Below are 144,179 nucleotides of genomic sequence, written 5' to 3'. Positions count from 1 at the left end.
ATTGAAACCCATACTGCGGACCCAACGGCACGAGTGTCGCACATTCTTGGACCATGCCTGCGCGGGATCATCAAGTGGTCGACACGTCACCAATTTGACGGGGCAGTAAAGGACATAAAGACCAGCTTCATCGTCGGACTTATAAGTGCGGCACCAGTGCACGCATTGCACTGGGCTAATTTTTGGTTTTTGTTAAAGGAAAGCAGCGGTGGCGTAGAGGTAGAACACCCGCCTCGCATGCAAGAGGTCCGTGGTTCGAATCCCGGTGCCACGCAATTTTCCACCGGATTAAAAAAAATCCGCGTGTTGATAAAATTGCATAAACCGGCCTGGAGGGTGGCCTGATCCCGGTGACCAGAACCGGGAACGCACTCCTTCACCAGAGCAGCATTGGCCACCCTGGTGCAGTACTTGGCCACAACCTCCTATATGAACACAACAATCAAACCCCGGCCCTCAGTCCCCAGCAGCTGCGAAGCAATTGACCACGGCGGCGGTCAGGCCTGCGACGCAGCAGAGAGTGCTAAGAATCCCTGGCTCCGGACAGGCCGCCGCTGGAATATGAACCTGGCAACGTTTAATGCTAGAACGTTATCTAGTGAGGCGAGTCTAGCAGTGCTATTGGAGGAATTAGGATATAATAGGGCTCAGTGAAGCTAGGAGGCCAAAAGAAGCATATACAGTGCTAAAAAGCGGGCACGTCCTGTGCTACCGGGGCTTAGCGGAGAGAGGAGAACTAGGAGTCGGACTCCTGATTAATCAGAATATAGCTGGTAACATACAGGAACTCTATAGCATTAACGAGAGGGTGGCAGGTCTTGTTGTGAAACTTCATAAGAGGTACAAAATGAAGGTTGTACAGGTCTACGCCCCTACACCCGCTCATGAAGACCAGGAAGTCGAAAGCTTCTAGCGATGGGTAGAGTGAAAACAAAATACAGTATACTGATGGGCGTCCTCAATACCAAGGTAGGCAAGAAGCAGGCTGGAGGCAAGGAGCCCGAAAGGCGAGACTAGAAATGAAATAGACCTCATACTCAGCGCTAACCCTGGCATCATACAAGATGTGGACGTGCTAAGCAAGGTGCGCTTCAGTGACCATAGGATGGTAAGAACTCGAATTAGCCTAGACCTGGGGAGGCAACGGAAGAAACTGGTATATAAGAAGCCAATCAATGAATTAGCGGTAAGACAGAAAACAGAGGAATTCCAGATCAAGCTATATAACAGGTATTCGGCTTTTACTCAGGAAGAGGACCTTAGTGTTGAAGACTTAGGAAGAGGAAGAGGACCTTAGACTTCTGTCAAGCAAAGGACCAGGCAGGATTCCGTAAAGGCTACTCAACAATAGACCATATTCAGACTATCAATCAGGTGATAGAGAAATGTGAGGAATATAGCCAACCCTTATATATAGCTTTCACTGATTACGAGAAAGCATTCGATTCTGTCGAAACCTCAGCAGTCATGGAGGCATTACGGAATCAGGGTGTAGACGAGCCGTATGTAAAAATACTGAAAGATATCTATAGCGGCTCTACAGCCGCCGTAGTACTCCATAAAGAAAGCAACAAAATCCCAATAACGAAAGGCGTCAGGCAGGGAGATACGATCTCTCCAATGCTATTCACAGCGTGTTTACAGGAGGTATTCAGAGACCTGGATTGGGAAAAATTGGGGATAAAAGTTAATGGAGAATACCTTAGTAACTTGCGATTCGCTGATGATATTGCTTAGTAACTGCTTAGTACTTGCTTAGTAACTGAGGGGAGCAATTGCAATGCATGCTCACTGACCAGGAGAGGCAAAGCAAAAGAGTGCGTCTAAAAATTAATCTGCAGAAAACTAAAGTAATGTTTAACAGTCTCGGAAGAGAACAGCAATTTACAATAGGTAGCGAGGCACTGGAAATGGTAAGGAACTACACCTACTTAGGGCAGGTAGTGACGGCGGATCCGGATCATGAAACGGAAATAATCAGAATAAGAATGGGCTGGGGTGCGTTTGGCAGGCATTCTCAACAGCAGGTTGTCATTATCCCTCAAGAGAAAAGTGTATAATAGCTGTACGTGTCTTACCAGTACTCACGTACGGGGCAGAAACCTGGAGGCTTACGAAAAGGGTTCTACTTAAATTGAGGAGGACGCAACGAGCTATGGAAAGAAGAATGATGGATGTAACGTTAAGGGATAGGAAAAGAGCAGATTGGGTGAGGGAACAAACGCGAGTTAATGGCATCTTAGTTGAAATCAAGAAAAAGAAATGGGCATGGACAGGACATGTAATGAGGAGGGATGATAACCGATGGTCATTAAGGGTTACGGACTGGATTCCAAGGGAAGGGAAGCGTAGCAGGGGGCGGCAGGAAGTGAGGTGGGCAGATGAGATTAAGAAGTTTGCAGGGACGACATGGCCACAATTAGTACATGACTGGGGTTGTTGGAGAAGTATGGGAGAGGCCTTTGCCCTGCAGTGGGCGTAACCAGGCTGATGATGATGATGATGATGATGATGGTGGTGGTGGTGGTGGTGGTGGTGGTGGTGGTGGTGGTGATGATGATGATGATGAATTTTTTGTTTTCCGTTGTCGCAGATATAAGAATCTACGCAGACGGTTCACACACTATTGTAACTTCCGAGACCCATACTGCGGACGCGACGCCACGAGTGTCGCACATTCGTGGACCGTGCCTGCGCGGGATCATCACGTGTTTGAGACGTCACAAAAAAGAGAGAGAAAGGCAAAGGAAAGACAGGGAGGTTAAGCAGAGATTAGATCCGGTTGACTACCCTGTACTGGGGAAGGGGCAAGGGGAGGCGATAGGTGAGCGAGGGAAGGATAAAAAAATTTAAAGATAGAAACCTACACAAACACGTACGTACACACGAACTGTTTCTTTGGCCACTGTCACGCAGCCCATAAAGTCGTTCCTAGTGTTACGCAGTGTCACCGTGCAGTCCTACGTCACACAGTGTAAAGTCACAATTTGTCAGAAAGTTCAGTGTCTTTTAAGTGGCGCAGCAGCGTCTTCATAGCGGATCGCGCTGATGTTCGCGTAGGCCAGCTTCCGAAGATCTTGTTTTCCGTCATTGGGCGCTTGTCCAGTTTGTGTAGGATGGCTGAGTGAACTGGTCGTTGCTGGTTGAAACGAGAGCACTGACAAAGTAGGTGCGCGATTGTTTCATTGCAACCGCAGAAGTCACAAAGTGGGCTGTTAGCCATTCTGATAAGAGAAGAGAACGCATTTGAATATGCTACTCCAAGCCATAGACGGACTAGAAGGGTGCAGTCACGTCATGGAAGCTCGGGTGGAATACGTAGCTGTAAATCAGGGTTCAGGGTATGAAGGCGTGCACTTGTGAACTCGGAGGAATTCCATTGAGCTAATGTCAAGTCACGTGCAAGTGCGGAAAGTTTTTTCGCTGCGTCGGCTCTCGAAAGAGTAGTGGCAATGCAGTTGACGCCGTCATGGGCAGATCGGGCAGCTGCGTCTGCTCGATCATTGCCATGTATGCCGCAGTGACTAGGCAACCACTGATATATTATATCGTGTCCTTCGTCAACTATGCGATGGTGAACTTCTCTGTTCTCTGCGACGAGCTCCTCAAGTGACCCATGGCGCAGTGCTGAGCGTACACTCTGAAGGGCTGCCTTAGAATAACAGAAGACTGACCACGCATGGGGTGGTTCCTCCTGAATGAAGTGAAGAGCCGCACGCAGGGCTACGAGTTCAGAAGCTGCCATTGATGATACATGTGACGTTTTAGCTGTATTTTGACGGATCTTGTTGGTGTCACCACAGCAGCAGCTGAACTTGCAGATGTGACTGAGCCATCGATGTAAACTTTGTGGGGATGCGCGACTCTCACGCGTCCCCTGATATCTTGTTTTCCCGCATAGCTCCTGCAGTGCGGCTTCGCCGCGTGGCCTGGCGCCCGCGGTGGTCGGAGTGGTACAAGCGCAGTGCGAGAGATGGCGCGAGTGTTGCGCGGCTGCGGGTTTACTTGGATGCGGGCAGACAAGGCGCTCTCTTTTTGGTTCGGGACAGCAAGCAGTGCGGACGTGCCGTGCCGCGCGTGCGCCGATCCATGCTTCTGCGAGACCGTCTCGCGTGGCCGCCTTCGAACGCGCCACTGTTCCCGTGACCGTACACGCGAACGACCAGGCGTTGGGATCCAGCATGGGGCGAACATATTCGCTCGTTATCCGGTCGCGGTGAGTCGGACTTGTAATTTGGCGCGCACCCATCGGCATGTTTTGTGAATAGCAACTCGGCTAGCAGGCATTGATCTATGAAAGGTGCAATAAATGCCCTTGTGATTGTTTGCACTACTGTGTTGTCGTTCCTTTGTCCCAAGAGCACGGGTGAGAGAACCCCACAACTTGTACGCGGCCACTGTGCACCTCATGTAAAACTTCTAATGTGGCCTGCTTCAGGGCAAACGACGGCATGTTAGCTTTCTTCGTGATTTCTGGGATGGTGAGGCGTATTTCAGGTCAGTGCAGGCACCATAAAGGTGAGGATGATCTTGCTGCCGTCATGTAGTTCGATGACAATGAGGTACGGTTGGCAACAATTATACGACTGAAAGTTGCGTGTGGCCTTTCTGCGGGTAGAGCGGCAAGATGGTGAGAAGGTAGTCGGGCAACATGCCGAATATGCGCCATGAGAGCGTCGGTTGCCAAGTACGTTGATATTAGTGATCTAGAGCTATGGCAATCGTTGCCGCTGTAGATGCACACCTCGGAAGACCGGGACACGTCCTTAGGGCTTGAGCTTGTAGTCCGTGGAGTACACGCAGGTTTGTTTTGCAGGTGTTACCAAGCACAGGGAGGCTGTATCTTGCGAAACCGAGGAACAAGGCGTTATAAAGCTGCAGCATTGACCGCACCGATGTGCCCCATGACTTTCCACCGAGAAATTTGTGGAGTTGTATTATTGTCATTAACCTCTTCTTTAGGTATGAAATGTGCGGGCTCCATGATAGGTCGCGGTCGATAATTACCCCTAAAAAGCGGTGTTTCCTTGCACTTGCAACTGCTTGCCCATTGGCACTTAGAGTAACGCTTCATTGCCTTCCGAGTGAGTGTAACAAGGCAGCATTTCTCTGAAGACAGCTGTAAGTTCTCTTTTCGCAAGTACAGTTGTGTTAACATAGCTGCCTTTTGTAGCCGTGCTCGTACCTGCAGTCGTCTTACAACAGACGCCAAAATGCAGATGTCGTCGGCATAGATTGGTACTTTAACTGTGTTGGGCCAGCATATAACTAGGCCAACGAACACGAGGTTGAATAGCGTCGGGCTCCCCCCAACACTCCGCCTTGCGGTACTCCACGGAACGTTTGGTGCTGAGTCATGGTGCGCCTGCTACGAAGAGCGCCTGCTAGTCGCCAGTGCCGCTTCAAGCTCCTCCACCGAAAACATTACATCCATACGGGAATACCATGGCACAGGGGTGGCACATGGTTAAGTGCGCGTTGGAGCTGCAAGCTGGCAAATCTTGAGCAAAATTCTTCAGCAATGTCAATTTCGCTGCGACCTTGGTACAAAGCGAGGGATTTGAAAGGAACACGCTGTTGCGGTGATACGCGAAGTCCACGCACGGTTGTCCATATCTGAGATAATCGCTGACGTGGATCCAACGACTCACAGAAACGTTTCCATCTTTGAGATTATAGTGCATCAATGCGGCGTTGAATCTCCTTTTGCATCCACCTTGCCTCTCTGAGATCCTGGATGGATTTAGTTCCGTATCTTCTTTCATCCCGCCGGCGAATTGCTCGTAGTCGCTGCAGTTCGGCTTCACATTCTTCATGTTTCGGGAAAGGCTGAAAACCGCGCGTAGCCTCTTGCATGGCTTGTTGAATTTCGTGTTCCAGACTTGAATGGTTCCCTTGCTGACATACTTCCTCCGTGTGCGACCGAAACGCCGACCAGTCAATTCACCGGAGGGTCGTGGAGGAGCATTTAGATAGTCCCTTGATCTTCAGGTACGTTGGAATATGGTCGCTTCCATGTAATTTGATGTCTGGAAACCATTGCATGTTTCTCTCAAGACGCCGAGAAACCAGGGTCAAGTCTAGGCAGCTGCTGTATGTAAGCCCACGTAAATGTGTCGGACTACCATCGTTGAGGCAGTAGAGGTCGTGCTGTGTGGCAAAGGATGCTAGTCTCCTTCCCCTGAAGTCCACCTTCAAACACCCCGAAAGCGGATGGTGAGCATTAAAATCTCCGGTGATAATCGTAGGGCCGGGTGTCGCTGATAGCACGCCGTGCAGTTGTTTAGAGTCGAAGCCACTTCAAGGAGCAATGTAAACATAAACAGCGACGAGTGTGAACGTAAGCTTATTCGTTTTCACAATTAAACAAACGTACTGGTTTTTGTCGTGAGGCGGGACTGCGTGCAACACGTATGACAGATCACATCTAATATATACAATTGCCTTGCTCACATCACCACAGGTAGAGGACATGAATGCCTCATAGCCAGAAATGCGTATAACATTCTGCGCGTTCTCAAATTCTCGATTTGAGACCACGGGCATTCTACTGCAATAGAGATGCTTTCTTGACTTCCTTGTGGAAGGGCAGCAAGGGGCGGGCCATGGTGCTATGCGATGCTTTCAAGTACTGGAGTCAGCGCGTCCAGTACTTGCAGTGCGCTACAAGCAGCCGGAGTGTCCATGTTTGTCAGTAGTAGACGCATGACATTCGTGAGCGATTTGAGCATCGCAATCACTTGTGAATCCTTGTCTCGCATTTGGTCAACTGAAATGACATTTGACTTAAGTGTTGAATCATGTGCACTGGCTCTGGTGCGTGGCATGTCTTCGGCAGTGCTGGCCACACCTCACTTAATGAAGCATGAATATTGACACGTGCACTTGCCTATCGTTATCGGGCGATCACGTTTCGCCACCTAACAAATGTTATCGCACAGCGCGGGAGGCGCCTGCATGTATTCGAAGTTCCTGGAATGTTATCGAAGCTTCCATCCGCTGTCTGTTGTCGCCGAACCTTGTGTTATCTGATTTCATCGCGTGACGCGAATGGTGTAGAAATTTGTGGAAGACACGCGGGTTGTAGTATCCTGTGTTGGCGTATGGTTTCGGTTTTGGGTCGTTTACGTCAGGGCGCCACTCAGCACCAAACGCTGTGAGTTGCCTCCTGTTTCCCCTCGCAGAAATAAAAATTCATTATTTGTCTGGTCCCCGACTGAAGCAGTCCGGCTCTTTCTTGCGACGCTGCGCGCCCCGACCGTTTAGGCCTCATGCCGTAAATCCTCCGTCCGGCCGCCCCGTCGGAGCTACAACAAACTGGCGACGAGGTAAACCATTAATTACTCTGCTTCCTGTGTGCCCTTGGCGTACTACTTGTGCACCTCCTCCTGCTTCCGGCATGCAAGACGCCGCAACTACGTCTCCTCCGTCAACCGCAACTCCCTTTGTTTTCGGTGCCCAGCATGGCGTTCGTACCCCCCATGCCGCCTTTCCTGCCGCTACCCGGTACTCCTGCGGTACCGTGGCTCACGTGGAAACGGTACTTTTGCACTTTTCTAGAGGCAACCGGAGGCGAGGCACTACAAGACGAGAGGCCATTTTACTGAGTAACTTAGTCTTCGAGGGGCAGCGTCTCTACTACGACCTCGCGTCGCAAACGGACCAGACGGCTACTACGTTCGAAGACATTCTTCGCATCTTCGACCAGCACTAAGAAGAAAACACCAATCCCCTGGTGCACCGCATTATCTTCCGGGACAGGAAGCAATTACCTGGGGAAACCTTCCAGGACTTCGTCACCGCGCTACAAAGGCTAGCGCCTGCTTGTGCGTTCGGCGCTTGACACGACGAGTCTCTTCGCGACCAAATCCTCCATGGCGTCGCATCAACAAGAGTACGAGAAAGGCTACTCTACGAAGGATCGCCCCCTCACGCCCGAGAAAGCCGAGGTAATCGGACGAAGCGTGGAACAAGTTGACAAGGAACTTCGTCTTCAGCAGCTCGTCTGTTCAGCGTGTCTCGACGCGTCGCCAAGATGGCGTCGCCAGCTATCTCCTTCCTCACCCGGGCGCGCAAGATGGCGGTTCCCGTCCCACTTCTCCCTCGACCCGGCGCCTTCAAGATGGCGATCAACGGCGTGGCGGACAGTCGCATCCTCGAGCGGCTGGCCAACGTGACGCCCGGCCCGAACTCTGCGAAGCCAGTCGAGAGTTCACACCCCATTGTTACCGATGTGGTTCACCTCATCACATCGCATCCGATCCAGCCTGTCCGGCAAAGCACGTTACCTGCCGTGCGTGCGGAAAAGTGGGACATTACGCTTCGGTTTGCCGTGCGAGGAACCGAACGCAGCGACAGTCTCCTGCTCAAACGCAGCTTGTTTCCGTTACCGCTGATACAGAATCGGCCACTACAGTCCCGTTTGTGCTTTGTGGGGTTCTCCTCCCGTACTCTTGGGACAAAGGAACGACAACACAGTAGTGCAAACAATCACAAGGGCATTTATTGCACCTTTCATAGATCAATGCCTGCTAGCCGAGTTGCTATCCACAAAACATGCCGATGGGCGCGCGACAAATCTAGAAGTCCGACTTACCGCGACCGCATAGCGAGCGAATATGTTCGCCCCATGCTGGATCCCAACGCCTGGTCGTTCGCGTGTACGGTCACGCCAACGGTGGCGCATTCCAAGGCGGCCACGCGAGGCGGTCTCGCAGAAGCATGGGTCGGCGCACGCGCAGCACGGCACGTCCGTCCCGCTTGCTTCCCGAACCCAAAGAGGAAGCGCCTTGTCTCTCGGCGCCCGAGTAACCCCGCAGCGGGCGCGACACTCGCATCATCTCTCGCACCGCGTTTGTACCACTCCGACCGCCGCGGCCCACGCGGCGACGCCGCACTGAGACGGGGGCTATGCGGGAAACCAAGATATCAGGGGACGCGCGAGAGTCGCGCATCCCCACATCCCCCCAACCTTAAATCACTACACATTCCGGCGAAACATGTCACATGGTCTAACATCAAGGTAGTGCATGCAACAGTGGCTGCGCTGAGGAAATGTCCACACGCTGTTCATAGCACGCGAGCCGACTGTCCTTCGGTACAGCGCTGGCGTCCGCCGGTCACGGCAGCACCTTTGCAGGCTCGACGGCACGATGCCAGGCCATGACTCCGGAAACGAAGACGCAGTAGTCGGTACGAGCAAGCGTCGCTCGCGCCGACGCGCCCTGCTGGGAAGAGCCGCCGTAGCTGTCTGCGCCGAACTGGCCACAGCATCACCATCGCCCGGGGTGGCTCGATCGTAGTCCGGAGCAGCAGCGCAGACGATGTGCAGGTGACAGCAAGCCAGGGGTGACTCCAATCACGCTGCGTACACTCAACACGCTCGGCAAACACTAAAGTAGTGCAAGGGAGAGGAATTATGCATGCGCATCGCCCACGTGGTACGATGTTCAACTCGGCTAGCAAACGATCGGGCAGCTACTCAGATGCTAAGTTCATGTGAACGAAGCTCGCTTCCTTGAGTCGAACGAGTAATTTCAATTCGTGCGAGGCTAAACAGAATGAGGGAAGCAAATTGCAACACCTCAACGCCACGGTCCACCAGGTTGTGTCTCTCCACGTGCGACAGGCAGCTTCGTAAAGCCTTAGGCCTAAAGCGTCGCTACCCTGACAACAACCGGCATCCAAAAACAACACCCAAAATGAGCGCAAAACAGGCAGCCGCGAGGAGACGTCAGCTCTGTGAGGTGGTCCTACTCCGCTCGGTGCACACAACATCCGAGTTGACGGCGCCCACCATCCTAGACGGTGTCGGAGCGCCCGGTGCCAGGCCGCAACACCAGTCAGCCCGTAATGGCACCCGTGGCCCGCGGCCACCCGGCTCCCGGAGCCGCGACTTCATCCGAGTCAAAGAGACAGAAGAAGCTATTTACATAAGAAATTCGGACCACCCACGAGGCTTCCGTACTCACTCGCTTCAGGCTTGCCACTGCTCCGCGGTAGCTCAGCCTCGCTCTCCCAGGATGCAGACCACGTGGCTCTCGCACTGACGAATGTCATTAAAAAAAACACTTGCGAAAAGGCTTAGCATGGTGACATGTTCAAACACACTACAGCCACCATCACCTCGCTCAAGAAAGCACGCCGCCGACGCTAGCGATCAAAATTCACGCTAGGCCTACGCTTCGGTTGAAACAAAGGTCACGAACGAAGCAAACTGTTAAATCTATCGTCCGATGTCCCAAGAGCCCCACGTTGGGCGCCAGGTGTGGGGTTCTCCTCCCGTACTCTTGGGACAAAGGAATGAAAACACAGTAGTGCAAACAATCACAAGGGCATTTATTGCACCTTTCATAGATCAATGCCTGCTAGCCGAGTTGCTATCCACAAAACATGCCGATGGGCGCGCGACAAATCTAGAAGTCCGACTTACCGCGACCGCATAGCGAGCGAATATGTTCGCCCCATGCTGGATCCCAACGCCTGGTCGTTTGCGTGTACGGTCACGCCGACGGTGGCGCATTCCAAGGGGGCCACGCGAGACGGTCTCGCAGAAGCATGGGTCGGCGCACGCGCAGCACGGCACGTCCGTCCCGCTTGCTTCCCGAACCCAAAGAGGAAGCGCCTTCTCTCTCGGCGCCCGAGTAACCCCGCAGCGGGCGCGACACTCGCGCCATCTCTCGCACCGCGCTTGTACCACTCCGACCGCCGCGGCCTACGCGGCGACGCCGCACGGAGACGGGGGTTATGCGGGAAAACAAGATATCAGGGTACGCGCGAGAGTCGCGCATCCCCACAGCTTACAATTTAAGCACCGAATTTCCGTCCGGCAACAATTCGCGCCGAAGTCCTCATTGTGAATACTACACTCAAGTTGCTCGTGGACACAGGAGCTACGGTGTCGCTGATGAACAGCTCCTTATACGAAGAACATTTCAAGGTTTTTCCATTATCTCCTTCGAGTCTTCGACTCAAGAATTATTCGCAATAAGAAATTCTGCATTCAGGACATTTCTCCGTGCTCGTCAAGTACCGCAACAAGGCTGCAGTAGTGACATTTCACGTCACGAACCAAGGCACTTCTCTTCTGGGCTTAGATGTCATTCAAGCTTTGGGCATTGATATTCAAGGGTCTTCGCTCACATGTCAACAAGTATCAGGACTTCCAGCTGACCCAAGCTTCCAGCTTCCATCTCTTCCACCCAACGCTCCTGCAGAGTTCGCCCATCTGTTCTCAGGACAATTGGTACTTGTGAAGGGCTTCGTCAACGACGTTCGTCTTCAGCCTTCAGTACAACCAGTCTCAGCGAAACTGCGTCCTCTACCTCTGGTTCTCCGGGAGCAAGTCTCCGCCGAGCTGCAACGCCTGGAATCAGCTGATGTCATCGAATGAGTCACTGCGTCCGAGTGGATTTCTCCGCTCGTCGTCGTTCGAAAGGACAATTCCATTCGACTTTGCGTCGATCTTCGAGACCCCAACAAGGCTATCATCATCGACGCCTTTCCACAACCGAGGGCTGACGAACTGTTGCATCGACTCGCTGGTGCTACTGTCTTTATTCCTACTGGTACTCATTTTCCTGCTGCAACCCATTCTTTGCAACCACCTGTCTCACCACCACCACCAGGTTCACCCCGTGCAGAAAAGTCTCCTGAACGTCCGTGCGACACTCCTCCCCAAGACACTGGCCCTGAAGGCACTCAGGACTCTGACACATCTTCCAGTCCCTGTACGAGTAACACTTCTGCTGCTCCTCCTCTACAACCTGAACCAGTCTTCCGTAGGTCTACACGCCATAGACAACCTCCGGAACGGTTTAAGAATTATGTTTCCAAGTAGCTTTCTGACTTGGGTTACTGTCTACAGAGGTTTCAACCCTCCCGTGCGAATTCGGCTCTTAACGCCAAAAGTCTTTCCTTGCATGTTTGTTAGGTAAATAGGACATAAGTAGTATCCTTCAAATGGAGGGATTTCTGGCAGCAGAAAGGGTGCTATGTGCACGCTGTACTTACTCCTATACTGCAGATTTATCAGTGGATCCTAGTGGTAGGAACACTTCATTTCTTAGCATCCCCGCAGAATGCATACCATACTTTTCTTGTACATTACATTTCTTGCAGCATAAATGTGTAGTATGCACATTTTCACTACGGTAGTAGCCGCCATACGAATTTGTCTTTCATGCCAAAGAAGCTTTTTTTAACATTAAAAGTCGTTAACATTGTTACGGGGGGACTATGGAGTGTAAAGTGCTTTTACGCACAATGTCCAATCCACGACAGCCGCAGAGACTCTCTCGAGTCAGGCTTAGGGCGAATGAGTCACCCATCAGTGCTGTCCCAGGGGGCACACAGATGTTTGCACTGTCTACTTTTGTACTCTGTGAATTTTTTTCATGTGCGATCAGTGTGTGCAAGGCTGCATCTCATCGCCTTCCCAAGACGGGTACTGAAACTCTGCAGAACTGGAGTGCAATCATGTTCATTTTCAGTTTTCATGTTGTGCGTTTTTCTTAAAATGGGGAAGACAAAGATGTTATTTTCTATTGTGTAAAGATGTCATCACTAAACACGTGCGTGACAGTGCTAACATGTGCTCTTCTGTGACTAACGACTTTTGTTGCGAGGAGAGCGAGTAGCGCATTTTCCTTTCAAGGGAGAGGTGATGTGGTATACTGTGTTGGCTTCTGGTTTCGCTTTTGGGTCGTTTGCGTCAGGGCGCCACTCAGCGCCAAACGCTGTGAATTGCCTCCTGTTTCCCCTCGCAGAAATAAAAATTCATTCTTTGTCTGGTCCCCGACTGAAGCAGTCCGGCTCTTTCTTGCGGCGCTGCGCGCCCCGGCCGTTTAGGCCTCATGCCGTAAATCCTCCGTCCGGCCGCCCCGTCGGAGCTACAACACGGGTCCCAACGATTAGTCTGGAACATTCGACGACTGCTGTATAAAAGCCAACGCGCTTAACCCGCAGATCAGATTTTGACGATCGCCGACTGTGTTCGCCGTTGTCGCCGTTCTTTAAGTGTAGCCTGTTTTTGTGGGCACAGGTTCGCCCAATAAAAGTTAAGTTTCGTCTTTCACAGTATTGCTACTGTGTTCTCCATACGTCACTCCAGTGACAATAGCATGATCGCTGTTTTCATTGACATTCGTGTTCTTACTGGAGAAAGATGAAGCAGGAGGCGGCGTTGCCGGACAAGATATTTCCCTTGAACCGGAAGAGGATTTCGTAGACTTTCGTTTCCGGGAGCGATGTCGCCTTATCGCTGCAGAAGCATCTCTGTGTGATGATCCGTATCTGGCCATTTTTCTCAAGATTTTCTGCTTTTTCTTTAGGCATGGACAGTCTTTTGAGGATGCAGCGTGTGAGCCTTGACAATTTCGGCACTTGAGCTCTGTTGCACGGCAAGTGTCAGTGTCGTGTTGTTCAGAACATCGTGGGCACATCGTTGTATTTCGGCAGACAGCACTCACATGTCCAATTCTTTGACACCTTCTGCACTGAAGTGGTTTGGGTACGAAAGGTCGTACCACATGCGGAAAGTGGCCGACCTTTACATGTGATGGTAGGCAGTCACCTTTAAACACGAGCCTTACACAGGTCGACTTGCCAAGGCGCCGAGCTTGTAGTAAGGCAACACCATCTGTCGCAGGTTTTATTAAAATTGGCAGGTCCCTGTCGCTTATCGATCAGTCAATATCATAAACAACACCAGCCGTGGTTTCGTTGTCCTGGGGAATGAGGTATTGGACATTCGTGTTGCCCGGGAGCTTTACTGCCATCAAAGCATTGATTGCGCTTCGGTTGTGGACCTCAATAGCCAGGACGTTCTTCCAAGTATCAATTTGATATCTTTGATTACACCTGGGACAAGAGCCTCCATAGAAATGGAAATAGCTTGTCGATAATGCCGGTTGAGGTTATCTGGCAGGTGTGTCCGGCACACAAAGAATTGTGTGCGCCGATGGCCTTCGCTGTGGCATGACGGTAGACTTACTTGACGAAAACCTTCCAGTGATGTTTCTTATCTTGGCCTTCCGTTGTACCGCTCTTTCGAAGCCTTCGTCATGTGACGCGTCATCACTTGAGCAGCAGTACAACACAGTGTCCTCGCTCTCAGCTTGACTAGGAGGGCAATTTCTCTTCCTCGGGCCGGTTCCTGCCAAAGCAGTCACGTCGCGTCGGCATTCATCGCCATGGCAATGGGAGCGGCGTCTCGCATTAAAACACGGAAAAAATCCGAAAATACTGCAGCGCGAACGAACAGTTGTCTCTACAAGAATCACTTCGTCTTCGTCACAAAACTGGCGGGACAGTAAAGGACACTCCACGGAGCAGGAGTTGCTGAAGGATTTGGCTGAGAGATACCTTCCGTTGGAGACCTGGCACAATAGACCTGATGGGATTTTGGAATATAGTGGGGACGAAAATGCAGCTATGGATGATGAATTTACTGAAAGTGATATCAGGATGGCGCTGCAGAATCTTAATGGTCGATCGGCATCAGGGCCGGATGGCATTACGAATAAAATGTTACGGAATTTAGACGACGGGTCAGTTAAATTCCTTACGCGGGAGATCAATTACCGATGGAAGGAAGGCTCTTTCCCGGAAGAGTGGAAACTTGCAACTACTGTTCTGATACCCAAACCGGGGAAGGCCATAGGGCTTGAAAATCTCAGACCCATTTCCCTGACATCGTGTTTGGGGAAAGTCGCCGAGCACGTCATTTTAAATAGGCTAACGCGTTATGTTGAGGGCAATGGGGTCTTTCCGCACTCGATGATAGGATTTCGGCCCGGCCTCTCGACTCAGGATGCTATGATCAGGATTAAGCATCATCTTCTTGACTGGCGGACTAGGGATACTAAGGCACTAATTGGACTTGATGTGGAAAAAGCTTTCGATAAAATCCGACATTATTTCATTCTACAGGCGCTATCGGACTTGAACATGGGGCAGTGGCTTTTCCATTTTGTCAAGGCTTTCCTCATGGATAGAAGGACATGTCTCAATCCATATTTATACTTTTTGTGCGCAAACAAACAGGGACGAAGAATAGGGGCAACACAAGGAAGCGCTCGTCCTTGTGTTGCCCCTATTCTTCGTCCCTGTTTGTTTGCGCACAAAAAGTATAAATATGAATATGTTCCCACTAGGCCGACTCGCAGTTATGCTACATGTCTCAAGTTTGGGGAGATAAAGTCGGAAGTCTTTAAATTGGATTGCTGTGGTACTCCACAGGGATCCGTACTCTCGCCTATGTTATTCAATCTGGCGATGTCGAAGTTGGCTAATACACTGGACACTGTCCAGGATATTGGCTATCCTATCTACGCGGATGACATTACTATATGGAGTGTCGGTGGTAGTGATGGAGAGCTTGAGGCTAGGCTGCAGAAGGTGGTAACGCTTGCAGAGGAGTATCTGGGTCTCATGGGGCTCAAGGGTTCCACTAAAAAGTCGGAGTTGTTGATCTTAAAATCTAAGAAGCTAGGTCGTAGGCCGAAGGGTTGGGTACCGGAAGTTGAGCCTTGCATTAGAATTCATACTAGGGGAGGGTCGGTGATACCCAATGTTGAAGCAATCAGGGTCCTGGGTTTTATACTTGAAGCGAATGGATCGAACATTAGAACCATTCAGCGTATCACCAAGAAGACGGAGGAGGCCATAAGACTTATAAGAAGGATCTCTAATAGGCATAGGGGTTTAGGAGAAGAAGGTGCGATGCACTTAGTTCACGCATTTATTATGTGTCATTTTTCGTATGTGGCAGCAATGCTAAATTGGAATAGGGGGGAGAAAAAGAAATTGGAAGCATTAATAAGAAAAGCCGTCAAGGCTGCGCTTGGTCTGCCTATGACTACGTCAAACGATATGTTGTTACGACTCGGTTTGCATAATACTTTAGATGAAATTGCCGAGGCTCAGCGTACTGCACAGAGGGAGCGGTTGCTAGGTACACCAGCGGGTAGGTATATTTTACAGTCAATTGAAGAATCGGTGGCTGTGTCGCACGATAAGGCGCCCCTACACAAGTTGAACGTGAACCTTAGGGCAAATATCATGGTTCGTCCGTTCGTCCGACCCCGTGCACAATGTAGGGAGGCGGGTCGCGAGAGCTAGGGCTGTGTTGCGCGAGGCAAAGGATCAGGAGGAGGAGTCTGCTTTTGTTGACGCCGCATGGATTAATGGTAAAAATGCTTATTCGGTGGTGGTGGTAGATGGCAAAGGGAGCGTTAGAAATGCTGCTTCCATTTATACCAAAGATCCGGGGGTTGCCGAACAGGTGGCTGTTGCTCTAGCACTAATTCATTCAAGAAGAGTTTTGGTGTTTAGTGACTCGCGATCTGCGATTAAAGGCTTCTCGAGAGGACTTGTTGCGGAACCGGCTAACAGACTGCTGCAGGGTAGGGATATCACTTCGCATACAGTTACTTGGTTCCCGGTGCACATGGGGACAGTGGAGGGAGCCCCGCGTAACCTCAACGAGGTGGCGCACAGGGAGGCCCGAGGATTAGTGTGCCGTGTACTCCCTGAAGGGGCTGGATCTCCCGCTCCTGAGTACAGGGACCAGATGTTAACCTACAACGAAATCACCAAGCACTATTACCTAGGGCGCAGGGCATTTCCCCTGCCACATTCTAAATTAAATAGGCCACAGGCGGTTACACTAAGGCTTCCGCAGACACGTACGTACCCTAACCCGGTCATCATGAATAAAATTAATCCGGACTGCGGGGTTTCACTCTATTGTAGTAAGTGTGGGGGTTTGCTCGATTTCGAACACATGCTTTGGCGCTGCTTGGCGTTGGCCGGTGAGGGTTCTCGAGGTGAACAGTGGTGGCAGTGGATGCTGCACAGTGAAGTGCTGGCGGACCAACTCAGAGCTGTCCAGAGGGCCCGTGTGACGGCAGAGGGGCTCGGCCTCTCTGTACCGACGTGGGAGCGGCCCGCATCAGTCCCAGACTGATCCCTCAGGACCTAAATAAAGTTATTCATACCATACATACCAGCTTCATTGTCGGACCTACAAGTTCAGCAGAAGTGCATGCATTGCACAGGGCTAATTTTTGATTGTTTGCTGTCGCAGAAATACGAATCTGCGCACACGATTCACGCACAATGGAACATTGAGACCTATACTGCGGATGCGATGTCACGAGTGTCGCACATTATTTATTTATTTATTTATTTATTTCACAATAACCATAAACGCCCTCTAGGGAGGGTATTACATAAGGTAAAGGTTACGTCGGTGAGGCAAACAGTGCGTAAATGTAAATACAATAGAAAAACAAAACTGGGACAAAGTTACAGTGTATCAACGTATAAACACAAAGAAACCAAAAAAAAATAAATATAGTTATCAGTACAGCAACACTAAACGATTTGTACAAACTATGACAACGTCGTGAAGGCTTTGGTTATCGGCGCATTAAAAGAAACAGTTTACAAATTTTACAAATCAGAGACTGAAACGTGATATATTAGGGGTGCATTGTACTGCGTAGAGCATCTGTAAATTTCGAGGCATTTGTTTCCGTGACAATGTGCGATGGCAGATTATTCCACTCTTTCGTGGTGCGAGGTATAAATGACTGACCAAATGCGAGGGAATGACAAATGATGAATTTTACTTTGCAAGAATGATCCCGACGCGTAAAAATGGCTGAGGGTTCACACATGAACTCGTTGTGAAGAGATACGTGATAGTAAAGCTTATGCAACAGTGTTAAATGAGATATATTACGGCGAAGGGACAAGGCTTCAAGCTCGGTGCGATTTTTTAATGCTGTTACACTGGTTTCTTGTGCCTGCGCGGGATGGTCGAGACGTCACAAAACTGGCGGGGCAGTAAAGGACATAAAGACCAGCTTCATCGCCGGACCTACAAGTTCAGCAGCAGTGATCGTATTGCACAGACATTGCATTTTCGCACCAACGTCCACTTACTCTAGCAGAAGCAGTCGAGTGCCGTAGGCATGCTGGAACGAGTTCACTAAATTTCCCTGCGTTTAACTGAGTTTTGCCTTGAGCACTGGTCTTGCTGTCACATGACTTTCTAGCCTCAGGTGCAAATCTAGACCACTCCATATACAAAATTGTTATTTGTAGGTTTCACTAGGCGAACAAATGTCCTACTGCAAGTCTTGTCGCTTGTAAAATTTGTGTGCTTTTTTAAGTTTTAGGACATCTGACATTGTGATTATGACGCTGCTGGATAACACAGCTTATTGTAGCTGAATGAAGTATCAATTAATTTATTGCTTGTTTGGTCATCAGATGGAGAGGACGAGGTGGAACCAGACACCACTGGTTAGCAGTAGTTGCTTTACATAAAGGACTTTGCTGTGTGCATGGCAAACGCCACGCAGGCCTCATATAACTACTCTTTGCGTTCTATATGTATATTATTTGGGTGATTGTACTGCACAAGAGCTTGTTTTCGCAGATCAGCTATATGTCACCTAATATTATTTACTTTGTACTCGGTGAAGGTGTACGCTTTCTGCAATGAAGACATAGCATTCTTGCAGCAATATCCGAGTACTGTACTAAAAGCAAGCGAGTGCAACTCCCCTACCTTTAACTTGGTTTTTCCTCACAACTGAAATGACTATGCATGCTTGCCCTTCATAGTGGCATCTTTTGCATCCGTGATTCGCAAACTAATATGTTTTAGTGGAATTCAGTGTGCATCTTTCCAGCCTTGCAATTACGTTAACACTCTGTGCTTGTGTGTTACTGGTTGCACCCTGGTGCCACATTACACCTGAAGTGCATGATTGCAGTAAAGTATGCTTACAAATACCTTGAGTTACAACACAGCAACATTGAAATGCTTGGCCACTTGTTAACAACTGGATTATCCTTCTCAGTGGTATAACCAAGTTTCGTTTGACTAGTTAATTTGTCATTTCAATCCTGATAAGCATCGCAACTTTTCTATTAAGACACTTATACGCTCCAAATTTCGAGACATATGTTTTGATGCGACTACGAGCACTCCCCCCCCTATCTCAAATGAGGTACCGGCTCAATAAACGCTGGTTGGTAGAAAAAATGTTCCTCAGGTTTCAAGAAAATGAGTTTCAGAGCCTCTTTAAATTACTGGACTTAACACTATTGTGTGTTACTGACTTGTAGTGAGCTATGATGTCATGCTCAGTCATTTTATAGATACACGAAATCTGCATTTCTTGTACTATTATTGGTTTGATAATCTTTCTGTGCTTGTAGCATTTATACAGCGCGTTTGTTACCTCTTTGTATGTCTGGAATATCATGCATTGTTATAAGACATTTGTAACCATGAAGGAAAGTAAAAAAATGGCTGTGGCTTAGCTAAGGTTAAGCCCAGGATGCGAAGCATACTAGCCTTTATTTTAGTTGTTGAACCACTGTTTAGCCTGGTGAACTGCTGTTGCTTGGCTATATTTGGTTCGGCTAGACGAAGAAACAACTCATGCGTTACTCTGCTTCGCCTTCAAGAGTGGAACGCGACAGCGTTCCCGTCGACCCGCCAAGGGGTGTAAGACAATGGGCTACGGCGCAGCGACTACGCGCCCCGCATTGGACGCGGTGAGCGTCGAGCAACGCAGCGTTCGGCACGGCAACGAAATGTGCGCCTGAGCAAGCGACGCACGCCTGAGCCTTAGAAACAGCTCGTTTCTAAGGCAACACCGCATTCACTAGAGGCGCTTTTGTACCGCTTTGAAGCATCGTTACTCGTGGCTCAGTGGTAGCGTCTCCGTCTCACACTCCGGAGACCCTGGTTCGATTCCCACCCAGCCCATCTTGCAAGAGCTGAGCCAAAGCCACCTAGAAACAAGCGCAGCTGCTTATATACCGCCGCGACGCCGCGAGCGACGGCGCGAGTTGGAGCCCCGTTTCTCCTCTGTCGTGACGTCACGGTGTCACGTGGTCAGCCTTGAAGGCGACGCCGCGAGCGACGGCGCGAGTTGGAGCCCCGTTTCTCCTCTGTCGTGACGTCACGGTGCCACGTGGTATGGCTGGGGTCAAAGGTCATTGAAGGCGACACCGCCGCGCCTGAGGAGCTGGGTTGAGCTCTAGTAATATGCTTCGCATAAAAATCGAATCACTGTACAGTTTTATTTCAGGCAGAACATTCGCAGTGAAACACAATTAAGTGTCTCGTTGCTTTCGGCACATATAACACGGAGCATACACAATCTCAACACTGGTAAAAATGTTAGTTGCGCATGCAGCTGCATACGTTTCAGCGTAAATATTGTGCAATACTTTGGTAAAAATTTTTCAGCGTGCCTTTGCAAAGTGCGAGTGATTCCAAAACACGGCGTTATGCTTACTATTCAATCATTGCCATCTCAGCCGAAGTTCTGATTACAATTTTTTTCTATGCATGCGTAATAGCTGTAACGTCACTGCATGTACAGCACTTGTGCATGTTTTCAATTTTTCTGAATAATTAAGAACAGTCAACATTGCTGCTTCTCATAAATGCACAGGACCATATAAATAAGTTGGGTAACCTCCTCAGAAAAGCTTGATATCACTGCATAACGGACAACACACAAGATCACTGTTCTCACTGTGAACAAGATCACTGTTTTCGCATTCCTACTTCTCACTGTGTTCTTCATCACACACACACACACCTGCACAGGTTACATTGATGTCAAATGCCCCCATAACTAACAAAATTGTTCCAGAGGTCCACTTGAAAAAAATGTTGCTCACATCTGCATGGCACGCTCACGCATTAAGCACTGCACTAACCATGCTAACCAAGCAGCTTGCGCCACTTTATTTCTCAAAGCCGTTTCTCATCAACAACATAGAGCATATTGACAGTCTCCAGTGGCTATTGATTGCCAATGTCTTTTTTCAGACGGTGAGGCATCAAACGACTTGCCAGAGAGCATGCAATTGTTACAAGCGCAGTTTCCTACGCAATCTCACCACATGGGCGGATTTTCAAGAAACCTGCAGACTCGCATGCAAGAGAAGTACCTGGAGAAATGTCGAGCATATGATGCACTGCAGGAGCGCTATTTAATCATGCAAAATGACTTTCGAGACCTTCAAGTGAAAAGAAGTTCAGAAGCGAACGGTGCGGCTGCTGCATGGGGATCTGCTGCCATAGCCGGGCACTCTGAAAAGGTTGCATACTGCACAGGCCTGCCAAATAAGGAGACATTTGCATGGTTTGTGTGTGTATATAGAACTGCTTGCCCTTCTGTGGAAACGATGAGCTAGGAAGACCAGGTTTTGCTCGTGCTGATGAGGCTACGCCTTGAGATTCACCTGTGCTTTCTGGCGGACCTCTTTAAAATAAGTAAAAATTATGTGTCAACAATATTTGAAAGTGCCCTCACAACACTAGTGAGTGAGCTAGAAGGGCTCTTTGTGTGGCCAGACGATGTGGCCTTTCGCGCATGGCAACCGAAAATATTTCAATGTAAGAGGTTTCGTCACGTTCGAGCAATTATTGACAGCGCAGAGATTCGCCTTGAAAAGGCACGTGCATCAACGGCACAGAGCACAACCTGGTCCAAGTACAAGATCTTCAACACTGTAAAGGTGCTGGTTTGGATCACATCTGATGGGCTAATCTCGTATATTTCGGAGTGCTGAGGCGGCAAAATTAGTGATAAGCAGCTTGTCCTCCAGACAGATTTCACCAAGTACCTCGACTATGTTGATAAAGTAATGGCAGACCGCGGCTTTAATGGCACGGAAGAACTGGCATTGCTAGGTATTGTGGTTATGATCCCAGCCTGCACTAAAGGGAAGAACCAGCTTTCCCAAGCTGAAGTGACAGCATCGAGGGAAATTTCTTTCCGGCGCGTCAGAGTCGAACAAGTAATTGGGCGCATGAAGAGATTCCGCATACTAAAAAACATTGTGCCTTACTTTATGAAGGATTATTTAGATGATGTGCTATTGATTGCAGCGCTTACAAATCTGATGCCACGGTTTAGTTTGCCACGGTTTTTGCCACGGTTTAGACACTTGGGCAGCAGTGGCGGCAACTTGTTCGTCGGCCCTGTTCTCATCACTTGTCATACGCAGGATCATCGAAATTCTGGGCATCAACGGCGCAAGCCTCCACCATCAAGCTATCGGTTGTATTATCGCCTTCTGGAACACGTGTGGCCAGTTTTCCCGGAACCGCCCCTTCAATTTGCCCTTAAAAGCGAACACCGTGCTGGCCAGCTTCACACTTGGGCAGCAGTGGCGGCAACTTGTTCGTCGGCCCTGTTCTCATCACTTGTCATACGCAGGATCATCGAAATTCTGGGCATCAACGGCGCAAGCCTCCACCATCAAGCTATCGGTTGTATTATCGCCTTCTGGAACGCGTGTGGCCAGTTTTCCCGGAACTGCCCCTTCAATTTGCCTTTAAAAGCGAACACCATGCTGGCCAGCTTCACACTTGGGCAGCAGTGGCGGCAACTTGTTCGTCGGCCCTGTTCTCATCACTTGTCATACGCAGGTTGGTTATTATTTGAATCTAACCTGTATTTTTGGTCATTTCTGTTGCTGCCCCTGCTGCCCTTATTGCTGCCTTTGCTGCTTTGAATGCTATCATGACAACCGATACTTGTCTTTCGTGCTGTGAAGAACTTTCAAATGATGAGGAATTTATGAAATGTGTTGAGTGTTGTCAATACTACCACCTAGGAAAATGTTCTGGCATAAGTGAACGCGCGTTCAAGACGAAAAATGAGGAAGCAAAGAACACATTGAAGTGTCCAACATGCCGCATGTCCGCTTCGCGCAAAGTGCAACGTAGCAATGACTTACCTGCAACTATCCTTAAACAACTTGCTGCGATTAATGGTAGTCTGGTAAATCTAACTGCCAAAGTTGAAGACTTGTCAAACCTAAAGGAAACTGTCGGTAACATTGAAAAGTTTGTTCAACATGTGTCAGACAAGTATGATGCTGTCCTACAAACTTCTGACAGACATGAGGGGCAGATCGAGAGCCTTAGCAAGAGAGTAGAAGTGTTAGAGGCACACCAAGACAAAAGTGAAGTTGCAAGGCTAACTAAGGAACTAAACGAACTGCAGCAATACAGTAGGCGTCAAAACATGGAAATTCACGGTATACCTTTCACTGAAAAAGAAAACCTTCTCGCAAAACTGAATAATCTTGCTCAGAAACTCGAGCTTTCCCTGCTGAATGAGCGTGACGTGGACGGTTTGCATCGCCTGCCAGCACCTGTGAACAAAGTGCCGATCATTCTGATAAGGTTTTCCCACCAATCTGTGAAAGTAAATTGGCTTGCAAAGCGTGAAGTTGTGAAGAAGTGTGATAAAGACATTTCTTTTTTCGATAATCTAACGGCACTGAACAGAAAGCTTTTATGGCTTGCCTAATCAAGAGCACGCGAACAAGGCTACCAATTTTCGTGGTGTTCCAATGGAAAGGTCTTCGTAAGGAAAGAACCTGGCGCAAGGGCAATAAGGATTGCCTCTGAACAAGACCTTGAGCTAATTGCTTAGGTTGGTTTCTTTTTTATTGCTGCTGTTATTGTTAACCTTCACGATGTATTATACTTACGACTCCCTTAACACGTTCATAAATGAATATAGCTATTGCAAATATTTCTCCTTGTATCATTTAAATGCACAAAGCCTCACAAATAAGATTGATGAAATTGAGGCTGATCTCGAGCTCATAAAATGTCACTTTGACATAATTGGATTTACAGAAACATGGTATACATCAAATAGCGATGTTACACAGTTAACAGGTTATGACAACGTCCCTGTATTTAGGACAGAAAGACGTGGCGGCGGTGTATCTTTGTATATAACACAAGATCTTGATTATGGGGTTCTTCCGGAATTCACCGTAGTGTGTGATGATCTTGAGACAGTTGGTGTGACCAATCATAATACGATTATACTTCTCACGTACCGATCCCCTAACGGATTAGTTAGCACCTTCCTTACTTACGTTGAGTCCTTTCTTGAATATGCTACCTTCACTAAAGGACATGTTATTATATTTGGTGACATGAATATTGATTTATTAAGAAACAATGCTAGCCAGGTGCACCTCCTCGAGTTGATGTTGTCATATGGATGTGAAAATATTGTAGATAAGCCGACACGAATCGGTCAACACTCTGAAACGCTCATAGACTTGTGCTTTACTAATTTACCGTTAAATAAAATAACATCGGGTGTAATTTTGACGAGCTTAAGTGATCACCTTCCTTTTTTTGCCTTCTTTTCCTTGGTGAAAAAAAATGGATAGAACTAAAATCCTCCGACGAATAATCAATGAAAATAACATTGCGCAGTTCCATTCACTGATGGCTGACGTAGTCTGGGATGATATATATAGTGAAAGCAACCCGTGTAAGGCATATAACATTTTTTAAGAGAAAGTGCTTCACCACTATAACAGTGCTTTCCCACTCGTGCCTATAAAAAAGCACAGGAGGATAAGAAAAGAGTGGATTACTCCGGTATTATACAGACGTATAAACAGAAAAAACTGGCTGTTTGCTCGTTTCATAAAAACGAAAGATCCGGTTCATTTCACGGAGTTTAAAAAATTTCGTAACAACTTAACTTCAGATCTTAAGAAAGCAAAATCAGGTTACTACGGCAACAAATTTTCCACAGTTATGAACAGTCCTAAATTATTGTGGCAAACAGCTAACAACATCATAAAAGGTGGCAAAGCACGCATTCCGCTGGATTTTTACATCGATGGTAAAAGATTTTCAGGTGTACCACTTGCAAACAAGTTTAACGAATATTTTCTCAATGCAGGTTCGCCAAATTGCTTACGCATGAGCCAACCGTTAACGCCTATCACTACATATGTCCCTTCCACTAATAGCAATTCACTGTTTCTGACACCTACATCAGAGGAACAAGTTGTAAGTGTTGTAAAGGCAATGGAGGATGGATGCTCGCCAGGAAATGACGATATTAGTGCACGCCCCATCAAGGCCGTACTTCCATTACTTGTGGGTCCTCTAGTATATATTTGTAATCTCATAGTAGAGACCGGTATATTCCCTGATAACATGAAAGTTGCACGCGTAACCTTAATATTCAAAGGAGGAGGAAAAAATTATCTGAATAATTATAGACCTATCTCTGTTCTGCCGCTCTTTTCTAATATCCCCGAACGCATAATATACACGAGGTTAAACAAGTTTTTAAATGCTCATAATATAATATGTAAACAACAATATGGATTTCAGGCTGGAAAATCAACGGAGACAGCACTGCTATCCATAAAGGACCGTATTTTGGATAACTTTGAACAGAAACTATATACACTGGGCATTTTTCTTGACTTCCGAAAAGCCTTTGATTCGATTAAACATGAAATTCTGATGGAAAAACTGGGAAAGTATGGTATCAGAGGAGTAGCACATGAGCTGATAGACAGTTATCTCAAAGGAAGAAAACAATACACTAGCATGAATCAATTTCTGTCAGACATAGGAATAATTAAGTACGGTGTGCCGCAAGGATCTATTCTTGGGCCTTTGTTATTTATTTTATACATCAATGACCTCGTTAACATCCCCCTGACACCTGATATTATCCTTTACGCGGATGACACTAATGTCTTCTTTTCTGGTCCAAATCTAGCCTCACTTGAAGAACATGCTAATCAGTGACTGAGTCAGCTACAGATCTGGTTAAATAAGAACGAACTTGACTTAAATATAAAGAAAACACAATATATTATTTTCCGCCCCAGAAACAAGCCCTTGAATCATCACGTTCAACTACAGATATATAGTACCAATCTATTGCCAACAAATTCTTGCCGCTTCCTGGGCGTCTGTTTCAAATATGACTTAACATGGACAGATCACGTGGATCAGGTTCGTTTGAAAGCATCTAGGTCTATCGGTTTGTCGCAACGCGTAAAATATCTTTTACCTGTGTGTTTGAGAAAGCATATTTATTTTTCCATAGTTCACTCCTATTTTATGTACTGTCAGCTAGTTTGGGGAACATGTAACAAATCGGATTCAGACCGCCTTTTTTCGCTTCAGTTCGGGGCGTTGAAGGCGGTATTCCGTTCCGCACCTATTACCAAAGAATCCCTGTACGACGCAGTTAAGGTACTGCCATACTATCAACTTTACAGTTTCTCATTGGCTGTGCTTATTTTTCATAACATTAAGCATGATTTTACATCCTTCTGCATAAAGTATTTAAACAGGAACCTTACCCATAACTTGCGCACTGTATCTATGGTTTGGTCGAAGTCACGCACAAATTATGGTACTCAGATCATAGACAATCAAATAGTTACACTCTGTAACACTTATCCTCTAATGATCAACTGTATAAATGATTGCAACACCCTTTCTCAATTTAAGAAAAAAAATGAAAATGATGCTTTCTTCTCCTGCCTCCTTTGCTTAGAATTGTACCTTTCTTTTATCTTGAGCAAGTGCAATCTGAATGATTATCTACATCATTGCTTCCGTGAATTAGAATGATGTAATCAATGTATAATATCAAATAGGATAATTTGTCATATGTGAGGCAGCATTGTATTTCTGAATTTCCACTGATTTCATTGATCTCACAATGTAGTGCAGTATTTTGTCATGCCGACCTGCTGTCATAATGTGTGATCCCGAGGTGAAGGCCCTGTCAGGGGGCATTGTTGCCTCCTTTTGCCGCGCCTCGTGGACATCCTGTACCACCTATGTATGTCCAAATAAACTGAATTGAATTGAGTTAGTATCGTATGTCAGCCCCACCAGTAGATTAGGGTGAGAAAAGAGGACGACGACAACCACAGCTGTTGATTTACGTCGACTGGATAGCAGCTGCCTTACTCAAGGAAACCTTCAGTAACCCTACAAGCAGCGCCCAAGGACAAAATATCAGTGTGCTGGTCAAGAACAAGTAATTGGCCTTTTTCATTTTCCTTTGCTGCCCTCTGCCGCTGGAAACGTTTTGGAAAGGTACCGCGGCTTTTGTCTGTTTTGTGTAGCTGTGCCCATTTTGAGTGGGCTTTGATTGTGCGTTTCGTGAATAGAATTTATGATTTATGGCTTCTCCTAGGCAGCATGTTGTTCCTGGAAGCCATGCAGCACTCACCGACTACTGGGTGAGAACTTGAGGCCTGATTGCGCTGTTGTGTTAACAGTGCAGCCTATAAAAGTACACCGAGTTCCGTCTGTCGACACGGCTGTGTTATAATTTGTTGTCGCTGATTTCTGCAGTTGGGCAGCTCGCTTTTTGTATTCATCTTACACATTCTTTAGACATTTCACATATTCGAAGAAACTTCGAGTGCAGCCTTCTATATTACATTTATCTAAGCGGTGCGTTTGTTTACGTCGACATCTATAGCCACAGAGCTTCAAATATTGTAGAAAGAGCTCATCACTGATATGAAACCGTGTCAAAAGGTAGCAAAACATATATCTGTGCAAATGAGCCACATTGGCCCTCCCTGAGACGAGTCAATATGCGCGGTCGAGCCCCTTAAGCAACGGCGACTGTGAACCAGATACAAATATATTAGATTGTTATACTCGATTCTCACTTTTCTTTAACTTCATAGTAAAACTTTGGGCGTTTCATGTAGCATTATTAGAGAAAACTATGCTCACACAAGAGCTCATTAATAGGCCATGTAGTTCTCTTGCGAAAATGTCGGTGCTATCGCCGACAGTGTAGGCAACTGAGCGAGGCGTTCGCTTTTGTTGCTGTGATGTGTGCACCGTGTCTTGTTCACCGTTTCATGCAGAGGTAAACAGTGCATCTTTGGAACTAATATATGTGTCTGCATAACGCACACAGACCCACCTATCTACGCAGCGAATGCGATTGGCAGCCTTTGGGAAAGGTGACTCAGTACAGTGCTGTGCGAAGAGTATTTGATTTCAAATCGCTAAGGCCAGAACTAAAACTGTAAAAAGTTCCCTTTATCCTAACTGCTTACTTTTCAGACAAGTTCATGTCTGCCGGTAGCGGATGTACAAAATCGACTCCACTAGGCCTAGCCTTCACTGAGCAATATCAACATTGGCTCAAACTTCATGTGCATACGGCTTGAAAGAGCTGAGGGAGTTTGTGCTTTTCAACTTCGAAAGCATGTTCCGACTCATTTGGTTGTGCCTTTGTCGGTCTGGTATAATAAAATGGTCTCAGAGAGACACTGTGCTGTATAGTCGGCCAATTATCGGCACGCGGTACGAGTGCTTGCAGCAGTGCACGTTTGTGTTTTTGGGGGACTTGCTCCAAAATCGGATGCATCTGCGACCCTTCCAATTTGTGACATCGGCTCGGGCAGGGCGAACGCACTGTGAGAAGGCAAATTGGCCGCATGACGCGATTAGACATACTAAAGAACACTTTGCCTTACTTTGTGAAGGATTGGTTAATGATATTGTGTTGCTGATTGCGGTTCTCACTAATCATTTGTTTTAATAGTTAGTGCTTTAATAAGGACCCTTGGTCATGAAACAAACACGTGAAAAACAAAACTGGTTCACAGAAGGTTATTGTGATACATTATTTAGGGGTACTCTGATGCTTGCTATTATGGTTTTAGTGTTTTGAGATCTAGGATCAGTTGCAAATGTGATGCCAGTAATTTATGCATTTTAGACGCACTGCATGACAGCTCTGCGTTCTATAGCTAACACAATGTGCCTTTTGATATTGACTAGCCCCAGTTTGCTTCTATAGATCTTTGATGCGAATCAGAGTTCCCTGTTCCCAAATTACTAAGTTATGTTCTGCCTGTCGTTTCATGTACATGTTCTTGTAGTTCAATAAAGTTTCCTGTTTCATGCTTGCAGACTGGTTGTGCCGCGTGTGCTTAATCTGGATCACCACCTTTCGCATTGAGCCACTACAGAGTAGGGTAGGCTCTAGGTTGATTTTCCACCAGCACAACTGGTTTTTCCTTAGCGGTGCCAACTGCTGGGTCAACCCCATCGGCATGCCATTAGCCGATTTTCAATTTCTCAAGCTGAATCGCAAGCACTCCAGAGCATTAATGGTTAATAAGCAAATGAAATCATCCCTCAGACTCCAAGCATCACGTATTTTGTTGTCGTCGTGATTTACCCATGATGCTGTGTTCATAGGCTATCGGTATCTATGCTTCATGGATAGATAGTTTGCAACAGCGCTATGAAAATGCTAGGTTTATGTAGCCTTTAAATTGCCACTTTGTACTTTGGTATTGCCATTTTGTTTCTATTTTCACGTACAGTATTTTACAAAGACATCGCCCCACTTGGCGCTATTTTGTCTCTCAAGCTAGTTGCAGAGCACCTAAGCAACATGTTTTTGGGGGTGGTGGTGGTTGTAAAGATTTATTTCACTTATTTACAGAGAGAGTTGAGGACGACCTTAATAACCGGCCCCTTACGAAATCTAGGACGGGTCCCTAGTCCGGCACCCCTGTGGCCTCCGCGGCAGCTCGGGCCCTAGACACGAGAGCTCTTTGGCTCTCTAAGGTAGAGCAGCCGAGCAGAGCTGCCTCCCAGCTCTCTCGGGTGGATGGGGGGGAAGGGGAAGCCGGGTTAGAAGGGCAAGCCCACACCATGTGGAAAACATCCGAGAACACGTAACCACACAGTGGGCACTCCCCAGAGAAAGCAGCGTGAAAACGCTGTAGTACTGCCGGGCACAGTACCGTGTTAGTATAGAGACGGAGGAGCCAGCGCTCCACTGCCTTGGTCAAACCTTTAGCGGGGGGAGGGGGGGGGGGCTTAAAGCGACCGTGAGCGGATTGGTAGAGCTGAACGATTTCGCGGAAAGTAATGGCCGGATTTGGTTCTAGGTCCTCAGATGACGGGTGTGGAAGCCATGCCCGGTGGTTGAGCGCGGACTGAGGCATCAGCGGCCTCATTTCCTTCTAGGCACACGTTGCAGACATTAGTGGCACAATTCCAGCAGGCAAATTTTCACATTGGACATGGTAGTGATCCATAGTTTACATTGCACTTGATGCTGCTAGCATGAGCATTATGAACATGCACATTCTAATATTTACTCAACTGTGGACGGTCGCAAACATGCGTCTTAGAAGAGCACAAGCTGCATTGCACCGATGTTCGTCAGAGTGAAAATTGCCGTGTTAACATGCTGCGAAGTATTTACTTCTATCGCTAACGCCAAGGACCAGACATGGAGGGATAATGTAGAGAAAGTGCACCTGTGGAAGCAGACCACAGCGCAAGACACGGATTTGTTAATAGCATCATAATTTTTTTTGAAGTTGTTAATGTGTATACTATGATGGCATGCTGTAAGGAACACAAATTCTTAAAACTTGTGGAAATATAGTATAGTTTATTTCATGGAAAATATTTGGTTCTATTCCCCATCAAAATTTTGCAATATAGTAGACACTTTGTAAGCTTCTGAAAGCGAAAAAAAAGCATGCAATTTTTCCTGTTTGCATGTAAACTAAGTCTGGCTGTGCCTTGCAACCATAATTTTGATGCTCACTGTGCTCAAAACTCTGGTTGTTTTTCTTGTATTTATCTTAAATTCACGTTGTAATCATGCTGTTGAACACTGTTGATTTATTAGAGGGAAAGAGAAGGGTGCGTTAATCTTGTGCCCGCCAGCAATATTTCGGGTGGCCCTGACAAAGGCCTTTTCTCTTCATAACGGGTGAGCAGCCGAAACAGTTGCCACATTATTGCAAGTCAGCTTCCTATGTTTCTCAGCCTCCGGTTTGGAAATTGAGACGCTTGCAGAATCTCGACCCAGCTGAATGTCACTTTTCATAGCTTGTGCTCATTTCGCACATCGGAAATCCATCCGGCAATCCACATCTCTAGGAAGCTACATACTTTGAGTGCTCTTCCTCGACAGCAGCTGAGGAAGCACGGCCTGCCTCAAGAATGTTTCCAGCACTGACATGTGTTTTGCAAGGAAATCACGGTCCCTTAATATGTGCACAACGATGGACCCTTTCTTCGACCAACACACAAAATCACAATAATTGACATTTGCAGAAGTCAGTTCAGCTGGAATCTGAAACATGTATTCATGGTTACATTTCAGCTGACAATATTTATTTAGGTAAAAACTTTTCTCAGTAATTTCATTAATGGGCACATCTCTGTACTTGTATGGGCATTTAATTTCAGGAACTCCACGGCCACAGCAACTGCACTCAACAATGCCATCTGGACTGGCTGCAACAAACTGAAATTCCTCACAAATAAACAGGCCGGCGTCTCTACATTTAAAATCCACGTGGTGTTGCATCTGGTACTGAACATACTGCTGCTTTGCAGTCTTCTCATGCTGTATTCCATGTTTCATAACGACTGTCTTTCTGTGACGAGTTTCATAGAGCACTAGAGGAGACTGGGCAATGTTGCCTGCTAGGCGTGCTGCAGAACTCTTATATTTAACAACTTTGCTGAAGACTGATCCCGTTATCCGACCACTTCTTTGCTGAAACCATAGTAGGAACTTCCTTTGCATTCTTGTTTTTTCTTCTATTTGTGCGACATCGTTGTGGATCATCCGCATCTTCAATAATGAATAAATTTTTTCGTCTCTGGCAGATTGATTCTGGGTTTCCTATATCTTGTCATACATTTCGTACAAGCTTTCTGCCTGTCCAGTAACAATCTCGCCTTCATCAGCGCTGTCTATTTCTTCACCAAGTGTGGCATACTTTGAGAATGCTGTAAACACAACTGCATTCGGAAGAACACAATGAAGCGAGTCAAGAATTCCTGGAAACTTTGCCTTTGGGGCTTGTGTAGTACTGCGCTTCCTATTCATTCCCTTGGAAACCTTGCCGTGTCGGTGTATCACAATGTTCAAGTCTTTGACCTGTGTAGGCTCCACCTGGGCAATTGTACAAGAAATGTTGCATCACTGCTGCTATAAACTTAGCAAACGAAATGACTGCAGAAAAGTATAACAAAGGTAAAGATGGCTAAATAAGTAACAGCAGTGCTAATACCATAAGGGCTCTGAAACAAATGCTCAAACTTGCAAGAAGTGTTACTTCACAACGAGAGTGTATATATCTGTATTTTTACCACACAATGCATAACCCTAAATACACAAACATAGAGACCAAGTCTCTTGTTGATTACATGGCAGATCCCAAGTGCGGTGTGTGCCAAACATGACAATAGTGTCACTTCCAAAAAGGTTTTGCTATGCTACTTTTAGATATTACGGGAGCATCCTGGGACAGTTTCACGTGCAGTAGTCAAAAAAGATATGTGATGTAATGTGCTCAGCATGTTGGTGCTGTGGTTTGCTAGATCATGCCTAGGGCATTAGTCCCTCCAGCATGCACTGCCATGGCACTTTATTCACAGCTCGCCTGCCGTGAGCATTATTTGCGTATCCTAAGAATGTATTACAAAGAAACCGTAGTATCAACCAGTAGCGAAAATATGTGAGCGCTTGTCAAGTACATTTTAATGATAGGTGGATAGGATAGCCAAGCAAAAGATTTCGCATGCTACTACTCAAGTTTAATATATAACGAGATGAAATGACGAGAGAAGAAAATGCACATGAATCCAATCGCACAAAAGCTCGGGAAAGGGCAGCAGTGAGCACCACGGTATCAACAAAGGAGTTTTATGGCACCATCAATAAACAAATGTTATCGAACTCTCCTTTTGGCTGCACCACGGAGATGGATAGCGTTTGGGTTATTAATGGTGATATAAAGCTCCACTTGCCACGGCGTTGATTTCACGATGTATGTGCGTTATTTTCTTTTCACAAGTCCATTATTCTCTTGTTATCTAATAAACGTGTAGTAGCATGCTAAACCTTTTGCTCAGCCTCCCTATCCACCTATTACTAAAATGTACCTCACCAGCGCTCACATATTTTCACTACTGGTTGATGGTACGGTTTCCTTGTAATACATGTTTGGAATACGCAAATTATGAACACGCCATGTAGGCTAGGCTGTGCGAAGAAAGTACCATGGCAGTGTATCTTGCAAGGACTATTGCCCTAGGCTATCGATCTGGCATAATGCAGCACCAACACCGAGCACATTAGCTCACAGGACTTAAATGCCAAATATCATATTTTTTTGTTCACTACTCTGTTTACATATGGGAATGTGCTGTGAGAAAACAGTCCTGCATATAATTTCTTCAAGATACATTATTGAAACCGTAGGGAAATGGGAATTTCTGCTTTTTCTTGGTGATCTGACACCAATTGTTTCGTCTGGATTGACAATTCGCCTTTTGCGATGCATTGTGGCGCCATCGCGTGGCGGCCACAAGAAACAATTTGGCAGGTGCCGCTGCGCACTGCAACAGCCGCCCCACGCGAGACTCGGGACCAAACAAGCAGCGTGTGAGACAAGATCGACACAATGTGTACGCGCCGTCATATTTTGTCGTCGTCAGCTAGCCATCGAGCCCGCTGGTGAATACTTTGTACCCGGAGGTTTCTTCAGCGCGACGTACGGCTGGAAGAAGAGCTTCGGCAACGCTTTACATGCTCCTCCTTGGCCTGAAACCGCTGCACCTGTGGCGTAAAGTGAATAAGTAATAAAACAGTATGAGTACGCACAAAAACGCACGATTCTTATAGGGCATGAGGTGTAGTTCGTAGGGCGAATATCATGTTTCACCGCTGCATGTCTTGCTTGCTTCATGCACGTGCCTTAGTACCCGTGTACTTAAGTTTATAAATGCACAGTAAAGAAATCCAGGTGGTCCAAATATTCCCGAGTCCCCAACTACGGCGTGCACCATAATCATATCGTGGTTTTGGCACGTAAAACCCATAAATTTTTTTATATGACATAACAGCACAACTTACGCCTATTCTGTCGGAGTCGCGCTTTTGTCGCCAGGCAGGGCGGTGCAAATGATACGAGGAAAGCATGCACGCAGAAATCGAATCGTCAGCCGGCGTACTACGTCGATTCGTAATACGCGCGCTGGCACTGTCAACGTTGGCCGCATCAGCAGAACACTTGTGTTCTACTTGTGCGGCCTCCTCCGACTACATATGTAACTGCGAAATGAATTACATGGCCTCTGAGATTTGCGGCGCACAATTTTGGAGGCCGTGAGTGCACGTCATTAAATCTTGGAGGCCGTGTGTAACCGCACGGCTGCCAACCACCTGTTCCAACGTCGCCAAGAGAAAGAATGCTCGCTGCCAAACATAGATAAAAAAATAACACAAGCTTATTCAAAAGAACGAAGTTTGAATTGAAAAAAAAAGACCGGATTCGGCAATTGTTAAATTGCGGTATAGAACAAAAAATGCATAAAAACCCATTTTGCTGGCGAGTTAGTAGTGAGAGTGGCGAAAGCGAAACTGCATGCATGGCGGCGCTGGCAGCATTTCCGGGTGCCATTCCACCATGGCCCCGAGCAGTTTGGATGGCGATCTCGCGAAACTGGCCCTGCTCGGTGAGTGTCCGCGTTTCGGCAGCCTCTCGAAGGAAAGGAAGGCGCAGTGTAACACCCTTTCCGTGCTGCGCGGCCGTGCTTCGCCGTAGTCGGGCGCTGTCGCCGTCGCGCTGGGCCCGCGCTGGGCCCACGCCTATCGCGCTTTGCTTGTCTTGTTGCGGGCCCGCCCTGCGGCGGCGGCGGCCCGGCTGCCGTGGAACATGGGGTGCGGGCACCGTGCACTAGTGGCGCCGCCGCTTGCTGCCTCGTTTCTCTCCACGGCCCGCGTACACGCGGTTTCGGTTTTCGGTGCCGTAGGAGGGGCGAGGCGCATTGCAGCGCGACATGAATGGCGAGCCAGCGATTGGCTGATGTTGGCTGACCACTTCTAGACGAACGAGCCCGGCATCGCCTGAACCATGCGTAGCGATACCGACTACCTGCATTGTAGCAGAACCATGCGTGGGTGTGCTTCGTAATTGCCGCCGTGTGTGTATTCCCAGCCAATGCTTGCGGTGCGCTTTTTTTTTTTTTTACCAGAATGGCACTCATTACTTCATACCTAGCAAACGTAATTCATTAAATACTGCTATAAGCTACGTTTATGAGAGTATGTTCAAGTGGCAATACATGCCCGTTAGAATAACGCCAACAGACGACGGACTAGACAAGACGAAACGCTCGCTTCCAGCAAGATTTTAATAAAAGAAGGTTTTGTTCATACGAATGTATATATACATATATATATAGGAGGCATGGAAGCTTACTTATGTTGGCGCCCCGATAAAGCCGCCCATGCACTTGGCAAAGAAAACCATCTGGATCCATCGACAGTGATTGCCTATTAGAGGTGGGCGAATATCAGTCTTTACGAATATAAACCGAATACGAACAGTAAATATCGAACAGTCAAGCGCAGACGCATGCATGCGCAAGCAAGAATATTTATATTGGTCTAATTAGGCACTCCTCCTGTACTGTCCAGTGCAAAAACGACAGCTACCTACCAATACAGATGACCACTTTCATTCATTCATTCATTCATTCATTCATTCATTCATTCATTCATTCATTCATTCATTCATTGATGCTGTCAGCCTTTCTCAGGCTATTACAGGACTGGAAAATCTAATAAATTCATATTCTAAACAAGGTACATTTCCCAACTACGATATCGACACAAAAGACAAAAGAAAAATCAAACAGTAGATAAGAAAACGCATGCAAGTGCTGAGGCACAACTATTACATTGGTGTACTACGGTCCAGGTAAGATTCCAGGCATTCTAGAAAGGCATCAAGGGAGTTAATATTTACAATGGAATCAGGCAGCATGTTCCATTCTTTAATAACACGAGGAAAAAAACTGTACTTAAAACAATCGTTATAAGAACGCGGCACAGGAATGCACATGGAGTGGCGATGTCTTGATGTCTCATTAGGGTGTATTGTAAAATATGGTGATGTGTTGATATTCAAGTGGCCATGAATTAAAAGGCAAAGAAACTTCAGCCTATCTACCTTAGTGCAGTATTCTAAACTTTTAAGGTTTGCTAATTTACATAATTCGGTTGGCGAATCACTTGGGCGATATTTATTGAAATTAAAACGGGAAGCAAGTTTCTGAACTTTCTCAATTTTTAATTTGTTAGACGCCGTGTAAGGATCCCAAACAATTTTGCCATATTCAATTACAGGTTTTACAAGGGTATTATAAGTGAGTGTTTTTACATCGGGAGTTGCACTACGGATTTTGCGTCTTAGTGCCCAAATTGCTTTGCGTGCCTTGGAGCATACATTATCTAAGTGTGTATTCCAGTATAGGTCAGAAGTGAAGGTTAAGCCGAGATACTTATGCTGATGGACTCTTTTAACTGGTTTACCTGCAATGGAGTAAGGGTATATCATTATGTTTTTCTTTCTAGTAACAGACATAATTGCGGATTTGTCAGAGTTAAGCACCATCTGCCACTTAGCGCACCAATGTTCTATTGCATGCAGATTAGCGCTCATTTCTTCTTGATCAGTTGGGGTCCTAATTGTTTTGTATACGACACAGTCATCAGCGAAAAGTCTGATTGGGACCGTGATAGCTTTTGGGAGGTCATTTATGAAAACCAAAAATAAAAGGGGGCCCAAGACACTTCCCTGTGGAACACCTGAAACCACAGGGGAAGAAGACGATTGAAAACCTTCGAGGTGTACAAACTGTTCACGGGAGGTGAGGTAGGAAGAAAACCAGTGTGTTATTTTGGAGTTCCTGAATATAGCATTAATCTTTAGCAGCAACTTTGGATGAGATACCTTATCGAATGCTTTTGAAAAGTCCAAGCATAATATGTCAGTTTGGCCACGGCTGTTTATTCTTTCGGAAAGATCGTGAACGGTTTCTATGAGCTGGGTAATTGTAGAAAGGCCTTTTCGGAACCCATGTTGAGAAGGATGAAGTATGTTATTATTTTCAAGATATTCCATAAGGTGTTTAAATGCAATATGCTCAAGCAACTTAGAACATGTACAAAGGAGAGAAATTGGTCGGAAATTATTGACAGCCGATGAAGAACCACTCTTATGGACCGGAATAACTTTGGCATATTTCCAAGCGGACGGGAAAGAACTCGAGGTAATGGATATTTGAAAAATTTTTGGGAGGTATTTGGCAACCCACTCTGCATATCTAAGCAGGAATTCATTGCAGATTCCATCAGAGCCTGGGCTTTATTTACAGACAATTGAAGCAGCAAGTTAACCACTCCTTGCTCTGTGACTTCTAAGTCTTGAACTGGAGGGCAGCCAGGCGCGTCTGCTACTTTTGGTGACAAGCCGTCGTCAGAAGTGAAGACGGATGAAAAAAAACGAGTTAAGGTTTTCAGCTCTTTCTGCATTATTTTTTTCTCCATTTTTTCGAGGCTTTGAAGGAATAACATAGCGCCAAAACTTGGTAGGTGCCTCTATTAAAATTTTTTTTAGTGTTACATTGTAGAACTTGTCCTTAGCCACCTTGACAAGATGCTTGAGTTGCTTACTCATTTGACTAATGGCACTGCTATCGCCAGGAACAGACTTAATCCTGTTAGCCCTCCGTTTTCTTTTTAATTTCCGCTTCATGTGTATGATTGCTCTTGTTATCCAGGGATTCTTCTTCCTTGTACATTTTGAAAGCTTGGGAATAAAGTGCGTAATACAATGTTCCACCATGTTTGAAAAGTAGGCCCATAATTTGTCTACGGTAGCTCCATTATCGGCAAGATGCGTAAAATCATCAGATGAACCCTCGAGGCATTCCAACACACCAAGTTTACTATGCGAACGATCTGGCACCCCCATATCTAAAACGATTATTACAATTTTGTGATCAGATATACCTTCGCAGGGTTCGCAATCACAAAGATGTGGTAGCAGTACTGAGGATATAAAGACTAGGTCTAGAAGTGATGATGTTGTTTCGCATACTCTGGTGTAACCTTCTACAACTTGAGTTAGGTTATAACAAAATGCAAGCTCAATTAGTTCTTCACAGCTAGGCATATCCGTTGCACTAAAGGAGAGTGTATTCCAGTCAATTCCGGGCAAGTTAAAATCACCTAAAAGTAGGATTGAGTCGTCCTGTTTTAAATTCCTGTCCATGAAATCTCTTAAGCTAACAAGCATGTCTACAGGTGAGTTTGGGGCTCTGTACACACCACCTACTATCACCGAGCGGTTATTTAACCTAACTTTTATCCATACTGATTCAGTGTTACTTGGACCATCTAAAGCAGAAAATACTATACCGCTTTTGACCATTATTGCCACTCCACCCCCTCTTCCTATCCGATCTCTTCTTACTATTAAATAATTTGGCGGCGTGACTTCCTCGTCCGATACATCCTGATGAAGCCAAGTTTCAGTTATTACTAGTATATATGTGGTTCGTGTTCCAAGATAATGCTTTCAATGGCGGTTGCTTTGTTTACAATGCTTCTGGCGTTTATATTTATCGCCTTAAAGCCTGCGTTGGGAGAATTATTGAGTCACACTTGATCGTTTTCTGCAGGGGTATGACACTTCACTCTCTGAGCGGTTACTTCATCCCAAATGTAAAGGTCGTCGCCAATTTTAATCTTATCGAAAAGTAATTTAACTTTCAGGCCATTGCTCCTCTCCACATCTGACGAATTCCACAGCTTTTTGAGGATATCAACAACTCTTTTAGAATAGTCCTTTGATATGCTTGTTTGACTACCTTTGAGCTTGTGGCAGTTCTGCATAATTTTCATCTTACCTCTAAAATTATTTAGCTTCAAAATAACAGGACGGTCCTTGCCCGGCGTTTTCTTTCCTAGTCTATGAATTCTTTCGATAGAGTTAAGTTTGTGTCCGAGTTTTTCTCCGAATATATTGTCATTTGCCTTCTTCAGCAAGATCTCTTCAGATTCGCGCCCTTCCTCTTTTACACCTCGAATTATGAGGTTGTTGCGACGAAATCGATTTTCTAAGTCGTCAAGCTGCCTGTAGATACTATTCATTGTCAAGCCGTGACCTTCCGTAGCAGTTTCTAAGTCGTCAAGCCTTTTGTGTGTTCCGTCAAGGCTCTGCAGTTTGTTTTCAATAGCCTGAAGCCTGGTTTGTATTTCAAGGATGCGTGACTCAGACGATGTTTGGTTTTGCTGAATTTCCGATATTTTGGACAATATTTCTTTCTGTGTGATGATTAGTTCAGTAAACATTTTTTCAGTAACAGGGCCAGTAACAGTAATGTCTCCAGACAGCTTGAGTAAAAGAAGTGAAATCGAAAAACAGTCACACACATAATTGAAAAACCCGTGTGGACACGGCAGCTCTAGTATACAAGGGTTATCACTACGGAATCCATACTTTTCATCACCAACCTGCACAGGTAGAGGTACGTTTGGGGACATTGTCACGGCCGTGCCGCCGTGTCCACTGAAGCAGGAGCTTGCAGGAGCGCTTTTTATATGCACTGGTCTTGCTGTCCCGTGATCGTGTGGTGACGTCAGCGTGCCCGAAGATAGTGCGCCGTAGTCCTTATCCGCGTGTGGGAGGCGGAAAATGTCGAAGCCGGATGAAGATGCGCAGAACGAGCTGTATCCATGGGGCCATTGCGCAGCGTTGATTCAGAACATTGGGCTAGTTGGTGGCAACCCAACTTATGACATCAAGTACTAACGAACGCGAACACGTATGGACAGGCCCGTCCTGTCATGTTTCTTCCCTACGTTCCTTAGCGCTTGTTGTGATTTCCAAGATCAGTTTCATACACGAGCTCACTCAGTTTCATAAAATCAGAACGGCACCACTAACCTCTCAACGCACTGGCTGTCAACAAGCTTTGCAAGAATAAATGGCTGCTGTTTATGCATTATTTTCCGAACAGTGTAAATGAATTGTTACCGTGAAGGAGTTGTGTGTCGAACACGTGTGAGCTCACCGTTGCAATGAAAAGAGCCAGTGGCTGTAACGTAGCAAATAAAACTGCTTCGTGACTAGATTTCTAAAAACACTAAATGCCGGAATACAAGCAAAAAAAAAAGAAGGAAAAGAACACCGTTGTCATATTGGCTTCCACCGCGAAGCCGAAAACAAAGGTTGCAATACCTATGTTGTTTATGTGCATTGATTCCTTAACTTTGGCCGTTTCACTCCTGACAATTCGTGACGCTTTGTTTAGTAGACAGAGAACTGTAGCGAGACAGTAAGCTGTTCCGAAATAATTTGTTAGTTTCAAGTATTCGAAAATACTCGAGAGCTTGTTTTGGAATACGAGAGCGAGTTGCTAATGTGTAATATTCTATTCGAAACTTGAAATATTCTCCCACTCTATTCGGTCAAGGCACCATTGAAGTTCCAGTGGTCCGTTCGCGCCTTTGCATCATCCCTCCGCCCTGTTCGTTACCCCAGTAAAGGGTAGCAAACTCTTCCGGTTAACCCGCGCCATTTTCTCTAGCTCCCTCTCTAGCCGAACGCTTCAAGAAAGCTATTCGCTTTCTATTCGGCGTTTCTGTTCGAATTTGTCCACGTGACGCAGAGGAAGCCATTCGCTTGAGTAACTGAGGTTTTTAGCGCACGAAAAGGGACGAAAGACAGTGGCTCAGTTATGGAATACCAACACGCCCTAACCTACGCTCTTTCATTCGCTTGAGCTCGGCCGCAGCGCCGTTGCCGCCGATTGAAAACGCAGAAACGCTTTTAGAAACAACTCCTAGACCGATTTGTGTGAAATTTATTTTGTTGCATTTGAGATACAATGTTAAATTCTAGTCACTGTAGGAACCGTAATTTTTATTTAGGGCCTGGAATGTTTAGAAAATTTCCGAGAATTCGCATGTTTCAGGTGAATAGGAGTTCTAGCTTTACAAATTTTTAACTGTGCACCAAAAACCGGTGCCGCAGTTCTGTAAACTGCACCTGTTAGAGCATGTAAACCGAACAAAGTTGGCATATGAATTTACAGCTCAAGTGGATTTTTTACAAGGTTTACGAAGGTCTGCCGATAGTCCCACGCACTTAAGAATGGCATTTTTCAGAGCGATGTATAATATACCAATTTTGTTCGCTTTAGATGCATTATTAGGTGCAGATTATAGAATTGTGATATCGTTTTGTCATTGCCAAGTTGGAGTTGTAAACGTAGCTTTCCTTTTTTCTTCAAATTTCGCGCTTTTCAACTAACTTTATTGAACAGTACAGTATTGAAATTTCGCTAGATCGTTTCTTTGAAATGCAGCAAACCGAGCTCATTCAGTCTCGCGCACTGGAAAGAAGGATTTTTCCGTTCCCACGTGGGATCCTCCGAGGTGGTGGGATGTATCTACGAGCGAGTATACGTGGAGTGTTGCCCGCTCCGTCGAATTTCATGAGGTTTGTTACATTTAAAAGAAGTTATTAACATGTAGTGACTGAAAGTAGCAGATTTATTTATCTAGGCCGCCATTTTTTTAAAACATCTTGAAACGCGCCTATCAAGCTTACAACTCTATAATTCAACAATCAAAAAAGATATTGCAATTCTGTACACTGTGCCTAATATTCCATCTAAAGTGGAAAGAATTTATGTACTATACACCGCTCAGAAATGTACCAGTAATATGTGAATATGACGTTTGCAAGGCCTTTGTAAACATTGTGACATATTCACATCAGCTGTGAAATCATACATCGAATTTGCCCGCTTTAGATGTTCTAACAGATTTAGTTTACAGAACTGCTTTATCTGTTTTCGGTGCACAGTTACGGATTTGTAAACTTCGTGCTTCTATTTCTACATTAAAACTTCTTCCTGGGCGAGTTGGTGCACACTTGATTTGACAAACGTAACAGCGCTGAGACATGCAAGCGCAAAGGAACAAGGATGAGACACAAGCGCTGACTGTCAACTAAATTTTCTTGATGGAAGAAGGACACCTTATATGAGGCGAAGGGCAGCTGAGGTGAAGTGGCGATGCAGTCGGGCAGAATTACACCGCGCATCGATGAACGTATGTGCAGGCAATCAACAGATACAGAAACAAAAAAGAAACACCGAATTTGAGTAAATTTCGTAAGAACTTCCAGGCCTAAATAAATATTAATTACCCGTTCGACAGTCACTAGAACGTAACGTTCTCTCTCAAATGCGACAAACTTCATTAAAATCTGTGCAGGGGCTGTCTCGTAAAAGCCTTGTTGAGTTTCACAAGTATTTGAATGGGGTAAATTATCGGAGTTGGCTCGAAGCTTAAAAAGTGAGCTCCTTCTGCGATTGGAGGTGCGTTCGCACATTAGTCGCCAATACAATAGTTTACATTGAAGCGCCCCCACCTACGCAGACGACGCGGATATGACGCAAATCCCCGAACGAGTCCTTCCTCAGTGCCTACAATATGACCTCCGAGATATTCGGCATGTCGTGGCCATAGAGCGTCGTAAAATATAGCGCCGGTGTCAATGTGAGTTCTCTAACTGGAGCTATGGCGCCTTGGAAATGCCGCTATGTGGGTGTGCGAGGCTTTATTTAGAACGTAACTTGGCATTAAACTCGGTTATATCTACATGAAGTTTTCTGAAAGTAATATCTTTGCAAGAAGTTCACCCGTATTACAACTCTAATTAAAGTTTACTCACCTACAGTACACACTCAAGGGAGGAAAAATAATAACGTGTCACACGGCGATCGCACGCCTCGTCGTCTGTCCTGCAACTTTAGCCCCCCCCCCCCCCCCCCTCGGTACTCAACACAGATGTACATCCGAATAGAAGTCCACATGATTGAACAAAACGTATTTTTGTGTAATAAAGAAAATACAGCTGTTTACGCCATATATACATTGATAATAAACGATTGTGGCAGACGTAAAGGTGCCAGCCAGGCGCGCCTTCAGGGTGCCCAGTCTATGGGGACGATTCGAAGTCACCGCACAGCAGTGACGAAGCACCCCCCACCGCGGCGCAGGCACCTTGCGAGATACCGCGGATGCCGGCTGACCTCGGAGGAAGTCGTGACGAGGCGCTGTTTTGCTTGTTGCGGGTAATTTCTGGCGAGCAGTAATGGCGTCCGCTTTTCGTAAATCTCCTTATCAAAGGCGTCAGTATTTGCAGTATTCTAAAACTCTTCCTGCGTGCCCCAACGCTAACACCCGCAAAGCTCTTTGGGGCCCTAAAATATTGGGGCCCCTGTTCTAAAACTCTCTAATGGCAGGCAGTGGGAAATCATTGGCGAAGTTGTTTCTCGTTGAAATGTAGAAAACTCGAGTGGACGAAAAGACGTTTTGGTGGTGTGTTCAAAGCCACCTGTGGCCCATTACGCGTCTTATGTCCGGCCTTGTGCGATCGCGGCTGCCATCGTACCGTCTGTTTTGCCATGTATACACTGATAGTGTATCTACTATTATTATGTATACATTTATTTATTACTTACCATTTCTTCATTTCAGTTCGAAAGAAGTGTTGATTTGTCCGATGCCTTCCCTGGCTTTGTCTGTTGGCTCCATATGAATTAATGCATTTTATTCGTCCCAGTCTGTTAAGGAATGGACAGTGGACAAAAACATAAGCAGTTTGAGAACCTCTGAAGCCCAGAAAACAAGTACGAACATACACGCGACAGCCGCGGCCCCCGGACGCTGTTTGTGTCAGCATGCAATGACATTTCGACCATCAAAGACGCAATATGAAGCATTAGAGGGGGAAAGATATGTGACACACTCTTACACAAAAACAAATGTAAATAAATCAGATGCTTATAAGGAAGCAGTATTATTTAATAATTTGAATGGAATGTAACGTAGAGGAAGCGGGAGGCAAATATAAACACTACGGGAGGGATCATACTTACTTAAAGTCGTAAGCAATAATGTATTCTACATTTTGTTTGCTTTAGTTTTTCTTACACGGCGGAACGAACCATCTATTCGTTTCTCTCGTAAAAATACACTTATGTTTGCGTGTCATTTTGGAAGGAACCTTGAGATATATAAAGACACTAGCCAGATAAAATCTCAGGAAGTACAATAATCAGTGTTCAAAAAAAAAGTCAAGAAATATGTTACTTCTATGGTAGTAAAACCGGGGCGTGTTGGTACGTGCAGTGTAGTGCAGCGAACGCAGGACGACACGGCGGCGCTGACTTGCATCCACAGCAGTGGAATTGGAGTGAGCGCGCGTGCGGGTGGTGAAAACTTGTTCTAGGATATATTTAACCAATATAATGCCTTGTCATTCAACATGTCAAAGGCCTTTTTAAAGTTAATAGATATCGCCAATATTAGTCCATTTTCTTCCATTTCGCCTAAAGTAAGTTATTTTTGCGATAACAACGCTGATCCAGCGGATTGTCCCTTGGTAAACCGGAGCTGGAACTCCCTGAATGAACTGCGCTTTAAGAAAAATTGATTCTTTTTTACATCACATTTCCCAACCGCTTAGAATATACAGGAAGGAGAGAGATAAAGCCATAGTTGCCTGTCACTACTCTTAAAGAATACTGAAACCATAACCTACATTGCTATAACAAAATATGCCCGATTTGAAGAACAGGTAAAAGATATTGCTTAATGTTGGTGCTAACATTTTAGCCAAAAACTTATAATTATTTAATTTGAAGTCGGTCATAATCAACGCAGCGTGCAGATCTTATGTAAATTAGCACATTGAATACTTATTCAGTATCAGTCAAGTTAAAATTAAACGAGTCAATAGTCTGCCAGAAGTGCAGCTATATAGCTAGCTTTCTCATCGTTATCAGTAGGCGTAAAGCTAGCAGAAATATCACTAAACTTGTCTGCAATGGAAGGGTGAGGTGTTAGCGCGCCATTGATTACAAGATTATCTAAGCATTTTTTTTCCGGAAGTTCTAATTTAAAATCTTCCAAAAAAGCTTCGGGCCTTTGCTCCTGCTACTGTGAAACGGTGGCTTTTTATAAGCATCTTTCGCTTTCCTAAGCTCCGAGTTGATATCATTACGATAATCTTTATGTACACTTAAGTCGGCACGATTCTTCGTAGACAAAAAGCACTTGGTCATCCTCGACTTGTTCATTTTTTCTGAATAGGCGCTACCCATGGATCAGGCAGCTTGCATTTACTGACTATTGCTTTCCATGGAAAACATCTACTGAAAATTGTCTGCAAAAATTACTAATAACTGATAACACTGTCAGCCCCAATACAATATAATCTCTTTTTATTCAAATACCCTAAAGGCCCATACGGGCGTTACATAGGGATGTTGCAATAAATCAACGGTACACGCAGTCAAACAGACAATACATATTAGAATAAAAGCAAGAACACAACCGAAAAAAAAGTAAAAGCAACACAACGATACATCCAAAGCCTTGAACAACCATATGACCATTAAAATGGATGTTACAAAAGCATCAAGATTACTTAGAATGCGTAATTCATATGTAACATACTTGGTGAAATAAATACACATTGCAGGCGATACGGCATGTTACATTAAAAGAAGAAGATAACCATAAACAAATTTGAGTAGTACAAGGAACTCAGTGCTTACTTAAAATAAAGTCATGTGCGCAAGAAACATCAAAATATGGTGAAAGAAAGTAAAACAAGAAATGGAGCCCAAGAACACACTGACGCCTTGAACGAATGAGCAAAAGAATTCTACGTGTGTGCGTGAAAATAGTGTTTGTTTTGCCAGGAATTCATCGCCACTAAGAGCGGATGCGATTCCATTTGGTAACATATTCCAGTGACGTACTCCGAGAAGGAGGGCCGAGTGACTCGAGAAGTTTGTGCGCGCATGAACGGGCTGCGCGGGAAGGTACAATGGGAGGGCCTAATGTGGCCTGCGCTGAAAGACGACCTGCAGCGACAAAGCTTGGGAAAATGGGAGTCTGCGATTTTCTAGTGAAGGCCGATTTAGAGATATTTCAACGTGGTGCTAATTGATGTAAGTGATGCTAGACGTTCGGGAATAATTTTCCCTAATGAAGCTTTGTTTTGGACTGACTCGAGCTTATCAGGGAGGTACGACTGATGCGCGTTCCAAATAAAAGACGCGTTCTCCATTTTTGAACGAACCAGTGTCGTATAGGCTAAAAATTTGGCAGACTCGTTTGCCGAGCCTGATCTAGCCAAGGTTCTTGCAGGCGCTGCTAGTAATCGCATCGATTCCATGAAACGATTGAAAATAAATGAATTCCCAAGTATTGTGTGCGCATTCGCAATAATAATGCCGTTCATCGAGCAACAGGAAAACTTGGGGTTATTAGCTCTAATGAAAGCTATAGCATTAGTTTTTTAAAACATTTATTTCCACTTGCCACGGTTTGCACCAGTCGGTAATCTTCGCGAGGTCAGATTGCAAAGTGTCAGTGCCGAAAGAGTTAATTATTCGTAAGAGATCCGAGTGAACAGCAAAGAATTCGCTAGAATAGCAGCTTGGGCTTGTTGGTTTTCCATCCTGCTAGTAACAGCGCAAAATCTAGACGAGACGAGACAAGAAGACACCACAAGCGCTGACTTTCAACAACGTTTATTCCGAAAGAAACACGGCTTCTTATAAACATTGCCCACACGTGTCGCAGTCACGTGATCGCACATCATGTGAAACATGCACTTTTTCTTTTTTGCACTCAAGATAGTGGTTGCACATGCAAAAGCTCAAGTTCTTTTTTTGTCAGTAACAAGGACGGCGTGCTAACGCATTGGTCACGAAGTCTGGTAATCTCGGCTGCCTTAATTATCTCCCGGACCAACTGGTCATTGCGTTTCTTCAGCACTTTACAGCGTCTGAATTCTGCGGCGCAATCTTTTGAGGGGCAATCCCTGATATAATAATAATAATAATGCCCCCTCAAAACCATTCCAGCACTCACCTGAGAAAGTTCTCAGAGTACAACTCAGAAGTTGTACTCTGAGAACTTTCTCAGGTCAGCGCGCTGCAGTTGATAGTTATGTATAAATTATTTTTCACATGATAGAGACTGTTTTGACCTTGCTTAACCGGAGGCACGGGAGTAGGGCGACCAGAACGTACCCGGGCAAGTCGGAGCAGAGACGGGGCGCGTACACGCGGGGTCTGCGAGCGGCGAGCCAAGTGCGCTGCCGCATTCAGTATAGTTAAAACAGTATACAAAACGGAAGCGCCGAAGCCACAAGAGGGCTTGTGCGGCGACAACCGGCAGCCGCGGCAATCTACGCGCCACACCAGAACTCCATCAGAAGCTGGTTGTGCATTTGGCACAACCATATATACCTTTGCCCTATATACCTTTTTCCGGTATATAGGGCAAAAAGTTATATAGGGCAAACTTCGAGATGCACAAATGAAAGACTAAAGGAACACAAACTTAGCGTCGAGCAGGCTAACAGGAACCTAGGCATCCATATCAGGGATTGCCCCTCAAACGATTGCGCCGCAGAATTCAGACGCTGGAAAGTGCTGAAGAAACACAATGACCAGCTGGTCCGGGAGATAATTGAGGCAGCCGAGATTACCAGACTTCGTGACCAATGCGTTAGCACGCCGTCCTTGTTACTGACAAAAAAAGAACTTGAGCTTTTGCATGTGCAACAACTATCTTGAGTGCAAAAAAAGAAAAAGTGCATGTTTCACATGATGTGCGATCACGTGTGGGCAATGGTTATGAGAAGCCGTGTTTCTTTCGGAATAAACGTTGTTGAAAGTCAGCGCTTGTGGTGTCTTCTTGTCTCGTCTCTTGTCTACATTCTGCGCTGTTACTAGCAGGAAATAATTCGCAGAATGAAAAGCGACCTGTCAGTTATAGATTGGAAAGGAAACGCTTATTTATTCAAAGCCGTTTGGTGAGATGGGAAAGAGAACTGTGCAAAAATCGCACAGTGATCACATGCACTGAAGTCACACAGTGGTTCTTGCTGAAATTACAGATGAAGCAATATCAGTCGTGAATAAGTCAATAGTATTTGATGTAGTAGGTAATCCCTGTAGGCGTTAGTAGATCGTCAAAACCATTAGAAGAAGTCACATTCTGGAATTCATGCTTAATATTGCCAAGTTCTGTAATGTTCATGTTGAAGTCGCAAGTCATGTGATATTACCAGATTGGGTATCAGAATAAAAAAAGTGAAACGAACCAAACAATAAAAAAGCTGTCCTGTATTCCTATGGTTGTGAGTAGAGGTATGATGCAATTTTATCAGCAACCAAATGTACGAGCGTTTCACAGTCGCTTGTCATAACAGAAGATTCAGTAAAAATATTATTTTCGTGCTCTTGTTTCACATAGATGACTACATTGCCAGCCCTGGAAAGACTGTTACAAAATGTTGCTATCCTGAAAGTGCCACAAAATTAGTTTTAATGACATCACATATCTTAAGTTAATGAAGTCACATCAAAATTAGAGTGTAAGTTGTCAGTAAAACAGGAAAAGTTATCAAATTTGTTAATATAGATCGACTGTTAAGATGTATTGCAGAAAAGTTACTTTCTATAAAGATGTACTTAACCGGTTCAAGGAGAAGTAAGGTTAAGTGATATCGTGAAACTAGTGAGCACGCCCTGCAAGGTAAATCACACATGGGACATTCACCCTTCCTGACGAAGTCCTGCCGTTGGCACGCCAGGCGAAACCGTGCCCGAAGCGCTTGTGTTTGGTCAGGTCCTCAGAGAAGCCACATCTCATAAGCCGCACCGCGAAACGTTTCACAGCCAGCCACTGACCCGGCGCATTTTTTACTGGCGATACGATCTGAAATTCCGTCGTAGTCGGCCTTTAATTAGCCAAATATTTAAACAAAACTAATGCACAGGTGCGCCTGCAGACTTCCCTTGCTTTGGGCAAAGCGGGTACCACATCGGCAATAATTGATCACTCTGTCGTGTCCGAGATACCGAAGCTGTGCTGACATCGTTATTGAGGGCCACGCTACAATACAAAACGCTCGAGCAATTTCTAGTTCTGTTTCGTAAACGCGCAAGATCATCTGTTGCTGCAAAACTTACTCGACTATAAGCTTGCTTTTTCTTGATTCTTAGGACGAGAGGACAGCTGTATTTTATAGCTCGTGACTCCGCGATTACGGTATGTCGCCTGAAAGCGGAACAAGTGAATAATCTGTTAATGCGGCCAATACGTGATATTGTGGAATCGGTCAGCACAATATCTTGCTTACGCGAGAGAAAGGTGTTCTGCGACATTCCGTGTCGAAGACTGTGTCTGTCAATTACTTTTGTTTTCAGGTTGTGTCTTCGGGAATCATGACAAATCATGATATTTATTGTGCGAATGGCTTATGTTGATTGTACCTTGCTGCGTATAACTGTGTTAGCGCCATTGCCTTAACTACTGATGAATTTGGGCTGTAAACTTAAACACTAATACTTCTTTTTCGTTTAATTACAAAGACTGTTTGCAGTAAATGTATATTGTTTTATACGCATTATACTGTTGAGTGTGCGGAGTCAAGGGCCTCTGTGAGGCACTCATTGCATTTCACCCCTGCCTCTTCTCCAAGTTTCTTGCAATTTCAAGGAATAAATTCAAGTTCAACAAGTGGAGGGGAATGGCCGCGCGCCCAGCTTTCGGTTGCGTTTCACGTGACCACTTGAGATTTTGGTCATATATCAATCAAAGAACTTGATTTTCACCAAAACAAAACATTTCCAGGGAAAAAAGGTGACCGGGAAGAGAGCTGCCTGATCACAGCTTGATGGAGCCGCCACCCACATGCACAGAAAACGGGTGACAGCACTCGCAGTCTTTAGAATAACAAATTATAAAAAGAATAAGCAAACACAGAATAGTAATCAAACACAATTGTTCCACACGCAGATTTGTACCACAATGGACGTATGTGTACGTGTGGTGATTTCGACACGTGATATCTGTAAAATGTGCACAGTGCCGAAATGCACTTTAGGATATGCGTGCAACATAAAAATAATTGACAAAATACGAAGCACGACGAAACACTGATATTCTCACGCTGTAGTGACCGTGAAGAACACAGTAGCAATACTGTGCATGACAAAACTAACTTTTATTGGGCGAACCTGTGCCTGCAAAAAGCAGGCTACACTTAAAGCACAACGATAGCGGCGAACGCAGTCGGCGATTGTCGAAATCTGATCAGCGAGTCAAGCGCGTCAGCTTTTATGCATGAGCCATCGGACGTTCCAGAGTGATCCATGGTGCCCACGTGTCTTCCAGAAAAATTCTACACCATTCGCGTCACCCATGCATGCAATCAGATTACACAATGTTCGGTGGCGAAAGCGGATAGGACAGTTGATAACATTAGAGAAACTTCCGATACATGTGGGCGCGTCCCGCGTTCAGCGATAACATTTGTTAGACGGTGAAAAGCAGTCACTCTAAAAATATAATGTACACGTGTCAATGCCCCCCTCTCAAATATCACAGTGCCCTTCCACTCTGGGAAGAAATATAACTAGCGAAGCTGTGTATAGGGTCCCCTTAATGCCGAACTCCACCTCCGCCGCGGGTCGGCCCGGCATTGCACTATCTTTGAGATCGGCCCACGCCTGGGGAGCGCTTAACGCCTGCTTCATGTGTGCCGCGGGTCGGCCCGGCGTTGCACTATCTTCGGGATCGGCCCACGTATGGGGAGCGCTTAACGCCTGGTTCACCTGTGCCGCGGGTCGGCCTGGCATTGCACTATCTTCGGGATCGGCATACGTATGGAGAGTTTTCTTGCTTACCACAACAACACGAAAATTTCTTTGGACGGTAGAGGTAACAGCTTCGCTGTAGAAGCATCGTCCCGATGCCACAAGCCTAAATGGAGAGCGAAAAAACAAAGGAATACTTATTAAACAGTAACAAAATAACAAATAAGGATAGTCCAAAGTAGCACAGTCCGAAAAATAAAGTCCAACGGTCAGCTACGCAAAGTCCCAAAGTTCATTAGCGCTAGTAGAATGGCTTAAATCGCACAACGTGGACTATTTCAGGTCGTGAGTGGCGCCGCTCTGATAGCGAAATGCCGTCTGGTACGACCTCAATCGAGTAAGCAATACGTCGGATGACTTTGTAGGGTCCGAAATAGCGTCGCAATAGTTTCTCACTCAGTCCTCGTCGGCGTATCGGGGTCCAAACCCAAACACGGCCACCAGGCTCGTACTCGACGAAGCGTCGTCGGAGGTTATAGTGTCGGCTGTCGGTACGCTGCTGGTTCTTGATCCGAAGGCGGGCGAGCTGTCGGGCTTCTTCGGCGGGCTGGAGATCGGTGGCGACGTCAAGATTCTCTTCGTCTTTGACGTGCGGCAGAATGGCGTCGAAAGTCGTTGTCGGGTTCCTGCCGTAAACCAGCTTGAACGGCGGCATCTGTGTTGTAAGCGAACGTTATGTACGGCAGGACGTCATCCCAGGTCTTGTGTTCGACGTCGACGTACATTGCTAGCATGTCGGCATGGGTCTTATACAGCAGCTCGGTAATACCATTCGTGTGCTGGCGGTAGGCAGTTGTCCTGCTGTGGCTTGACTGGCTGTATTGCAGAATGACTTGGGTGAGCTCCGCTGTAAAAGCCGTTCGTTTTTCGGTGACTGAGGGCTTCTGGGGCGCCATGTCGCAGCAGGATGTTCTCACGAAGAATTTCGCCACTTCGGCTCCGCTACCTTTCGGCAGAGCTTTCGTTGCAGCACAGCGGGTGAGGTAGTCCGTCGCCACGACGGTCCACTTATTTCCGGGTGTTGACGTCGGAAAGGGTCCCAACAAGTCCATTCTGATCTGCTGAAAAGGTCGGCAAGGAAGATCGATCGGCTGTAGTAAACCCACTGGCCTTGTCGGTAGTCTTTCGCTGACAGTCTCGGCATCTCTTGACGTAGCGGGCGACGTCGGCGGTCAGGCGCGGCCAGTAATACTTTTCTTGTATCCTCGATAGCGTGCGGAAGCATCCGAGGTGCCCAGCATCGGATCGTCATGTAGGGCGTGCAGTACTTCTGAACGCAGCGCTGACGGAACAACTAGGAGGTAGTTGGAGCGGATGGTGAGAAGTTCTTCTTTACGAGTGGGTTGTTATGCAGCGATAACGATGACAATCCTCGCTGAAATGCCCTAATGAAAACGTCGGTGTTTCCTTCCAAATACTCGACGAGTCTTTTTAGCTCCGGGTCTTCTCGTTGCTGTTCAGCGTAAGTCTTCCACGCTTATTATTCTAAGGAAGGCGTCGTCATCCTGGCCATCTTGCGGCGGCGGGTCAGTAGAGGCGCATGATAGGCAGTCGGCATCAGAGTGTTTTCGTCCGGACTTGGAGGTTACAGTGATGTCATATTCTTGCAGTCTGTGGCTCCACCGCGCCAGCCGTCATGAAGGATCCTTTATATTCGCTAGCCAAGACAACGCGTGATGATCGCTAACGACCTTGAATGGCCTGTCATATAGGTAAAGGCGGAATTTCGCTGTAGCCCAAATGATGGCGAGGCATTCCTATTCAGTCGTAGAACAATTGCCTCCCGCTTTCGACAACAACCGGCTAGCCTAAGCTATCATCCGTTCAAGTCCTTTCGTCTGGACTAGGACGACATCGAGGCCTAGGCTACTGGCGTCAGTGTAGATTTCAGTGTTGGCGTCCTCGTCGAAATGCGCAGGTACCGGTGGCGATTGCATACGTCGTTTTTGTTCTTGAAATGCGTCGGCCTGCGGCGTTTCCCACTTGAACTCGACATAACATCTAGTTAGATGTGTAAGCGTCTAAGCGATGTGTGAAAAGTCCTTGACAAAGCGCCTGTAGTAGGCACACATGCCAAGAACCTACGCAGTGCCTTCTTGTCGGTGGACTGCGGGAACTTTGCGATGGCAGCTGTCTCCTGTGGGTCGAGGCGGACTCCAGATTTGCTGATGACATGACCAACGAACAGAAGCTCATCGTAAGCGAAAGGCACTTTTCCTGCTTCAGAGTGAGTCCTGGTGACTTGATGGCCTCTAGTACTGTCGCAAGCCGCCTAAGGTGGTCGTCGAAATTTCGGGCAAAGACGACGACGTCATCCAAGTAAATAAGACAGGTCTGCCACTACAATCCTTTTAACACCATGTCCATCACACGCTGGAATGTTGCAGGCGCCGAGCACAGTCCGAACGGCATGACCTTGAACTCATAGAGGCCGCCTGGAGTAATGAAGGCGGTCTTTTCGCGATCTTCCTTGTCGACTTCTATTTGGCAGTAGCTAGACTTGAGGTCCATCGGCGAGAAGTATTTAGCGTTGTAGTGCCGATTAAATGCGTCGTCTATCCGTGGCAAGCGTATACGTCCTTCTTTGTGACCCTGTTCAACCGACAATAATCGACGCAGAAACCTGTGGTTCCGTCCTTTTTCTTGACCAAGGCTACAGGAGATGCCCACGGGCTTTTAGACAACTTTTAGACAGCCGTCGCGCAGCATTTTGTCGACTTGTTCCCTAATAGCGTCACGTTCTCACGTCGAAACTCGGTAAGGGCTCTGGCGGAGTAGTCGACCGCACTCTTCGCTTATTATGCGATCTTTTGTGACTGGTGTTTGGCGAACGCTCGATGACGTCGAAAAACACTCTTTGTATCGTCGAAGCAGACTTCTGAGCTGTTGCTGCTTATTCACGGGCAGACTTGGATTTATGTCGGAGTCTTCTTCGGGAACTATGGCCGTCTGGGTAGATGCGGCAGAATCTGAGAGAACAAACGCATTGCTGGATCGTCGGACCCTTGGTGATGTGCTTGAACTTCTGGCTGAAGTTGGTTAGCATCACTTTCGTTTTCCCTACGTGCAGTCGAGCGATCTCTCTTGCGACGCAAATTTCACGTTCGAGCAGTAGACGTTGGTCACCCTCGATGACGCCCCCTACGTCTGCGGGTGTTTCGATGCCGATGGAAATAACGATGCTGGAGCGAGGTGGGATCCTCACTTGATCATCGAGCACACTCAAGGCGTGGTGACTACGAGAACTCTCCGGCGGTATCACTTGATCTTCCGACAGTGTTATCGACTGCGACTTCAGGTCGATGATTGCGCCTTGTTGGTTCAGGAAGTTCATGCTGAGAATAACGTCTCGTGATCACTAATGGAGGATAACAGAAGGTTGGTGGGTAAGTCCGGTCATGAACGGTAATTCTTGGCGTGAAGATTCCAGTCGGCGTTATGAGGTGACATGAGGTGACAACCCAACACCCTTAACGGTGTTGGGTTGTCTCACGGGCAACACCCCTACTTTAGGGCACACGACAGCGAGCTCTAGCTACACTTGCAATAAGCAAAGCCGCGGTTGAAAACTGTGTGACAGTGCTGATCTCTTTGGGTGCACAAAAATATCTGACAAGATAATTTGACAGCGGTAACTGTGAAAGGTTAGTACATTTTTCGTTCCGTCTGTCGCAGCTATTATTAATTCATACCACAGTCTACAAACATCAAAACTTCATTGGCCCCACCAATGATTTGATTTTACTCCTTAAACGCGAGCGTGTTAGCCACGGGGCAACCAAAGTCCATGTTTAGGCCCATAAAGATGCAAAAACGTTTATAGTGAAGTAGTTCTGCTAAGCTAGCTTCACTCAAAAGCATTGGCCAGTTTATTGTGGTGGCCTGTCCAGACATTCTTGGCACCCTCTGCTGCGTCACAGGTCTCACCGCTGCCTTGGTCAGGTGCTCCGCTGAGGACTGAGGGCCTGTGATTAATAGCAAGTCATGAGGGAGGCTGTGGCCAAATACTGCACCAGGAAGTCCTGTTCTGTGGAGGGAGTGTCTTAGGGGGCCTTCCCAATTTGGTTGCACCTATAACCCCGCTGGCTCTCGACACCTGTTTTTACCTATCTCAGGGGCCATTCCAAGCCTGAAAATGTAGTGGCCTGTACGAGGATTCCAACTTGGGACCTTGAAAATAGAAACCCAATCTTCTACCTCTACTCCACGTCGCTATACTTAAAGGACGAAACTGTGTTTCGAGGGCCTGTAACTATGACGGACTAGTGCCAACATATGGTCGGCACCTGAGGCAAACACGTGCGCGACCGACTTCCTCGGTGGTGAACAAAGCATTCTTCAGGACAGTGTGAGGTAACTAATTGAGCAAAGGAATCATTCCTATATACTTTCTCATTTAGAACAATCTTTGTCCATCTTTAGAAGAATTTGAGCCTTGCAAAGATACAGTGCGCCATGACATGTCGTTTTTTTTTTGTATATGTAACAAGGAGTGATGATGCCGATGTTTAACTCGTTCAATACCTTCACCGACTTCTCGCTGTCCCACACTTTGTGCCACGGCGATACTATACCAACACATGTTAGGCGCTCCTGGCGGGTAACGGAAATGCAAATTCCTTTCATTTTGCTGTGAGGCCTGTAGCTACCTCCAAATCTTGGGAGTCTTCCCTTGCGGTGCGTCCGACGGATTTGAATGACTGCTTTATACGTGCCGTTTATACCTGAGCATCAGGTACATCTGGTTTACAGCTAAATATTGCTGCGATAACTTGCATTAATTTACAAGTATACTTAATGACGCAGAAACGGTTGGGCATCGAACCGCGCTGGTCGTCTTCCATCTGGCTGACCGCTACAGCGTCTACCGCTGTAGCACAGGCGCAGCCGCCGGGTGAGTCGGTCGTGATGGCGAAGTCTGCTGGGTCTCGGTGGAACGGTGACCACTGGTCACGAGGCCATGCCATCACGCGCGGCGCCACGTCTACGCTGAAAAAGCGCTCGTTCTATGCAACAGCTGATCGCCGACTACACAGGGGGCAGCGATAATGGCGTTGCCGGCGGGACAACTTCCCCGGGCGCTGCCTGGCACTTGAAAAACTGTACGCTAGGCTCCTTTGGGCACACCGAAAATGTTTTGTCGCAACACCGCTTGCCGAGCCGGGAGTCGTGCGGCGTTGTGCGGCGGCCTGTCCCGGAAGTATGCTGCACTTAGTTGGCTAGATAATATTGCGCCCGTAACAAATTGTGGTTTCTCGCGTTTTATGGGGTTGTGTTGCATTTTCATGTCTGTTAAGGATGTTTGCCTTAATCTGAAGCTGTATGCGATACTCTTTTTTCTTACGTAAGCCGTTTTCTCAATCACCAGTGATTTGCGCCACTCATGTTGGCGCGGCGATGGCAAATTCTTCGTGTCCACCCAAAGAACTTCCTCGGCCTCCTTAGGTATATTACGGCACAAGAGGCGGGTATATAGTATAAAAAAACAAAAAAAAGATGCCGAGTTCCCGTGCAGGCCAAGTGTCGCTGCAAATTAGCGAAGCACCGACTTCCGGTGGGACAAAGCAACATGTCTTCAGTCGAGCACGCTTGATGCGCTACCCGGCCCCCGAATATAGATCAGTGCTCGGGCACGTTGACAGTGAGAATGCGCGTGACGGAGGCCACTCGCATTGAAGTCGTGTTCTGCAAACGCTCAGTCCATCGAGCTAAACGTGTCTCGAAGTACAGCCAACGTAGCGACTGCTGATCACTAATAAAAGTTGGCGGCCGTAAATATAATGGCGACAATAGGGAACAGTGACCGCCAGATACTCTTGTTCAGCCTTGGCGACGACATATTCGGCGTTGGCATGACGTGACCAGGACGGTACCGAGGCACATTCGTCGGCGGGCACTTCCATAGGCGCAGAAAATACAACTGCCCTGGAAGTGAGCTTAATTTCGGTAAATGACTATTCGCGTTCCGGTGATCAGTTAACAGGATGGCGCTTGTCCTGTATGGGTCTCCCGCTCGTGATTGTCGTTGTTGTCGCTGCTCTTACCTAGTTCAATACCTACAGATCCTTCTGCGGCAGGGAAGTGAGCGGGTAGCTAAAGTTCTGCTCGAAACGCCTCAAATTCGAACGCGGCCCTAAAGAACAGAGTGCTACAGTGGCCCTATGAACTCTAGGGTTTGGCCTGCAAAAACCGCGATTTGTTTATGAGGCACGCCGTAGTGGGTGACTCCGGATTAACTTTAAGCACCCGGGGATGTTAACGTGCCCTCAATGCATGGGTCACGGACGTTGTTGCATTTGATCGCCCCCCCCCCCCTTGAAATGTGGTCACCCCGACCGGGATTTGACCCCTCGTGCTTAGCAGCGCAACACAATAGCCACTAAGCCACCGCGGTGGGTGACAGTGGCCCTGGTAAGCCACAGGCCTAAAGCACTACAGTACTTTACGCTGTGAAGCCTGGTGGTACTATCGGTGAGGTTCATAACGTTGTCAATATTACGGCGGTTTAAGGATCACAGTAACCTCAGCGCAGGATAAAAAAGACTAAGTAACAAAACGTACCAACTAAAAAGACCGGCCCACACTCCTGAAGCCAGCGTTCGGTTTTCTATACGTGACGGCCTGCTGTGTCAAACCAACTACTCAGCGAGTGGAGCTCGCTTCGTCCTTGTGCCAGAAAGTCATCGAAGTGACGTGCCACGCACGATGACGCAACATCCGGCTATCTGGGATTCGCCCGCACGCTGCAGCGTGTCCAGAAGTGTTTCTACTGGCCGCAGATGCGTCACAAAACAAAGCAATACGTGGTCAGCTGCGATAAATGCTAACGTGACAAGCGATCTTCAACCACTCCATCAGGCCACCTCCACTCACTGATTCCTCCGCATACACACTTTGAACAAGTCGGTATCGATCTCCTTGGCCCTTTTTCACGGTCACCGAACAACAACCGATAAGTGATCGTCTTCGCTTGCCATCCTGCTCAGCACGCAGTAACAGCAGCAATACCCTCATCCACCGCTGCTTGCGTCGCAGCTTTCTTGCTGCGTTTCGTTATTCTACGCCATGGCCCACCTCGCGTGGCCGTAAGTGACCCCGGTAGGCAGTTCGTAGTCCACGCTGTAGAAGAGCTGCTTCGTCTGTGCTATGTACATTTCCGACACTCAACACCGCATCGTCCACAGACCAGCGGTCTTGTTTAATGGATGAACCGGACGCTGACTAACATGCTGGCCACAAGAACTGGTATGGCGCCATGCCATTCATCACGTATGCGTATATAACACCGAAGCATGAAACAACTGACTACAGCCCTTCCTACCTTCTTTATGCCCGATCGCCACGGACCTTCCTTGACACCCATCCTATACCGTTTTCTCTGTGTAAGTTCAATCGCCAGGACACTCTGCCTTGCCGAAGAATCCCAACGAACAGCGCGTCCTTGCACGGTGGCATAGCAAAACCGCTCAAAGCAGGGGTAGGACAGCATTGATCATTCAGTTTCTTTTGAACAAAGTGATTTAGTGTGCCTTCGGACCCCACAGCGCAGGCGCGGCCTGTGCCGCAAGTTTATTTATGTTTATATGGACAATCGACTAGCTTAATCGTGGTCTCCGGAATTCCATTGCGGTGTTCTCCCGCTAGGTGCGTGTAGGTAGACACTTCACAAGTCGGTACCCAAACCGACATCCCTGTAATATGTCTAACGGGTCTGTCGTGAAAGTTGTGCCAACTGTTGTCGCGCTACTCGTACAAAATCGCGGCGTCTGTTCGTAGCGGACTACAAACTTCCTTGGAATTTTTATTCCTGCTGAAAAAAAATGGCCAATAAACAATTAAGATGCTTCAAACTACGTTTATTGAAGAGGCACTGAACCTTTTACGTCTTTTTGAGTGGTTTGGGCGATTCGAAGAGGGCAAATGTGCGCGGAAGGCCATCCTTCCGTGTTGGCCGACCTTCCGCCAGTCAAGTTAAAGCAGTAGAAGCTCTTGTGAGCGGCATTGGGGTATGTAATGAGGCATAGAGACGTGTTGTCATGGTGCTTGTACCTCCATGCTCACTGAGGACAAAAAAATGCGTTTGACGTTGTGCCAGTATTTCAAAAATCGCAGAAAATGACTCGAAAAAGATTGGGCGGCGTTGCCCACGCACCTTGTTTATCGAACCGTGATCCGAGCGATTTAAAGAAGAAAATTAAATAAAGGACCCATTGTGCACGAGGTGAATACGACATTGCAGGCGCCACTTGACATCATGAATGTTGAGGAGCTCCGCAGTTGCTTCGAACAGTGGGAGAAAAGGTTGGACTAGTATTCCGTTCATCGAGCCAGCGTTGTGAGACGGTCCTTCTCCACAGCAGGAGCCGCGCTTGCATGTCGCACCCGCGTATTCGCAACTCCAGAATCCGTTACTTAGGCTGGCAACACTGCAACGAAGAATGAACGAAGATGGCCACAATACCCATGGTCATGGCGAACATTTCGCTTGGTGCTGTGCTCAAGTTTTTCAATTGCGGCGTCGAACCGAGATGTTTCCTCGAAAGCGAGAGAGAGAGAGAGAGACAGAATGGAAGGAAAGACAGGGAGGTTAGCCAGTGTGAATGCCGGCTGGCTACACTGTGCTGGGGAAAGAGGTAAAGGGAATAAAAGGAGAAGGAAGAGAGAAAAAAACAAGAAAAATCCACTGTTACGCGACGTTACGCGCAACAATAGTCAAAGGCGGTCGCACAATTCATCATCATCATCAGCAGCAGCCTGGTTACGCCCACTGCAGGGCAAAGGCCTCTCCCATACTTCTCCAACAACCCCGGTCATGTACTCATTGTGGCCATGTTGTCCCTGCAAACTTCTTAATCTCATCCGCCCACCTAACCTTCTGCCGTCCCCTGCTACGCTTCCCTTCCCTTGGAATCCAGTCCGTAACCCTTAATGACCATCGGTTATCTTCTCTCCTCATTACATGTCGTGCCTATATCCATTTCTTTTTCTTGATTTCAACTTGGATGTCATTAACTCGCGTTTGTTCCCTCACCCAATCTGCTCTTTTCTTATCCCTTAACGTTACACCTATCATTCTTCTTTCCATAGCTCGTTGCGTCGTCCTCAATTTGAGTAGAACCCTTTTCGTAAGCCTCCAGGTTTCTGCCCCTAGGTGAGTACTGGTAAGACACAGCTATTATATACTTTTCTCTTGAGGGATAATGGCAACCTGCTCTTCATGATTTGGGAATGCCTGGCAAACGCAACCCAGCCCATTCTTATTCTTCTGATTATTTCCGTCTCATGATCCGGATCCGCCGTCCCTACCTGCCCTAAGTAGATGTATTCCCTTACGACTTCCAGTGCCTCGCTGCCTATTGTAAATTGCTGTTCTCTCCCGAGACTGTTAAGCATTACTTTAGTTTTCTGCAGATTAATTTTTAGACCCACTCTTCTGCTTTGCCTCTCCAGGTCAGTGAGCATGCATTGCAATTGGTCCCCTGAGTTACTAAGCAAGGCAATATCATCAGCAAATCGCAAGTTACTAAGGTATTCTCCATTAACTTTTATCCCCAATTCTTCCCAATCCAGGTCTCTGAATACCTCCTGTAAACACGCTGTGAATAGCATTGGAGATATCGTATCTCCCTGCCTGACGCCTTTCTTTATTGGGATTTTGTTGCTTGCTTTATGGAGGACTACGGTGGCTGTGGAGCCGCTATAGATATCTTCCAGTATTTTTACATATGGCTCATCTACACCCTGATTCCGCAATGCCTCCATGACTGCTGAGGTTTCGACTGAATCAAACGCTTTCTCGTAATCAATGATCGTAATCTCGTAATCAATCAATCGCACAATTCACAGGTCCTTAAGAACTTGAGCAAAGCCCTTAAGGCCTTCAGTGCCGAAACCCGTCTGGACCAGTGTCCTAGAACTTTCTCCTGTGAAGGGGCGATTGCCCAGTTTTTCGAGCGCGGTCACGAGCCCTTGGCACATTGTAACGTGGACAGTCACAGAGGAGGTGCGCGATCGTCTCTTCGCAAGCAGGGCTATCGGCCATTCCAATGCGGAAGGAATAGGAGTTCGTGAATGCCGCGCCGAGCCATAGGCGGCACAGAAGTGTTGCTTCCGCTCGTGGCAACCCTGGTGGAAGACGGATTTGCAAACTTGGATCCATTCTGTGAAGACGTGCGTTCGTGTATTCACTGGTGTTCCACAGAGTTAGCGTAAGCTCGCGTGCGAGGGAGCGAAGACAAGGAACCGAAAGGTTCCTTGTCGCCCATCACCTTACATTCATCGGTATCGGGGATTTGAACGGTGTCCTCATCAATGCCTTTCATAATTTGTATTATCTTGTCCTGTTCTGCTATCGATGGATTCACGCGCTTACACAGGTCAATGACATCTTCGATGTAACTTATGAAAGTTTCGCCGTGATGTTGCGCACGCCCTCGTAAGCGTTGTTCTGCGCGAAGCTTGCTCACAGCGGGGCGCCCGATCACTTTTGCAAACTTGTCTTGAATGCGCTCCATGTTGTGAAATCGTGTTCGTGGTTTCGGAACCAGACGTTCGCGACGCCGGTTAATTAAAACAGCACGTTGTGCAACTTGGTGACGTCGTCCCATTTGTTATGCTGTTTCACCTGTTCGTAAAATGACAACCAATCATCCACGTCATGATCATCGGTGCCACTAAAGATGGCAGGATCACGCTGGCGCAACACAACAGAAATGATGACCGCCGGAGGCTGTGGTGCATCTTCCTGGGTGGTTTCGTCAGTCATGGTCGCAGCAGTCGGTAACGTCCGGCTTCTGAGTTCCAGAAGAACTTCACTGCATATCATATTGACCGCAAAAAAGACGGGGACAGAGGGAGAGAACACATAAACAGCACGGGCGGTAACTTTCAACTGTTTTATTCACGGCAGCCCGTGGGCATATATAGGCAAAAAGAACATGCGCAGATCGCAGCAAACAAGAATACACATCAGCTTAGCGTGGCAACGTTCCAGTTTCAGGGGTTACCCAGCAGCTCCACCTAATGAAATGGGGTTTATTGCAGCTCGTTCGAGGGATCACAAGTAGCTCTTGATCACGAGTCCTAGCCCTTCGCATCAGCAGCGCGAGCTTGGGTCTCGCGTTGCAGCGGTGGCAGTCCGCACAGCGTCACAGCGTCACGGCATATTACCCACTACAATATACATACATATATATATAAGCACTATTAACGTACTTCGTCGTTTCATTTGTACATAGCCATCATCATCTTCCCTGTTCTTCTGCTTCTTCGCGCGTGAGCAGGGGCGTTCCCTTCTTTGGAATAAAAAGCGCTGGACAGCTTGGTCGGTCTCGGTATTATAAAGTGGTGGAGGTACGTCAAGACACCGACGTCCTCTTGCGTTCCCGTCCTCCCTGGAGGTACGTTCCGGTCACCGCCTGCGCCCGGCTACCCCTACAACAGTGGACACTTCCAATCCCGGCTCTTCTGGCGCCTCTAACCCTACCACACAGACGACTCCGTCTGCGGCGCCCTCTTGGACTGCGACGAGCCCTCAACGCGATCCCCCTGTCTTTGCGGGACTCCGTGGTGATGACGTCGATGATTGAATCGACCACTACGACCGCGTGAGTTCTTGCAATAGGTGGAACGACACCCAGAAATTGAGGCACGTCGCATTCTACTTCACCGGTGTTGCAAAGACGTGGTATTTCAACCACGAATCCGACATCGCAAATTGGTCCACGTTTACCTCCAAGCTGCGGCAAATCTTCGCTTCCTCGTCTGACCGTGCAGAAGTCGCCAAACAGAAGCTAGGCACGCGCCTCCAACTTCCACAAGAGTCTTACACCTCATACATAGAGGATCTCTTGGCTCTGTGCCACCGTGCGAACCCTAGCATGACGGAAGCCGAACGCGTTCGACACATATTAAAAGGCATTGTGTCTGCCGCGTTCAAGGCCTTAATCGTGCAAAATCCGGCTTCTGTCCAAGACATCACTTCCACATGTCAGCGCCTAGACGAGCTTCAGTCTCTTCAACATGACAGCATCGATCCTCAGGTTCCCCATTCTCCAGATCTACGTGCTCTTATCCGCACCATTATCGGCGAAGAGCTTCAAATGAGGTCCACCTGCTGCCTGTGCCCCAACCCCCACCTTCGACTTGCGCGAGGTCATAAAGCGCAAGAGTTGACAGCGCTGACTACACCCTCGATGTATATTGCTCCGGTAGCGCGCCCCACACCTACCTACGCGGATGTTGCTTCGCTACCCGCCCCTACCGTGACCTCCGTGCCTGCTGACGTTACCTATCACTATTTGGCTTCGATGGGAACCAGAGCGCTTACTGCGCCATCCTACACTCAGTGGCGTCTACCTCGTCCAGTTTGTTTTTACTGTGGTATACGCGGCAATATATATCGCTTCTGCCGCCGTCGCCAGCAGGATGAACGACGAGGCTATGCTGAGCACGAGAGAGACCGCACTCGCCGACCAGACGCCTACTATCCCGGATCGTACTCGTTCCCTCAGCAGCGTTGTCCGTCTCCTCCAGCTGCTCCCAATCTGCCTCATAGTTCCCGTTCGGCCAGACATCGTTCTCCTTCGCCTTACCGGCGCTCTACATCACCGTTTCGCCCCACTTCCCATCTTGTCGGCCAGCATTCGGAAAACTAACTGTTGCAGTTTTTTGAGGGGAAACTGCTTCCTATCGGTCTTCAAAAATTCCTCCTGTTCGCCCGGCCAACATGCTTTCTGTACCTATTGAAGGTGTTCCCGCGTTAGCTCTCATCGATACCGGTGCCGTCGTTTCTGTTCTTCATAGTGATCTGTGTTCGCGGCTCCGGAAAGTAAGAACTTCTTATCTTAGACTTAGTTTGCGTGGTGCTAATAATGCATTCTTTCACCCCGACGGACAGTGTACTGCTCGTGTTCTCATCGACGGCATACGGCACCACATTGAGTTTATCATCCTTCCAACGTGTATCGATGAAATTATACTGGGTTGGGACTATCTACATTCTGCTTCAGCCGTCATTCCATGTAGAGAGGAAGTTGTCTATATCACGGATACAGCGCTTGCACCTGTTACGGACTCTTCACCTTCATGCGTGAACTTGGCCGTCGCTGCAGACTACGTCCTGCGTCCTGGTCACGAAGGCGTTGTAGCCGTAACATCCACTCAGATCGCCGACGGAGACGCCCTAGTCGCCCCTTCTTCCCACTGTACTTCTCGTGGAATTCTCTTTGTCGCCTGTCTCGTCCGGTTTTCACGTGGCCGCGCCCTTCTGTCTGCTTGCAACACCACCCCAGATCCTGTGATGCTGCCCAAAGGGATGACTGTGGTAACCCTCGCCGACACTCAACCTATCTCTATAGTCACGCTTTTCCCTTCTTCATCGCCAGTACCAACCTCAGGTTCGGATGATTCTTTCCCTCCTTCAGCACTTCTTGGTTCTGACCTAACAGCTGCTCAGTCCGAAGCCTTACTGGTGGTCTTCGCGAAGCACAAAGCCCGTTTCGATGGCTGTTCTTCTGTGTTGGGCCAAACTTCTGCGGCTACACACCGCATCGAAACCGATGGTTCCGCTATAATACGACGACGCCCCTATCGTGTATCGCCGTCCGAACGAAAGGTCATTGAACAACAGGTTGCTGACATGTTTGCGCGGAAGATAATACGACCTTCATCTAGCCCATGGGCTTCTCCCGTGGTTCTGGTAAAGAAAAGAGATGGCTCCGTTCGCTTCTGCGTCGATAATCGAGCGCTCAATAAGAACACATGCAAAGACGTATATCCAATACCTCGAATTGACGACGCTTTGGACACACTACAAGGGGCGGAGTATTTCTCCATCCTTGATCTTCGATCAGGATATTGGCAAATTCCGATGAACGAGACGAACAAAGAAAAGACCGAATTCGCTATACCAGACGGACTTTATGAAATTAACGTGATGCATTTTGGCCTTTGTAACGCTCCCGCCACATTTGAGCGTATGATAGACAACGTACTTCGTGGTCTAAAATGGCAGATCTGCCCCTGTTATCTGGACGATATTGTCATCTTTTCGTCTGACTTCAGCCAACATCTTGATCGATTAGACGAAGTTCTCAAGTTCCTTGAAAATGCTGGTCTCCAGATCATTACAAAAACATGCAAATTTGCAAGCAAGACAATAAAAGTATTGCACCACGTCGTCTCAAAAGATAGCATCCAGCCAGACCCCTAAAATATTAGTGCTGTTCTCCAGTTTCCTCGGCTTGGCGTCATATTTTCGTCGATTTATACGCAACTTCGCTGCAATAGCAGCTCCTCAACACAAGCTACTGGTTACCGGTGCCTCTTCCACATGGACTAACGACTGCGAGTCGGCTTTTCAAGCTCTTAAGCAACATCTTACTTCGGGACCAGTGCTTCGCCACTTCGATAATCGAGCCCCCACCATACTCCATACTGACGCAAGCGTACAAGGTATTAGCGCAGTACTTCTGCTACGTAATGCAGCCTCTAAAGAGAAAGTCAAAGCATGTGCCAGCCGAACACTTTCTCCAGCTGAGCGGAACTGCACCATTACAGAGCAAGAGTGCCTGGCTATCGTTAGGCCGATTCAGAAATTTCGCCCATACCTTTACGGCCGCCACTTCACCATCGTCGCCGACCATCATGCTATGTGTTGGCTGTCGTCAATGAAAAACATGTCAGGACGCTTAGGACGTTGGATACTCCGCTTACAGGAATATGACGTTACAGTAACGTACAAGTCTGGAAAAAGTCATCATGATGCAGACGCATTGTCTCGCAGCCCCTTCTCGCTCTCTACCGGTAACGCGCCGTCGCCTTCCCCACCACGTAGTTCCGATGCTACGCCTGCCTCACACCAGCTCTCGATAACGCCCCTGGACCAAGTTACGCTTTCATCACGCTATGATTTCGTCTTGCTTCAGTGGGCCGACTCCTACTGTCGGACTCATGGATCGCCTTAGTGGGTTCGCCGAACCACCCAACAGCCGCTTGCGACGCCAACTTCGACAATTCCGCCTTCAAGGTGGCGTGCTGCACCGCTACGTTTACCACTCAACAGGTCACCGGTGGGTACCAGTTCTACCTCGCTGCCTTCGCCTGCGAGTATTAGAGGCACTTCACGACGACATATCGGCTGGCCACTTAGGCTTCCACAAGACTTACGACCGCATCAAGACCCGCTGCTTCTGGCCTGGCCTATCCACAACGGTGGCCAAATACATTGCCTCTTGTGCGTCATGTCAGCACCGCAAATGCTCGACATCCCCTCCTGCCAGTTTACTACAACCTCTTCCTTGACCGGACGCACCTTTTGAATTTGTTGGTATTGATTTATATGATCCCTTGCCGTTGACACCCTCCGGTCACCGTTGGATTTTCACTTCGGTCGACCATTTAACAAGATATGCCGAGACTGCCCCTCTGTGATCCGGTACCGCTTCTGAGGTCGCCGACTTTTTCTTGCGCTCCATCGTCTTGCGCCACGGGGCTCCTCGCGTTCTTCTCAGTGACCGTGGCAAGGCGTTCATTTCCCAAGTTCTCGAGGAAGTTCTTCGGGCCGCTGATACCGTTCACAAATCTACTTCTACCTATCATCCGCAAACCAATGGCCTTACTGAGCGCTTCCACCGTACGCTGTCTCAAATTATTTCTATCTACGTCCGTCCTGACCAGACTGACTGGGATAAAATTCTTCCTTTTGTGACATTTGCATATAATACTGCTATTCAACGGACTATCGGGTACAGCCCTTTCTTCCTGGTGTATGGACGATCTCTTTCCACCATATTCGACAGAGAATTCCTTTTAGCGCCTTCTTCGCCTAACGCGTCCCTTCCAGAAGATTTTGCTGCCCGAGTTGCACATTGCCGTCAAATCGCCCGGCAAAGTGCAGAAGCTACCCAAGCTGAGCACAAATGTCGCTGGGACAACAAACGCCGTGACCTCCGTTTTCACCGTGGAGACCAAGTCCTGCTTTGGACTCCAGTCCGCACTGCAGGCCTCTGTGAGAAGTTCCTTCAACGCTACCCATACGCCGTTGTGCAGCAAACATCTGCAGTGAACTATCTCGTCCGCCCAGACACACCGTGACTGACCGGCGCCGCCGGAATGCCGAAATTGTTCGCGTCTCGTGGATGAAGCCCTTCACTCCCCGTTTAGGTAATCTCTAATCTGCGGCCAGGCTGGCTGCTTCCATGATGGGGGGCAGTTGGTGCAAGTACTATTAACGTACTTCGCCGTTTCATTTGTACATAACGATCATCATCTTCCCTGTTCTTCTACTTCGCGCGTGAGCTGGGGCGCTCCCTTCTTTGGTATAAGAAGCGCTGGACAGCTTGGTCAGACTCGGTATTATATATATATATATATATATTATGCATTGAAGATGTAGGGTTGTGCGCCTTTCTTGTTTTTAGTGTTATATATACCTGTATATATGAACGAGAAGAAAGGGCGTTAACCGAGGGGCGCGATTTTTATTAAATATATCGTAAGAAGCGAACAAAGACACCAAGGACAACACAAGGGAGATTACTTGTACTAATTGAAATAAAGAAATTATAAATGAATGGAAGTGAAAGTTGATGAAGAAACAACTTGCCGCAGGTGGGAACAATCCCACGTCTTCGCATTAGGCGTGCGATGTTCTACCAATTGAGCTACCGCCGGCGCCGTCTTCCCATTCACTTTCTGGTGTATTTATGTGTTACTACTAGAACTAACCCTGGGCGTGTTAACCAGCGCCACCACTCACGAACCTTGGCGGCGGATGTGGAACGTCTTTCTCCCGCAGGCGTCATGAGTACGGCACCTTTCTGGGTGAAGGGGTTAGTTCTGCGAAAGCTGTGGGATCGTACCCCACCAGCGGCAAGTTGTTTCTTCGTCCACTTTAATTTCCAGTAATTTATCGTTTCTTTATTCCATTTATTAAGCACCAGTAATTTCCCCTATGTTATCCTTGGTGGGAGTGTTGGCTTCTTATGATATGACTATATATCGTTACGCTAAAGCTACAGGAAGACCGTTGGAGGAGGAGAACGAAGTGCGCTTGTCTTTGCAGCGGCTCGGCGTCGGCGCGGTCGAGTGGCCGCACGCGACAGTGACGCTGCTGCAGAGGCAGGGTTCCTTCCGGGGCCTGGGCAGCCTGAGCCAGGCGTCGCCTTTCAAGAGGCAGCTGTCCGTGCGGCTCAACGGGCGTGCCGCTGACGCGATTTTCCGGAGGGGTAGGTTGGTATTCGGGGCGAAGCTTGCGGCTGCGGCGCTGGCTGGTGTGGTGGTGGTGCGTGTGTGCAGTTGTGCGGAGGACGAGATCTCCGTGCACAAGGCTACAGGGCCGTGGTAGCTCTGCCGCCGACACCGAGCCACAGCGCCCACTTCGTTCTCCTCTTCCAGCGTTCTTCGTGTAGCTTTAGCGTAACACTATATATATATATATATATATATACGTGTACTTCTTCATGGAGTGGCCGCGTTTCGCCGCTTAAATTAACAAATGTTATCGTTCAGTGCAGCACGACACACACACACGCATGCACGCACGCACGCACGCACGCACGCACGCACGCGTGCGTGCGTGCGTGCGTGCGTGCGTGCGTGTTACTTTGATTCGAGTGCTGCAAATGCCCATCGAGACGAGCGTCGCTCAAAGGCTTGTCCGCGCGAGAGTTGTATGCCGCTTGCCGACGCTTGCGTCCGTGGCGCAATGGTTACAAAGTCAGGCTTGTGTGCTAGTGTTTTTTCTGTTCGAATTCTGCGGTCGGATAATTTTAGTGATGTTTGTTTAATTTTTTGTAAAAGCAAAGTTTAGGCAAATCCATGTACTAATCCTCATTACCATGCTTGCTTAGATTACCCTGCTTGCAACTCCAATAGACAGTAGCGCCATAGTTTCCTCTAGTAATTATTGCACGGAACTTCATGCTTGAAACAGTAAATTACTTCTTCGCTGCACCGTTCCTAGATGGCGCCATCCAGTTAAACGCGTTAGGGGCCAGATACGTGTGAGAAAGCGCCTGGAACTTGGAAATGGAGCTTCGCTTTAAGGAGCGCCTCTTCCTAGAAGCTAAGAGCACACTGCGGTGGGACAAATATGACGCATGCCTTCAGCGGTACACCAAAGCATTAAAGGTTTCCGAAAAGGAGGTTTTACAGAAAAGGTCTGCTAACCATTCTTCACAAAAACCAACAGAAGTTGGGAAATTTGCTGGCGCCTGAAACAGTTCAACCCAATGAAGCACATGTTCTACCCGATGTGAATGCGTATTTCGCTTCTGTCTTCACGTGCGAGCCTTTTCTTGGCATAACCATTGCGTTAAATAGAAACGTTTCCCAGATGCCGCCCATTATAATCACAAGTGAAGGAACTGTCAAGCTGATAGAAAACCTCAAGACATGAGGCGCACCAGACCCAGATAATTTACCTTTTCAGACTCTAAAAAGCACAAGTATCCAGTCGATGCCTACAGTTCATTTTATTGCGATAGCAAATATATGGACACTCCAACGCATTTCTGCTGTGGGCGTCGCCGTGAGTTTCCGTATAAAGTCCAAGGGCAACAACACTGTGCACCGTGTGTGCGAGGGTAGAGCCGGCCACCGCGGCTCAACCTCGCCCGCGCGAAAGGGCCCAATGCGAAGAGGAAGCGCGCCGTCCTCTCTCGCGCGCGAGGCACTCAGCGTTGCGAGGCGCCGAGGTGTGTTGGGGGGTGCGTTCGACTGCGGCTGCAGCTGCGCATGTGGCGGCTGCGCGCGCTCACGCGGCCGTATCTTCAGAGCACGGTGTAAGAATAGCCTATTCTTACACCGTGCTTCAGAGCTATGCGCGCTGGGGCAGAGTCTAGGTACTGTAGAACCTCATTGATATGTTCCAGTTACGTACGTTTTCCCAGCGCCAACGTTCGCAATTGAGAACACAAAAAAATGACCCAATAGGCTTATGCTCAACTTTTGCCGGTTCATAGGTTCCCGGAAAACACGAAAACACGATTTTTCGGCACGAATGTTGAGCACGTCGCCAAACTGCGACCGTATGATACGCTTTCCGTATCCAGTGCAAACAAGAAAATGCGCGATTGAGAACAGTATATGACTGCCCGCCGCGGCAGCAGCTTCACCGCCATACTCGCCCACCCGTCTCACGTAAAAACGCCTGCGCGCACTCAGTTGCTCATTTCGGTACCGGTAAGTCTCCGTCCATCGCACGCGGCATTCATAGCTATCACCGTCAATCCTATTGCGATCTTCGCACCCGTTTCACAGTGCGTGCTGCCGTCGGAAGCGTAGCGCACGCTTTTAATATGCGATAACCGAAACGTGACGCCCTTCCCTGCTGCAGACTGCAATCGTGTGATAAGTTTTCCGGCTGCTAGATGCCGTGTGAACAAGGTCGAAAACAGTGTATGGCCGCCCGTCTCACGTGAAAACGATGGCACGCTCAGTTTCCGGTACCGGCAAATCTCCGCCCATCGCACGTGGCATTCACAGCTATCACCGTCAATCCTATTGCGATAATTATCTTCACCTATCTGCTCTACAGACATCATGCTTGTTAATTTAGCTAGCAAGTGAACGTTTGCAATTTGATACGGCTGATAAAAGTACTATCCTTACTTCGTATGGCTGTCTGCTAATTAGCTATCGCAATCGATGCTTCGCCTTTCGTGCGAAACTGCGTCTTTTCTTTTTTAATCAGTCCCTAGGAACTACTACTATTCCAAATATCTGGAAGATAAGCAAAGTCGTCCCGGTGAACCAACCAGGCTATCAATCAAACTACCGCCCCATATATTCTCAACGAGTATAAGGTGTAAACTACTAGAGCACATGCATGTAGCTCACAGGTAGCTTTACGTCTTGACTACCTTTTCTTTCTTACTCAACATGGCTTCAGGCGTTCCCTTTCGTGCGAGACACAACTGTATGAATTTACTTTTCCTTTTTTAAACCAATATCATCTATCTCGACGTGTCAAATGTATTCGTTCGCCACCAACGCCTAATGGTTGAAGTATCATGCATTTTCCTTGACCTCTTCGTATTTTCCTGGATTGATTGTTTCCTAACCAATCGCCTTCAGTTCACCGCCATCGGGAACCATAATTCAGCAGCCAGCGATATACTATCGGGAGATCCACGGTGCTTCGTTCTCGCCCCTCTGTTATTCTTAATTTTCACCAACGATATTTCCGAAACGATTTCATTATCCAAACGCCCATTTGACTATTCTTCCGCCGCATTTCCAGTAACGACCAGCACATTCTGCAGGCCGACCGACAAAGATAGAGCGATCCCGATAGCTGATTAAACTAACCCAGTCTAAATTTGTCGCACAAGCACTCTAACCATTAGTTTTCTTAATCTCTGAGCTCGACACTCCTTTCTTCTAGTCACACCGATAGCTTGGCATCATCATCTCAATAGATCTGTCGTGGGCTGCTGATATTCGACGACACACCGCTGATACCAACAAGTGACGTCGCTACATCAAGCGACCCTTTCTTTCTGTTCGGCATCTTTCACGCAACTAGCTTATGAAACTTTCTGCACTGACCTGTACAGTACCCAGGGGAGCCAGGATAACTTCATTCGAAGTAGTAATGAACCGGTTGCAGGGACTCCTTCTTTAACTAGCGATGAGGTTCGAAGGGCTTTGCGAGACATGAAACGGGGAAAAGCGACAGGAGAAGATGGAGTAACAGTCGATTTAATCAATGTTGGAGGACAGATATTGCTTGAAAAACTGGCGACTCTCTATACGAAGTGTCTATCGACTTCAAGGGTCGCAGAGAACTGGAAGAATACAAACATTATACTAATCCACAAAAAGAGAGACGTTAAAGAATTGAAAAATTATAGGCCCATTAGCTTACTCCCAGCATTATATAAAATATTCACCAATTTCTAATAGAATAAGGGCAGCAATCGATTTTAGTCAACCAAGAGAACAGGCTGGCTTCAGGAAGGGACACTCTGCAATGGATCACATCGATGTCATTAATCAGGTAATCGAGAAATCCGCGGAGTACAATAATCCTCTCTATATGGCTTTCATAGATTACGAAAAAGCGTTTGATTTAGTAGAGACACCAGCAGTCATAGAGGCATCACGTAATGAAGGAGCACAGGCCGCTTATGTAGATATATTGGAAAATATCTACAGGTATTCCACAGCTACCTTAATTCTCCACAAGAAAAGTAAGAAGAGCCTATAAAGAAAGGGGTCAGACAAGGCGATACAATCTCTCCAATGCTATTCACTACGTGCTTGGAAGAAGTATTCAAGCTATTAAACTGGGAAGGCTTAGGAGCAAGGATTGACGGCGACTATCTCAGCTTCCTTCGGTTGGCAGATGACATTGTCCTGTTCAGCAGCACTGGAGACGAGTTACAACAAACGATTGAGACCCTTAACAGAGAGAGTGTAAAGGTGGGTTTGAAGATTAATATGCAGAAAACATAGATAATGATGAATAGCCGGGTAAGGTAACGAGAGTTCAGTATCGCCAGTCAGCCTCTAGAGTCTGTGAAGGAGCTCGTTTACCTAGCTCAATTACTCACACGGAACCGTGATCATAAGAAGGAAATATTCAGAAGAATAAAAATGGGTTGGAGCGCATACGGCCGACATTGTCAGCTTGTGACTGGAAGCTTACCATTATCATTGAAATTGAAGGTGTACAATCAGTGCATTTTAACCGTGCTGACATATGGGGCAGAAACTTGGAAACTGACAAAGAAGCTTGCAAGAACAACTTAAAGACCGCACAAATAGCAATGGAACGACGGATGCTAGGCATAACGTTAAGAGACAGAAAGAGAGCGTTTTGGATCACAGAGCAAACTGGTATAGCAGATATTATAATTTAGATTAAGAGAAAAAAGTGGAGCTGCGCTAGTCATGTTATGCGTGGGTTGGATAACCGTTGGGCCATTAGGGTTACAGATTGGGTGCCAAGAGAAGCGAAGCGTAGTCGAGGACGGCAGAACACTCGATGGGGCGATGAAATTGGCAAATTCGCGGGCGCTAGTTGGAATCGGTTGGCGCAGGACAAGGGTAATTGGAGATGGCAGGGAGAGGCCTTTGTCCTGCAGTGTACATGAAATACGCTGATGATGATGGTGAATTTTTCTTAATTTAATCGCGTCTCAATCTCAAAGCATATTTAGCGCCAGCAAACAAGGACGGAAGGGAGACGACACCACAATGCGCTAACTTCAACAACTTGATTTTCAGGAAATACACCTATATAACCCATGCACAGTGGCGCCACCTTATACAAATCGTACGCATCCAAAAAAGCCGTTTCCTTATCTAAAAAGCCGACTATGCTTTCATATGCTTATCAGTTTACCAACACGCCCAACAAGTGGCAGTGCTGAAGTCTCAATCTCGCCCGCGCGAAATGGACGGCGGTGCGGAAGAAGCGCGCTGTCTTCCGCCGTGCGTCAAGCACCCAACGTCTTACGCATAGTGGCAAAGCATTTAGCGCATTTCAAAAACACAGGTACGTGACAGAGACACAGGACAGCGCTAAATTTCAACTGACGTTTATTGAAACACAGAGGCAGATATATAGCGAAGCAGGTATGGAAGATACAAAAGATATAAAAATACAAAATCACACTCTACGCATGCGCACGCCATTACCGTCCAGGAACGCTATTTCCTTTTCAGAACGATTAACTGATGATGTACTAACACAGTCTGCACCATTTTTGTTTTCGAATCAGCCCGGCTTCGATTATTTCACGCATGCAGCGGTTTTTGCTTCTGGCCTCCACTTTGCATGTGCCGAGCATTGGCTTGCACGTTTTGCTGGGACAATCATGGCAATGTTCAGAAACGTTCCCGTCCCTCGGTTTTGCCACATTTCGCTTATGCTCTGCAAGCTTTTCATTGAGGCATCTGCAAGTTCGCCCTATATATACCCGAGCACATGGTAGCAGTAAAACACGTTGTGGGGCTAGTTGGTGCATAGCTTTCGATAGAATAAGCGCCAAAATTGACGGCACACAAGAAGAAATACAGACAGGACAAGGCGCTACTTGCAACTGTTTATTAAAATGACAAGTGGCTGATTATATAGCCATGAGGAGAGGAGAACGAAAAAAGAGGGACACTGAATATGTGACTGCGCACGTGCGAGAACACTGAAGATAAAGGGAAGCACGCTTAATCTAAATATAAAACTTATCTAAAAACATGCTTTCATTCGTGTATATATTCAATGACGGGGTACTGACACAGTTGTCCCCTCTTTTTTTAATCTCGTTGGCCTCCAATAATTCACGGGCAACAGAAGGCAACAGAATCTTTACTTTTATACATGATTGTGGTATCATGAAGCCTCGCTTCACATACCCGTTCATTCCCATTTCCGCAGGCCTTGCAATGAAGCGGCAAGTTAGAACCATATCCATTTTTCAATGAAAGCTTATGCTCCCGCAGGCGTTCATTAATACATCGGCCAGTTTGGCCGATATACTCTTTTCCACACTTCAGTGGAATGTGGTATACTACCCCTTCTTCACACTTAACAAAAGGGTTCGTATGTTTAATAGAACACCCTACTTTTTTAGAGTCATCCGGACCAATCAGGCGGCACAAAGTAGCAAGCTTTCGCGGCGCGGAAAAAACCACAGGAATTTTGTATTTCACGGCGACGTGTTTCAGATTATGCGCCACTTCATGAGAATATGGAATCACCACCGATTTAGCTTTCTTTTCGACTGTTTGACCTTCTTCACTTCTTTTTCTTTCTTTTTTCAGTTTTTTCAATAACGCCTCCGAAACTGCGCTTAAAACCAAGCAAGGAAAGCCAGCCTTCCTCAACTTCAAAATCTGGTCGTCAAAGCTTGCTTGTGCCTTATGACAGCACGATTTTTTCAGCGCGGATTCGAGGCACATAGTGGCAATTGCTCGTTTAACAGTCTTGGAGTGTGCAGACTCATACGGCAACAATTCTTTGCGGGCATGGGGTCGGTACATCCAGCAGGAGCCTTCGTCAGTAAGGGTTAGGTCAAGATCTAAAAACTGCAAGCTGTTATCCTTAGCTAGTTCGAAAGTAAAATCTAAGCCTTTTCCTTGCTGTTTAAAATCGGCTAAAATGCCCTGCACAGTATGCGAGTAAGTCATGGGAGATCGTTCCCTCAGTAAAATTAAAGAATCGTCAACATACCTAAAAACCTTGAGCACTTTGCCTCCGTCAAACACCTTCGATAGCGCTCTGTCATTGCCCGCAAGGAAAATGTTGCAAAGTACGGGAGCCACACACGAGCCAATACAAATTCCATTCTTTTGCACATAAAAGTGGCCTTGAATACACACAGCTGTTGAGCACAAATAAAACTCCAAGAGTGCCATGAAGTTATCCACGGAAATTCCTGCGGTATTCTGAAAGGATACCTGCCCGTTCATCTCAATGCAGCTCAGGACGGCAGCTAACAATTCTTTTTGCGGAATAGAATAAAAAAGGTCAACAACATCTATTGAAAACAAGCATCCTATCGAATGGATGATAGGACCGGAATGGTCCGGATGACTCTAAAAAAGTAGGGTGTTCTATTAAACATACGAACCCTTTTGTTAAGTGTGAAGAAGGGGTAGTATACCACATTCCACTGAAGTGTGGAAAAGAGTATATCGGCCGAACTGGCCGATGTATTAATGAACGCCTGCGGGAGCATAAGCTTTCATTGAAAAATGGATATGGTTCTAACTTGCCGCTTCATTGCAAGGCCTGCGGAAATGAGGATGAACGGGTATGTGAAGCGAGGCTTCATGATACGACAATCATGTATAAAAGTAAAGATTCTGTTGCGCGTGAATTATTGGAGGCCAACGAGATTAAGAAAAGAGGGCACAACTGTGTCAGTACCCCGTCTTTGAATATATACACGAATGAAAGCATGTTTTTAGATAAGTTTTATATTTAGATTAAGCGTGCTTCCCTTTATCTTCAGTGTTCTCGCACGTGCGCAGTCACATATTCAGTGTCCCTCTTTTTTCGTTCTCCTCTCCTCATGACTATATAATCAGCCACTTGTCATTTCAATAAACAGTTGCAAGTAGCGCCTTGTCCTGTCTGTATTTCTTCTTGTGTGCCGTCAATTTTGGCGCTTATTCTATCGAAAACACATGTTAGCGAAATACGTTAAACCACCCCTTGCGAGCACTCCACAAACTTGTTTCTATGCTTCACTTTACATCCCCTTGATCGTTTGAGTAAAGGCTCCGTCAGCTTACACAACTCTGATAGCTTGCCTGGGGCAGAGAATGTCAACTTCACACTTGCCTTATTGGCAACCCCCTTCAGCCTATGGAAGATACCGTGCATGTACGGACCCACCGCCGTCTTTTCCCTTCCGGTGGATTGTTCGCCGCGGCTCTTCTTGCGCTTCACCAAGCCTTCCGCCACGGAAACAAGCGCATCTTTGGGATAACTAGCCACAGAAAGCCGACTGGCTTGCTCGCTCAGGCTGATGGGTACACTTTTAGACAAAAGTACACCCAAATCTGCCACACAACAATAATTGTCCTTTGCTTTGCTTGCGTTTCCTTTCTCGAAAACGCCGCGCCCGCTGCTTTCCTGTCCGGAATCCTACGTCATGCTGACAACGCGGTTGCCGTTCGTTACTGGGAAGTACCGGGCTCGCAGCTTTAAAGAAAGGAAATGCGGACAAGACAGATGACCTTTATCGTTGTTTGGCAAGATACAACCCAAAGGCTGTAATTTTGTTTTAGAGTGTAACATGACAGGAAATTATTTTTTTCATGGCATTGGTGAAGCACATGTTCACAATTGCCCGTTTAACAAGCTTCGAGTGGGAGGATGAATACGAAAGGAGTGGTTTGTTAGCCCTAGGGTGGCAATACCAGCTTATGTGGTTTTCTGCGAAAATTAACTTTAAATCTAAAAATTGCAAGTTTTTATCAGCCGGTAGTTCATGGGTCAAATCGTGTGGCTTAAAACAGTGCGTAAAATGTGATGTGATGTCCTGTCCAACGCTAGCTACGCTGTTGTCTGTTAAAATTTTAAAAAATCATCAACAAATCTGAACACCTTTAAAACCTTAAAATCTTGTAGATGGGTGGCTACCGTCCTGTCACGGTGAGCCAAAAAGAAGTCGTAAGAACCGGCGCTAGGCAAGACCCTATGCAAACACCGCGTTTCTGTAAATATACACCATAATTCCATCCCGCATAGGTCGAGTTTAGATAAAATGTAATAGTTCCATGAACCCTGCCACTGATACACCAGCAGCATTTTGAAACGCGACAGACCCAAAGCAATCGATGCTGTCTTCCACACAAACAAGCAACTGTTCATGAGGGAGCGAATAATACAGATCTTTTACGTCTACAGACGTGGCAGTGAGGCGCTTGGCGGAATTATCTAATAAACTTATGAAACGTATGAAAGATACAAAAATACGAAAGATAAATCACACTCTACGCATGCGCACGCCATTACTGTCCAGGAACGCAATTTCCTTGTCGGAAATATCAACTCCCTGCGTTCCCACCCGGATCATAAAACGGCGCCCTCGAACAGGCTCCGCTGCGTTATCCAGAACGAAATAAAGGAAATAAAGAAAGACATCGCGATCGAGCTAGTGCGTTATCTGCCGCACCCCGGCTGAAGTAACAGCATAGAGAAATGAATAAAACAAGAGCGGGCACTCCTATAAAGCCCAGTGGCCGAATTGACTGCAACGCACCAAGCCGTCGGCGTTAATACCTGAACCACACTTCCGGTTTCGGTTTTGTGCACGCGCGTTTTGAATAGTAGTTGGTACGCGTCACGCCGGCTGCGCTGGTTTACGTCTTTTTTTCTTCTACAGCTCAACCGCGCGCGGTCTTCGTGCGAAATCGTTTTATAGTTAAGTAACATCGATTGCGAACGATCTTTACAAGCCTCCATCGAATATGTGCCACGTACAATTCCATAAAGACGGAAGACGCGTTGTGAAAAGAGGAAATGTTTATTTTATTCGATACAAATGCTCGTTGCGGGCTTTTCGTGCATTCATCCAACGTTGTGGCACCAGGTAAGCAGCAGTAGTTCCCGTAGGAACCTCCACCAGACGACGTCAGCTTAAAATATCAAATTACAAGCACGTGTCATTTTGGTATTAACATGTAAGAATAATGCGTGTAGAGGCGAAGCGTGCGAAAGTGGGGAATGAGCGGCATTACAAACAAAAGCAGTTCGCTTTTACACACACGGCGTAGAAAATACCCGACTCATCCCAAACAGTACCGTACATAACACGAAAACATTCTACTTCCAAGCATTCCCCTCTTCCCGGGCTTTATTTCCTGCATTTTAATAGCACGAATACACCGGCTACTGCGCGTTTCCAGAACTTGGCTACAACCGACGCGATAGTACGCTACGAATACACAGAGGCAACCACAACACATGCCCTCAACTAGACCATGCTGGACGCTCGCAGAATTCCTTCTACTCGCACTCAGGACTAATGCGTGTGGGCCGTTCATAAGACAGAATTTTGAGTTACTAGTTCCTGGCGTGCGAGCTCCTTGGCGTTATCTTTTGCGCGTTCTGCCGGCGCGAGCAACACACTCCCGTGTTATCACTCTTGGCAATCGCTCGTTGCCTTTTCGACAAGTCATCACCATCATCATCAGCCTGGTTACGCCCACTGCAGGGCAAAGTCCTCTCCCATATTTCTCCAACTACCCCGGTCATGTACTCATTGTGGCCATGTTGTCCCTGCAAACTTCTTAATCTCATCCGCCCACCTAACCTTCTGCCGTCCCCTGCTACGCTTCCCTTCCCTTGGAATCCAGTCCGTAACCCTTAATGACCATCGGTTATCTTCTCTCCTCATTACATGTCGTGCCTATATCCATTTCTTTTTCTTGATTTCAACTTGGATGTCATTAACTCGCGTTTGTTCCCTCACCCAATCTGCTCTTTTCTTATCCCTTAACGTTACACCTATCATTCTTCTTTCCATAGCTCGTTGCGTCGTCCTCAATTTGAGTAGAACCCTTTTCGTAAGCCTCCAGGTTTCTGCCCCTAGGTGAGTACTGGTAAGACACAGCTATTATACACTTTTCTCTTGAGGGATAATGACAACCTGCTGTTCACGATCTGAGAATGCCTGCCAAACGCACCCCAGCCCATTCTTATTCTTCTGATTATTTCAGTCTCATGATCCCGATCTGCGGTCACTACCTGTCCTAAGTAGATGTATTCCCTTACCACTTCCAGTGCCTCGCTACCTATCGTAAGCTGCTGTTCTCTTCCGAAACTGTTAAACATTACTTTAGTTTTCTGCAGATTAATTTTTAGACCCACCCTTGTGCTTTGCCTCTCCAGGTCAGTGAGCATGCATTGAAATTGGTCCGCTGAGTTACTAAGCAAGGCAATATCATTAGCGAATCGCAAGTTACTAAGGTATTCTCCTATAACTTTTATCCCCAATTTTTCCAAATCCAGGTCTCTGAATACCTCCTGTAAACACGCTGTGAATAGCATTGGAGAGATCGTATCTCCCTGCCTGACGCCTTTCGTTATTGGGATTTTGTTGCTTTCTTTATGGAGGACATCGGTGGCTGCAGAGCCGCTATAGATATCTTTCAGTATTTTTACATACGGCTCGTCTACACCCTGATTCCGCAATGCCTCCATGACTGCTGAGGTTTCGACAGAATCAAACACTTTCTCGTAATCAATGAAAGCTATATATAAGGGTTGGTTATATTCCGCACATTTCTCTATCACCTGATTAATAGTGTGAATGTGGTCTATTGTTGAGTAGCCTTTAGGGAATCCTGCCTGGTCCTTTGGTTGACAGAAGTCTAAGGTTTTCCTGATTCTATTTGCGATTACCTTAGTGAATACTTTGTAGGCGACGGACAGTAAGCTGACCGGTCTATAATTTTTCAAGTATTTGGCGTCCCCTGTCTTATGGATTAGGATTATTACGTTAGCGTTCTCCCAAGATTCCGGTACGCTCGAGGTCATGACGCATTGCGTATACAGGGTGGCCAGTTTTTCTAGAACAATCTGCCTAGCATCCTTCAACAAATCTGCTCTTACCTGATCCTCCCTAGCTGCCTTGCCCCTTTGTATAGCTCCCAAGGCCTTCTTTACTTCTTCCGGCGTCACTTGTGGGATTTCAAATTCCTCTAAACTATTCTCTCTTGTATTATCGTCGTGGGTGCCACTGGTACTGTACAAATCTCTATAGAACTCCTCAGCCACTTGAACTATCTCATCATTATTAGTAATGATATTGCTGGCTTTGTCTCTTAACGCATACATCTGATTCTTGCATATTCCTAGTTTCTTCTTCACTGCTTTTAGGCTTCATCCGTTCCTCAGAGCATGTTCAATTCTATCCATATAATACTTCCTTATGTCAGCTGTCTTACGCGTGTTGATTAACTTGGAAAGTTCTGCCAGTTCTATTCAAGCTGTAGGGTTAGAGGCTTTCATACATTGGCGTTTCTTGATCAGATCTTTGATTGATCAAAATTTCTCACCTTGCTGTAGTCCAATAGTGCAGTGGTGCCATGTCGAAGTTGAGAAGGAAGCCAAGAATTCGCCGGGAGCGCACCAAACCAGGCTAAATACAAAAATAGAAAAACAGGCATACGGGTGACCGAACAGGCCAAGGCTATGATGCGCGGCCGGTCTCCCTCGCTTCGGCGGTGTGTCTGACGAATGACGCATGTACATGGCCCGTCATTCGCCTGTCGCTAGGCAACGGAAATAAGCCACAAAATTTAATTTAATTTGTGCGCAGATATTTTCGCTTTTGCCGGGAAAGAATAAAAAGAATGAAACAAGAACGGTCAATCTCATTTCACATTCTTTTTTTCAATGCTCGCGGCAGCAAACGGTCGGCGTTAATACTATAGCGTGACGTATTTCTTGTTGCCACGTTGCGCCGAGTGTCCCCTCTTGTTATATTTCTTTGTCTACGGTAACACGTAACGTTTGGTGTTAGTTGGAAACAAGTTGCGATAGCTGTTGTCTTAGCGTAAATAAAGTGCACGGACCTTACCTTTTTTTTTTTGTCAAAAAGACAAAACCTATCACCACAAAAGCGAATTGACAACGTCTGTGCAAAGGTTTGAAGGTGCCTTTTGTCTCGTCCCAGTCGCCACGTCTTTCTCTAATTATCAGAAGAAATACATGGTCCTTGTCTTGGGATCTGCAAATGGCAACAAGAGGAAGGCCGCATATACATATATATATATATCAGTCATGGAAGTGTGGCGGTAGACCAAACGCACCGACTATCATCAGAAATTATGAAAACCTGAGACAAATTGGCAGCTTCAAGCAACAGCGGTGGAGAACTCCATCTTTGAGTCCTAGTCTACGCACTGATGTTCTAGCATTTATGGCCTCAAACCGTCATGCTGCGAGACGTGGCCGCCCAGGTACCAATTTCCACGTCGTCAATTTGGAGGATTATAAATCACTTGGCCTTTCACCCGTACTACCTTAACCGGCACCAATGCTTAGAAGATAGTGACCGGCAGAATTGTCTAGGTTTCTTAAACTGGGTCATCACAAAAGCCGATGAGTCACCGGACTTCTTGAGCAACATCATGTGCACAGATGAAGCCAGTATTTGCAGAAACCCCCAGGTAAATTTGCATAATGCACACTTTTGGTGTTGGATTCTACACAGTGGGTAAAGCGTACACGGCAACAGTACCAGTGGGCGTTCCATGTGTGGTGCGGAATTTACACCGGTCCGATAATCGGTCCCACCTTCGAGCACAATCTTACTGGACAGCGTTACGTGGACGAAGTTCTTCAACGAGTAGAGAATGAGTTTCTCAGTGAAGTCCCGCTGTTTTGCCTTCCACTGCTGTGATATCAGCATGATGGGGCGCGAGCACACAGCAGCGCCGAGCACGAAGCTGGCTGGATGCGACTTTTCATGCGCAATAGATTAGAATGCACGAGCGTGTAAATTGGCCGGCTAGGTCACCTGACCTCTACACTCGATTTCTTTTCTTGGGGCTATGTGAAAGATCGTGCTTATATCATCGAGATGGACGTCAGATTAGCTCGAGACAAAGATAACGCATGTCTGCCGTAGAATTCCAGGGTTGGTGATCAATAACGCTGCTGAAGATTGTCACGATCGGCCCGGGTTCGTGAACGAGGGAGGGCTCCATGCGCCCTCCGATAGACAGACGCTCCGCAGCGTGGTGGTGATCAACGATGACTGACCGCCGAGCAGCTGTGCTCGTCGGTTGTTATTGGTGCGGTGACCAATGTTGCTTACCGAGCCTGACAGGCCACCGAGTCCGGCGGGCCAACAGAGATTATGCCCGAGGGGGCGTCACATGCTTGTTACACCCCCTTACCCCCAGTTCGTTTGTTAGCTGAAAGAAACAAACGACCACGTTCAGAGCATGAGGCTCTGCCGCCGCCCCACCTTAGTCGACGGTGCCTGTTATCCAGGCGAGTAACGGTCCGGCGGCCTCCGTGGCCGAGTACACCGCCTGGGCGCTGGTGTTAACGTGCCGGGTGTGGCAGCGCCGGGTGCTGCCTGAGCCAGCCTCGCTCCGTCCGGAGGGTCCGCAGTGGTCGGCCTTGGGAGTGGTGCCGGACTTGACACCGGTCCAACGGGCGCCGCACCACTGGCGACGCTTGCCGCCTCCGAGGTGGACGGTGCTCCGCTGGAAGCGACTGGTGTTGCCGCTAGTCCTTCTGCGGGCTGGAACTCTTAATTGACAGTCGAGGGTGCTGGCCAGGTTCCGAGGCGAGGCCTAACATGGTCGGCGTGTCTGTGCCACGTGGCCCCATCTGGTATGCAGACGAGCAGCGATGAGGCGCTGGCAGGAGACACCGCCTGTCCGGCTGACCAGGGTGGGTCAGGACGGAAGTTCCTGGCGAAACTGGAGCTCCCGGCTCCGGCAAAGGCCCGGGACGTCACACTCGGTCAGCAGCCAGCTTCTGCTTCAGGAGCACTGTGGATCGGAGGTCCGGATGCAAGACGTTCAAGGGTGTCTTGGCCATCCGACCCAGTAGAAGCTCACAGAGAGCATGGCCCGTGACATCGTGGGGCGTGGTCTGGTACTGGAACAGTATCCGGGCAATCTACGTCCGGAAATCCCCAGTCTGGCTCTTCTGGAGCTTGTCCTTGATGGTTTGCACCACCCGCTTGGCTGCACCGTTTGAAACAGGGTGGTACGGCGGAACCATCATCCGGCAGATTCCGTCCTTCGTCAGCCAAGCCAGGTACTCTTGTGCTGACGAAAGCAGGACCATTGTCGGACACAATGACGTCTGGTAATCCCTGGGCGGCGAAGACCTGTCGTAGCGCTGCAATGGTCGCGCCTGCTGATGGAGTGGTGAGAGGTAGAACCTCCACCCACTTCGAAAAGGCATCCACCACCACAAGGAAGTAATGGCCCTTGAAGGGCCTCCCCAAAATCCACATGTAGGCGGGACCAAGGTCTCTGTGGGAACGGCCAGAAGTTAATTTCAACATGACGTGAGGCCCGCTGATTCTCCAGGCAGATTTGGCAGCTCTGCACCGTGTGAGCGATGTCCTGGTCCAGGCCACCATACATGGGACCGGGCCACCATCTTGGTCTTTTCCACGCCATGATGACCCGCGTGCAGCAACTGCAGGACCCTGGACCGGAGACTTTGTGGGATCACCAGCCTGGAACCCCACAGTAGGCAGCCCTGCTGCAAGCTCAGCTCGGCGGCCTTGTGTCTATAGGCCTGCTCAACCAATTCCTCCCCACGGGACACCGCCTTGACAACCTGAGACAGGACTGGGTGCCGGCTGGTCGCTTGCGATACCGCAGATCTGGTGAGTACCTCTAGGTACGCGTGCTCCAGCATGAACGCTTCAGTAGGTTCTGGAGCAGCATCAAGCACCTCTGGCAAGGGCAGGCTGATCAGGGCATCAGCAGGTCCCAGGTCCTTTCCCGGACTGTAAACCAGCTGGTAACTAAGCTGCCAGCCTCAAGGTCCAGCGTACCACTCGAGGTGATGCCTGCACAGGAACTGCACTGAACTGCAAGCCCCAACAGGGGCTTGTGGTTCGTAACGGCCTCAAACTTCCGGTCCCGCAGATACTGGTGGAAACGTTCGACACCGTACTTGAGGGCCAGGCCTTCCTTGTCCAACTGGCTGTAGCGTTTCTCTGCAGCATGAAGCCGACGACAAGCAAACGACATAGGGCGTTCCTGGCCATCCTTGTCCCGGTGCGCCAGGACGGCTCCCACTTCGTATGGCGACGCATCAACGATCAGGACGACGGGCTCCCTCAGGTACATAGATGCCAGCCGCCGTGCCGCAAATGTTCCCATCCCTGGCTGAAACAGGGACTTGAACTCGCTCAGGAGGCTGGGGACGTCTTTCACCACATGCAGGCTGGCTTCTTGGTACTCTGGCAGACAAACGCCCAGTGCATGAATCCAGTTTCGGCCCAGCAGCGTCGGCGACGACCCCTTGGTTAAGTAAAGGGGAAGGGTGTCCTCCCTGTCGCAAAAGCGATCGCTGACCTGTGCCTGACCCGACCTGGTGGAGCTGCCCGGAGTAGCTGCGCATCATCACGCCCGAAGCCTCGACGGACACGCCGGGGAAGGTACGCCTGAACAGTTTCCCGGCCATGACCGACACGCTGGCCCCTGTGTCCAGCTCCATGGAAATGGGTTGCCCGCAGCTTTCGACGGTCAGCATGTACGGCGGCACAGACGACGGTGCAAAGCCTGTGTTCCACATGTCGAAAATCAGCGAATCCTCGGCCACAACGTGGAGCCTGGCCGCGGAATAACTCGAGCCTGCTGCCGCACGCCCCCGCCGCGTACCGTTACGACGGCGACCCCGGCCGCGAGCTTGCGTGGTACCTGGGCTTGAACTAGGCTGCTGCTGCTGCTGCTGTTTGCTGTTCTTACTCCCCCTTCGGCATACCCGTGCCAAGTGCCCAGTTTTCCCGCACGTGAACCATTGTGCTTGAGAGAACTGGCACTGTGAGTGCGCACCACCACAGCGACCGCAGGTACTGCCCTTTGTCAACAACTTGTTGGGGTGCTTTTGGCAGGCATTCTCAGATCATGAACAGCAAGTTGTCATTATCCCTCAAGAGAAAAGTGTATAACAGCTGTGTCTTACCAGTGCTCACCTACCGGGCAGAAACCTGGAGGCTTACAAAAAGGGCTACAATTAGCACATGACCGGGGTAGTTGGAGAAGTATGGGAGAGGCCTTTGCCCTGCAGTGGGTGTAGCCACGCTGATGGTGATCATATATATATATATATATATATATATATATATATATATATATATATATATGTGTGTGTGTGTGTGTGTGTGTGTGTGTGTGTGTGTGTGTGTGTGTGTGTGTGTGTGTGTGTGTGTGTGTGTGTGTGTGTGTGTGTGTGCGTGTGTGTGTGTGTGTGTGTGTGTGTGCGTGCGTGCGTGCGTGCGTGCGTGCGTGTGGTTTCGGAAAGCTGGTCGAGGCCTCCCCCTCCCCAGAAGAATGCAAACTTTCCGCCTATGTCCTTTGTCATTGTTTAACGAGCCGTACTCACTCTTGCCGACGTTCCGGGGCTGAAGCATTTTCTTTGAAGTTTAGCGACAAAACGCTGGCGCATGAGCAAATTTCTGTATCCTCGGCAAAAGCCGTACGTCTCGAAGTGCCGGTAATACGTACGGGCAGTTGCAGCAACGGTCCACGAGACCGGACCGCACAGATTCGTTCTATTCCTTAATGGGGCTCTTGCATTGCCCAGGGGGCGCTGCGAAAATGGAGCTAAAAAGCGCCCTCTGTCCTGAACTGGGTAGTACCAAGCTCGGTCGTCTGCTTCGGAAAGCACGTTTACATTATGGACCCGCCACTTTCGCTTTTGTTGTACCACTGCATGCAGCGAATATCGGGCGCCGAAGATTTTTTCAGGGGTGGCACGCTGCGTAAAGGCAACAAATTATGCAACGCCGAATACGTGTACGCCGTTCAAGAAATAAGCGGCAAAGTTTTAGCGCGTTGTCAATCGCAAGTGAAGCGAGTCGCGTGCGAAGTTGAACTTCAGGTAAGGTTTGCACGCTGCTAGATTCAGGCGCACAAAAGCGAGGAAATGATTGCTGTAAATGAATTCACAGCAGCGATAAGCAGACATCATGTGTACGGAACAGCTCGAGTGCACGACGGATCGTCGATGGTACGCGCCGCGACGGCAGCGGCCTTTCAGCACGCCGCGATGTACGAACTGCTCGAGCGCACGATCGCACGCACCGCGACGGCAGCGGTCTTTCGACATGCCGCGTAACGGTGGGCCTGCTGCAATCTTTGTTGACTGCACGCCGCTAGACGAGTAGTTATGCCTGCACTGTAGTAGCGGCAATCTGTCCTTTCAGCAACTGATAAATAACTGATGCAATGCATATGAGCTCGCAGTAACGTACGTGCGAATCGCACTGCAGCGCGAGCTCGTGCGCTGCTCGCTTGATGTAGCTTTTAATAACAGCGCTCTAACATAGATGTGCTGCAATCAATACTACCTTGCTGTGCTGCTCGTAGTGGGGTAGTGAATTGTCACCGAATCAGCCCGACCATTTGTGCTAATTTGCACAGGCCTGGTTACTTCACCACTTCGCACCGGTCGAATTGTTAATTGTCGCTGTGGCCGAGTCTCTAATCGTGAATCACCAGTCATGCCTGCTGCTATGTCGGTCTGCCGTCGGGACTGTAGGTGCAAAAGACCGAATTTTATAACGCAGATAATGAAGCAAGCTTCAAGACATGCGAAACAGTCAGCATGGCGCGAAGTTTCGCTTACCCAGAGCGACGAACTGCAGTTATCCAGCGCTCCCGGCGCTCGATCTGCTTCGTGAGGCCTTGAAATAAAACGGTAGAATCTGATGTTGGGATTCAGGCCTTCATGGCAGCCCACGACGCAGAAGTAACTACGGTGACGCTTTTTCGAGGCTGAGCTAGGTCTCTCCGGAACGGCGTCGCCGTTTCCTTTTGCTTCCAGCATTACGTCTCACGGAGAGTCCGTTTTCGTTAAACTATAGGCTGCGGCGAGCTCGCAGCGTGGTCGGCGTGGTCTGTGAGAAGTGACTCGCTTTTTGGCACTCGCAACAGGGTAGAAAAAAGTGCGAATCGACGCAATACTCGGGCTAGAAACTTGCTTCGCCACGGCCAGGGCTCAATACTACCCAAGCTGGTACTACCCAGATAACGTTTCGCGCGCCGCCACTAGGCGCCGCTGCTATACCTCAAGCTCCAGCGCAAGACACCCATATGCCAGTCACTATTTTTGCAGCGAACTACTGCACACCTATTCAATCCACATGATTCAGTCTGTCATGATTGCTGCACAGTTCCAGTGACGACAGCTGATCACACAAAAGTGAGGTGGAAGCGGTAATGTTTTCGTATTCGTGCGCTGTCGCCGAAAGCGCCATCTCGTTTCTTTAGAACGAACTGCTCCGCGAAAAAGGTCGATAGTCACCGACGCGAGGCGCGGACGGCGTATGCGGCGTCCGTCGGCGATCCGCGGCAGCAGCCAGCGCGAGATGCGACATGCTGCAATATGCGCCGGCACCCAGAATGCACCGCGTCTCTCCGATGGTGGCGGCGCGACGAGAGGATCATTTGAGGGATCGCCAGCCGTTTGTGCGCAGGCGCGAGTAAGAGCGGGCGCGAGAGAAAAAATCTGTGGGCTTTTGTTTTTTGCTTCTTGAATATTGGAATCGGACTCCACCACTGGAAAAGCTGGCGCCACCGTCGGCGTTACGTGGCATGAGGGATCACGTGGACACAGTGGCCGCGTCGGCTGCTTCGGAAGCGCCGAAGCGAACGGAAAACGAAAGTTTAAAGCCCCAGCTGCACTGCCGTTCTGATTATGTGGTGAGGTTTTCCCGCATTTGGTATCTGCTTGACAGCATTTGAAATCACTATAATAGGCAGTGGCTGCTTTTGGAGGCGTGCAGCATGGTAGGCTACTGCTCGGTGCCGCAGTGCCGGATGTACGCGACGGAGCCTGGTGTCAGCCTTATTCGCACGTAGCCGGAGGACATGAAGGTGCGTGAAGCTTGGCTAGCGAAACTTAGAACCGGCAAACAGCTGTCGGCTACAACTCGGGTATGCAGCCAGCACAGACGCGAGGAAGATCTCTGCTACGGCATCGGGACAGCTATGCTCGGTGAGTAGCAGAAAACGTGCACCGAGACGCCCGCCCGCCCCCGCTAATGTCATGACGCTTTCTATGGTCTATGAGCTTTTTGATGATAGATTCTCGCAAGTTCACTGGAATGGACAGGGAGCGGTAAGAAGCACCTTTAAAGAAGGCATGGCACATGGTCATGTTCGTGTTATGAATTAATGTACTGGATTACGAAAGAAAAGCAGCGGAAAATCGCACGCCGAGAAGACCGATGTTTAACATGACGTACGGTTTACTGACTAGAAGTGAAGTTCAAAGCATAAGGCATTCTTTTTTTATTCTTTTCCATTCAGGTAGCCCCTGGCTGCACGTGCTCGTGAGCACGCGCTCCCTCCAGGAAGGAGGTGCTCGTTCTTCTTCGATCGGGGACTGTGCTGAGATTCAACACACTCCCGGCCGCCAAATCACTCGTTCACCTCGAGCGAATAAAGTTTTTGTATTGGTCTGGTGGTAATAACTCCTTGCTGTTGTTGAATCTTGCAAGAGCGGACATGGCCATCAACACCCTTGTAGACTTCAAGAGCCCTTCCAAATTTGTCGAGGTAATTTCTCGGCGTGGGCTATGACGATATCTCCTGTCTTTATTTCGTTGGTGGGTCTCCCACGGGAAAAGTGCGCTGATCGAAGTTGCAGCAGATATTCTTTCGTCCACATCTTCCATAGTTCTTAGTTAAGCGTTTCCTGTAGGCGTGTCGTCGGACAGCTTCCGTGGGCGTAAAATCCACTGACACGTCGTTGCTGCCCTGTGGTAGCGTCATTAGTCTCCGTCCTATGGGGAGATCTGCTGGTGTTAATGCACCAGGTTCTTCGCTGTCCGACCCAACGTAGTTGAGAGGCCTCCAGTTCACGACTGCTTCTACTTCCGTAAGCACAGACGTCAGTTCTTCAATGTTAAGTCGAGCTTTGCCGAGAACCTTTCTCAGCGGAAGCTTGATCGTCCTGACCAGACCCTCCCACCAGCCGCCCCACCATGGTGCGCTGGGAAGAATAATCTTCCAAGTGATACTCTTCTGGTTCAAGTATGCCGTTACGTTCTCTTGGTAAAGCAACTTGTAAAGCTTCTCTAACTCTTTTAACGTCTTCTTAAATGTTCTTGCGTTGCCTGAATTGATAACGCGACTTAGACCCCTTCGCGCTACAAAGCGTCGTAAAGGCATGAGGAATGCTTATGAGGTCATGCTGAAAGCCAGTTCCTGGTGCACTGCTCATGATGTGGCACATACGAAGAGCGCCATGTAATGTTTTGTTTCTCCGGCTTGAGTCACAACAAATAGTGGTCCTGCGAAGTCAACTCCAGTGACTTCGAATGGGTTCGTCGGCCTTAAACAATGACGTGCTATAGGAGCAGTTGGAGCTTCGCCAGGACCAATTCTGAAATGTCTGCACTTATAGCAGCCGTGTATGATTTTCTTCACTAATGTTCTTGCCCGGCAGACACAATAGTGCTCTCGCAACTGTGACAGGGTGTCTCTTACGCTTCCGTGTAGTATTTCGCAGTGTGCTCGCATTGTCAGTAACGTAGAAAAATGATGATCGTGCGGGAGGATGACTGGGTGTTCTACCTCCTCAGATGCGTCAAGGTGCAACAGGCGCCCGCCCACACGGAGGATGCTGTCGGCATCCAAGAACGGGTTGAGGTCTTTGATGCGAGAGGTTGTCTTTGCTGATATACCTGTTGAAGTCGAACTTATATCTTCGCTGAAGGCTTGCTGCTGTACATGTCTGATCCAATATTTTTCTGCTTCAGTGATCTCTTCGGCTACTAGAAAACCAGTGTGTGCTCTGTTTTTGAATCGGCAGTGTTTGATAAATTTTGCCGTGACCCTGAGCAGCTTTTCGATTCTGCTGTAGCTGTCAATGTACAGAATCGATGTCGACTTTGTCGCACTGGAGATCGCAACGTGAACGACAGTCATTTCACAGATTATTCTGTCGTCGCTGCTGATACGTTCTGGGGGTTGTAGTGGCCATCTATCTTCTGACTCGCCTAGCGAGTCTGGTCTATGCAGCCACGTACGGTTATACAATAACTTGTCCATTGAAACTCCACGTGTCAGTTGGTCAGCAGGATTTGGCTGTTCTGGACAATACTTCCACATAGAAGGATCGTTTTTCTTCCTGATCTGTTTCACTCTGTTCGACACAAATTGCTTCCACTTCATTGCGTCACCTTTTATCCATGACAAGGTAATTATGGAATGCGACCACATTGTCCAGTGGATCTCAAAGTCAGTGAAGGCACTTGAGACGTAATTAAGTAGCCTTGCTCTGATCAAGGCTCCTAGAAACTCCAGCCGTGGCAGTGTCATTGTCTTGATAGGTGCCACACGTGCTTTTGCGATCAACTCAGGCCTCGCTGAGCAGCTCGGTAAGATGTAGAGCGCTGCACCATATGCCGAAGGGCTTGCGTCGCAAAATACCTGAGCCTGCATCACTCGGGGCGATTTGGTTCCGCTGCCAAGATAACCTGGTATGGAAATATTCTGCAAGACTGGTATTTGGCTCACCCATTCATGCCATTCTTGCAAATCCTGAGGTAGCTGCTCATCTCAGCCTATTCCACGTGTACACAATTTCTGGAAGATCTTAATGGCAATGGTGAACGGCGCAACAAATCCGATTGGGTCGAATATCCGTGAAGCAGCTTGAAGAACGAACCGCTTGGTGTCATCTTTTTCTTTCATAAATTCGAGAAGGCCCCTCAAAGAAAAAGTGAAAGTATCCCTGTACGGATTCCATGTGATTCCAAGTACCTTCACACTTTTCTCTTGGAGGACAGCCAGTTCTTTGCCTCCCGACTGTTCCTCATGCTCCAGTGCGGTAATCAGACCATCTGAGTTGGTCGCCCATTTCCTTAGCGTCATTCCTGCCTCCTGCATAATCTCTTTGGCTTCGCGGCAGATGTGAAATGCTTCTTCATCTGACTCTGCTCCAACCACTAAATCATTACGTAGAATGACTCGCTGAGAAGTTTCGCGGTACTGGCTTTGCTTGAAGGCATATTCTTTAGGTGATGGAGTATAGTTGCCGTCAGTTGGAATGGCCTACATTGTGCTCCGAATGGCACTCGCGTCATCCTCCACTCTTGAATCTCCTCTTCGGAGAAACGCAGTGCTTTTTTTTACAAACCAGAGGAATCGAAAGGCATCTCTATCCTTCTCTGCTATTGAGATTTCAAGGAATGCTTTTTCAATGTCGGCTAGCAGAGCTATACGGTGCGTTCTGAAGCATAATAGTGCATGTCATAGTAGTGCATGTCATTACTGCATGTCTGGAACAAAAATTTTGACTGCATCAGAAATTGAACAAGCACAATTTTGCAAGATAAAATGCGAAAAGGTGCGACATATATATTGTAATGGTTTGTGACTACAGAACACATGCAAATGTACAAGCATGGTAAATAAATATTGTTACTCTCCGTAAAATTGATGTCTGCGTAACTACAATGCATGTCAACAGCTTAAGTATCATTGAGATCACAAATGAGAACATTTGTGCGCTTGTTTATACACTAGAAGGAATCACACTGCTGGTTTCACAAGCAAATAGATGAAAAAAATGAAGCTATTAGAAATGATGCATTCTTTTCGTGCATGAACGTGATGCACCGCTTCACTACTGCAAAAATGTCCTGAGGTAACCCAAACTGGAAAGCAAGAACATTTGGAACTAACAGGTACGAAATATGGGTGAATTATCATGCCCGCAACTGTTTAATACATTTAATTCAGTACATTAGCTTTAGTTTATCAAAGGGTTATTCAGTTCTGTGAACGAAAGAAGTTGCCGGCGGACTTGAAAAAAACATACATTGATAAGGCTACTCAGTCACCCATGGCTACGGCTACAACGAGATGAAAAATGTGACGCGCGTTCTGATACCTCTTTCGTGAATGTGTGTATAATGATGGCCTCATAACTGAAAGTTTATTTCGGAAACAGCTACGGAGGGTCCTGACTGCCCATACGTAATGCAGCATCTAGTTCGCCAACTTGCCTCCGCCTGTAAGTTAACGAGACGAATATATCACATAGCGATTGAAGTTAAGCGATTGATGTTAAATGACTCACCGGTATTGCTGTCCCCAGTCGCAGCAGGACCTGGCCAAAGCCACCTAGAAAAAAATGTAAGGCCACCGCATCACCTCCTCTCCCCTGTCAATACGTCACGAGAGTCGGATGGTAGCGGTGGATGGGGGAGCGCTGAGTTTCTAGAACGCGGCGCGCGTTCTGAAAACAAATTTTCTCCGTGGCTGCAACGCTAGAGCGGCAACGCGTGGAGCATTTGCTTGGTGGCTTTGGTGGGGCATGCTGCACCGTGAACGCGATTGCTTTTCTTCGATTGTGCGTGCTTCGTCGTACACGGAAGCGCAACGATGCCTGGCTGTTGTTGCGCACCAAACTGCAAGTCCAATTATGACGGAGGACAAAGTGTCCGAGTGCACAAGTTCCCATCTGACCGAGCCACTCGGGAAGCATGGACGAGAGCAGTTCCTCGGAAGGACTCCTCGCCAACGAAGTACACAGTGGTAAGTATTTCTTCTCTCTATTGTTATTCTGGGTTTCCAGACGAATAGGTTTCGTCAGCATAGTGCGCAATGCATTCGTGCACGCGTGCACAATAGATGGGTCTCTGCACCTGTCGACGCGCTTGTAAATTCAACATTTTCGTCGAGATTCATACCTGTAACGGCTTGTTTTTTTTTTTATTTCAGCTCTGTGAAAAGCATTTCTTGCCATCGGATTACTTGAAGATGACATCTTACACGGACGTCAAGACAGGAAAAGTGGTCGAAGTTGCCATGAAAAACATCCGTCTGAAGAAAACTGCAGTTCCGAGCTTGTTTCCCAATTGCCCTGCCTATTTATCGCGTCCGCAAGTGTGCGTTCGAGAAGCGCCGGCTGCCAAAAGAGCGCGCTTGGAAGCCACATATTTGCAAAAAGCAATAATGCTCTCTCAGCAAACCCAAGCAGAAGAGGACGCCAAAAATCTGGTTGGTAGCTTTGCGGACTTGCTGAAGGCCTTGCCAAGCTTTCAGTGTTCGGACTTCTGGACAGTTTTGAACAAGGGCTCCAAGGTTTTCTTTTTGGACTTGTCACTTCAATTCTCCTGCAGTCCGTACTTCGGTGATCGTGTCCACAGACCTGCGCGTCGAAGTATTTTTTGGTGAAACGGGTGTGAGGAAGTGTGGTGATGTTTTAGTTCCTGAAAAGCTGTGCGACTTGAGAGATTTGAAAAGTGTGTTGCACATGATCGAACAGACACGTAAGGATATCAGCACTGAGCGTTCTGAAAAGGCCCGTCATCTACTGACATTGGTTTCGACATTGCTAGAGGAAGTAAGTGGAAAACATTTCGCATGCGAGTTGCAAGAATGGCATTTGGAAGTGCTTAAATTCTTGAAGAGTCAAGTTGATCTTGTTTTGAAAGATGCTGGCCGATATCCCCCCGATTTATTGGTTTTTGCTAGCCTTTTGTTCACAATTTCACCTCATGCATATAGATTCCTGAGAAGTTCGATGAAGCTTAAGATGCCGCATCCTGATACGATCAGAAGACTGTGTTCATCGTGCGATGTACGCCCTGAAACGGAGCAGCAAGAATGTAGCTGTCTTTCCTATGCAAAGCGTATTGTAAGCACGTATAAAGAGCATGAAAAGACTTACGTTAATGATTGATGAGATTCACCTTCAATCATTCTTTTATTACAAGGCTGGGTTGGTTACTGGTGCTACGGTAAATTCATCGACTGCAGCAAAAACTGCCCACGTATTTATGATACAGAGCCTGCTTTCTTCAAACAAGGATGTCGTACACATCCTTCCTGTGGCACAAATCGATGCTAAGGCGCTGCACGACTTCCTTCGTAAGATTGTTCTTTATCTAGAGGCATCTGGTTTTAGAATAATCGCAGTGATCTCGGACAATAACTCCACAAACAGAAAAGCCGTGTCCTACTTCGCTAAGCCGGCAAGTGTCAGCATTGTTTACCAGCATCCTGCGGACCCATCACGACCCCTGTTTTTTGTGGTGGACCCAGTTCACATACTAAAGTGTATAAGAAATAACTGGCTGAATCAAAGAAACATTGGCAAATGCATGTACTTTCCTGAACCGAAGAGTGATGAGGCTGAACCAAAGATACTTACAGCATCTTTCAAGGTATTATGCCAGCTGCACGAAGCTGAAAAGTATGAGCTCTTGAAGCTAGCACCAACGCTCACTTCGAAGGCACTGAACCCCTCAAACATGGAACGGCAGAACGTTAAACTGGCCTTAAAGATTTTTAACTCATCTACTGTTGCTGCTCTCAGTGTTGCAACGTTCCAGCATGCAAAGGAAACCTCTCAATATGTCGACACCATTGTGACTTGGTGGAACATTGTTAACGTCAAGACGCCAAGAAAAGGACAGCGGTTGCGAGATCAATTGCAAGGTCCAATAGTTTCATCGTCATGTCCTCAACTAGAATTCTTAGAGAGAATAGTTCAATGGCTTGATCACTGGAGAAGCCTCGAACATGACAATGGCCGCTTGACACGTGAAACGCACATAGCTTTCAGCCACACTATCCATGCCTTGCACGAACTTGCCATATACTGTCTCAAAGAGCTTCATTTCGAGTATGTTCTTTTGGACAAATTTCAAACTGATAGCTTAGAGGATCGCTTTGGAAAGTACCGGCAATTGTCTGGTGCCAATTACCACGTGTCTATAAGGCAGATATATGAATCTGAAAACAAATTGCGTTTGCAGAAGGTTCTGGACCTGCCAGATTTGGACATTCTACTACCACCGAGCGCGAACACGTTGGAGACAAGTGTACATTCAGGAAACGGCCAGTTTCAAGTCACTGTGACCGACTCCGACATTGAGAAAAAAACGTCAAGGCTACCGGCACTAACCTATGTTGCCGGCTATTGTGCCCATGCAGCTCTAAAAAAGCTGACATGCGCATCTTGCAGTGAAAGCCTTGTGATGCAAGACGTCGATCTAGATGACCCTGAGAATGGATTAATCACGAAGATGACAAGGGGTGGCCTGAAGTTTCCACGAGCAGTTGTAGTTAATGCTGTACTCTTTACTGAAATTATATTGGACAAGCTCAGGACACCAGAATATGCCGTACGATTTTTCAGCCTTCCTAGGCAGAAAGATACTCTTGTCGGCCTTGTGTTCGCTACCCTTCATGACTTTGAGGATGTCGATGTGTGTGAATTCGGTCATCCTGCACAGGAGGTAATGGGGCATGTTGTAAGTGCTGCAGCGAATACACTGCTGAACAACTTGTGCCGCACAGAAAACGACAAATTACGCAACGCCAAGAACGACCGAAAATTGCAGACCTTGAAGGCCTGAGATGTTTCTCATTATTTATTTTTTATTCATGAAGCTCTGTTTTGTAGAATATCTACGTATGTTTGTGTTGACAGAACCCTTGTAAAAAGAAACCTGTGGCGTAGCTAGGACTTATTTGCCTACATTATCAAAATTTAAACCCTGCATTTTGGCCAATTCAAATGTTATTTGAGTGCATTGTGCTAACTGTTTATGATTCGAACTCTCCATGCTACCGCAATCCATTGATTGTATGTTTTCCTTTAGGACTGAGAGTAGGCCTCTCGTTTTTTACTTACATTTCACCATTATCTCAGTATTTTATGAAGACCAATAAGGCCTGCAAACAAGGCGGGTGGAAATAAAATAACCACAAGAAATGGTACAACAAAGACGGAAGCTTATTCTATTTGAGAATTAGTTGTGCGTGACCCTATAATGATAAAATTTTCACAATAAAATTAACCTCGATATTCGTGTGTCTAGCGAGGACTGTTTTACGCAATGCAAGAGTGAGAATGATAATTGTATATGGAAGATTTAAAATGTTTGTTTCTGAATGCAGTTCTTATCATTTGTGAATAAAGTATATTCTGTGTCTTCAATATGCAGTTTTCCTCTTTCTTTCGTTCCGTCTAAAGTTGAGTGACTAAGCAGCATGCAGTTTGCTTGTCTTAGTCCCGACCAAACATCACAAGCACAATAAGGCAGGTCGTGTTGCGATACACGCAAAAAACAAAAATGTTGCCAATCAAGTAATCTAAGGAAGGTATGAAAGAATGCTGCTTTCTATGGTGGTGTTGACTGCGGTGAACCAGCGGCTCCCCCTTATTTTTTGCGTCAGCTATACGTGTCTTGCTTTGGAAACGAAGCATCTGAATTTATAGGTTGCTGTCACTTTAAGGACAGCACTAATTTTCTCATGCCATAGTATCCGCGACGCGCAAAGAGACACACTGCAAGCGCAACGAACCTAGGCGCGGAAACGCCGACGGCGTCGACTGTCCGGCCCATCCGACTAGTGTGACGTCACACCGGCGTGCGGAGGCCTTACATTTTTTTCTAGGTGGCTTTGACCTGGCTCCCATTTCGATGCAGACGTGTTCCACATAGCTAACGACGGAAACCTAGCTTTCGGGCTTACACCCCAAGTTAAATAACGCAAGCTATCAAAGCGCAATAAACTGGTTTTAGCACAAAATAACCAACCGATGTACGAACCAAAGAATCCGTATCTGCCGTGCACGCAAACATACCGGTAAAAATTCTAAATCCAGGCCAGAGGTCACGGGGGAGTTTGATGACGCTGAACGCTATTTTGCGTTTAAAATGGCAAAAAACAACAAAGTTGGTAATAAAGAGTACAATTTAAAATTATGAATGATAATTTTGTTCGGCGCCTCTAGCGTAAATTATGCGCTCAGTGGGGAACCCTTTTAATTGGTCTACTATGCCTGTTTCTTTAGCAGCGCCGCGCGGTCGATTTTTTCGCCCTCTGTGGCCATTTGTTGAACTTGAGAGTTTTAGGGGCCTGGGCCTGTGAGCATCTGCCGCGGCGATGAAGCGCTCAGTGAAAGAGAGATCGGGCGGAGAGGGCGCCCGGGGGGGCCGCCACTCGGGAGGCCCACCAGGGCGCGCCTCGGTAACACGAGCGGCGAATCAAGCCGGGGAGAAAAGAAGCACGGTTTGCGCGGGAAACCACAGAACACCTATACAAACTTAGAGAAGGGAAGCTGTGCCTTCCACAGTGCAACGGAAATAAGCGTAGCGGTGGCGTCGTGAACTAAAGTATGCGACCACAGATGGCGCTGTACAACAGGAAATCCTATACGAAAAACGTCTGAGGAAATTGGATGATAACAGGTGGGCAGCTAAGGTGTTTAAATACCTATACAGAAAGAGCGTTGACTCACAATGGCGGAAAAGAACTAGGAAGCTAACCAGTAAGTATGCCAGACACGAGGACGAAAAAGGACAGAGCATTAAACGACAGGTTAAAAATGCGGAAGGTAAAAATTGGATAAATTCAATGGAAAAGAAGCATAGTGTAGAACTATATCGATACTGGAAACAGCAGATCAGGAAGGAAGCGTTTTATGATAACTCAAGAGGCAGTGCCCTACTCTTTGAAGCTAGATCAGGATGTCTTAGAACGCGGAGCTATAAAAAGAAATTTAACGAAGAAGAAGACACATGTACTGTGTGTGGTAAATATGTAGAAACGATGGAACACCTCATACTAGAATGTGATGGTATCAATCCCGATGTCGATGCGGCCACAGTCACCCTTCCTGAGGCCCTAGGGTTCAGAGATGATAGTCATGTAAATAAATATGCGGTGGAAATTAGCAAAAGGCGATTGGAGGATTGGTGGCTCAAAAGCAGAGAGGTGACATAAGGTTAAAAGGGTAGGAAGACGTATTTAAAGAAAATCGAGAAATTCAATAACACACAACACAGATAAAAATAAAAGGCAAAATAAAAATCTGAGCATGGTGGCAACTGCCATCGCCCCGTTTCAAAGGGGACGCTCCTACCTTCCATCCATCCATCCATCGGAAACGGGGTTTTGCACAGTATGGCCGCTTTACCAGGTGTTCTGTGGCTTTACTGGGTTTCTGGCTGCTACGCCTCGATCGTGCTACCGCCAGTTTGTTTGCTGTGTGACAAACGTAGTACCTACATATATAAATGTGTAGCGGTGAGTCATATCGAGTTAAGGCACACTCTGAACTGACTTTTAAGGGCATCCCGAGCGGTTTTTCGTTTATTACGCCGCCGTTACCCCGAGTTGTGCCGCCGCGCTCCAGCTGTTGCATTTCGTGTAGGGCTACTGACAGAATGCGGTTTCCAGGTGGCACGATGGCCTCGACTGGAATAAACGCACACGACACCAAAGATTCAGTAAGCCTGCAAATATTTTATTTGCATTTTACAAGTACAACAAAAAGCACACGTCTACGCATCCACACAAACGCGGTTACATAGTCAAAAACATAGTCAAGAAATGGCTCATTAACAAGGGTAGCACAAACGCACAAGAAAGAAGACCTAAGCTACAAAACGTACGGTCGCCTGCTAAGTATAATAATTTCTCTGTCACCGCGTGTCACTTTTATACAGCATCTTTACAGCACTACCAGGCCGGGTAGTTTGGCGGAAAGAACGCAGCAGCTTACGGCCGTCAGCTGCCTCTTCTTTACGGGTGTCATAATTATCCTAATCTCTGCATCAACGTCGTGCAAGTCCGCATACAGGTATCTATATCTGAACCATATGCGCCAGCTTAATACATGTGTAGCGAAATTATGGTAACCACTGCGTCTTATCGAACGTGTATTGTTTTTTCAAATGCGCATTACAGCTGACGGAACGACATATTGTAAGTGAAGCACAAGAGAACAAGGACAAAAGGAGGATACAATACTTGAAGAAGAACTGAAGAATTATTTATTAGGCGTACAGCAAACAAGCGATGACGGAGAACACAATGATGCATCGGCTGTTCTGTGACATCGGTTTGCGCACTTACGGTGTTATGAAGATCAAAGGCATAAAAACGTACCTTCAAGCGTACGCCCTCAACCTCCGCCGCATTCATTATAATCAACGCCTAAACAAAATGAGGCACTATTTTTTGCCAAGAGTAGACCTTTTTATAGCAAGTCCATGTAATGACTCACAGACGAAACAGCACCTTTACGAAAACGTTTTACCGCCGTAGTATTCGAACGCCAACGGCCAGGAAACACATCGATACCGATAGGCTGTCGGCTGTCGGTGGTTAATCAAGTACAATAACCTTGACGCTATGACTAAAAAGCAGCTTGAACAATCAAATTTTAAAAGAATCAACTGTCTATTTGCCTGAGGTAAAAAAACATCCTTAGACACCTCGATTGTTTATGTCAATGGTTTGTGTAAAGTAGAAAATTCAGCATGTTCAGCGCCCCTAGCAGAGAAAGCACAAATTAAGGTATGCGACCAAATTACAGTAGCTCCACTTGCGTGCTTACGCTGAAACGCGCCTCAGTTGATTGTTCGCCCTCTGTGGCCATTTGTTGAAGTTGAGAGTGTGCGGAGCCTGAGGAAACTAGCTCCGGCGCGCTAGCCGTGTCCACCATGTTGCCGTTACCGCGGCGGTTCCTGGAGATCGAGCAAAGCACAACGCCCGATCTGGGGGACGAGGCGTGGGAAGGTACCTCGATCCCCACACGGACAGCCAATTATTTATGCGAACACCCCCTGATATGCTTCGGTGAGCCCGAGCCCACGAGCCGCCTTGCTTCCAGCTCTGGTGTCCCCATTGCCGCTTCGGTGTCCTGGAGGCGCCGCCAATAAGTCCCCGTTGGCGTTATGGTTTCCTGGAGGCGCTGTCAATAATGCGAAATAATGACACGCTGTTACAATTAGTAAAAAACACGATTGAATAAATATAAATACATCCAGCTGCCAACTTGTGCCGCTAAGTCCAGCACTACCGCGCCCCGCGACTTCTGAAACAACAGTCAGAACTTCGCCCCTGAAGGTGCAATTATAGTGACCTAGATAGGGGTAGTTGCACGAGGGCGATCCGTGCGCCGAGGCCGTTTTCACGGAAAGCCGCCAGATGTCGCTGCTGATCCTTTCCCCGCAATAGGCATTAGTAAGAGGCGATTGGAGGATTGGTGGAAGAAAAGTAGGGAAACGACAAAAGACGGAGACGTACAAAAGCACAGTTCGCAATAGGGTATCAGAAAATTCGGGCGTGGTAGTTCACGGTGTTTTTTTAATTTTTACATTGTTTAACCTAGGTAGGACATTAGGCACTATAATAGAAAAAGCTTGGTGGCGCAACCCACCGCCCCGTTCCGAAGGGGACGCTCATAACATCCATCCATCCATCCGTCCTGAACCGCTGTCGGCGCTGGTTCGGCGCGCTCATCGGAAGAGTGCGATAGGTCCGAAGCGCATGCTTGGCTCCTGAATGCTTACATTGCTCACAACGTTAACAAAAAAAAAGAATAAATAGTTTTGTCTATAGTGAATACATTTGTCTCGGAAGCTCTGAGCAGTGAGATTTTAGGTACAAAGCTGGCTACACGAAACTTCAAGGAACTACGTAGGTGTGCTCGGTATGAACGGGTATACATCAAGATGCGTCCGCCGAGGCCGCGATTGCAAAGAAATATTTCTGAAAGAATGTATGAAAACATTTTATTAGGGACAAAAGCATTGCTACCAAACAAGCGTTAGTGCAAATCTAGGCACCTAGGTCATCCTGCTCAGCTTGATGTGTTTAGCTCTCTATCGCTTTGCGTTTCTCGAGTAGTTTATACCCTTCACTAAAAAGTAGAGACGCGTGAGGACACAGAAGGAAACAATTCTCATGCTTACTTCTTCCTTGTGAAGGTCGCATCCAGCACCACTGGAGCAAAGAAGATAACTTTTTACAAGAGCCACAACAACGCAGATGCTGTTCGTGTGCAGTTCTGAAACGCTGAAACATTCTGTGAATATATTCTCGAGAGCTTCAATGAAGGAGTACAAATGTTGTGACGGATACAAAAGTCCGCCCCAATCACAGTGCTCAGTGTATTTTGAGGATAGCAGGTGTGCTCTGGCTTCTGTTCGTCTGACGAGAAGGAGCTGCTAACATGAGCAGCAGTAAAGTTTCAGGACGTATTTTCTTGCTACGTAGCCTGCTACATAGTATATTAGCCTCTGGTCACTCTTCTCTACTACTAATGATGAGTGGCTGGCGCGAGGAGCTTCTACTGTGGCTAGAGAGTTTTCAGCTTCTTCTAACCTCCCTTGAGAGAGCAGCTCATCAACGCTGTTTGGAGTAATGGGAATTTTGTCATTCACGCTGAGAAGTGCATTTATGATATTATGGTTGCCATTTGCACCGTCCACACTCCTTGCGATGTTGTAAAATGACAAACAGTTTACTGTGATAAGAAACTGGTCTGGCGAGGGGTGGGCATTACAGCCGCTGGATTGGCGAAATGCCGAACATATGCTCTACAGGGTCGGTGCTGAGGCGAGCGGTCATCAAGTACTTGAACCCTACATTCTCTGTCAAGTACTTCATGAGAGACAATGTGCTAGCAATAGTGACTCTCAGTCCTGTCGCCGTGGAATCACTCAGAAACCCACCCTTGTTAATGGTACCAGCTTCCCACTTGTTGAGATAAACGAGAAATTCCTCTAAAGCTGCTGAAGTAGTCGAAGCAGACTTCAAAGCTAAAATAAAATAAAACAGAAACAAAATACTCAAGTTAACTGAAATAGGTTCACTGGTGTACAATCACATCATAAATGCAACTTACTCGTAGAACTTTACCGTGGCCACTATTCTGCCGCATTTTCTTTCAACCTCTTTCTTGTAGAAAGACAGAGCCCTCAGGACACTCGTTCCGAAAAGTTGAAGGGCATAAGATACTCTCATCTTTTCAAATGTGTTGCGGCTCAGGTGTGCTTCGGTAAATCCTCGCATGACATTAAGTGTGTGGTCAGGGGAGTCCAGAAGAAATGCTTCTCGAACGGGTTCCACTGTCACCTAAGAGAGCAATAGAACTGCATGTGTGATTATCTAAGATTCAACACCTGATAAGTGGCCTAACCGTAGCCTACAGTAATGCAAGTTAGTAATGCAAGTACAGCAAGTTATGCTAAGGCTTTTTTTAAATCACAGTGTCATCTACATGCCTTTCCTTCCCAAGTGATGAATCCAGTCTTCAGAAGGCCATTCCTCAGACACTTTATGAGATGAGGAAAATCAGATACGAAGTGCAATTTTCTCTCAGCATCAACTGGGTGGTCAAATTTGCAGGTAATATTCTTTGATGATGCAGACACCTCAGCCAGCCTCCACATCCGCCTATTCCACGTGGCTCCATCACATGTGATATGGTCTACGAAGATGCCAGCTTTCTCCACAATAATGACGGCCTCAATCATTATCTTTAATAAAATGTCTCCTTTGACATTCCCTTTGGTTGCAAAGGCGCCGACAATCAGGCTCCACTTCCCCACAAAAGGCACAAACATAATTATCATTCCGTGGTCGCTTTGCTGATACCTCTCTTGTGGCTTTGTGAAGTCACCAAGGTCGACAAAGCCTTGAATTTGACCCGATGATGAAACGCTGAAATGCTCGGACAGCTCGATCTCGTCTACAAGAAGTCATCCGTGCCTTCGATATTCAGACATAGCTGACGTCTTCATTTTCAGAATATTCATTACTGTCATTACGGTCCCGATACAGTCTTTGACTATGGGACCTCCTCCTGCATACTAAATACATGTAATTTGACCCGAATTCTAACAATAAATTCTGATTCTGATTAAAGCCGAATACCGACCTATATAGGACGTCATATATTTCCTGGGTGTCGTCTTGCTTGGCAAGACAAGGATCTCGTGTTTGCGGATGTGATCATACAGGCGTGGGCTCTTGAGTTTCATCAAAATGCATTCGAGAAGCCAGTTCTGCGCATACTGCATACCCTTCCTGCTCGCTCTCTTCGATGCCTTGAAGCACTGCCGCACACTAGCCTGCTGCTTGATGGAAGGCGCATTATGCTGTTCTCTAGCATCTCGTCTTCACAATTCTAGCGTTTTTTGCTCCCATTTCCTCGAGCTTTTCCGTCAGACCAAGTAACTTTGTCTTCATGCGGCGATTTTACTCTCCGAGAACCCGGAGCTTTGCAACAGGCGTCCTCTTCTGCTTCCTACGATTCACATCGCTTCTACGAGTGAGTAAGGCCTTCCGCAAGTACTTGCATGAATGCAGGATGATCCTGCAGTGGGTTGAAAAAAGAGAAAGCAATCCATCACTGCACATATCAGCTTTGAATGCCATTCACTGGGCTCTTCTACTATTTGGAACACTGATGAGTAAATCAATCAACGAAGAAATTCAAAATACGCGAGAGGAATCTGGAAAGCATAGCACTCATAATTGAGAGAACAAAATAAACGAAAGCAAACGACAAAACACACGTCCATGATATTACGCATTAAATTTCATTTTTATCGGGGCGGAGCACAACCTTTTCAGAGAAATTTAGGAATAAAAAATTTGTAGATGCACACAGTCTTTGCGCACCAACATATAATGACTGCGTATAGTTTCACATACTCACCTGCTTCCTTTACACTTCCGTTGCACTTGCAGCTCTGGACAAGTCCATCTGCAACAATAATTTGCTGCTTCAGTCCCTCAGTTATGGACACAGCAGCAAAATGTTTTAAACTGCCTTTTCCCTTGCAAACTTCCAAAGAGTGCTGCCTTGAGCAACTGCGTTGCCTCGTCTATCGTCCCTGCCACACTTTAAGACACGAGTGTCTTCCGTATGTGCGGCAAATGACTGCACTAGGGCTGTCACCGTAGTTCATAAGCACAGTCTTCTCAACACTGACAGTGTTTTTCTCACAATCCAAGCAAGCCGAAACATACCCAACGCCGTCGTCGTTTGGGAACGTGTGCAGTGCCCAGTGCTCACTAGGTTTGGGAATTTCGCCTAGCTCAAAGGCGCGATTGTCAGCATCGTCACCTACGTCCACAGTTCCACTTGTCAGCAGCTGCAGGTCATCGTCTTGTTGGCACCGTCCTTTCTTTTTTTGAAGGGGGGTGGGGGTCGCAAGGGAGAACTGAGGCAGTTCTCTTCTTCCCAGGGCATTCGCGCGACAGGTTCTTCGAAAGGTATTTTGGGAGATTGGGCAAAATCGTGGTAACTGCGTCTGACGAGAGAGAGGGCTTCCAGCGCGGTGTACGTATCTTCTTCCCTTCGATCACGTGCACGTAATCTCTCAGGATGTATTTCGCCTCGAAATGTAGTTCGCACGCGGCGTCAGTAACTTCCAGGGGCTTGTCCTTGCGGTGTAGGTTCCGCTCCCAAGACCGGCGCATTTCATCATCCTCAGGTACACTGAAAAGAAATAACTTTGGGGCATCTTTCACCCTGCAGTACCCAGTCTTACAGCCAGGCTCATAGCGGTAGTTCTTTCGCCGCGGTCTCACCATCTCATAAGTCAGTACCAGCACTTCTTTCAGCACGTGCCACCAACAAAGAAAACACGTCCTCGCGTGGTCTAACGCGCGGATGGAATGCGGATGATGATAGTGATCTAAAGCAAGGAAGGACCCTTGATTCTGCAACGCGGCCCGATCCTGCGGCTCCAGGTGAAAGGCGCAGTGGCGCCACGACGCGGCGCGTGGAGATGTCCGCGCGTTTCGCCTCGCCGGCGCTGCTTCTCTCCGCTCTCCCTCGACCCACTACCGCTATCTAGTTCACTGTAGTACAATAGCAATCAAAAATACTCGTCGCACACGAGCCCACGGCTCCGGGCGCAGGAGTGGCTGCGAGGCCACACCGCGGCGCTGCTATCTCCATCGGGCGCCTACTTTGAGGGTGCACCGAGTGACGCCAATCTTCGCCCTCACTCTCGGGCGGCCAAGTCACGAGCTTGATAAATTTCAAGTGCAGCGTCCAGCTGTTTCGCAGCTGATGGTCAGTGCACACGAGGGCGCTTCCATTTGCTTCGTTTGCCGTGCGGCCGTACTTCTTAGCAGGGCGGCGGCGGACGGCTTCCGGGCACGGCTGGCAGGTTCGGACGTTTTCTGCACTGTGAGCCTAGTAACGCTCTCGCCTTAAACGAGAACGGAACATTAGTCAGGACGGGCCTTGACTCCAACAAAGTGGTGGCTATAGTGTACTAGAATATTTATTTATTTATTTATTTATTTATTTATTTATAAATACCGCGATCTTAAGCAAGATCTCAGCAGCGTGGTACACGAGTAAGTTACAAAACAAAATAAATACAAAAATGGAGAACTGCACTAAAAAATTCTTCACACAAGCGCAAAAAAAAATACAGGTGCTAAAACAAGCGCCGCAACGTTACTTCAGCGATTTTTCCAATCATACAGTCAAACAGTGCTATCACTAACAATCTCAGCAAGGGCAAAAAAGGATTTTTAATAAAGATATGTGTCGAAATGTGATAATGAGTTCTGTGTTACAGTTTCATCGGCCAGCTTATTCCAATTTACTATAGTTCTAGGAGAAAAGGAATACTTGAAGCAGTTGACACGTGTTGTAAGTGGAGTTACAGCTAGTGAGTGTCGCTGTCTGGTAGCGTAACTTGTTGTACAGGTGATAATGTGAGACGTGTCGATGTTGTAGTGACCATTTATTAGTTGTAAAAAGAATTTTAAACGGCATACACGATGTCTATCACTTATAGAAGGCAAACTGCTCCGAGATAGAAGGTTAGCAATAGAACTACTCCCATATGTATTGCAGATGAATCGAACTGCTTTTTTTTTTCTGTAAGCTTTCTAGTTTTCCAATATCGCTTTTAGTGAACGGGTCCCATATAACTACAGCATATTCTAAAACGGGGCGGACGAGTGTTTTGTATGCCAATAGATCGACATGCTGTTGATGTGGAGGATTTTAATACGCGTGTTAGAAAAAACAACCTGCGGCGACAGTTTGCTATTACTGTGTCAAGGTGCTTTGACCAGGAAAGATCCTTTGTTATTTGGCGCATTATAGTCTGCACGGCTGCTGCGCCATAAAAATCTCAAATCATCACCATCCTTTGTTATGTACAAGCCAAAGTACTTATATTGCGTTACCTCTGACAAAAAAAGCATTTTCTGTGCCATAGCGATATAGCAGTGGCTTCTTTTTTAATGTTATCCGCATATATACTATCTTTTCGAAAGTAATGCACATTTGTCATTGTTTACACCACTCAACTACCTTATTAAAGTCCCTGTTTAACCTGAGTTGGTCTTCTTCCGTTGTTATTTCATCGTACAGAACGCAGTCGTCATATAAAGCCTTATTTTAACAGAGGTTAGTGACAATATCATTTATATATAACGAAATAAAGGGGGCCAAGAACGGATCCCGGTGGGACGCCAGAATTGACAACAGCTATATCAGAAGTTGTTTTATTTACAGTAACAAACTGATGGCGGTGTGTAAAGTAGGCTTTAATCCATGCTAATATTTCATCATTTTTTTAATCGCAGCTCCTAGCTTGTGAAGCAATTTAACATGAGACAGCCTATCAAACGCCTTGCTGAAACCACTGAATATCGCGTCTGTTTGTTTCCCTTTGTTTACAGTGCTAGCAAGGTCATGTATGATTTCAACTAGTTGAGTGGTCGTCGAAAGGCCACTTATTAAACCATGCTGCGTGTTTTTAAAAACATCATGTTCGTCTAGAAAACCAGTTATATGTTTATGAATTATATGTTCTAAGAGCTTACAAGATGTTGATGTTAATGAAATCGGTCTGTAATTTTTGAAAGCATATTTAGCGCCAGCAAACAAGGACGGAAGGGAGACGACAACACAATGCGCTAACTTCAACAACTTGATTTTCAGGAAATACACACCCGCCGTGGTTGCTCAGTGGCTATGGTGTTGGGCTGCTGAGCACGAGGTCGCGGGATCGAATCCCGGCCACGGCGGCCGCATTTCGATGGGGGCGAAATGCGAAAACACCCGTGTGCTTAGATTTAGGCGCACGTTAAAGAACCACAGGTGGTCTAAATTTCCGGAGTCCTCCACTACGGCGTGCCTCATAATCAGAAAGTGGTTTTGGCACGTAAAACCCCAAATATTAAAAAAAAAAGGAAATACACCTATATAACCCGTGCACAGTGGCGCCACCTTATCCAAATCTTACCCATCCAAAAAAGCCGTCTCCTTATCTAACAGGTCGATCGAAGGGGCACTAACACACGTGTCTCTATTCCGCCAGATAGCCCGAGCCTCAATAATCTCTCGCACGTCTTTATCTTTGTGCTTCGCAAGAACCCGGCAGGATTCATACACCGGCGCACAGCCGCATTCTTGACAGTGGGTTGACAGATGACCGTATTGCTTATTTTTCACAGTTTGGCAATGTTCCCGTAATCGGTCATTAAGACATCTCCCTGTCTGCCCGATGTATTTTTTCCCACAGGATGTGGGAAAAAAATTATTTTTTGGATGGGTAAGATTTGGATAAGGTGGCGCCACTGTGCATGGGTTATATAGGTGTATTTCCTGAAAATCAAGTTGTTAGAGTTAGCGCATTGTGTTGTCGTCTCCCTTCCGTCCTTGCTTGCTGGCGCTAAATATGCTTTCAATTTACCAACACGCCCAACAAATGGCAATGTTGTAATTTTTGATGCGAGATTTATCCCCCGATTTATGTAAAGGTTTTATTCTAGCGATTTTCCAGTCTTCCGGTAATGATCCTTCTTTGATTGACCTTGCAAATAGAATGTACAGGTATTTTTCCCACCATTCAGCATAACGCTTCAGAAAGCAGTTCGGAATGTCATCTGGCCTTGGAGATTTTTTAATGTCAATATCTTTAACAATAAATTAAGAATACCCTGTTTCGAAATAACAATGTCGGGAAGGGAAGACAGTTCAGCAGAAAAGCATGGTAAACAGCCATCATCACTTCTGAATGCACTCTTAAAATGGTTATTAAAAACAGAACACACAGTTTTCTGATCCCGCACACTTCCTCCGTTTATGAAAAAGGTGTCGGGAGATGAAGAGGCCGGAGTCACAACCCTCCAGAATTTCTCGGGAGATGATCTAATAAAGTCTGGTAGTAATGTGCTGTGATAATACTCTTTATCTTTGACAATCTTTTCGTGAAGTTTTTAAGACAAGTTATCAATATCGGCTTTCAGTTCTTCGGCGTCCTTTATTTTGGTGCGTTTCTTTTTTAATCGCTTAAGTTTACGCCTCATCTGTAACGCCTCCCGCGTAACCCATGGCTTACGGCGCTCGGACTTCTTCACTATTTTAGGAACGAAACGTTCCACACAATCGAAAGTGAGGCCTTTGAAAAAAAGCCAGAGGTCGTTTACACTACAATCAAGGCCTTGAAAGTGATCGTAGTTAAAAGCTAGCACATCTATTAAAGAAAGCCTTAGGAGCTATGCAAAGGGGGAAGGCAGCTGGGGAGGATCAGGTAACAGCAGATTTGTTGAAGGATGGTGGTCAGATTGTTCTAGAGAAACTGGCCACCCTGTATACGCAATGCCTCATAACCTCGAGCGTACCGGAATCTTGGAAGAACGCTAACATAATCCTAATCCATAAGAAAGGGGACGCCAACGACTTGAAAAATTATAGACCGATCAGCTTACTGTCCGTTGCCTACAAAGTATTTACTAAGGTAATCGCAAATAGAATCAGGAACACCTTAGACTTCTGTCAACCAAAGGACCAGGCAGGATTCCGTAAGGGCTACTCAACAATAGACCATATTCACACTGTCAATCAAGTGATAGAGAAATGTGCAGAATATAACCAACCCTTATATATAGCTTTCATTGATTACGAGAAAGCGTTTGATTCAGTCGAAACCTCAGCAGTCATGGAGGCATTACGGAATCAGGGTGTAGATGAGCCATATGTAAAAATACTGGAAGATATCTATAGCGGCTCCACAGCCACCGTAGTCCTCCACAAAGAAAGTAACAAAATCCCTATAAAGAAAGGCGTCAGACAGGGAGATACGATATCTCCAATGCTATTCACAGCATGTTTACAGGAGGTATTCAGAGGCCTGGAGTGGGAAGAATTGGGGATAAAAGTTGATGGAGAATACCTTAGCAACTTGCGATTCGCTGATGATATTGCCTTGCTTAGTAACTCAGGAGACCAATTGCAATGCATGCTCACTGACCTGGAGAGGCAAAGCAGAAGGGCGGGTCTGAAAATTAATTTGCAGAAAACTAAAGTATTGTTTAACAGTCTCGGAAGAGAACAGCAGTTTACGATAGGTAGCGAAGCACTGGAAGTGGTAAGGGAATACATCTACTTAGGGCAGGTAGTGACCACGGATCCGGATCATGAGACTGAAATAACCAGAAGAATAAGAATGGGCTGGGGTGCGTTTGGCAGGCATTCTCAAATCATGAACAGCAGGTTGCCACTATCCCTCAAAAGGAAAGTGTATAACAGCTGTGTGTTACCAGTACTCACATATGGGGCAGAAACCTGGAGGCTTACGAAAAGGGTTCTGCTGAAATTGAGGACGACGCAACGAGCTATGGAAAGAAGAATGATGGGTGTAACGTTAAGGGATAAGAAAAGAGCAGATTGGGTGAGGCAAGAAACGCGGGTAAACGACATCTTAGTTGAAATCAAGAAAAAGAAATGGGCATGGGCAGGACATGTAATGAGGAGGGAAGATAACCGATGGTCATTAAGGGTTACGGACTGGATTCCAAGGGAAGGGAAGCGTAGCAGGGGGCGGCAGAAAGTTAGGTGGGCGGATGAAATTAAGATGTTTGCAGGGACAACATGGCCACAATTAGTCCATGACCGGGGTAGTTGGAGAAGTATGGGAGAGGCCTTTGCCCTGCAGTGGGCGTAACTAGGCTGATGATGATGATGATGATGACATCTATTATACAGTCATCCTGTGCTCTTGAAAAATTTGGAAAATGTTGAACCAACCGTCAAGACAACTGCTTTGTGATCAGAAATACCGGATGAGATGCAGTCATTTACCGGTACATGAGTACATACCGGTACATGAGATGCAGTAATTTATGGCGCCACTTACAAAAACAAATCAAGAATGGACCTTGAATAATTTTGAATTCTTGTGAAATTCTTAACAATTTGTAGTAGATCAAAGGTGAAAGCTATGTCAGTCATAACACTTTCCGCACTCTGAATTGAATACGAAGAAAAAGCTTCCCAATTGATATTTGGCAGGTTCAAGTCTCCGGTTAGTAATAATTTATCTTCTCGCGTTACATATGAATGCATATAAGTTGACAAGCGCTCCAAGTTATCAACAGTGGAGTCAAAAGGTCTGTACAAAGCTGCAAGGATATATCTAAAATTATTCACGTATAATTTACAAAATATGCTTTCTACATCCGGAACATCAGGCATTGTCTGTAGCATAATGGAAGATTTATACAGTACAGCAATACCTCGTCCTTTTCTATCCCGGTCCCTACGTAACACTTTTAAGTTCTTTGGTACGAATTCACTGTCAAATATATCATCGCTTAACCAATTTTCGGTTATTACGGCCACGTCGGGGTATAGTGAAAAAAGCATGCTCTCAAGCTGGACAGTCTTATTCACGACACTGCGGCAATTCATGTTAAGAATTGGAAAGGGCCTACTGCTTATCTTGTGAATTCATTTATTTTTAGTAAGTTGAAAGCGCTTATCTTTAGCTTCGTCCCATCCAAACATTACACCGTCCACGCTTAACTTATGAAAGAACAACGTCACCTTAGCATTGTTTTCTTTTTCCTGTTTCGCACTTGGACACAATTTTTTTCTTATTTGACGCACTCCGAATGAAAAGTCTTCTCTTACGGAAAGGTTTGTTCCTTTTAACATTGAACAAGATCTGAAAACGGTTATTTTCTCACGATAATCCAAGAATTTAATTATCACTGGGCGGCCTTTTCCGCTCTTTTTGCCTAGCCTGTGACACCCCTCCATGCCACTGAGACTGAGTCCCAATTTATCCTTGAAAAGATCATTTTGTAACATTTTTGTTAGGCTATCCGATGTTTCATTGCCATGTTCCTGTATCCCATTAACGATCAGGTTCTTCCGTCTACCTCTATTTTCTTGGTCATCTAACTTATTCTGTAAATATGACACCTGTGTTTGCAAAGTAGCGCCAGACGACTTCACATTTTTAAATTCTTGTTCTAAAGATTTCAAGAACAGACGGTTAGCCTTTAAACCGCTTAATCTTTCCTTCATATCTGTTATATCTAATTCCATTCTATTTTGACTCGATAATAGGCTGTTCATGGTACTCATCATGTTATTCTGACCATCAAGCAGCTTCATCAAGAGTTCCTTCTCAGTTGGACCTGGGTTTGCCTCAATATTGCCTCATGATAAAAGATTCAACACAAAAGGAAGCATATCAGACATCAGTGAGCATGGTAGCAGCATCAGGAAACGGTTGTCACTACGATAGCGCTTCTTAGGTAAGTAAGAACTAACCTGCACCGAGAAGCAGAACGGATTTTGGAGCATCGTTCCCGAAGCGCTGCTACCAAGCCCATATGAGGTAACTTGCAGTGCGACTCATTTTGAAGCCACTGGAAGTCCCACGTGATTAGACGTCACAGAAGAAGGCGCAAGCGCGGACGTCAGGATGAAAGACGTGATGTTCTCGCTGATCTCGCACATGTCACCATCCACTGATACCCCGATGACGCTGTCACCAAGATTGGGACAATGAAATCCGTGACATGCACAAGCACGGTGCGGGGACCACACTGTGATCAGGGCAGCGAGAACCTGCACCAAGAAGACCGGATTTTGAAGCATCGTTCCCGAAGCGCTGTTGCCAATCCCACAGGAGGTAACTTGCAGTGCGACCCGTTTTAAAGCCGCTGAAGGTCCCACGTGATGAGAAATCCCACGTGAGGAGCAATAATGTCCTAGTGGCGCGAGCAAACGCCAGTAGCCGCCGTCGGTGGCGCTGCTGTGCTTTTTTCTAGTTGCTGGTGCGCGGTCGGGCCGGCTCAGATTCTTTATTCTATGCACGCTCTGCGGCTGTTTGCTCCGTGTGTTTTTCGAGCCGTGTTACGTTCAACCAGAGTCCTTCCATTTTTTTTGGAAAACATGGAAGGACTCTGGTTCAACGTAGCCATGCTTGTGAAAAACAGTAGATGATTTGAAAAAGAAGGTGTATCCCTGCATCTACTGCAGTACAGGAGGTACGATGCCATAAAGAAAGATGGACTCCCATTGCTACGCTCCGGGCTGCCACAGCGATTATCCGGGCGCTCCGAAAGCGTTATTGTTCGCCGCACCAACGGAAAATGAACTTCGGAAGAAATGGGAGCGCAATCTGCGAAGCAAGCCTCTCACTGAATTTTCAGCGATATGTGAGCGCCACTTTGAGCCTCGATACGTTTTGAGGGATTACGTCCACAACATCAGTAGCACCGAAGTGCGACTTCATCGTGGGAAGCCGTCGCTGGCGCCTGGCGCGGTGCCTACTCTCCTGCCCAACTGTACGACCTACCTTTTGGTCGCACCTGTCAAAGACAGGCCGTTAAGGAAGAGGCCAGCCACAGCAAGTGCACCGACGGTAAGCACGAAGCCACGTAAGAATGCACGGACCACACAAAATGAAAAAAGAGCGGCAGATGGTCAGCTCCGCCAACCACTTCACGAGATCGAAGTCGAGAGTGCGCAAGATGAAAACGGACAGTTCACGGAGAATGAACCGTTCGCAATTAGCTCGCTCCAAGCAGTAAACGTTCCCTCAAAGCTCTGGTGCCGCTTTAACTGTGGCAGTGAGTCAACCGTAGTTTTCGCGACAACGTAGGTACGAAAGCAAGAAAGGCTCGAGATATTGCATGAAAAAGTTCTGCATTTCAGTGTGCAGTAAGACGAAGTGTCTGCTCAACTGTACTTTAGAGGTGTGCCGTGCCAAGACATAGTTGTACGCACGCATGCCGCTGCGAACCATTTGCTGCACGAATCTGGCAGTCGCATGATCTGCCAAGGAATAATGCCGGAAAGTTACTTTTATGACCTTTCACATATTTTAACTCCGAGGTTGCAGCCTGCTGCTGTGGTATTTGGGGCTCCAGCATCCAGTGACAGCCGCTTAATTTTCTATATCGCTGCTTGTGACGAGAAAGGGCATTTTAAAGACAGGCTGTGAAGCCTGCCTGAACTTGCTACTGATCACAAAATGGTCAGCAAGAAATTTGAGGCTTGCAGAGTTTGCCATATGAAAGACAACGGTGCTTTGTTATATCCTGCCTCCCCTTTGTATCAGTTTATGGCCAACTTGGAGAAAGACCTCAATTTGTTATAGTCTTCTTGAGTTGCACGCACACAGTGTTTTAGATGTTTTAGATGCTGTTAAAGCCAGACGGCAGCATCAACTTGGCTGCCCTGATCACTGCGAATCCATGACAGCAGAACTTACTGCTTTCTACATCACCCCCAGGCTGCATTTTTTCACAAAGAGCGTGAATAAGTGTAATGAAAGAAGGCGCCAGGCATCAAAATATATTAAGCTCAGTTGATGTACCTAGAACTCCATGCTACAAAGTGGTTTTGGTTATGTGTTTTAACAGTAATAGTTACTTATGCTGGTGATTAGATGCTCAGTGTCTAGGGAAGGTACACTTTAGGGTTACTTTATAGCTGTGCTATTTTCATTGTGAATAAAGAAAAAAAACTAACCTGGATATTTTTTTAGCGTCACTCTGACAGTATGTGCTGAAGGCGCGGCAAATTTCTTAGGAGCTAGAATTTTTGGGGAAAATGTGAGTTTGTATGTTCGCAATTGTATAGTCAAAAAATAATTCTGGGGTTTAATGTGCAAAACACACTACGATCTAATTACTTGGAAGGCAGTAAAGGGGGAGGTGGGGCACATGAATAATTTTGACCACCTGGGGTTTTATAACCGGCAACAACACGGACATTTTAGCATTTTGCCACCATGAAAATGCAGCCAACGAGGCCATTATTTAATCCTACGCCCTCGTGGTTAGCAGCACAATTCACTGCGTACTTTCCGGTCATTCGTGATAAGCATGCGATTTAAATGGAGTGGTATTTATTTATTTATTTGTTTATTTATTTATTTATTTAAAGAATATTGCATTAACTCCAAGCAGGAGCAGGCACAAATGGGAATATATCAGAAATCCACAACAGCAATAAAAACCAAATGCAATAAATCAAGACATGAAACACCGCATATAACAGAATGCAAGTACCCTTTACCCATGCATTTTCAAGTTTGTAAGACATGCTTCGGCACTTGTGCTGTCTACAGTATGTTTCGGTAATTTATTCCAGGCACTTATGGTTCTCGGAAAAAATGACTATTTAAAAGTATCGTTTAGAGCATTGTATTGCTGTAGCATGTTCCCATTATCAAAACGCGAGCTTGTGCGCAGAGTGTGAGGAGTAATGAAATTGTGATTGTTGATTTGTATTGTGTTGTTATACATTAAGTACAAGTATTTTAATCTGCATTCGGTACGCCTAGCTTTAAGTGTATCGATACCAAGATAAGCAATTATTTCTGTCACACTGTCAGTGCGCTTATATCGGTTGCAAATGAATCTAGCCGCGGTTCTCTCTTTCTAATTTGGCAACGTTTTTCTCTGTATAAGGATCCCATATACACGAAGCACACTCAAGACATGGCCGGACCAACGCTTTGTATGCTGCTAATTTTACGTTCATAGGGGCTTTTGAAAGCTTTCGATCGTCGAATGAACCGGAGAGATTTAAAAGCTTTGGTGCAGACTGTATCAATATGAAGGTCCAAACTGAGATTTTCTGTAATAGTGATTCCGAGATACTTAACGGCCGGTGATTCCTTAAGCACAATGTCATCCACAGAATAAGAATGTTGTAAAACGGTTTTGTTCCTGCATACACGGAGGACATGTCCCAATTCTTGCACCAGCCTGAAACTTCTGTGAGGGTATCATTAAGCGTAATTTGGTCGTCTACAGATTAAACCGAGGTATAATAAACACAGTCGTCCCCGAAAAACTTTTATCTTAATACCACTGTGTATGACTTTCACAATGTCATTAACATAAAGGAGGAATAAGATCGGTCCCAGAACTTACCCTTGCGGTACCCCTGATATAACCTGTAATGTTTCCGAGCAGTACTTGTCAACTGTCCCCATAAGAAAGGGGACGCCAAAGACTTGAAAAATTATAGACCGATCAGCTTACTGTCCGTTGCCTACAAACTATTTACTAAGGTAATCGCAAATAGAATCAGGAACACCTTAGACTTCTCTCAAGCAAAGGACCAGGCAGGATTCCGTAAAGGCTACTCAACAATAGATCATATTCACACTATCAATCAGGTGATAGAGAAATGTGCGGAATATAACCAACCCTTATATATAGCTTTCATTGATTACGAGAAAGCGTTTGATTCTGTCGAAACCTCAGCAGTCATAGAGGCATTACGGAATCAGGGTGTAGACGAGCCGTATGTAAAAATACTGAAAGATATCTATAGCGGCTCCACAGCCACCGTAGTCCTCCATAAAGCAAGCAACAAAATCCCAATAAAGAAAGGCGTCAGGCAGGGAGATACGATATCTCCAATCCTATTCACAGCGTGTTTACAGGAGGTATTCAGGGACCTGGATTGGGAAGAATTGGGGATAAAAGTTAATGAAGAATACCTTAGTAACTTGCGATTCGCTGATGATATTGCCTTGCTTAGTAACTCAGGGGACCAATTGCAATGCATGCTCACTGACCTGGAGAGGCAAAGCAGAAGAGTGGGTCTAAAAATTCATCTGCAGAAAACTAAAGTAATGCTTAACAGTCTCGGAAGAGAACAGCAATTTACAATAGGCAGCGAGGCACTGGAAGTCGTAAGGGAATACATTTACTTAGGGCAGGTAGTGACGGCGGATCCGGATCATGAGACGGAAATAATCAGAAGAATAAGAATGGGCTGGGGTGCGTTTGGCAGGCATTCTCAGATCATGAACAGCAGGTTGCCATTATCCGTCAAGAGAAAAGTATATAATAGCTGTGTCTTACCAGTACTCAACTACGGGGCAGAAACCTGGAGGCTTACGAAAAGGGTTCTCCTCAAATTGAGGACGACGCAACGAGCTATGGAAAGAAGAATGATAGGTGTAACGTTAAGGGATAAGAAAAGAGCAGATTGGGTGAGGGAACAAACGCGAGTTAATGACATCTTAGTTGAAATCAAGAAAAAGAAATGGGCATGGGCAGGACATGTAATGAGGAGGGAAGATAACCGATGGTCATTAAGGGTTACGGACTGGATCCCAAGGGAAGGGAAGCGTAGCAGGGGGCGGCAGAAAGTTAGGTGGGCGGATGAGATTAAGAAGTTTGCAGGTATGGCATGGCCACAATTAGTACATGACCGGGGTTGTTGGAGAAGTATGGGAGAGGCCTTTGCCCTGCAGTGGGCGTAACCAGGCTGATGATGATGATGATGATGATGACTTGTCAACTTGGACATACTGAACCCGCCGTGGTTGCTCAGTGGCTATGGTGTTGGGCTGCTGAGCACGAGGTCGCGGGATCGAATCCCGGCCACGGCGGCCGCATTTCGATGGGGGCGCAATGCGAAAACACCCGTGTGCTTAGATTTAGGTGCACGTTAAAGAACCCCAGGTGGTCAAAATTTCCGGAGTCCTCCACTACGGCGTGCCTCATAATCAGAAAGTGGTTTTGGCACGTAAAACCCCAAATATTATTATTATTATTATTGGACATACTGATACCTATTTTCTAGATAAGCCCTAATGAATTGGATAAGCCTGTTATTTAATCCGATGGCGTAGATTTTCTGTAATAATTTATTAAGGGGCACTTTATCAAATGCTTTCGCATAGTCTAAAAATATAGCATCGATCTGTTCTTTATTATTAATCACGAGAGCAAAATCATGACACGTGCGAAGCAGCTGCATCACCGTCAACAAACGGCGCCTAAACCCGTGCTGGGCATTTGATAACAGCTTGTAATCTTCGAGAAATACGTTCAGATGTCGGCAGATTATATGCTCTAATATTTTGCAGCTTGCTTGAAGTCAGGGAAATCGGGCAGTAATTTGATGTGCACAAGGAATCAGTTGAATGTGGGAATGATACGAGCACCTCTCCAGTCTGACGGAAGAGAACACTGAGCTAGGGACACATTATAACTGACAAACAAGTAGTGCGAAATCCATTCTGCGTAACGGTGCAAGAAAACTGTAGGAATGTTATCAGGGCCGCCGGCCTTTTTAGAATCAAGAAGTAGCAATACCTTCTCGACTCGTAATGATGTCCGGCATAAAAGAGAAAAACCCTTCTTGCTCGGCAACAAGATCAGTATCTTTACGGGCGTATATGGATTGAAGGTATCTATTAAATTCATCGGCTATTGCTTTTGCATCCGAGACTGGTGAGCCTTTGATCATTAATAATATACTACTGGATTTGTTGCCACCTAGATACCTCCAATTTTCCCGGGGCTTCCTTGAGAAAATTGCCTAAGTTGATAGTGAAGAAATTGTCCCTTGCTTTTTTACCTCAGTTTTCAGTGCTGCACTTAGCGCGTTAATAGCGCAGTCTCGGGGCCTTCCTGAGCGTCTCAATCTCTTAAGCTTTCTTTTCATGTGAACTATATGTCTCATAAACCAGGGGTTCTGTTTTTTCTTGTTAACCTTGTCGGGAACAATCATGGCAATACAATGAAGACAAATCTGTTTGAATTTGCACCACTGAACATTCACGTTGTCTTCAACACTGAAACCGTACAGATTCATTTCAAAGTAGTCTAAAAATACTCTCATATTCCGCCCTGTTGAATTCTTTCACAACAATCTCGGTATTGCTTTTGCCAGAACACTTTTGAAAGGAAAAGGTGGCAAAAATCAACTCAGGGTCAGACAGCCCATGCATGACATCAAGAGAGTCACATGTAATAGTAGAACTTATAAGCAATAAATCAAGAATATGTCTTGCAGTAGCAGTGATTCTAGCAGGAGCAGTAACAATCTGAGCTAGACCACATGAAAATGCCATGTTCATAAGTATCTCAAAGTGCCTACCATTCAAGCGCATTGTCGTCATAGTTGACCAATCAATTCACTAAGTAAAATCACCGGATAAGACAAATCTTACGTTATCACCTCGGAAACGTTGTACGTAATGGTAGAGTTGCTCTAGAAATCCAGGATCTGCCTTCAGAGGACGGTATACAACACCGATAACAATAGAATTACGACAAAAATAAATTTTACAGAAGAGGTTTTCGTGTTCCAGAATAGCCGGCAAAGTTGTAACGTTTATGCTCTCCTTAACTACAATTGCAATTCCATCCATTCGTGCTTGTCACGCCTAAATATTTTGTACGACGGGGGAACGATTTCATTATCAAGCACTCCAGCATGTAACCAGGTCTCCGTCAGCAACGTAACACGGGGGTCGAGGTCATAAAGGAGCGCTTCAAATTCGGCTATTTTATTCACGATGCTTTGCACATTAAAATATAGCAACCGCAAATGACAAGTTTTATTTCCCTGTCACTTCGATGTCCCACTTGCGGCCCTTCGCCGGATGATCATTCGATCATTGCTGGGTGCAGCCTGACTTCCATGGTCCTGTGTTGTGCCGCCTCTCAAATCTGTGCCTGACCCCGCAAGCCTGCGCCTTTCTTTCTTGTCCTCATCCTACACGTACGTCACCTTGTTGAAAACTAGCTTATCGTATTTCGGATACACTTTATCTGCAGGCGTGCGACAGTCTTTAACAGTCGACCATAGCTGCTTCCTTATTTTCTGGATTCTGAGTGAATAGTCCTCCGATAGCGAGTACTCAGTGTTCTTTAGTTTCTTTGCATTTCTCAGAAGCTGCATTTTTTCGTTGAAATCAAAAAAGCACATTATCACTGGGCGCGTTCGATTCGTTCGTTTTCTGCCCAAGCGGTGTATGCGCTCAAGGCTACTTACTTTTATTCCCAATTTCGTTTCAAATACTTCTGCCAAAACAGCATCCCTGATCGAATCCTCTGTCTCTGTATCTAACTCCTCGACTCCATATATAATCAAGTAATTGCGTCGGAGTCTGTTTTCAAGGTCATCATTTTTTTAGGAGGAAATCAGTTTGGCCAGTTAAGTGTGAAGCAAAACGGTCACACCCTTCTACCCTTAGTACATTCTCTGGCAATGACAGCCATTTCTGCTGAATTCAAACCAGCCTTCTATTAGTTTCAACAACTTGACATTCTACTTAAGCTTTCCCGGATAGACTTAAGATCATTTGAAGATGCCTTTTGATTATCTAGAATCGCTGCCAATTGCTCAGGAACCGTATGGCCAGGGTTCATTTCCAATGTCCTCACTTAAAAGAAGAACAATAAAGCCCAAAGAGTCAAACCAGCTCGCGACACGTTCACACAACAACCCTGGGCAAGGGATCACAACCAGCCTCAAGGAATCGCTCTTAAAGTCGTGACAACTCGATTGTCTACTACCCTGCGCGAAAAAGACGAGCCTGGTTAGCCGCGTCTGCATCCTTTGCTTAGTCCCTTGCCCACTGAAGAAGAAAGCTTGAGGGGCGGCGCCGGTCGGATCGGGTGATGACGACGTTGCTCCGATGTTTCTTTGCAGAACATGAAAACGTACGAAATTCAAGGAAATTCTTTCAGTCCGCAAGATATCAACGTTGTCAAGCGGCACAACTTCCACTTGCGAGTGGAGCCCGCAGATGTTCGTGGTCTTGCCGATATTGCATTCTCGAAGGAGCACTGGTTCGTTGCATGCAGCAAAAAACTGCGCGAAAAAGACGAGCCAGGTTAGCCGCGTCTGCATCTTTTGCTTTGTCCCTTGCCCACTGAAGAAGAAAGCTTGATGAGCGATGGATCGGGTGATGACGATGTTGCTCCGATGTTTCTTTGCAGAACAGGAAAACGTACGAAATTCGAGGCAATTCTTTCAGTCCGCAAGATATCAACGTTGTCAAGCGGCACAACTTCCACTTGCGAGTGGAGCCCGCGCTAGTGGTCGCGGTCTTGCCGATGTTGCATTCTTGAAGGGGCACCGGTTCGTTGCATGCAGCAAAAATCTGCGCGAAAAAGACGAGCCAGGTTAGCCGCGTCTGCACCCTTGCTTGGCCCAGATGCACTGGCTTTCAAGCATTAGATGAGCAACAAGAAGCTCGGCGAATTGCCAGCTGGCACAGGCGATACCACAAGCGCAATCAAAGTGGCGGACTGTATAAGACTTCGTTTGAAGACGACGTTGTCGATACTATAATATCGATGTGCCCTTCAAAATCTTCCTTTACACAATACTTTGTTAAATACAATCCTTTTCTGTTGTAATGAAAGAACCATGTCCGTAAGAAACGCTTAGAAACACGGACCGCCTCAAATACGGCGATTATGAGAGCAGCCAATCTGTTAGAAAAGGTCGCAGTGGCGACGCCTGATGGCGTCAACAGAAAGAGGCACGCGCGCTCCTTCCTGGTCAGATCACTAGGACATTCATAGAGTTTCTTACTACAACACCTAGAGGGTAATCTGGCGCCACCGTCTATGGGAGTTTCTTAAGGGGGCACCGTGCCGTCATGGGAATGACGGCATATGTGTCTGCGAGGCTCGTGTTGGCTGGTGTTGTAAGAGGCTTCGTCTAAAACGTGAATATGGCTACGCAAATAACGCGTTCTCAAAGTAAAATCTTCATAAAATGTTTCAATTCACGCATATTACATCTTTACTCACCCACAATGCATGACCAAGCGAAGAAAAGCAAGAACAGACGACCATCTGTTTCAAAGCGAGCGCGAACCTTGTCGTCTGTCCTCCAACTTTAGCGGCCCGCTGATACTTTTTACGTAACATGTAGTCGTACACACAATAACAAGTTCTCATAGTTAAATAAAACGTTTTCGCGTAATAATAAAGCTAAAACAGCTTTTCACGTGCTGTTTTAGTAGAAAGTGAATCATTGTGACAGACGGAACGGTACTTGCCAAGCTCGTCTTCAAGGTGTCCTGTCTCTACGAGAACGATGCCAATCCGAAGTCACAATATACCAGCATTCCCATGCATACCACAGCGCAGCAGCGCCAGATTTCCCTCTAGGTAATGTAGTGAGAAACTCTATGAGGACATTATTCTAGTACACTATAGTTTTAGTATACCGTAATTAAGTGACACCAGGATACATGTTAAAATATAACGGGGTCATACTGCGCACGCGCAGAACGCTATATCATCTTTGCACATGGGGTGCCTCCACTATTTCCGGAATTTAGCGAGAGACGCTAACGCTCGCAAAGCCGTACGGACGCTAAGAAATAGCGTTGTCAAACATGGCGCCACCCATGGCTCTCGCTTCACCGTGAATTCTCGTGATGACTGCGCTCTCACTCTCGTTGATCGCCCGTAACTCTAGAAATGAGCTTTTACTTCCTCTAAACTGACCTGAAACGCTAGTTATGAGCGCGCATAGCGCATACAATTTCTGAGATCTTTCGGCGATTCTGGCGTCCGTAAGCCTGAAGAGACGCATCCGCGTAGCAACAACAGAATGGTTGCTGATGGATTGTCTTGGCTTGCATACGTTTCTCACGAGGTGCCAGACGGCGTCCTGTCTTTTAACGTAACGTCCCGCAAAGGTGCTTGAGTTTAACGTACGTAAGGCGACAAACGCTATTCTAAAATGGTCTGCTATCAAAAAATGCTCCTTTGACTACTCTTGACTAGATGGCGAGCCAATCAGCTTAAGAGCTTGGGCTACTCGCACCTAGATGGCGCGGTGAAGTTTTGCGCTTTGCGGCGCTTCGTGGCTTTACGCTGTACTAAAGGTCTATCGAATAGTTTCCCGGATCACGCTAACGCAAGCATTTAAGCTATACTAAAACTCTCTATAGACTGTTTTATTAAGGGCGCCGCCATTTTGCGATCACAGCGCCGTCTATCGTCCAGCGCCATGCTGATATGTGGGGTCGTGCTGAAGGGTGCAGGTGAACGTGCTGTTGACGACTCGTGGCAAGTTTTCGTGTTTTCCCGAGAGATGTCAACAAGTTGTTTTGATTGGGAAACAGCGTGTCGTCGCTAAGCATTTAGCTTCGATATAGCCGCAATATGGAACGGCGCCGAACCTAGAGGCGCTCCCGCAGCTCTGCCCACGATGGAAATAAACGAGTCAAGTCTGAACATCGTCGATACGTAACGTACACATGTAACGGGTTATTATTGTGTGTCTAGCCTTGAACTCTATTAAGGTATCACTCAGGCGACAGCACTCAGAGGTCTCTCCATGTGTCGCGCGGTGGGCCGCACCAGCTTACATCCGAATCCAGATCACTGCGAAGCTCGGAGGAAACGCGCTTTGCTAGCTTTCGTGCTCCTAAAGCTTCGCCGTACGATTTTCTAAACATTATTTATCTGGCATCCGAACGCGTCTTTGTCGTCAGTAGAAATTGCTGTACTTCAAAAGCATTGAGTTTTTGTCCAACGACTGGTGGTTTCAGCGAATTTCAGCTATACAAAGACTTGGATAATTCTGCGCGAACTTAGAGGTTACGGGAATTCTTTCGTAGACGATCATGTGAAAGTGGTACTCGTAATATACTTCCCTCTCATAAACATTGGACTCCCCCGCCACAGCGAGACAAATGTTTAGCTTTATATATCCGAACGGTTCAGAGGGATATTCTTAACGCCTATAAAGGGCATGCGCCCTTTCGTCACTACCCATCTCGATTTGATACCAGCGCCTTGGATCAGTTAAGCTCACGCCAAGACATTGTTATCAAACCAGCCGATAAAGAAGGAGCGATCGTAGTAATGAACCGCCAAGACTATGTCGATGAAGCGAATAGACAGTTATCTAACAGTGTGTTTTATCAAGCTCTTCTCAATGATCCCACCAGTGACGTCAAGGTTAAAGAAGCGCTCGTCGGAGACGAAAACACGTTCCAGTCTCTAATGCCACTCAGTCCAATAGCAGGTCGCTTCTATTACCTGAAATTCATAAGCCAGGGAACTCGGGACGTCCAATTGTTTCAGGCGTACACACTGTTACCGAGACTCTTTCTCGGTATGTAAACCAGCTAAATAAACTAATGCCCCCAACCTTCCCTTTTATATAAAAGACATTAACCATTTCTTAAGCGAAATACTAGACCTATACCTATTCCCTCTGGTTCACTGCTTGTGACACTGTATGTCATATCCCTTTATACGAATATTCCGCATTCAGACGGCATTCGCGCTTTGTCCCTTGCCTATGGACAAGCTACAATTGACAAGCCCATTAGCGTCCTCACGCTCAGCTCCATATTAAAACTCATACTGGAAATGAATAATTTTGAATTTAATGGTAGCCATTATGTAAAGGTCAGTGGTACTTCTATGGGAACAAGGATTGGGCCGAATTATGCCAAGATTTTTATGGGCATATTGGAAAGTGAATTTCTTGAGAACTGCACCCTAAAACTTTTTGCGTTTCATTGATGACGACGTGTTTCTGGTGTGGCCCCATGGCCCCGTGGCGAATCGACACTGGTTAGCTTTATTGCTGCCTTGAATAGCGTTCACCCGAGCATTCAATTTTCACAAAACCATTCAACTTCACAGATTGACTTCCTCGATGTTACAGCGTCAATAACCGGAAATAATCTGTCAACCAAACTTTACAAAAAGCCAACGGACAGGCGCCAATATCTACATTTCCAAAGCAGCCACGTTCGATATTGTAAAACAGCTGTCCCCTATAACCAGGCACAGCGTTTTAGGCGTATATGCTCCGAATAAAAAACTCAGTGCCCTTCCACTCTGTGAAGAACGATGACCAGCGAGGCTGTGTATGTGGGCCCCTTAATGGCGAACTGTACCTTCGCCGCGGGTCGGCCCGGCATTGCACTACTTTCGGTATCGGCCCACGTATGGGAAGTGCTTAACGCCTGCTTCACCTCCGCCGCCGGTCGGCCCGGCATTGCACTATCTTCGGGATCGGCCCACGTATGGCAAGTGCTTAACGCCTGCTTCACCTGCGCCGCGGTTCGGCCCGGCATTGCACTATTTTCGGGATCGGCCCACGTATGGGGAGTGCTTAACGCCTGCTTCACCTCCGCCGCGGGTCGGCCCGGCATTGCACTATCTTCAGGATCGGCTCACGTACGGGGAAGTGCTTAGCGTATGGGGAGATCTTTCCTTACCATGCCAACAACGGCGCGAAGATTTCCTTGGACGGTAGACGTATACAGCTTTGCTGTAAAAAATTCCGATGCTAACTGCGCAGAGCTAGAGCGTACACTCGTGGACCGCCAGTGCCATAAGGAAATTATTGATGACACAATAAAACGAGCCAGTAACTTGAAAAGGAAAGATATTCTCTTGAAGTCAGAGCCGGCGGCGACCACTCCTGCAACTAACCTTATGTTGACGCACGCAGCGTCAATTCCGAATGTTTCCGCCATTCTCAAACTGCATCAAGATATTCTAGACCATAGTGAAAGACAACAATTTTTTCCAGAGGCACCGCGAGTAGTGTACCGACGCTCAAGAAACGTTCGCGATTTGATAACCTCTTCCAAAATCGGCGCCCGCGTACCTGTAGCTTGTAGTCCACGCAGCAAGCGACGCTGTGAAGTATGCCCACATATGCTAACTACAATAACGGCGAAAAGCTCGGCTTCAAACTTCGCGCTCCGCTTCAAAGTCAGTTTCAACTGCGACACGTCGAACGCCATTTATTTGCTTGAGTGTTGTAGGTGCCACCTACAAGATATTGGTCGAACAGAAGTGCCGTTTAGAATTCGATTTAATAATCATCGTTCTCATGCAAAGCGTTTCCTACACCTGCCGCTGTCAAAACACCTATATACAACTGGACACCTTTTCGACGGTATTAGAGTGACCATACTGGAATCTGGTTTTCCTTCCCACCATGATTGTTTAGTCCGCGAATCATTTGATATGCAAGTTCAACGCTCTTTCTTGTGGTAATAACGAAAACATCGCAAAACAAACCTGCATCACTAATTTAGATTGACCAGCTTATATATATCTTACTTGTGCCCGTAGTCACGGTGGCCTTTTGTACGAGGTTTTTCTATGTTGGAAAAGTTTAGATTTGTGCCCGACGGCTGGCTGCTACAATTATGGTACGAGCTGCACGGGTCGCAGAATTACCGATGCTACGGGCGTGACTATCGCAATTTTAAGACGATAGAAAGCTTTGATTATACAATGCATATTATACTGGTTTTTGTCCACGTATGCATTTTTAAATCCTTCATTCAGCTGCAGTGCGTTATACGGCGCTAGCCATAATCTTTTTCTCGTGTGCAGCTTCTGCTTTTTTAGCACCGCATGATTATGTGATTACATGTAGTGACGTTTCCTATCTGCTGTGTTTTCTAGAACTGCCCAGCTACATTTACTTTTTTTCACGATGTGCTCGCTTTGCATTTGTTTGACTAAGGCTTGATTATGTGCATGTTCGTGTAGGAGAAAGTGATAAGTGTCTGGTGTCCAGATATATAACTGTGATGCGACTACACTGGCATTCACTTCGACGAAGGCCCGTCCTCCGGCCGAAACGTCAGAAAAACATTGCCATGACGTCCGTCTTTTTTTTCTTTTTTTTTCCTTTAAAGTTATACCTTCGGGTCGTGTCTCTCTCTCTCTCTCTCTCTCTCTCTCTCTCTCTCTCTATATATATATATATATATATATATATATATATATAATCACCAAGAAAGTGGCCCCCATTTCCTCAAAATACGAAATCTCAACTTTTTTGGCTACTGGAGGGAAAGTGTGCTAATGTAACTGTTATCTTGCAACAGCCTAAAAAAAGGACAGACAACTTCAGGAGTGACACATGCCGAAAGAAAAAAATTCAAGGCAGTGTTGTAATGTGATTGTAATTGCTCTGCACATTCGACAGTGTCGTTTTCTTGTTAGCGCATGAAGCCCAAAACAAAAACACGAAACAAACCAGCCGGAAGATGGGACAAGACAACCGCTGCCCAAATGATTGGTCAACAACTCGCCTAAACTGTCGACATACCTGAAGGTAATTTTCACCAACATACAAAGCCAACAGTACTTGGTCCTCAGACTTCTGGCGCGCTATAACCTAAAGCTATTCTGAACTTTTCTATTCCAATTCTCCAATCAGCCCTCCATGATTGGTCAAAAAATGTTCGAGCCTCCCCCGCTTCGCCTGTCTGTCACGCGACGTCACGAAAACCGCGATAGCTCCCCATGTTATATGACATGGGCACACTGATTATGCACGATTGCACCGAACAAAAGAAAAATTATTACTTCTGATTCGACGCCTTTTCGCCATTGGCACTCTGCTATTGGTCAAAAGATCTCGGGCTGCGCCGGCTTCGCCTATCTGTAAGGCCACGTCACAAAACCACGAAACTCACCGTGTCAAAGTTACGTGCACGCGTTAATTTTTTTTTCTGAATAGCCGGAAACTGCCCCGTTCCGAAAGGAATAGAAGATGACTGCCCACTGATCGATCAGGCACTGGCAACTCGCACCTACCGGAGACCATGCGAGCACCAAGACGTAGGCGGCTGTTTCATGACACACATGTCATGACCGATCATTTATGTTCTTCATGCGCTCTTTTCATACTGTGCCAATTTTGGTACATGTCCATTGAGTTACCTAAACGACCGTGAGAGCACCAAGACGTAGGCAGCCAGATCGATACTGTCAAAGTGGCAAATGTTTTAAAACATTTTGACAAATTAAATGTGCGTTCTTGAGGCACAACAACTTTAAGCAGATAAAATTACGAACTTGCTTGAACAAAGGAAGCAATTTTGACAGTGGCGAGCATATTACCATGCGCTGAGAGGAAAACGACGAAGCCTGCAGTTTTTTATCACCAAAACATGTGCTGATGCTCATTGTGGTTATTTCATTCCGGTAGCAATTGCTTGGACACTCCAACTCCCCGTGGTCGTAGTGGCTAAGGCGTTGCGCTACTAAGCTTGAGAGCGCGGGACCGGCCGCATTTTCATGGAAATCCAAAAACGTACCGTGCATAGGCTGCACGTTAAAGAACTCCAAGTGGTCAAAATTAATCCGGCATTCCTCACTACGGCGTCGCTCATAATAAAATCGCGGTTTTGCCCCATAATATCCCAGGTTTTGTATGGACACTGCAGGCGCATTTCCTCCGTGACCGTGATGTTGCGTGCAAAGAGCGCAAACATCGTGGCAGTGCGCCGTATGCTGTGTGTGAGCCGAGGACGGTGGCTCGATCTCGCAGAGGAGGAAGCGCGCCGTCTTCCATCGCGTGCAAGGGGGCGCGCCATAAAAAAGGCGAACACTTTGATTAGGTCAACAGTGGTGCCAGTGAAAAGAGTACACTGGCTGATTGGCACTCGGCATGCAGTCCGGCGCACGAAAGCGGCTGCATCACTCACTGTCCGTTGTTCTGCGCCGCAGGGTGCGGGCGCCACTGAGTCCAGCATGCGGCCATGAGCGAGGCGGCCGGCGGGGACCTGCCAGAGCCCTGGCTGCCGCCGCCCACCAACGGCGAGCCGCTGCGGCTGCCGCCGGTCTCGACGCTCATGCAGGCCAAGGACTGGGCCACGCCGCAGCAGCACGAGCTGCTGCTGCTGTCCTCCGAGGAGTCGTCCACGAGCGCCGCGCCCAGCCCGGCGCCCAGTGCGGCGCGGCCCTTCTTCCCGTGCGCGGTGTGCGGCAAGCAGCTGGCTTCGCGCAACGTGCACCAGCTGCACATGCGCTCGCACTCGGGCGAGAAGCCGTTCGGGTGCGGGCTGTGCGGCCACCGCTTCTCGCAGAAGACGTCGCTGACGCGCCACATGCGCTCGCACACAGGCGAGCGGCCCTTCCCGTGCGAGGTGTGCGGCAAGCGGTTCGCCGACAAGGAGCGCATCAAGATCCACATGCGCACGCACACGGGCGAGAAACCGTTCGGCTGTCACGTGTGCGGCAAGGCCTTCTCGCAAAAGTCCACCGTCAAGCGGCACATGAGCGTCCACACGGGCGAGAAGCCCTTCGGCTGCCCCGTCTGCGGCAAGGGCTTCGCCAACCGCGGCAACCTCAACGCCCACGCCAAGACGCACCACCAGAGCTGAGAACGGCTCTTACTTAACGAGGCCCATATCACAGCGCTGCATGTTTTAACCCTTTATTGTTGTTGTTGCTGCTGCCGCCGCCAGCTACGTGCATTGTTGAGAGCGCGCTTATTTATCACTGGTTAGAGAGAGCCTTTATTTATACCTCTGTTGGGCATTAGCTGGCTGGGCCAGCCGACTGTAGGAATCTCGCCGAGAAGAATCTCTTTAGGGCATTATTACTTCGACATTCCAGGGGTTTGGGGGGACACCACTAGTCAACCGCGGGGTCTGCTCAAAGTCCTGTGTGGCCACCCGTAGAAGCCTCTGCGTAGCCTCCGTAGCGTAGTCTATCCGTCCAGGCAGGGCGGTGGCGCGCCGGCCCATTCGGCGGCGCATTCTGTGCTGCATCATGTATCGCTGTGCCTTCCGTTTCCACGGCTGCGAGCAACGGTGGTGGTACCTGTTGAAAGAAGCGTTCTGTTTTTGTTACGCTTTTAGAAGAATAAATTTCATTTTTCAGACTCTCTGTACCGGTGGCTTCTGCGCGCATGCACAGTGTGCCGCCAAGCGCCAGATGACTGGGACCGGTTTCAATTCATATGCATTTAAGCCTAGGAACTTTCGGCGTGAAACTTAAGGCATCAAACTGAATACTCAGTAACATCGCAATAAAAACAGTTGTCGTGACTCTAAACTACACGCCCTCTATTGGCTTTATCCAAATAGTTACGAGAGAGTCGTTCACTTAATGCTCACTTCTTTTTTCAATACCTGAACGATATATCTCAGCAACCTCCTCGTGTGACCAGACTAAGCGATGACTCGTCTTACACTTAATTCTTGCTGTCGTGATGAAGGGCAAGTTTATTTTCACATAAGAAGCGATAATTCTTGCAGTAATAAAAATACGACTCACAAAGTCTAAGCCCTTCATCAAATTTGTAAAGAAACGATCGATCTGACTGCTGCCTCTAATTGATTCACTAATATCGTGAGTGAACTTCACCAACTGTGTCTCACACGTAAAGCCTATCCTGAAGCGATGCTGCAGGTGGGACATAAAAAGGGGTTCAATAAAAGTGTAAAATAATTTTAAATGTTTTGCAGGCTAAATTCATTAAGAATATCGACAGGTAGTTCAGTTACTGTTTTGTCACCATCCTTGTGCGTATTTACCTTTTACAAATAACACCGCAGATCACTTTTATTCAGATATATTTCATACAGAAGCACGAAAAAGGGGGAGGGTGTTGGGGCGATCAATAACGCATACTCATGATCAAGTTTGATATATATCAGGTCTAGCAGCTCAGTGCTCTTTTACTGACTTGTAGTAAGGACATGACAAATATTTCACAAGTTTCGATAACATTTATTTGCGCCAGTTTTATGCTGCTCTTCAAACCTTCGACTCTGTTGAACGCTGACTTAAATATCTAAACCTTTCTAATTTACCTTGCTCATCTTCACGATTACATATATATTCAATTACATTTGAAATGACAACGTTAGATTGCTCGTTTTTTTTTCGTACTTCCACAATTCATTCGGCTTAGCTTTAGGTTTCTCTACAAGACAATACCGGTAAGCACCTGGCGTAATAGTTCGGGGTAAACCCGCAAGGTGGAGACAAGTAATTAATAAAGGGAAAATGAGACATCCACCATATTGTACCAATTGCTACAAAGGAAACCCACACGGGTTCCTCGGAACAAAGCCTCGGAGTTGAAAAATTCGTATGGTCCGAGACTCGAATCCGGCACCCGGGACCACCGCCTTTCCGGCGCAGCCGCTCTACCACCTGACCCAGACAAGCGGCTAGCAGATGGCAGGGCGAAGTCGAATTCATCTAAAAACGCGAAGCAAATTTGGCAAGAATTTGGCGTAATAGTACTGAGGAAACCCGGAAGGTAGAGAAATATAATTAATAAAGGGAAAAGGAGACATTCACCCAATCGTAGCACTTCGTATAAGGGAAACCCATATGGCTTCCTCGAAAGAAAGCCTCGCATGTGAAGAAAAATACGTCCTGTTCCGGGACTCGAACCCGGCACCCGGGACCACCGCCTTTCTGGGACAGCCGCTTTACCATCTGAGCTAAACAGGCGGCCGGCAGATGGCAGGGCGAAGTCGAATTCATCAACTACTGGAAAAATGTTTGCAAGAATTCGGCGTAATAGTTATGTAGAAACCCGCAAGGTGTAAAAACGTAATTGATAAAGGAAAAATGAGACATCCACCCAATCGTAGCAACTGCTACAAAGGAAACCCGTAGGAGTTCCTCGAAGGAAAGCCTCGCAGTTGAAAAACTTGTCCTGATGCAGAACTCGAACTCGGCACCCGGTCCCACCGCCTATCCGTGGCAGCCGCTCTACCATCTGAGCTAAGCAGGTGGCTAGCAGATGGCAGGTCGAAGTCGAATTCATCAACAACACGAAAAAAAATGGCAAGAATTTAGCGTTATAGTTATGTGGAAACCCGCAAGGTGGGGAAACGGAATTAATAAAGGGAAAATAAGACATCCGCCCAATCGTAGCAATTGCTACAAAGGAAACCCGTACGCGTTCCTCGAAGGAAAGCCTCGCAATTGAAGAAAAATTCGTCCTCATCCGGAACAGGAACTCGGCACCCGGTCCCACCGCCTTTCCGGGGCAGCCGCTCCACCATCTGAGCTAAGCAGGTGGCTAGCAGATGGCAGGGCGAATTTAAATTCATAAACAACTCGAAGCAAATTTTGCTAAAATTTGGCATAATAGTTCTGCGGAAACCTGCAAGGTGGAGAAACGTAGCTATATAATAAAGGGAAAATGAGACATCCACCCAATCGTAGCAATTGCTACAAAGGAAACTCGTACGGGTTCCTCGAATGAAATCCTCGCAGTTCAAGGAAAATTCGTCCTCATCCGGAACTTTAACTCGGCACCCGGTCCCACCGCCTTTCCGGGGCAGCCGCTCTACCATCTGAGCTAAGCAGGTGGCTAGCAGATGGCAGGGCGAATTTAAATTCATAAACAACTCGAAGCAAATTTTGCTAAAATTTGGCATAATAGTTCTGCGGAAACCTGCAAGGTGGAGAAACGTAGCTATATAATAAAGGGAAAATGAGGCATCCACCCAATCGTAGCAATTGCTACAAAGGAAACTCGTACGGGTTCCTCGAATGAAATCCTCGCAGTTCAAGGAAAATTCGTCCTCATCCGGAACTTGAACTCGGCACCCGGTCCCACCGCCTTTCCGGGGCAGCCGCTCCACCATCTGAGCTAAGCAGGTGGCTAGCAGATGGCAGGGCGAATTTAAATTCATAAACAACTCGAAGCAAATTTTGCTAAAATTTGGCATAATAGTTCTGCGGAAACCTGCAAGGTGGAGAAACGTAGCTATATAATAAAGGGAAAATGAGACATCCACCCAATCGTAGCAATTGCTACAAAGGAAACTCGTACGGGTTCCTCGAATGAAATCCTCGCAGTTCAAGGAAAATTCGTCCTCATCCGGAACTTGAACTCGGCACCCGGTCCCACCGCCTTTCCGGGGCAGCCGCTCTACCATCTGAGCTAAGCAGGTGGCTAGCAGATGGCAGGGCGAATTTAAATTCATAAACAACTCGAAGCAAATTTTGCTAAAATTTGGCATAATAGTTCTGCGGAAACCTGCAAGGTGGAGAAACGTAGCTATATAATAAAGGGAAAATGAGACATCCACCCAATCGTAGCAATTGCTACTAAGGAAACTCGTACGGGTTCCTCGAATGAAATCCTCGCAGTTCAAGGAAAATTCGTCCTCATCCGGAACTTGAACTCGGCACCCGGTCCCACCGCCTTTCCGGGGCAGCCGCTCCACCATCTGAGCTAAGCAGGTGGCTAGCAGATGGCAGGGCGAATTTAAATTCATAAACAACTCGAAGCAAATTTTGCTAAAATTTGGCATAATAGTTCTGCGGAAACCTGCAAGGTGGAGAAACGTAGCTATATAATAAAGGGAAAATGAGTATTCCACCCAATCGTAGCAATTGCTACAAAGGAAACTCGTACGGGTTCCTCGAATGAAATCCTCGCAGTTCAAGGAAAATTCGTCCTCATCCGGAACTTGAACTCGGCACCCGGTCCCACCGCCTTTCCGGGGCAGCCGCTCTACCATCTGAGCTAAGCAGGTGGCTAGCAGATGGCAGGGCGAATTTAAATTCATAAACAACTCGAAGCAAATTTTGCTAAAATTTGGCATAATAGTTCTGCGGAAACCTGCAAGGTGGAGAAACGTAGCTATATAATAAAGGGAAAATGAGTATTCCACCCAATCGTAGCAATTGCTACAAAGGAAACTCGTACGGGTTCCTCGAATGAAATCCTCGCAGTTCAAGGAAAATTCGTCCTCATCCGGAACTTGAACTCGGCACCCGGTCCCACCGCCTTTCCGGGGCAGCCGCTCCACCATCTGAGCTAAGCAGGTGGCTAGCAGATGGCAGGGCGAATTTAAATTCATAAACAACTCGAAGCAAATTTTGCTAAAATTTGGCATAATAGTTCTGCGGAAACCTGCAAGGTGGAGAAACGTAGCTATATAATAAAGGAAAAATGAGACGTCCTCCCAATTGTAGCAATTTGCTACAAAAGAAACTCGTACGGTTTCCTCGAAAGAAAGCCTCGCAGTTGAAGAAAAATTCGTCCTCATCCGGAACAGGAACTCGGCACCCGGTCCCACCGCCTTTCCGGGGCAGCCGCTCCACCATCTGAGCTAAGCAGGTGGCTAGCAGATGGCAGGGCGAATTTAAATTCATAAACAACTCGAAGCAAATTTTGCTAAAATTTGGCATAATAGTTCTGCGGAAACCTGCAAGGTGGAGAAACGTAGCTATATAATAAAGGGAAAATGAGTATTCCACCCAATCGTAGCAATTGCTACAAAGGAAACTCGTACGGGTTCCTCGAATGAAATCCTCGCAGTTCAAGGAAAATTCGTCCTCATCCGGAACTTGAACTCGGCACCCGGTCCCACCGCCTTTCCGGGGCAGCCGCTCTACCATCTGAGCTAAGCAGGTGGCTAGCAGATGGCAGGGCGAATTTAAATTCATAAACAACTCGAAGCAAATTTTGCTAAAATTTGGCATAATAGTTCTGCGGAAACCTGCAAGGTGGAGAAACGTAGCTATATAATAAAGGGAAAATGAGACGTCCTCCCAATTGTAGCAATTTGCTACAAAAGAAACTCGTACGGTTTCCTCGAAAGAAAGCCTCGCAGTTGAAGAAAAATTCGTCCTCATCCGGAACAGGAACTCGGCACCCGGTCCCACCGCCTTTCCGGAGCAGCCGCTCCACCATCTGAGCTAAACAGGTGGCTAGCAGATGGCAGGGCGAAGACGAATTCATCATCTACTCCAAAAATTTCGGCAAGAATTTGGCGCAATAATTCTGCGGAAAAGCGCAAAGTGTTGAAACGTAATTGATAAAGGAAAAATGAGACATCCTCCCAATCATAGCAGTTGCGACAAAGCAAACCCGTACGGGTTCCTCGAAAGAAAGCCTCGCAGTTGAAGAAAAATTCGTCCTGATTCGGAACTCGAATTCGGCACCCGGTCCCACCGCCTTTCTGGGGCAGCCGCTCTACCATCTGAGCTAAGCAGGTGGCTAGCAGATGGCAGGGCAAAGTCAAATTCATCAACTACTTCAAAAAATTTCGCAAGAATTTGGCGTAATAGTTTTGTGGAAACCCGCAAGGTGGAGAAACGTAATTAATAAAGGGATTGCGCGGCCTTCACCGCTTCCGCCTTGACCAAATCGTCGACTTTCGCCTGCAGTGCCACCCGCTTTTCCCGCTCCTCCCTCAGGTCTGCTTTAAAGGGGCACTAAAAGTTACTATGAAGTCAAGTTAAAGTGATAAAGCAATGCTCTAGAACGTGTAAGGCGTCAATATAATCGCGAACAGAGCTTTAGTAACCGAGAAATTGAGGTAAATGCATGACACGATTTGAGACCCCCCAACTATATTCCGGTACTAGCCTGATGACGAAGGCACTCCTCATCATAATTTATGTCACTAGAACTCAACTACTCGTATCAAAAAGATAATTTCATTAGGTTATAAGACGGAAGAAAATGCTACTTGTCTACTTCTGTCCGATTCTAAGAAAAAATAACATTTTGATGTTACCTTTAAGTAGTATGGGTGGTCGAAAGGTTTCCTATTCGCTCGACTCGCGCGTTCGACTCTGCGCCGCGCGCGCTTTGGAGTTTCAGTTGATTCGTTATCGCATCGTGCTGCGCTGGTTCTGCTGGCTCGCGAAACTTGCATTTGGAGCTGAGAATGCCACGTCCATGTGATGTCGTGGGATGCCTGAACGGTCCGCGGAACTTGGCCAAGGGCAGTTGCAACGGCGAATTCAACGTTAGTTATCACTGTGTGCCAACGAGTGAACCTCTTCGTTCGAAGTGGTTAAGTACCGTACCTCTGCCACAGCGCGTTGGCAAAGAGCCGAAAAATCGCATAGTGGGCTCGCTGCACTTTCGTCCAGAGGATTACCAGTTCAACGCCGACTTACTGAAGTCGTGTGGAGTGCCTTTCAAAGCAATGCTCTCCCGTAGCGCTGTTCTGTCGGTCTTGCCTGCAAATCCGAAGCGCAAGAACAACTGCAGGTCGAAGACGGGGCGGTGAGTGTGGCATTTTGTTTTCACGAAGGAACAGCTACAAATGCTCGAATATGTGCAGCCATGACATACAGTTGCCGTCGTAGTAGTACGCAACGACGCCGGCAGCGCGAGCCCTCAGCAGCAGGTCATGTTCATCAGTGCTTAAATCGCTGAAGTCGAGCCTAGCATCGCGAGCCAATGTGTCGTTGTCAAGGTCGTACATTGCAACTAGCGTCAAAGTTGGCGTCATAAAATAAAGAACCAGCTTATCGTCGAGCGCTTTCCCTTCCGCTAGCCGCCATAGTTTCGCTTTCGCGCTGCTGTTGGCTCTGTCCTGGCTCTGTTCCTGGCCACGCGTTTGCGTTTTGCGCAGAAAATCCGTAGCGCTGTCTGCGGACACCGTTTTACTCACCGACGGCGCAATGTCACTATGAGACCATGACGTCACCACTCCTCGATCGGAGGGCGGGTGATTTGAACTGCGCTAGAGGTGCGCGGACACTTCAGAACGCATTTTCTCTTAAAATAAGTATCTTCTTCGCATGAAACAAGCGTTTCGAGGTTTCTGTGATGGTATTTCAACAGTCCACATTGACTTAATATTAACCTTTAGTGTCCCTTTAAGCTCTTCGAACTTGGCTGCCCAAGTTCCTTCAAATTCTTGGACTGCTTCCCTGACACCCTCGCAGAGCCTGCAGGTAAAGCTAGACCCATCCGCGTCTGCTAAACTCTGGAAACTGATCTCGTCGAGGAAGCATCAGCGCAGGCCTGTGTAGGGTGCCTCCATGCGCGCCCTCTCGGAGGGTGGCGTCATTCCGTGAAGGGGTCAGTGCCGCCTTCTGACCGCCGGCCGCCATTGCGCTCCCCACATTTCTTTACGGTCGGTCTAGAGAGACACGTGCACGGCGTTTTCTGGTCCGAAATACCCGGCTGTTGCGTGCCCCAGTGCACGAACCACTCACGGAATGACTGGAAGATGTTCCAATTTCCTAAAGAAACGAAAAGACGACTCCTCTGGCTGGTTACGGTCAAGCGCGACAAGTGGCAGCCCACGGACCGGTCGTGTGTGTGCAGCGTAAGTTATGCCATTTCTGCATTCGTAGATATTCGTTCATTTGTGTGCTTTTTCCCGTAGCGTGTTCGCTTTTATTCTTGATATCTGTCACATATGCATGCGTGTGTAACTCGCTTATTTCTGGATAACACAAAATGCTTTGTTTCTAATCGCGTGTTGCACACCGGCTGCAATAGCGTCAAGATGTATATTACGCATACGTTGTGCGCTCTTTGTGACCGGCGTCTCGTACAATTTGATATTGTACTTAGCTGGAAGAGCATACGCATGGCGCAGTAGAAGGTAAGGTGAGCTTTAAGCTTGTCTTTCATGTAATGACATACGGATAGTGTTGACGTGTTTTCCCGGCATTATTCTTGTGCCGTTGTCCAACTCGGTCGGTACTTGCTGTCCGTGCGTGTATGTGTTCATGCGTGTGTTCTTGTGGGGGGGGGGGGATGAAACCACTGACCAGGCACGACGCATGTATGGTCATGACAAACATGTCATGTCACGACTCATCATGACTGATTCAGTGACAATTGGTGGTTACTGCTATGTATAGAAGCCACGTAGTTGTGCATTGGGCATGAGTAATTTGATCATGCATTGTCTGTGCGTTCGCTATATTCTTCCCCACCCAATGATCGGCGAATTATTTGGATATCGTATAAGGCATTATTGATGATGATTTCAAGGCTACGTGTCCGTTTAACGACAGAAATTTATTACGGGCGGTGACAGAATTAGACGAAAAAGAGAGCTGTTGTGTTCGGGCTCCGCGAACTTTGTGGACAGCGTGACGCCAGTGTTGACCTACAACATTGCCTTTTTGAGCATGCATATAATATAACAGGGTGCCACTTTTTATATTTAAAATGATTTCTTAGCTCACTACGATTGTTCCACCTGTCAGTATAGGCAAGAAGCTTTAATATTTTAATTTGGAAAGCGCACACGCCTTCAGTTCATATTGTAGAATTTCCTCACACTATCCCTGTTTGTTCAGAGAAAGCCGACAGTCTTTGGCTTCTTCCTGATTATATTTTAGCGAGCCCCTAAATTTCACTTCGCACAGACACGGCGAAAGACGGCGAGACTCGTGCCTGCGTACGTTTCACGCCTTTAACCAAAGTGAACAGTCACCAGCTAGCCCTACACGACGTTCTTTTAAGGTCTGCGCGGCTGGCGTCGACGGCAGTTTTCGGCTGCCAGCAAGTCCAGTTGGAAATTCCGTTTTAAAAATGAAAATGACAGAATATTAAATTGGTACCTTCACACTCCTGATGCAAAAATTTCGTGTTCTCGACATATCACTAAAGCAGCACACGTTATCAAAGCGAACTGTGCATGCAGCTGCGCGATGCCCGTTGAAACACACGACGCGGTTGTCTTCACCCTGCTCGGCGGCGGAGGGGAGCGCGCGCATCGAGGCACCCTAGGCCTGCGTAGAGTTACTGTATATGCTACCAAATACCTTTGGGAGCATATACAGTAACTCTAGGCCTGTGTCGAGAATAGCGCCCCCTATATCTGTCTGCGAGGCTTGTATTGGCTGGCGTATGTACGGTGCTTCGTCTAAAACGTGGATATGGCTACACAAATAACGCGTTCTTAAAGTAAAATCTTCATAAAATGCCTCCATTCACCCATGTTACATTTTCCAGTAAAGTTTACTCACCTAGAATGCATAACCAAAGGAAGGAAAGGAAGAACAGGCGACAAACTGTTCCAAAGTGAGTATACGAATCTTGTCTTCTGTCCTCTAACTTTAGCGGCTCGCTGATGCTTCTTACGTTTCATATAATTATACTTGCAACAACTAGTTATTATTGTTAAACAAAACATGTTTTTGTGTAATAATTAAGCTAAAACAGCTTTTTACGTGCTGCTTTAGTAGAAAATTAGTCATTGTGACAGACGCAACGGCGCTTGCCTGGCTCTCCGAGAACGATGCCAATCAGAGGTCACAATATACTGGTATTCCCATGCATACCACAGCGCAGCAGCGCCAGATTTCCCTCTAGGTAATAGGGCGAGAAACTCTATGGTAACGATTACTGGGCTGGCGAGCGCTCAAACAATGGTTTGATGAGACACCGCGAGTCCTGCCTCCAGGATCGCTACAGACGCCGCTAAAATCTCGGAGGCAATAAAACGTGATTCCAGTTTGGAGCAGCCGCTGCCAGTAGCGCTCGCAGCCGACCCTGGTGGAGAGGAGGAAAGAGGGGACGGGCCGGAACCAGTTTCTCGTGTCACCATAGAGAAAGAAATTTCAACAAGAGTGGACACTCCCATAGAGCCCAGCGGCCGAATTGACTGTAGCACACCAAGCGGATGTTGTTGACTTCTTCCGGTTTCGGTTTTGGGCGCGCGCGTTTTGAACACCAGTTGGTACACGCCGCGCCGGCTCCGCTGCTCGGCGCGGCATTTTTTTTTTCGCTTCTGCTGAACCTCGCGTGGCCTTGGCGTGGAATCGTTTCATTATTACGTAGAAATGATTGCGATTGACCTTTACAAGACTGCACCGAATCTGTCAGGTGCAATTTCATAAAGAAAACGAAAGACGTCTTCTGAAATGATGAAATGTTTATTTTGCTCTATATAAATGCTCGTTCCGGGCTTCTTCTGCATTCATCGAAAGTTGTGGCACCAGGTAAGCAGCAGTCGTTGCCGTACGATGCTCCACCGGATCCCATCAGCTGAAAGTAAATTACAAGCATGTATCATTTTGGCATATTGACCTAACAGGAGTATTTCGTGTAGAGGCGAAACGTGCGTAAGTGGTGAATGAGCGGCATTAGAGATAAATTCACTTTTACGTACATTTCGCAGCAAAGACTCCTCCGAAACAATGCCATAAAATCTGAACATCTGATTTTCAAGCACCCCTCCTTTCCCTGGCATTATTTCCTGCACTTTAAGTGCACAAATACACGGGTGACTGCGCGTTTCCAAAACAACTTGGCCTCAGTCGACACGATGGTACGCGAAGTACACACACAGGCTCAGCCAGACCATGTTACACGCTCGCAGAATGCCTTCTAATCGCACTCAAGTCAGACTCGTGGGTGCAAAGCCTGTTTTCAGTCGCTCATAATACGTAAATGTCATGTTCTTGAGCTCCTCCGTGTTATCTTTTACGCGTCCTGCCGGCGCATGCAACACTCCCGTGTTATCACTCTCGGCAATCGCTCGTCGCGTTTTCGAGAAGCGTGAGTACCGAAATAAGGTATATCTTGTTGCAGGGCTATAAAATGCGTCACAAACTTGTCCCACTAAAATTCAGTACACGCAAAACTCACTATGGCCGGCTTGCTTTTTTGCTAACACCTTCACAACCCCAGGCGCGGCGAGCAAGCCTTAAGATATCCCAAAATGTTACCAGATAAATTACAATACTTTTTCGGGTCAGAGAATGCGTCACGAACTTCTACCAGTAAGATCCAGTACACGCGAAACTGCGGCACACAGCCGAGCTGCTTTTCGCTAACTGCGTCAATAAGCCGGGCGCGGCAACCGTGCTTCTAGACTACCCCAAATATAACGACGCTAGTTACAATAATGTTGGGGGCCACAGAATGCGCGAAAACTTGTCTGTCTTAGGCGCTACGACGCAGTACACGCATGTACACAGGCAAATGCCTCACACGGCCGAGCCGGTTTTCGCTTACTGCGTCAATATGCCGGGCGCGGCAAGCGTGCCCAAAACCTACCAAAATAAGTTACAGTAATGTTGGGACTCATAGAAAGCGTCGCAAACATCTCCCAGGACGAGGCATTAACTGCGCCAGGACGGCGGAGCTGTTTTTCGCTAACTGCGGCACTCGAACTAAGCCTAAATGTGCTTAAAATGCGCCGCACACTGTCAAACACAATTTCTCACCTTGCCGTAGTCCAGTGGTGCCGTGTCGAAATGCAGACGATACGCAAGAAAAGCATAGAGAAGGCCGGGAGCCCAAAAACATGGGCTATATCCAAAACAGACGGGTCGCCGAGCACGCGAGCTTCGCACGTACGGCCGGCCTCGCTCACTCCTGCGGCTTGTCTGGCGCATGACGTATGCACGCGCGTCTGGCGTGCCGCTAGCTTGTTGCTAGGCAACGCAACAAAAAGTTGCAAAGTGTAAGTTCATTTACACGCAAAAGTTTTTCACTTTTAGTGGGAAAGAATTAAAAAAATAAAACGTTGTCTGGAAGTTTATTTCACATTCTTTTTTTTTCTGATGCTCGCGTCAACTAACGGATGTTGTTGAAACTAGGCGTGACGTCTTTCCTGTTGCCAGTTTTTGAAGAGTGTCCCCTCTTGTTGAATTTCTTTCTCTATGGTGTCACGACGAGACGTTCATTTGAGGGATCGCCAGCCGTTCTTGCGCAGGCGCGAGTAAGAGCGGGTGCGAGAGAGAAAATCTGGGAGCCGGCATTGCGGAGTGGGGTCGAGTTTGTGTACGCTCGGACCCTGGCTGCCGGCGCGGTAAAATAGGTGAAGCAGCAGGCACGGACGCCCGATGTGGCGACCGTTGTGTCCGACAGGCTGTCTCGCACCTTCGGCGCTCGTGCTAAGTCAGTCGTGACGGATCATAGCTTGCGACCGTAGTAGAGCCCGAGCCGCATATACTGAAAATCTAGAAGGCAGAGCGTCTTGGCAACCGCGAACGCAAGTGAGTGAAAGGCCGCCGGTGGCGATGACTGACTCAGCACCAGCGCCGCAGGCGCGAGAAAGTCTGTCCGACGTATTCAGAGGCGAAGACCTGACTGGTGTTGCAGAAGTCGCGAAGCGCGGCAGTGCTGAACTTATCGTCACAAGTTGGCGGCTGGATGCAATTATATTTAATAAATCGTGTTTTTTTTTTTTACTAATTGTAACAACGTGTCATTATTTCGCATTATTGGTGGCGCCTCCAGGACACCAAAGCGGCAACGGGGATACCAAAGCTAGAACCCCCCAAGGAACCCTAGCCGACTGCCGATGCTTGGCCGATTGTTGAGAAATGGTCAGAAGCCAACATCACTGGCCTACGCCCGACTTCCGAAAACAGTTGTCCCGACGTCTACTTCCAGCTACATCGGCACGCGGCCGGCCACACGGGCTGGGCCTCCGCCAGAGCACGACTGGACGCCGAGCGCGCCAAACGCTCGTCGGTGCGACAAGCCGGCAATGCATCGGGCCGGCTTTAGTTGCCGACTGAACTTTGGGTCCTCGTATTTTTTTGTTAGACAGCATAAAATATATTGAACTAAGTACTAACTACAATAATAACAAGCATTTTGCATGCTGCCACGGCTGATGCACACTGCAGAAGCACAGACTGCGACTCTGGACTTCCTTAAATTCTTTTTAATGACTTTGCTCGTACTGCTGCTTGGTTTCAACTCACGTTTCGCTAAAAGGCCGCATTTTTTATTTGTCCGCATTGGTAAACCGCTTTGCATTGCTGTTAAACTAGTTCGTTCACAAATGGGCATGCCTACTTCCAACGACAAGCTGATATACACTCTGGTGAGTCGGGCTAAGCAAAAAAAAAAAAAAAAAGAAAGTGAAGTAAAACAGTCCAGCGGTGGAGAAGAATGCGGGCAAGAGGGAATAACTGAGCCCAAGGCCGGGTAGCGTGGCCGGGTAACCGCAGTATGGAGCTAGGAGGGAAAAAAAAAAAACGACGAGCGCCACCAGGGAAGGCAGGCGGAGAAGCGCGGGAAACTTTTCCTTTCTACCGTTTTTCTCTTCCCTCCATGTTTTCGACTAGTCTCTGCAGCTGGGTGACATGGCCTGAAGTTGTACACTGCGCTTGCGGCAGGGAAGCCAGCGGTGTCTGTCGTCAGTAAATTTTGAATAAACGGTGCGTTCTATCTGAGCCCAAGATGAAAAATTCAGAAACACGCCCAAGGCAGCACCACAAAAGCACTTCCACGCGGAAAAATTGACATGGAGGCTTACGCTATAGTGCGTCGCAATAAATTTATGTACAGACTATTTGAAATATCTTTTTTTATTCAGTATGGTTCTACCTATACAGCTTTACCTAATATAGTTATAAATTTGTCTGAAACCATGGAACGGCTTACAATAGGCAATATTATATAGGTTTCTTTTTCTTGCCCACCAAAGCTGCTGTCAACTTTATACGCTTTCACGTTTAGCGCTTTCATAGATCGCTCTTGCACAAGACGGAGGAATGACACCTCTTCCCAAATGGCAGACTGCGCGCTGCATGTAGGCGCCTACGTATAACCTAGCTCCCACGCAACCTACAGCTCCCATGTGAAAGAAAGCTTCGTCATTAGAATATCCGACTAGTGCATGTACTGCCTCAGTATACGAAACCGCATCCGTCGGAAGTCTCATTGTGGATAGCTTATGTATGAAAGACGTCCCGTATATAGAATATTACCCAGCACTTCTTCTGACACACAGTCTTTTTCTGAGACCGAAAGCCCCTTCTCACGTTATATTCGTGTTCGCGTCATACACGTGCGGTACGTGTTTAATCGGTTTCTGAGTGACGTGTCACACGGGACCGTGCACGTAGCCCGACAGCTGCTGAGCCGATTCTTATATTTAAGAAGCTGCGTAGGTGCAGCTTTGTCTCGCAGAGGCCGCCAAATTTAATGTCTTGTCATCGGTCACAAGAAAAGCGAGCATAATAATGCAGCGTGGTGCGGAAAGTCTTCACGAGTGGTTCAGGCAGCAATTGAACAACAGCTTGAAATTGAGCCTTTAGGCCACGCGTCCACACGCGCCAGTGCGTTCCGACAGGCTGCGCAGTGCTTTGAAGAAGTGAGAGGCAGCAATTTTTTGTTGTTATTGCTTTTGCGTAACAAATGTTGACGGACGAATATACATAATGACGGAATATAGACCAGCTATACAAAAGCGATGACGGCGATTCATCACACGGGGAAAAACAGCAACCATCACATACAGACGTTAGTGACAGTTCATCTGGCAGTTAGATCAGCTTCCGGCTAAAGGATGGTTCTGTGTTTTGTTCTGGACTGATCGAACTCTAGTAATTAGAGCGAATTATAATATCAGAATCAAATTTATTTGCGCCATATATGCGGGTGCGCATGCAACGACCACTATTATGAGAGCAAAAGTACGTGGAGACCAGTGTGCAAGTCGCAAGAAGAAGACATATCGCGTAAGTATTACATTTCCTTTACCAAAAGGCACAAGATTTCAATACTTCAAGAACGGATATGTTTGTAACACTATTGGATCGTTCATTATTGCTTTCTTTTTTTGTAGGTAAATTATCGAGAAAATATTCTATTTAACGGGGAACAAGATTTAATAATGTGGGTATTGTGTTAGACAGTTCTCGTAATAGTCATACCTGCGCTGCAGAAAGAGTCAAGCAAAATAGTTCGTGAACGGCGTGTTAATTGTAAACGGCCCTGTCGTATCACATCAAAAATCGTCAAAACGATATAAGCGCAGCTAGGCGACTCGCGGACTGTACAGTTCAGGAAAACATTGGTTGTTTTCCCTGGGGAGTGTGAAAGAAGCGATTATACGAAGCCGAATTGTGAAAAGATGTCAAAAACTGCCATTTTTGTAGCTATTGTCAATTAATTAAGGCTGCATGTCCATCGATGTCAATCTACAAATGAAGCATTTCTGCTGTCGACGTGTCATTTGACTGGGAAGAACTACAGTTAGATCAAGTTCTTCCAACCTTTGCTCAATGAACTAATGACATTCAACAATCAAGCAGTTAAGAATTAATAAATTCATGGTAGATCATGAGTGTTTTCTTATGCGCCGTCACCTGTGAGGCATATATATATCTACCATTTTTGGTGCAAAGCTCCCTGGAACGCGTACTGACGGTTAATGCATGCACGCACTTATCGAACTTCGTGCACGTATAGACGTGATGCTTTGACGACGAATATTTATTGAAATTCAAATTATTTATTTCTGCCTTGTAAAGGTACAGACAGCGGATGCGCACAAAAAGCTGTCAGATACAGCTTGACAAAGCCGCAGCCCCCTTTCGCTTGGCAGCGTCTTCGTAGCAAGACTTTTAAAACAAAGATAATTGCACAGTGTAACAACAGTTATACAATAATGAGCAAGAACAAAAGGAAACAAAACAAGATTATACAATATTTAAACAATATTCACAAAAAGGAAGACAGAACCTACATGGCACAAACATAGCACCCAAACTACTGTTTGACGCATTGAAGATGTCAAAATTATTATATATATTAGCTATTACATATTCGTATAGAGCTACCAATCTGTGCAAAATCTAGATCGCTGGTTTTCATTACACACGCACGCACGCACACGCACAACACACACGCACACCAAGCCCCCATAAGGTAAAGGAAACGCTTTGTTTAACAAACGTTCGTCCGATGTTAGAGTACGGCAGCTCTGCCTGGGACCCAGAGACAAACACAGCCATTAATCAACTGGAACGGATACAAAAACGCGCCGCCCGTTTCTTTACCGCCAACTATGATTTCACTCAGAGCTCATCACAAATACGTGTTAACTTGGGATGGCCACTTCTCGAGAACCGACGGAAATATTTGCGACTTAAACTTTTTTTCAATATTTACACAGGCAAGACTGGTTTGTGAGGGACAGATACATGAAGAACCCAAGTTACATATCACCCAGAACAGATCATCCGCTCAAAGTACAAGAGTACAAATGCCGTATCAATCTATATAGACATTCCTTCTTTCCAAAAATTGTACATGATTGGAATAAACAGCCGCCTGAAATTGTCACAGCAACGCCATCTGTGTTTGAAAATTTGTTGTCGAAACATCTATATGTTTAGTTCCAAAATGTATTTTGCTTCGGACAGAATAGGA

At 46.9% G+C, this 144,179-nt stretch overlaps 1 protein-coding gene and 2 long non-coding RNA genes across 3 annotated transcripts; 2 read left to right on the top strand and 1 right to left on the bottom strand.

The window, feature by feature from the left end:
• Window positions 1-34,292: 34,292 nt before the first annotated feature.
• LOC142578567 (uncharacterized) lies at window positions 34,293-128,194 on the top strand. Its single transcript, XM_075687948.1, has 2 exons — window positions 34,293-34,399; window positions 127,031-128,194. The coding sequence occupies exon 2, from the start codon at window positions 127,063-127,065 to the stop codon at window positions 127,684-127,686; it is 624 nt and encodes a 207-aa protein (XP_075544063.1). The 5' UTR covers window positions 34,293-34,399; window positions 127,031-127,062; the 3' UTR covers window positions 127,687-128,194.
• LOC142578566 (uncharacterized) lies at window positions 91,922-95,642 on the top strand. Its single transcript, XR_012827227.1, has 2 exons — window positions 91,922-92,227; window positions 92,414-95,642. It is a non-coding gene; the product is annotated as an uncharacterized LOC142578566 (long non-coding RNA).
• A 9,717-nt stretch (window positions 128,195-137,911) lies between the features above and the next one.
• LOC142577692 (uncharacterized) lies at window positions 137,912-139,466 on the bottom strand. The gene is made up of 2 exons (XR_012827044.1): window positions 139,229-139,466; window positions 137,912-138,044 (listed from the first exon to the last, which is right to left on the bottom strand). It is a non-coding gene; the product is annotated as an uncharacterized LOC142577692 (long non-coding RNA).
• Window positions 139,467-144,179: the final 4,713 nt, after the last annotated feature.

This window comes from Dermacentor variabilis, chromosome 4, assembly GCF_050947875.1.
Source record: "Dermacentor variabilis isolate Ectoservices chromosome 4, ASM5094787v1, whole genome shotgun sequence".
Taxonomy (NCBI): Eukaryota; Metazoa; Arthropoda; class Arachnida; order Ixodida; family Ixodidae; genus Dermacentor; species Dermacentor variabilis.
This window is presented reverse-complemented; position numbering and strand designations above follow the sequence as displayed.

What these genes read in the sequence shown, in the direction of transcription:
- LOC142578567 (XM_075687948.1), top strand. Translation starts at nt 127,063, where the DNA reads ATGAGCGAGGCGGCCGGCGGGGACCTGCCAGAGCCCTGGCTGCCGCCG.